Raw genomic sequence first — 144,179 nt, 5'->3', positions numbered from 1 at the left:
ATCAGACTGCGTAATTTTCACAAATAGACTGGATACAGACACACATTCAGTGACACTGAAGAACATTAAGAACAGGAGTAGGCCATGCAGTCCCTCGGGTGTGTTTCACCATTTAATTAGACCATGGTTGATTTGTACCTCAACTCCACTTGCTTCATATCTCTTGATAATATTACCTAACAAAAATCTATTGATCGCAGCCTTGAATATTTCAATTGGCTCAGCATTGACAGCCTATTTGGGAGAGTTAGTGGCAGATTTCCACTACTCCTTGCATGAAACAATGCTTCCTGATTTCGATACTAAATACCTTAGCTCTAATCTTAATATGACGTTTCTTGTTCTGATACACCCACAGGAAATTGTTTCTCTGTATCTGTCTTATTAAATCTCTTAATCATTACAAATTTCTTGATTAAGATCATCCCTCAACTTTCGAATCTCAAGGGAAGACACGTCAAGTTCATACAACCTGTCCTTACGATTTAACCCTTTAAGCTCTTGTATTATTCTAGTGAATCTGCACTGTACCCCGTCTAAAGTCAACATATCTTTCCTGAGGTTCTGTGTCCAAAACAGAATGCAGTACTCCAGATGAGCACTGACCAAGGTTCTATGCAACTGAAGCATTTCATCACTTTTGAATTCCAATTCTCTTTAGAGAAAGGAAAATCTTCCATTAACCTTTTTGATTACTTTTTGTATACTAGCTTAGTAAGTAATGTATCTGGCATTGTGAACCTTTGTTCCTGTACAGCTCCTAGCTTCTTACTATTAGGGAAACTTTACAATGCTTCTTTTACAGGTTGAAAATTGGTGCAGAGTAGGCACAGGCTATCTCGCTGCTAAATTGTTACACTTTGCAATCAGTTGAACTCCCATATGGCTTTGGCTAAGTGAAAAGTTTTGCCCACCCACTTAGCCTATATCCCATTGGAATTTCCTCTTCCTATCCACGCAGCTTACCATACCTTCTAACTTTGTGCTATCCTCAAACTTGAAGGTACAAAAATCAGTCATTAACACGTATGATAAAAAGCTGAGGCCCCAGTAAAAAATCTCCGGGAAATCCCATTTGCCATTCCCGCCAATCAGAGAATAAACTCTTTACTCCACTAGGCCTCGTCTCCACAATAATGGGTATAGAATTTCAGAATTACATTGAAATTACAACATGGAAATTAGGTTGTTTGACACAACCAGTCCATTTTAATGTTTCTCCTCCACATAAGCAGCAGCCCTAATCCTGTGAGCCTTTGATTAAGTAACTTTTTAAGCTTAAGAACAGCCAAAATGGAGCTAATGCCACTAACACTTTGAGCTGACAGGGATGCTGTTGTGATATCTATTTTGAATTCTGCCAGTGGTGTGGGACTTAGCAAACAAAGTGCTTCTTTAGTTGAAACATTGAAGTGGTTTCTATTTCCTTCCTCAGTAATGGTGTGGAAAAATCCTTAAAGTCCCAATAGCCTAGCTTTAGAGATACAAACCATCAGTTTCTGATGGACTGGGCCAGATCTGTGTCACAAAACTACCATATTTTTCATAATATTATTGTGGGGTATTGTAAAGTGGACTTATGTTTGTGTGTGTGTGGATGGTTCTGTCTGCCTGGCTGATTTAATTGAATTAGAATCGGATAGACTGCAAGGTTGAAATTATCAAAAGAGTTAGGTGTAAAAAGGATATTTGAAATGCTGATGAGTGAGCCAGTCTCAGCAGATAGGGTGTGAATGAATTTTGCTTTTTAAGATAAATGGAGAGGTGTTTGGTTTCAAAGAAATATGATGAAGTTTTATAACTGACAGGATAAAAAGAACAAGGTTTATTTTTCGCAAAATTAAAAGGCCATATCAACATGAAATATTTTTATATTATAGGAAAAGTAAATTCCAAAGACATGTGGGAACAATGGGATTTACAGATTAAAGAGAGAGAAATATATTTAAAGAAGTATGGAAGGCTATGAGGGAGTGGCTGTGTAACATCTAAAAGATACACTATGTGAAACAGACTTGAGGAAACAGCCTCTAGCCACTTTGCAGACATCTGCTGTTCCAGTCACCAAAATTGTGTTAAAACATCTTTGGAATTCCACTGTCAAGTGGGTGCCTGTGATAACCTTGCTGGATCGCCTCTCTACATTTAAAATCTATTTTAGAATGTTGCCTTAAAGTGGGTGTATAGTTGGGAGTCAGGTTAATTAGGAAATTTGGCATTTGTCATAAATGTTAAATAATCTTGTTTAAGTTTTATTATTTTCTTTTGTTAATAAATGTTTTAATTTAATTTTTAACATCTCTAAAGGTGTTAGTGGACTCATTGCTTCTGAAATCAGTGTACAAACCTTCTCGTAATAAATACAAATTGCAAAAGAATTGTGATAGTGTGGCCAAGTTTCCCTTGTGGATTTGGTCAGCCTGGCAAATACCACATGTCATATCATAACACCTCATAAGTCCTGCCTGCAAATATTTTTTCAGTACAAATCCACCACTGTGACAAAGTTGGTTGACCCTAATATGGTATCTCCGAATAAACTCCAAACCTTCCCTAATGATCTAACTCCCTTTGTTTTTCATCTTTTAAAAAATTATCTTAATCATTCTTCTTGATTCTTAGAACTTCTTAATTTATTTAAGTTGATTGGCAGCCACTGGAACTTCACAGTCATAAAGACTTCTACTTTTAATTCTGTTGCGAGATTTTTCTGAGGCCTTTTTTCATTGTCCAATATATTCAAGCAATGACGTCCGGTACCACCTCTATGTTTGTTGGGACTAATACTGCAAGAACTCCCTCTTACACTATCAGAGACTCTTTCTCCATCATGTGATTGTTTTTCTAATAAAATAGCAACTTCTGTTATCGGTACTTGAACTGCGCTTTTTTACACTTGAAGTGGTGCATTCCTCCGATAATATTTACATATTTTATATTTCTCACTAATCTTTTCTATTAGCCTTGTATCAGCAACCACATTTATGGTGTTTAGCAAGATTTTTAACCTTTGACAAGTAGGGTGAGCAAATCATCTATGTAACTGTAAGACAATTTACTTTTTGTCTCTGGTTTTTATCATCTAATGCCATTAATACTTGTCCAACACTCTGATGAAGTAAAGATTTTGTTAAAGGGTTATAATAATGTGCTGATGAGGTAAACTGCAGCTCCACTAACTTTCCAAAAATAATTGCGTTACTGTGTTGCATGTCAGGTTTTATTTGTGCCTTTTTCACAGAGTGTTTAAACAACAGCAGTGGCATTCATGACAGATTTTATTAGTACTTATAAAATAACTTACTCCAAGTGTTTTGCATGGAATTACAACTCTTCTTAATGACATCAATATATTGTAATCACCAAACAAAACACAAGTAGTCCTTCTATATTCCTTAACCTGGTGTTGATCCTCACTACTGAGTGAATCAAGATAACATTCCAACCAATCTGTTCCACAGACTGTTGAAGTGCAAGTACTATTTAGCACTGCACAATTAAATGAGTCTATGACTAACATATTCATCACGTGACTAAAACCTCATGTGACCATATAAATCGCCAGTTTCATTTTTTTCCTTAGAATTCTCTTCATCATATGTCATTTTGAGGATCTGGCCTCTCCCCTTTGGGCTGACCATGACACAAAGGCACTTCAAGTCATGTCTGAAGTGCCTATTAGCTGTTTTTTAGACATTCCATAGCCTGTTATTGCTATTCCAATTCTATTGTCTGTTGTTATAGCCAGATCTAAAGGTAATTTCTTTTTCTTTCTGCCCATTTTAATCCTTCTATTGTATTGGTGCCTGTATCCAGTATCCGGATAATTCTGAAATCTAGCATTCTTTGAGCCCTACACTCTTTGTGTCATTGCAAAGTTTCTCATTTGTTCTCATTTCAAAGCTGAAGGAAATGATAATTTTCCCCATGAACTTTTTCAAGATGCCAGCATCTCTTCCAACAGGACCTCCCTCTCCTAAAACTGAACACCAGTTTGAACCAATAGCCACATGAGGCACCTTAGCACAATCCAGCAATTCCTACACCATACTGATACAGGGATCCCCCAATTTATTTGCACCAATGCTTTATACAATCTGTTAAAGATCATGATATAATTTTCCATGGAATGATCATTTGTTTTTCAAAATCAATCAAATTCTGACCATGCCTCATAGGCATTCAACAGAACAACATTCTTGTAGATTTCACCCAAGAACTCTAATAGCATGTCCAAATCTTCATCACTATTCAACTGATGTGCATACAACTTACATCTTAGTTACCTCTTATAGGAAGCAACAACGCCAAGATCATACCTTGTTTTCTCTTTGGTAGGGATGTAACCTGTGTCCTTATATCCACTTTACTCTTCCATTGGTCATGCGGTTCAGTTCTAAGAACATTGGAGAGTAATCATACCCTAACAGTTTACACTTGCTTTCGCCATTTTCGCAATGGCTATTGGGATTGTGATTTTCCATCTGATTGTTTTTTTCCTTAGCTTCTAATCTTCATCTTTAAGCTACCATGTTATATTTCTAAAATCCAGTTGGTGAAGCATGGAACTGGAGCCAATATTTACACAGTTTTATATTTATTTACAGAGTCACAAATTACAAGTATACACTTAAACTAACCCACAGTTTCAATCTGTTCCTATCTATAGGAGCAAAATTGAATCCGCAGTTAATGTCCACCACTAGCATATAACAAAATACAATTAATATGCAATTAACACTGTGTTCACACATTAAGGCCATTCTAGTCTAATTTAAATATCTGTCACTCATCGGTCTCATTGTTTGAAATTATACCTTTATAAAAACACAACAAATCTAAACTGTATGAAAAATACTGAGCATGTCTAAAATAATTACCTAATAGGTGCTATTAAGGACAGATGTAGGCAATTGATTAAGCTTGAACAGTTTATAAAATCTACCAATTAATAAAAGGGAAGATTAAACTCATCAAATTTCCCCAATTTTTTTTTGAAAGTCCTATCAGCTGCCACCTTTTATGAAGTTGTGCACGTATATTTGGAAATAAAGTCACAAACATAACTTAAAGCATAAATGACATAATTTATAGGAAAATAATTAAACTGAACAATGGAATGGTTCCATACTTGAGATGCCTGTAACATTGCTTTCCATCAGAGTTCTGTGCTTGTGTGAGAAATCTGGGCCTCGAGTTTGTGTAAGTTCCCACACCTATCAAAGTTAGATGAGGAGGCTCATGCTAGCAAGTTACATTTTACAACATGCACTTGTGCTTATGATTCTAGATTTTTTTTAAGGATTTTTATCTGGTCTGTTGGAAGTCAGATGTGCAGAAACAAAGCACCATGTTGAAGAGTCTCCAAATGAGGCTACTGAAAAATCTAAACCTACCTATTTGCCTAATATGAAGTGTACTCTCTTTCTTTTCAGAGCACATCCTATTTTCTCAAATCTTAGATGCAGGTTAGCAGAGCCAAGGCATGGGAAATCTGAACTGAGCAGAGGGGCACTGCTGGAACCCACCTAGCTTAAACAGTGGATTTTGCTTGAGCTATCCCCTGATCTGTGCCCAAATAGGACCATGTGACACATTGGCATGCAGAGTTATCTGGAGCCTGAGTGGGAAGAATGTCAATGTCCCCATGACACATCTACCTTTCCAGCCTCTGTTAGTGAACTAGGCTGGCCAGTCAAGTATTAATCGCGTGCAGCATGTACAACTCACCTGCTTATTCAGATGCTGGATTGTAAAGGGAATGATATTGATCTTCATCAGGAGTGTAAAACAGGTGATAGCAAATAGGTGTTCCATTTTACATGACACCCAAAGCGAATGGAAAAAAAGTTTTGGACACAGGTAAAATGGGCTGCAGATTCATGGGGCAGAATTTTATGGCTGATGCGCGGGTGGTGGAGCCTGCATGTCAGCACTTAAAATGTTGCACGGTGACGTCAGGCAAGCATCCCGATGTCAGCACGCGGCATCACGATATTTAGCTGGGCGCGTGCGCGCTATGAAGCGTGACATGCACCCACCATTAATTAAAGGCCTTGTTAAGGCCCTTAACTCGGCAACTGAAGCCGATTTTGAGGAGCCCGGCTCGGCACACGGGCCCAACGGGCAGGCGGGTAACTGATCTTTTAACAAACTTCATCCACAGGCAGCATATGTGGGCTCAGAGGGGTTGTGAGTGTTTTTTCTGAAGTATTTAATGCAGAAAGTGTTTTAAACTTGCCTATGTGATTGTCAGCAGTTCACATGGATTTCCAATAGCTTTCTCTGTTCTTTGAAGCTTCAGCTCAGCAGCCTGCAGTCAGTAATCTTTATCGGGCCTACAGCTTTCCAGAGGCCTCCATTTAGCCTGGGTATGGATTCTGTCATCTCCACTGGAGGCAGCTCCTCTGAGGAGGAAGGGAGGGAGAATAAGGAGGAGGCCAGGAGTGGACAATCAACCTCCAGGGGAGCCACCTTCGGGAGGCCACGCACAGGCACTGGCACAAGGGGCGCAGGGCCAAGAGGTTGTCCAAGGTGGAAGGGGCCACAGTAGATGTGACTGTCCTGCTGCCAGGGTATACAGGCAGCAAAGCAGCTACATCAATATGTCTGAGGTGCAGTGCCGAAGGAGGCTCCAACTCTCAAGGGAAATGGTCAACTATATATGTCAGATGATTGGCCCTGAGATCTCTCCTAATGGTGTGGGTGGACACCCCATGCCAGCAGCTCTGAAGGTCACAGTTGCCCTCCACTTCTATGCATCTGGCTCCTTCCATGGCTCAGTGGGTGATCTTTGCGGTGTCTCCCAGTCAGCTGTCCACACTTGTGTCAAGCAGGTTACAGACACTCTGTTCAGATGGGCATTGACCTGCATCCACATCCGCTGCGACCAGGCAAGGCAGACACAGCGAGCCAGACGTTTCACGTCCATTGCTGGCTTCCCCTGCATCCAGAGTGTAATAGAATGTACACATATAGCCATCAAGGCGCCAGCAGGTGAGCCCTGTGCCTTCATCAACAGGAAGGGCTTCCACTCCATGAACGTGCAGATAGTGTACGATCACAGGATGCAGGTTCTGCAAGTTTGTGCAAGGTCCCCAGGCAGCTCCCACGACACCTACATCCTCAGACTCCCAGGTGCTGGAGCTCTTCAGTGCTCCAGCTTGACTGGATGGTTGGCTGGTGGGTGACAAGGGCTATCCCCTCAGAAGGTGGTTCATGTCGCCTCTCCACCATCCAAGATCAGAAGCTGACCAGCGCTACAATAGGAGACACAGCACCACAAGGACTGTGGTGGAGAGAGCCATAGGTCTTCTCAAGATGTGCTTCCGTTGCCTGGACCACTCAGGGGGCACACTCCAGTGCCCCCCAGATCGCGTCTCTGTGATAGTGGTAGCACGCTGCACTCTGCACAATCTTGTACTGGAAAGGGGGGGAAGCAGTTGATGATGAAGACCTTGACGCACTGGATGAGGCTGCACATGATGAATCCAGCAGTGGCTCAGAGGATGAGGAAGCACAGGACAATGATGAGGGGCAGCACGCCGACCCGCTACTACACCAAGGAGGCAGGGACAGCCGGGACACTTTAATCCAATGAACCTTCAGCTAGCTCCACACACATGGATCAGCAGGACCAGCGTTGCCTGGCGCTTCCACACGTGGCACTTAGGTGCTACATCTTCCACCTCATCAGCTGCAACTAAGGGCTTAGTACAGAAACATCAATGTCCACTCAAATACTCATGAGATGTCTGTGAAACATACAAATGCAGCACAAAGGAAACACCCTCAGCCATGGTCAGAAAAGTGGATTTTATTCCCACCAAAATAAAGCACAAACGTCGCTCTGATGCACATAATGATAAATTCCCTAATCTAGGGCCAATACAAAATCACCAGTGACAAATCCGTGGAGTGCCTAACGTGCCTTATGCTTACGTTTGTGGGTGCTACGTCTATGTGCCACCCCATCGCTCGGAGTGGCTTGTGAGACAGCCTGCTGACTCTGCTATCCTGTTGGCCTCGATGACCTTGGCGGCCGTCCTCTGGCCCGTGGAGCCTGTGCTGGCCCCGCCTGGGAGAGAGTGGCCAGTTCCAGAACTGGCACCTCCCCCGTTGTCGCAGCCTCAATGGATGTAATGTTCACTGGAAGAGGGGCGGAGGAGCTGCTGCCCTCATCCGGAGTGCCCTGAGAGGAGTTTTCAGTGACGACAGGCAACTGCTGCGCCGACGTGAGGTCACATTGGACCTCCCTGCTCACCGCAGATGGATGAGCACTGAGTGGCGACACTTGGTGCCCAGAACATCTCCCACATTGCGAATGACCACCTGTGGCCAGTACCGCTGTAAGGGCTTGCAGGTCAGAGCGTAACCCGATCAGAAGATTCTCAATCCACTGGAAGCCCCTCTCCATGAGAGTTGCCAATCTCTCAGTGGAGGAAGCCTGAAGCTCTGTGCTGAGGTTCATGCCATCACTGACACTCTGCCTGGACTCGTCCACCACAGAGACCAAGTGAAGTACACCCTCATGCAACCCTGCCAGATGCTCCCGTGCATCCTGCCGCTTGTCCTGCAGCTGCTGCATGGCTGACATCTCCAGAGGCACATCATCACTGCCCGACTCAGCATGTGCCTGGTCCCTTGCAGTTCTCCGGCTGTTGGCGTCATCGGCACACTCTGTCCATGCCATCTCCTCCAGCGATTGTGAAGTGCCCTCCCCACTGTGCCCTGGGACACTAGCTGACGTCATAATCCCCAACGAAGTGTTTGTTGCTGCGCTGGTGCCTGGCTCACTGAAAGGATGTGATACAAGTTGCAAGTGTTGGCCCCCAGGTGTGGAGCGGGGACTCTGGACGTGTTGGGTGCAGCCATGTGGTGGTGAAGCTGAAATTAACAACAAGGACAGTGCATCAGTTAGCACTCAGTCAGTAACACCTTTCATCCCTTTCCCCACCCCCCAGCCTCATAAGTCGTTCACCCTTAAATAACCTAAGGAGACGAACATTGGTGGGGTAGTAAATAGTCAAGAGGAGGCCCAAACATTACACGCGCATAGCCAGGCTGGTCAGATGGCCTAAGGAATGCCACAAGGAAAGTTATGTGGATAAGTGTGAGGTTAAGCACTTGGGCAAGACAAGCAAAGTATGGGAATACATGAGTAATGGTAGGTCCGTGGGAAGTCACGTCAATTACAGGGACCTTGCTGGGCAGACCCATTAAGGTGGGAGAACAGGAACATAAGGCATTTAACAATGTTGAAGCCAGACTTGCCTTTATTAGCCAAGGAATAGAATGTAGGAAAAGGGAAGTCATGTTGCAAGTGCAGAAAACGCTGTCGAGGCCACATTTACACTTCTGCATTCAGTTGTGACCTGCGCTTCATGGGAGGGATGGCATTGGAGTGGGGAGAGTGCAGAGGTTCCTGACCTGGATGCATGTTGGCCTGGAGAGTTGGAGTGATGAGGGAACATTGCAAACGCTTGCGACATTTGCCATGGAGCACAGGAGATTGACAGGTCACATTATTAACCTTCATACCGTTATGAGGGGCATAAACCGGGTGGGCAAAAGGCAACATTTCCCCTTGGCGCAGGGATGACTAACATGGTGGCATTTATTTAAGTTGAGTGCCATGAGGTTGACTGGTGAGGTGCTGAGGACCTTTTGGACAGAGTAGTGTGGGACGCATTATTGCAGCAATCATCAGTGCTTTGGATAGGGGGGAGACAGAATGGATGGGACGGTGGCCCTTAAATACCTGGCCGCTGCACCCCAGCTGCACCGATACCTGCCGACCTGGCCGCCTGCCTCCTCCCCAGCTCCATGGCCTACTCCTCACACGTGGTGAGGTGCTGCAGCACGGTGTGCCCACCACCAATCCACTGACGCTCTCAGTTTTTGCCTGCAGAACAGAGAAGAGCATTTATTGGGGCTGATTGCTCATGTATTCTGCACGCACACGCTGCACCCCAACCACAGTGGCCCATCTGAGGCCTCCAGCGGCTCCTGTCCACACTACTGGTGATCAGTCCCCAGAAGATAGTACGGCTGGTCCCAACCCGCTCCCCCAACAGACACCTTGGACACATTCGACGTCCATCACTTTGAATAACACACGGGTCTTAGCGCCCATGGCAAGGAGGCACAACTAGGTGCGGCAAGGAGGCCAGCAGATGGCTCTTGGCCACAACACCTTGAGGCTCCCCTTCCACCTTCTCATAACCATCAATAAGACATGTGTTGGAGTTCTGAGTATGTGTCTAGCTGCCTCCCCTACAGGTTGCCCACAGACTACTCAAATGCAACAAACACCAACTTATGCTACAGGGAGAACCCATCTTCTCATCAACCACTAAGGCTGATGTAAGCATGGTCACTATCTGTTTGCCCACCCAGCGTGCGCCAAATGCCCAATGTAGTAACGACACTAAGACTGGGGTGGGGTTGGGGGTGGTGGGGGGGGGTCGGTGTGGTGCTCAAAGGCTAAGGCTCCCTGCTGGGTCAAATGGCCAAGGCCAACATGGTACTCACCCTTCCAGAGTGCACCAAATCATTGAAGCAGTTGCAGCACTGCATCCCGGTGCGACGGACAGCATCATGAGATGATCTCCTGCCACACCTGCCTGGAGAGTTGGAGTGATGAGGAAGCATTGCAAACACTTGCGACATTTGCCGTGGAACACAGGAGATTGAAAGGTCACATTATTGACCTTCATACCATTCACGTGGGGGGCCCTCCTCCTCCCATCCTCTGAAAACAAGACCTCCCAATGGCTGGACACCTCTTCGAGGAGGACAGCAAGGCAGGCATCTGAGAACCAAGGGGCACATTGGCCCCCCCCGGTGGCCTAACCTGCAGACTGCCCCCCTCCTCCTCCTGTGCCCTCACCTCTTGTGCTGCCCGGTGACTGGCCATGGTCAACAGCCTAAAGTAGGCTGCCTGTCTGCTCTTTATACAGACTGCCAGTTCCTCATTGGAACTGGCGTCCGGAACACGCCCGCCACTGATTTAATTTTCCCACTGAACATGGGAGTCGGAACCCCGCTGGGCGGGCCTTAATTGGCCCACCCACGCAAAATGGTGGCGCAGCCTGTTTCAGCGGCGGGGATCGGCTGCCCATCTGTCAAAGGCAAAATCCTGCCCGTTGTCACCATTTTGCACTTCTGGCATGGGCTAATGTCGCCAAAAAAATATCTGTCACAGAGGATTGATGAAATTTTCAGCTATATCAATGCCAAGCATGTCACCTTGAAGCCAAATTACCTCAAAGCAACCCCAGTCTCAAATTTCTACGACTGACAGCAAGACTGGTCATTCAAAAAAATCTAACAAGATTTAACTGAAAATTACTGAGAATGCAAATCCTGAAGAAAAGGGATTTTAGACTACTGAAAATTAACCAGAATTTGTTTTTGTAGAAAACACCTAAGACAAGATAGGATTGAACTCTTCAACTTTTTCTGAGGTAATCTTCCTGAAAAAGTTATATAGGTATTATAATTGTTTACAGCATGTTACATGCACAAGAAAGTAAACTTTAATTAATGCCAAGTTTCAAAGTGGAATCATTATACTTTCTAATGCGCCCTCAACAGTTACAGCAATGACCTTTTTGTCTGTTTATACCAAGCATTCCAAAACAATTCAGATAAACTAAATAGGAAGCAGTTGGTGAAAGATCTGAACTATTGTACATGAACATTTTGAATAAAAGTTCTGAATTTAAAATATTTTATCAATATATTCTGCTTAAAAACATAAGGAACTGTTGTAGGAGGCATTGGGCAAAGAAGCGAAGATAAAGTAAAGCAATTACATTTATATGGAACCGATTACTTTAACGGGCTAATATTCAATCTCCATTAACCTCAATGGAAATAAAAATCAGGAGAGATGTAAGACAGCCTGCTGACATGTTCTCACCCATTTTATACCAAGTCAAAATCATTGCCTGTGTGCCCAAAATGTGTCCATCTCTCCAGGTTACTCCAATGTGCTTGAATGATTGAGCTGGGTCATTTTCAAGGCTTAGTCACACCTCTGGTATCGACTTACTCCCTATCAGGACCTAGCATTGGGAAGTGGATCATGACAGTCAGCTCATTTTCTTTGCATTAGCGGATGGAGATAATTTATTTCAATTAATTAGTGGTGGAAAGCCATATCATTGAATATCTGCACCCTGTACATTTCTCTTGTCCATCAGTATAAAGATGCCCATCCTAAGCAGATGGCCAATAAAAAACTGCTTCTCCACCATACAGGCAGAGATATATGTCAATAACTGTAGTATTTGTTTAGTTATCTCAGGTAGCATAAACATAGGTCTGTTATGAACGTCTTTCCAAATTCTGTCACCATAGATGTACATCATATCCCCAATTTCATAACACAGCAACAACTGGCAGTGATCTATCTGCAGTTGAATCCTGCTGATATATTGGGTGTGAGTGGAGTGATATATGGCTATTCCCTATCATGTGGGTTTAGCTAAGGAGTGTCAAGGAGAGCATTTTTAAGGTAGGACAGGCTGGCAAACATTCATGAGTAAATAACTGTGATTGATTTAAAGAACATCTCCTTTAATTCTGCCGAATTAAAAGTTACATCTTCTCTAATCTACAGGAATGATTACTTAGCACTACTACACATATGTTCATTTTTTAATTCATTCTTGAGACGTGAACATTGCTGCCAAGGCCAGCATTTACTACCAATCCTAGCTATCCTCCAGCATATGGTCATGAGCTACCTACAACTGAGTGGCTTACAAGGCCATTTCAGAGGGTAGTTAAGAGTCAAACACAATGGTTGGGTCTGGGGTCACATGTAGGCCAGACCAGGTAAGGATGGCAGATTTCCTTCCCTGAAGGATGTAATGATGGATTTTTAAGACAATCCAGTAGCTTCAGGACTATTATTAATGAGACTAGAATTTTACTTTGTAATTATTTGAATTCAAATTCCTTCAGCTGCCATGGTGGGATTTGAACTCCAGGGCATTAGTCTGGATCTCTGGATTACCAGTCCAGTAACATTATCAGTATGCTGCCATGCCCCAATTGACCTACTGATTTCTGGCCTAAGCTTCATTAGTGCCCGTTGCAAAATAAAACACATTTTTTCCAAACCTGGAAAGCTTGTGTTCTCCAAACATTTTGTGTCATTTTGCCAAGGGATAAATTGGGTGGAAGTTAGTTTGCCTTTTGGCCTGGGTGCTGCATTAGAAGAACAAGCCTGATCAGAGAGGCCTGAGGCCATCCCAAAGTTGGCCTTTGGGCATCTAAATGTTCAGCTGCAACCCTCAGGTAAGTTTTGGGAGGAGGTTTGGATTGAACAACTGGGGCACCATCTGTGGAGTCACAGCATGGGGGCTGGGGCTTGAGAGGGGAGGTCCACTCCTGCTCCTCTGTCTAATACAAAAAGTAAAAACTTCCCTTTAGTTGCTGGCTGTAGAGCTGCTGAAGAATAGTGAACGGTAAGCCGGCCATTGTGGGAACAAGTTTTGTACAGGAGTCCTTCAAAAGGTGTTAGGCCCAATATTTACAGACTTAAGGGACCTAATGCCTGTTCTTAGGTATCTAGATGGAATGTCTAATAAATTATCCTCACAAATATAACAGAGAGACTAATGACTGAGGTTAGGTAGAGGCTATCCAACTGTTAAATTGCTATGCTTTATAACTGTTTTTGCTGACTTGTTGGGGGTTTCTAAGAGCAACTGGGTGATACAGATGTTAGAATAGACTTTTCCACAGCTGGCAAAGTAATCTTGAAATTCCTTTTAGCTCTTTTAGCCACATATCCACGGGAGTGTAGGTCAATTGACATTTTAAAAAAACTGCATTTCTGCAGGGTGACACTTCTCAGAGAGAGTTGTCTCTGAAACCACTCAAAAAGGCAGCTGATGCAGAAGAAAAAAATTATGGAAACCAAATAAGTGTGTCTATGACCTGAATGATGCCTCCAGGGTATGCTATTTGTCAGTGAGATCTGTTTTGCTAGAAACAGGTTGTATTCAACTAAAAGCAGATTCTGCAATGTTTTACTGGTATCTTAAAGCAAAACCTTCAGACTTTTTCATGATACTTGCTGATGATTTCTTATCAGGGGGTGCTGTAGAATTTGAGACATTTTCTTAATAAGATTAGAGTAGAATTTAAGATTGGGAGTCAGTGTTGTGGGGCTTTTAAATATATTGGTTTAGATATTATGCAAATTAGGTCTAGAATAACTTTAAATCAACAATCCTATTTACAGAGTGTTACTTGCATCTTGGTTAATCATACTAGGTCATTGCAGCAAGATTATGTTATATTTTTAGAAGAGACAGAGCAATTGTGAAGCTTGAGTTGTCTGTGAAACTGATGGCACACTCAGACTATACCAGATGTTTGTTGGAGTTAAGTACTTCTAAGAAAGTTAGATCTAGGTAAATACACACTTGAGTTTTGCTCATGGGGTGACTCAAATAGGTTATAGCTAGTCATTTTTAGCAATGCTTCACATGCTAATCTGCCTGATGGTTAGTCTAGTTCAAGTTGGTTTGCTACTATTTCTCATGGATGAAAATCGAAAATGTTGCCCTTTAGCTTGGGAAATGAAGAAAGTAAAACGGGTTGTTAAAAGTACTCTGGCTGCCAAAACACTGGCTGCAGCAAAGGCAGGGTATGTGGGATTCTATTTGTCAAAGACTTTAAGTGAGATTCTGTACAAAGGCATACTGAATGTAGTATACCCACTGAATGTTTTATAAGCAATAGTTCCTTGTGGGGTAATGTACACTTTATAAAATATGAGTGAGAAAAGGTTACGGATTGACCTTACTGACTTGAAACAAAAGTTGGAGATGGGAAATCTCTAAAATTAAATGAGTGGATGCAAATCATCAACTGTCAGATTGTTTTACAAAAAGGACGCAGCGTACAAAGAAATTGTTAGAAGAAGGGCATCTTATAATGCAATAATTTGTATATAATATGGAGGTCTTTGATTTAATTTGTTTTGAAATTCTGGTTGTACACATCAACTCTAAATTTGTATTTAAAGGGAGAGAAGGGAGACTGTTAATTGTACATGAATTGTATTTTATTGTAGGCAGGTAATCAACATAACTGAGGATTCATTTGTGCTCCAACACTTAGGAACATATTGAAATGATGGGTATGTTAGGAGGTGTATACTTGTAATGTGTAACACTGTAAATAAATGTAAAAATATGTTAAGATTTCTCCTGTTGTATCCTTTACCAATTGGCTTTCTGCAAAATAGCATACAGGAGCTGATAGTGCGACCCCAGATGCAGTGCCACAGGACTTCTTTTCCCCATTGTGCAGGCTATGCCTAAATGAGTCCTAAAATAAGAAGTCAGCTTATTACAAGATTAAAATGTATTTCCAACATAAAATGCACCAGGTGCTGTAAATGGGGCACTTGGGGACTGTCAAGCTCATGGGATAAGGTTTAGGATGCCAACAGTACTGAAATGGCGCTTGCATTGTTATATGACCTTTGCATCACCAGATACTGAGCAAATTCAGTGTTTTAACTTCAAACATGTTCATGATGTACCATACAAAAATATCACCACACAAGCATTCAAGCCAGCAGCTGCAACATACAAATGACTCGCTTTGAAATTAGAATTTTCTCTGTTCTCACTGTAAACTCATAAACCGATTAGGCAAAGTGGATCTTTTGCTTGATGAGTCAGAAGTCAAAGAACATATGCGGTACACAACATGGGGAAACAAAAAAACTCTAAAAACTACAATTACGGAGACATTGGCCACGGTATTTATGGGGGGGGGGGGGGTTGAGGAGGGCCAGAGTGAGGGTGAGAGTGGCCAGAGATATCAGGAACATGGCGGTCTGGCTAAATTTAATGGCAAGATCACAGAAGAAAATTTTTCTCCATTTTCCACCTGGCCACTGGTCAGATGATAAGACTGCCTGAACTGTCGGACAGAAAAGCTGGCAGCACCAGGCTGCAACTAGGATACATTGGCGACGATACCCACCAATGAAGGAGATCAAGGATCATTTGGTGGGGAGGTCTCAAAGGGCAGTGTAGTAGGGGAAATGAGGAGGGGTGAGATCATGGGGCAGAGATTGCTGGGGAAGCGATTGAATCACAGAGAAGGGGAAGATTGTAGGAAAGAGATCAGATGACTGGGTCATGGGGAAAGAGATCGGATCTTGGGTAAGGAGATTACTACATTTTAGTGGCTTGCATACATGAACGCTTAAATCTTTTTGGATTGGCACTGTTCCTAGCTTTTTAACATTTCAATAATACTAAGGTTGATCCCTTTTTGTCCAAAATGGATGATTATTTGATGGGCTGAATGGCCTGCTTATGTGCTGTAAATGACTTTTAGACTCTATCACCTCACATTTAGTCGCATTGAAACCATCTGCCACAGTTCTGTCCACTTATTGAATCTGTTAATGTCTCTTCGTAATTTTATGCTCTGTGTACACTACTTACTACACCAATAATCAATATGTTCTTGTCAAACCTGGATATACAGCTCCCTATTGTATTATCTAAATCATGAATAAACATAATGAAAAATTGTGACCTCAGCACAGACTCATCTGAGATTTGAATGGTCACTTCCTTCTAATGTGAGTACTGTTACGAGGATGTGCCTTTTGAAGATACAATATCTATTCTTTCTTATGCTGGCTTGATTTTAAAAAATAACTGGGACCCTCCACAGACTGGAAAGCTGCCCAGACTGCTGCAATACATACAATTCTGCATTTTACCAAGTGGGATGAAGACAAAGACAGACACTCAACCCCCTGAGGGCGCGTGGGGGGAGAGGGTTTGCATGAAAGACCTGTTGATTCACACCATCTTTTGACTTTTCAAATGTTTCTGAGATGAGACATCAGAATACAATTACCTGTTCAGAAACAATAACTGCAACAGTCTTGAAGTAATAGAATTTCTCTGGAATATACGCACAGTGAAGTACTTTATGACCTCTTATCAAGCAGGAGAGAGGACAAAAGGCAATTCCCTACTGAACACAGGCTGTTTGAAGCTGTGTGCTCTCACTGTCTCTCTCTCTCTCTCTCAGAAGTGCTCTGCCTAATTTGCAAAATAACCACGATAAAGGCAAAATACTGCAGATGCTGGAAATCTGAAATAAAAACAGAAAATGCCGGAAAAACAAAGCAGGTCTGACAGCATCTGTGGAGCGAGAAACAGAGTCAATGTTTCGAGCCTGTATGACTCTTCTTCAGACTCTATAGTAGTTCTCATCTTCCTTTAGCTTTTGGGTTTTATGAACTTTGGAAATTCACATTGGAGGCATTAGGTTGAAATTGTTGACAAAATCTGAGGCAGATTTATAATATTATAAATATCAATCTTCCTCTCATGAGTGGATTACTCAGCTGACCTTGAATCCTGTCCTGGTTAAACAGGGAGTAAGCATGATCACAACAGGTTTAGGTTGTGTTTCTCAATTTAGACAATTTATCCCTCACCCCAGGAATATCCCGCCTGTCCTGGGGTGAAAGGAGGCTCGGAGGGTTGTGGTGTTAACCCCCAGTCCCCATCAAATCCGCAGATATTCAATTTTTTTAAAAAAATCACAATTATTGACCAATTCTATTGCACATACCCAAAGGATGGAAAGGGTTGGCCAAATACAAAACTAAACAACAACAATTTGTTTTTATATAATGCCTCAGATGTGAAAAAACTGTTTCAAAGGCACTTTACAGAGATGTAATCAGTCAGAAATTGTGCTGTTATTAAGAGAGCAATTTTAGTAGGGGTGTTCAAATGGCAAGGTCAAGCACAATAGGTAAATATTTCGACAAACTTACATGCCCCTGGAATGGTTCATTGTGATATCTGACAGTTAATAATTGTCAACTTTTCCCAAATTTATTCGAATAGAAACAAATTTCTAATACTTAATGTCTCATTGGCCAGTTTGTAACATGTTATTGACTACCAGCTCTGTTTCGCAAAGAATTCTTGGCCAGCAACTTGCCTGACAAATCATGTCTGCTGTTTTCCTTACCCTCCCCCCAGCACCTTTCCCCCAAACTTTATGATTCACATAGGGCTTCTCTCCTGCTTTATCCCTCATGGAAGTTCATCCCATAGCCTTTCACTTTGCCCTGACCACCTCACTAACAATTCAGATCTCTTGTCTGAAAAAACCCTCCACCACTTCTATGATCAGGCCATTCAGGTTTCCCAGTAAAGAGCCAAGAGCCATCTGGAGGTTGATTGAAACATTTTTTTTTGACATTACGATATTTGCTGGCGTACAACAAAAATGTATAAAATGTCATTTATTGTGCAACAGAAGAATAAAAACTGGTAGTCTCATAAGAAATAGCAGCAGGAGTAGACCAAACTGCCCCTCGAGGCTCCTACACAATGCAATACGATCATGGATAATCATCAGCTTTGAGCTTCACTGTCCCTGCTGCTCTCCATATCCCTTCCCTGAGAGGTCAAAAATCTGTCTCTCAGTCATAAATACAATTAATGATGGATAAGAATATCTCCCTCACCGTCAATCCTACCAGACACTTATCCTCTCTTTCAAGTTCAAGATAGATATTTTGGCTATTTACCAGTTTGAGATTGGTAGTTTCAAAAAAAGAGCAATTTGCTTTCCCAGTTTACCACATCTACTCATTTCCCATTGGTGCTGAATTAAATCACATGTGATCTTTTGCATATAATCATATCTGACTGATGTCTTAGCATCATAGGTTCCCATCTCAATCAAGCACCGATTTTTACATAGGGTGATGATGTCTTTACTTATTACACTCAATCCAGCTAGCTAATTTATCACTAATGCAAGCAGGTTATATCTTCTTTAAAATTGAGAGCCATATGACAATCCAAGTAAATTAAATTGGCTGGATCTCCCCCTCTCTCTTGGTTTTGTTACCTCTTCAAATTATTCCATAAAATTAGTAAAGGCACAACTAATTGCTTCCAAGTCAATGTTGACCACTCCTTATGGCCACTGTTCTTTACATAATTATTCATAAATTCCTATGTAATCCCCTCAAACATTTTCTCCAAACAGTGGGATGATAATTATGATCCCTCAATCCCGCATAGCTCCTGTGTTTTTGAAGCTCTGAAAATATTAACTATTCTCTCCTATCTCCCCTCTTTTTTACTTGTAGATTTAAGGATGTCCCCCTGCTGGTGCCAAGTGCCTTGGATGTGTTTAATTATTTCAGTTTCTTCCTGACATGTGCTTTACTGCTGTCTCCTTGTGTTATCGATTCCTGATGCCAAAATGATTGAAACGAGAAGTTGAACTTTAGGATTGGAGAAAAAATATTTATCATCATGAGTGGTGGGCATAACATAACAATATCTGATATATGTCAACAGTATTTTTCTGTTTATAATCAGTTCCATAGAACATCAGGAAGATAAAAGGAGCGATAAAATGACATGAATGTTAAGGGCAAACCAGCTGTTGATCTGAAGAATGCAAACATTGTACATTACGTTCCAGCAGCAAATCCGATGCCTCGGGGATAACACACATACTCAGAGAGTAACAGAAAGAATAAGGCCCTGAAATTACATTGTGGGATACCAATAAATGGACATATTGGTCTGAAATTCTTCATCATATTATATAGAATTCACAGGACAGAAACAAGCCCATTGGCTTAGACAACCTATGCCTGCCTTTACACTCCAAACAAATTTCTTCCCACTCTACGGGCAGAATTCTCCGAGCCCACAGGCAGCGGGTGTGATAGGTGGCGGCACAGAAAATATGGCACGACCTGCTTCACGATGGTGTAAAGGCAGGTCGCAATCGTCTGCTTAGCCCGTTGACAGTGGGCTGTGTTTCCCGCCATCGGTCAGCAGGGAGCTAATTGTAATACATCAGCATATAATTAAAAGGCTAGGCTCTTGGAACCCCACCATATCATCTGTCCATGTCGGCGGGAAAGCACGCCAACGTGTTTCACAACAGCACGCAGGCAACGTGCATTTGGTGCCTTCATTTTGGGGGAACCGAGGTGAGTGAGCAGCAGCGTTCTCCACAGCTCACCTGTTGTTCACAGGCTTCAGGGGCGCTGGTTGGGGTGGGGCAAACTGATGCCTGCGCTGGAGGTGACTGCTGGCGAGGTGGGGGGGGGGGGTGGGGGGGGGGGGCGGGGGGGGTGGGGGGAAGAGAGAGAGGGGGGAAGGGGGCAAGTGCTGGCCAGCCTCAGATGCAACCATTGTCGTTGCTGGGGAGAGGGTGATGGCAGTCAAGTGCTGCCCTGGCGCTGCATCCCGCGCACAGGCAATCGAGCTGGGAGTTATGGTAAGTGAGGTAAGTGGCCATGCATTAGGGACACCTGTATAACCTGACCATGCCTCTTCAACTGAGACAGATCAGGCACAGCCACAGTGATATGATTGGGGTCGAGCTCCCAGCCTGTCCACCCATGCAAGTGGGGGCACCAAAGGGCCGCCAAGCGCTCCATACCTTAGCCCGCCCATTGCCCCACAACCTCTCCAGCACAGAATTCGAGTCCGACACCACTTTAATGGACCGCGGGGCAGTTGGACTGCACATGTTGTACAATCTCCTCACCAAGACCGGCCATGTAGCAGTCACTGCTGGAGGTGGTCACAGCCCCTTGCAATCTCATCTTCCTGGTTTCGACCAGTGACCCCCATGTCGCAGGCTGACAGGGCAGTTATGCAGCACACTCATCTCTTGCCATCCATGGGGTGACCAGCACTCTCTGGGAAGCATTGAGGGGCGGTCACACAGGACCAGGAAAGGTGCTAAGTACAGCCTTTCATGTCTTTCTCTCTCTTTCATGCTGCAGGAGGACCACGTCAGGATCATGGATCCTGGTGACCTAGCTATATGCCTGATGCCCCACAGAGACTGTAGTAGACTGAGGAGAGAGTGACTGAGGCTCCTGGCTGCACAAAGGCAGGAGCATCAACCTCATGAAGAAGGGGCAGCAGGGGCTCCCGCACACACTGCCCAGGAGCAACAGGGAGCCTGGCTGGTCGGCTTCTAGTGACACCCAGGGTCTACAGATGCCATTCCTGCAGATGACTGAGAGCCTGTGTCACTGATGACTGCGCATGTCTTGGGACCTGGCCACTTACTGCAGCACTTGGCGCCAAGAAACATGGAGGACATCCACTGCCAATGGCTGTGAAAGTGACCGTGGTGCTCAATTTCTATGCCAGTGGCTCCTTTCAGGGCTCCACAGGTGACCTCTGTGGGATTTCGCAAGCCTCCACCTACAAATGCATCCATGAGGTCACAGATGCCATCTTCTCCATGGCACACAACTTTGTGCATTTTGCCCAGGACTGGGACAGCCAGGATGCAAGGGCCATTGGATTCACCCTGATCTCGGGATTCTCACAGGTGAAGGGTGCGATTGACTGCACTCATGTGGTGCTCAGGTCTCTGTCGCTACACTCGGTGGACTTCATCAACCGCAAGAGCTTCCACTCACTGAAGCTGGTGTGTGACCACTAGAAATGCATCCTGCAGGTCTGCGCACGGTTTCCAGGGAGTGTCCATGATGCCTACATCCTGAGTCGCTCTCAGATCCCTGCAGTCTTCCAGGATCCACAGAGGCTGCAGGGCTGGCTCTTCGGGGACAAGGGCTACCCACAGAGGCCGGCTGATGATATCCATGCAGTGGCCTCAGACTGCAGCAGAGCGATGGTATAATGAGACTCATGCCGCAGCTCCCAACTTGGTGGAGCAGACCATTGGGATGCTGAAGATGTGGTTCCAGTGCCTGGACCGGTCTGGTGGAGTCCTGCAATACAATCCGCAGAGGGTGTCATGCATCACCATCATCTGCTGCGCCCTTTACAACCTGGTGCTGCAACAGCGAGAGGAGCTGGCTGAGGAGGAGCTGGAGGTCTCCTCGGATAAGAAAGACGCCGATGGGGATGAGGGTCTCTCACACAGGCTAGACAAGGCAGGTACACTCTGGAGGCCCTCTTGGCTGCCAGATTTGTGGAGGATGATGATGACATACAGTGAGGTGTCCCCGTAGATCCTCACATTGCAGCTGTGAACATTTCACTCCAAATCTGGCTTATGGCAGCACCAATACCCATTGTGAGAATGCTCCTGTCATGGAGATGAATTAGAGGCCCTAATAGTCGCTCAATCGCAGGAGGGTAATGACGACATGCTGTGAGGACACTCCATAGATTTTGACATAGGCTCTGAGAATGTCGGACTCCTGTCTAGTCAAGGGCAGCTTGCTTGTGCTCCATGATTAGGGACATCTCAGAGACGCAGCCATGAAACTTTAGACACATCTGATGCTGTGTCCAGCTTCAGCACCTCAGCCTTTCAGAAGCTGGAGCACAGCATCACTGGTCGCAGATGCTGGTAATATGGGGGCCAGCCCCTTCTTAAATGTGCTGAGAGCACACAGAGAGTATGAGAGAACTCTGTGGTGCCTGCCCACTACATTCTGGCAGCAATGACCAGCACTGCCGAGGTGCAGGCATCAGGAATGTTTCCAGGGAGAGTGAAGCTGGACCATCACTGGGTCTGAAGGCTGCACAGAGCACAGGGAATAGACTGGGACACCTGCCTTTTTCTTGTGCAGAAAGGTTTCACTTCTGAGTGACACGAACACTGCTCATCAGAACAAGAAGCCATAGGCAGGGAGACATTCTTAGGAGTTTATTGACAATAGTGAACAGTACGTACAAGTGATCAACACCCGTGGCCAGCCTGTGCAAGTACTTTTACCTAACTTTCCTAACTCTGCTGCTATGTCTTGGTGCTCCCTGGATACCCACAGCTGTGGTAGAGGCAGCCTGCTGACTGTGGTGCCCTGTCTCTGATGACTATGCAGGGCATCCTCTGGAGGGCCGAGACTTGGTGGGCCCCGGACTGCTTTCTGAGTTCTGCTATGAGGCGATGGCACTCTCCTCGGTCTGTGAAGCTGGATCTGTGGACATCACAGGAAGAGGGGATTCAGATGGGCTGGACACTCCCATAGTCACCTGGGTGGGTGGCCCCAGAGTGTGCACCTGCTGATCCTCCTCCCTATGGGTGCCTGAGGGCCCCTGGCTGACTCTGTAAGCGAAAGGGGTATCTGGAGTGAGGTTGAGCTGTCCACCACCCCTCTCGTGTACACACTGTTGGAGGCCAACTATGGCATCAGTAATGGAGTTAAGTCTGTGCAGCAGTGCAGGAGTGATGTCCTGAACCAAGGTCTCAATGGCACCTGCCATCCTGCTAGTTTTAAGCTTGGTGCATTGCAATGCCAGTGTTCATCTCAGCCTGAGGATGGACGGACTCCTCCATCGTGGCTTGCAATCTGAGGAGTGCAGCGGACATCCCTTCCTGGTGTTCCCTAGCTTGCCTTTGCAGATCCAGCAGCTGTGACATTACCGAGTGCAGAGGCTTGTTAACTGGCTCTGACTCAGCAATGTTCTGGCCTCCAGCAGTCCTCCAAGTGCCAGGGCCTGGGAAGTCTCTGCCTCCGCCTGCTGTGGATTAGAAAATGCGATGTGCTCACCAGATTGTGACCCCGAGGCTACTCTAAAGCTAGGTCCAACCGAGGTGTGTGCTCTGCGCTGGTGGAGGGTGTGGGTGAGTGCTGTGACGGGTCTTCAGGGAGGGCACCTTCAGATTCCTCTTCAGAGGTTTCTTCAGGGCTTGATTGGAGACCCTGGGTCATGGGCTCTGTCGGCTGTTTGGCAGATGTGCCTGTGAAAGCAAAGAGAGATAATTAGTTAAAAGCAAAAAACTGCGGATGCTGGAAATCCAAAACAAAAATAAAAATACCGGTAAAACTCAGCAGGTCTGGCAGCATCTGCGGAGAGGAACACAGTTGACTGTGTTCCTCTCTGCAGATGCTGCCAGACCTACTGAGTTTTTCCACGTATTTTTATTTTTGAGAGATAATTAGTGCATGGCAGTGGCCTGTGAAACAGGATACATCACTCACAGCATGGTTGTCTGATGAATGTTGCATTGTTGGATCCTCACTTGGTAGAGCAGCACCCACCTCACTGTCAGCACAGGACAGGCCCTGGTCATCACTGCCCAGCTGGATGGCTCTGTTTTCGAATTCTGTCAGAACTTTGATTTCCGGCATCCCTCCACCTGTCTGTGATCTTTCCCTCCTGTTGTGTGCTAGTTTGTCCTGCATGGATCGAGGTGGGGAGAGAGTATCAGGATGCCTGCTGGGCCAGATGATAAGTATGCCTGGCCTGTGTGGGTGGTGAGTGGTTCCATGGATGGGATGAGGACAATGACGGTGTGTGAGAGAGACTGAATGGTGATGTCCCTTGCACTGGCAGTGAGTGAGAGTCCTGTGGCTGTCTCATGCGTTTGTGAGTTGAGAGTGATGAATAGAGTGACTTACTCTGGTGGAATGGAGGAGATCATTCATCCTTTGGTGGCACTGGGTGGCTTTCCTCCTCTGCAGGGCATTTGCACTGCCCCATCTCCCAAGCCAGGGCATCCTGCCTATCCTGCAGTCAGAGTTGGGGTAGAGGACACCCGAACAGGCCTCCACAGCATCCAGCAGTCACTCGAGGGACCCATCATTGAAGCGGGGGGCTTCAGTCTTTTTTCCTTTGCTGGCAATGTCTTCCAGACAGCAGTGGTGAGCTGGTGGTGATGACTGATTTGCTGGCGGCTGCCTTTTAAAAATGGTGACCGACATGATACAACAGCTGGGTGATGACGGGCAGATGAATGAGAGCTCGCTCGCCATAGAAATGGCATGTTTTGCGGGAGGGAATACCTAATGAGGCAGACTTGGGACAATACGGTGTGAAAATCCACCATTTGCATCGGCGGGTAGGACTCCATTTTACACCCCCACTACCGTGCTTAGTGCAATTCTGGGAAAATTCCGCCCTACCTCTTTACATTGTCCCCTATCCATCTATTCCCTTCTCCCTCATGCATGATCCTTAAATGTGTCATTGTTATCTGCTTTGACTATTCTGGGTTCAGTTACGACATTTGGGTGACTGACTAATGGAACATGCACCAAATTGGCATGTCCATGTCAAGGAGGCCACTGGAATTTTGAGGTATTAACTTCACTAGCATCAAAGCAGCGAGTTGTGGAGTGACAAACATCCAGCTTTCCGGATTGATGCTTCCTGATAACAGGAACGCGGTCATGGACTGTAGGGTCACAGAGTGGCAACGACCTAGATTATTTTTGTATGAAACAATGCAACAATGCAATGTTTGAAAATATATCTGGACTGGGCTCTCTACAGCTCCATTACCCATAGCACAGGTCAGAGTATGAATGATGTACAACCCAACCAGTTCTTAACCTAAAATGGCAGTTTTGGTCCTATGACCACAAGTTTCATCTTAAAGGCTACTAGCACCATTGGGAATCCAGCTGTAGGCCCTTACCAAAATGTTACCAGCTTCTTTCACAGTGTTAACAGAGCAATAAGCCCTCCGGTCACGTTAAACTCTGGCAGCAGATTCCTCATTCTCACCACTCTTTCTGCAAAAAACATTCTGCCTAAATACTTTATTGTCCTGTTAGGGGCTATCATAAATTTAATCCCCACATTTAACATATATGTTCATTTTTTAAACAAGTAATAAATAGTGGTGAGAGAGTGTCAAACACAGCAAATGTTCAGACATTACTAACCCACAACATAATTTTAGCCCTCTATCATAGATTCATGGAGCAAAACAGCATTAAAGGAGACCATTTGGCCCATCATGTGTCTGCTGCCTTTCTGCATGAGTTATCCAATTAGTTCACTCTCCTGCTCATTTCTCCATAGCCCTGCAATTTTTTTCCCCTTCAAGTTTTTATCTATTTTCCCTTTGAAGGTTGCTCCTGAATCTGCTTTCACCACCATTTTAGGCAGGGCCTTCCAAATCATAACTCACTGCGTAATTTTTTCCTCATGTTGCCTCTGGTTCTTTTGCCAATTAACGTACATCTGTGCCCCGCCCACCTGCCCCCCACCCCCACCAAATGGGATACCAACCCTTCTGCTATGGGAAACAATCTCTCCTTTTATAAGATAACAAAACCCTCCAAGATTTTCAACATCTCTATTAAATTATCCCTAAACATTCTCTGCTCTAAGGGATCAACCCCAGTTTTTCTAGTTTCTCCGCTTAAATGAAGACTTTCATTCTGGTACGATTCCAGTAAATCTTCCCAGCCTCTCTCCAGGGTATTGATATTTGCCTAAAGTGTAATGGCCGAATGATCACAATACACCAGCTGGAACCTGTCATGTTTTTTCAAAGATATAAAGGCACTAATTCATCATAGGGGATTGGGTAAATACATTTATTTGGACCAGCCACATGAGAACAGTTACACAAAGTTAGAAAGCTTGAAGATATCAGCAGCAGAGCTGTGTGTGTGTGCTCTGCTGAAAGTTAAAGTGAAACTAAAACTGAATTGCATGACACATTTCCCTTCTAGTGATGTCACACTGCTGTCCCTTAAAGGCATATTCAAACATGACCTAACCAATGGGCGGAATGTTCCATGCCTGCTGGTGTTGGGCATGTTTGGCGGCGTGAGTAGACAATATGGTGAGAAGGCCAAAAATCGGTTTCACGACATTGTGAAACGAGCTTGCAATCATCCACTCCGACCGGCAGACCGTGTTTCCTGCCACCAGACATTGGGAACCTCATTGTAATACATCTGCATATCATTATAATCCCAGCCTGCTGAAATCACTCCCCATGCTGATATTCCGAGCATGTTGGCTTGATAACATGCCAACATGTTTCACAACAGCACATATAGGATGTGCACTTGGCAGGCTGCACTTTGAGGGGAACTTGGAGGTGAGTGTGCAATAAGGTTGCCTATAGCGCTGGTTACCTGTAGGACTTCAACATTGAGGCGAGTTGCGGGGGGGCAAGGGCTGATCTGTGGTTAAGGTGACTTGGATGGGACAAGGGCTGCATTGCAGTCGAGGCAATTTCAGAGGGAAAGGGCTGCACTGCAATTGATGGTAGTGCACAAGAACATGCAGGGTGGGTGGGGGGTAGGGAATCAGCCATGCATTAGGGAAACCTTGTATAAAGTGACCATTCCTCTACAGCTGAGCAGTTTGGATGCAGCCACATTGACATGCTTGGAGTTGGGCCTTTAGCTTATCAGCCCACTCAAGCAACACAGAGGCCTGAAATTGCCACCAAGTACTCCAGAGCATTTCACCCCTCGGACACAGACTGCAAACTAATGAGCGTTTTAGTGGACTGCAGAAAGTTGGACAACAGGTACAATCTCCTTGCTAAGGCTGTTTGTGGAGCAGTCATGGGTGGAAGCACTCACAGCTCCTTGCAATGTCACCATCCTGGTTTGGGCCAGTTTCCCCCTTGTTTCAAGCTAACAGTGATCTCTGTGCAACATGTGGTCAACTACATCAACCACAAGGGCTTCCATTTGTTGAATGTGCAGCTGGTATGTGACAAACACGCATCGTACAGGTCTGCACATGGTTCACAGGGAGTGTCCGTGACTCCTACATCCTCAGCAGGTCTCAGATCCCTGACATCTTCCAGGGTCCACAGAGGCTGCAGGGTTGGCTTCTTGGTGACAAGGGCTACCCATAGAGGATGTGGCTGATGACACCCATGTGGTGGCCTCAGACTGCAACAGAGCGAAGGAATAATGAGGCTCATGTTGCAACCTTGGTGGAGTAAACCATTGACTTGCTGTAACTGAGGTTCTGGTGGCTAGACTGGTCTGGTAGAGCCCTGCAATATAGTCCACAGAGGGTATCATGCACCGCCGTCATCTGCTGTGCCCTTTACAACCTGGTCCTGTGTTGGGGAGAGGAGTTGGCTGAGGAGGAGATGGAGGAGCTGGATGTCTCCTCCGATGAGGAGGACGTCAATGGGGATGACAGTGAGGAGGCCCTTGAAGGCGACAATGATGATGATGAGACCATCGCACTTCCCCGACAAGGCAGGCACACTTGGGAGGCCCTCATAGCTGCAAGGTTTGTGGAGGATGATGATGACATGCAGTGAGGTGACCCCATAGATCATCACATCACTTCTGTGAACATTTGACTCCAGTCTGGCTTATGGCAGTGCACATACCCTCTGTGTTAAGGCTCCTGACATGGAAATGCAGCGGAGGCCTTAATAATTGCTCGATTCCAAGAGGATTATGACAACATGCAGTGAGGACACTCCATAGATCTTCACACAGTCTCTGAGAATGTCTGACTCCTGTCTGGCTGAGGGCAGCACGCTTGCACTTTGCGATCAGGGTCATATCATGGAGACGCAGCTGTGAAACTTTAAATGCATCTGATCTTTTGTCAGTCTTCAGCACCTGAGCCCTTCAGGAATAAAGCGTCTCTGGTCACAGATGCTGAAGGGATGGGGGCCAGCCCCATCTTAAAGTTGCTGAGAGCACACAGAGAGAATGACAGAACTCTATGACGCCTGCCCAAGACATTCTGGCAGCAAGGACAAGCACCATCGAGGTGCAGGTATCATTAATGTGTCCAGAGAATGAGATGCTGGACCATTACTTTGGTCTGAAGGCTGCACAAAGCACAGCGAAGAGCCCCTGGACTGAGACACCTGCCTTTATCTTGTGCAGGAACCAAGGTTCCGTATCTGAGTGACATAAACACAGTTCATCAGAACAAGGAGCCATAGGCGGAGAGACATTCTTGAGAATTTATTTACAATAATGAACAGTATGTACAAGTGATTAACACCCGGGTCCAGTCTGTGCAACTACACCTTCTTAATCTTCCTAACCCTGCCGCTACGCCTTGGTGCCCCCCTGACATCCCAGAGGTGGAGGCAGCCCGCTGACTGCTATGCATTTTCGGAGATGGCTTTGGCTGGCATTCTCGGGAGGACCGAGACCTGGAAGGCCCCGGCCTGCTTTTAGGGTCCTGCTGTGTGGCATTGGCACCCTCCTCGGCCTGTAGATCTGGAGCTGCTGGGGCCACAGGAAGAGGGGATTCAGATGGTCCAGACACTCCCAGAGTCACATGTATGGGTAGCCCTGGGATGTCGAGCTGCTGGTCCTCCTCCTTATGGGTGCCCAAGGGCCCCAGGCTGACTCTTTGAGGAGAAGGGGAAGCTGGAATAAGACCAAACTGCCCAGCACCCCTCTCACGTACACACTATTAGAAGCCAACTATGGCATCATCGATGGAGTTCAGCCCATGCAACAGTGCAGGTGTGACGTCCTGGACCAAGACTTCCATTGCAGTTGCCATCCTACCAGTGTTGACCTCAGTGTGCTGGCATGCCAATGCTATCACCTCAAACTGAAGGCAGACAAAGCCTTCCATATACCTTGCAATCTGAGGAGTGCAGCATACATCCCGTCCTGATGTCCCGAGCTTGCCTTTGCAGCTCCAGCAATTGTCACATGATCAAGTCTAGAGGCTCGTCACCTGACTCGGTCTCAGCAATTTTCTGGCCTCCACCAGTCCTCCGAATGCTGGAGACCTGGGAAGTCTCTGCTGCTGCCTATTGTGGATCAGACAGTGCAATGTGCTCACCAGGTTGTGATCCCGAGGCTACTCTAAAGCTAGGTCCCACCGAGGTGTGTGTCTCTGCATTGGTGGAGGGTGTGGGTGAGCACTGTGACGGGTCTTCAATGAATGAATCTTCAGATTCCTCTTCAGAGGTTTCTTCAGGGCTTGATTGGAAGCCCTGGGTTATGAAAACTGTCGGCTGCTTCCCAAAAGCAAGGAGGGATAATTAGTGCATGGCAGGTGGCTGTGGAACAGGGGAACTCCCTCACAGCATGGTTGTCTGAGGATGTTGCATTACTGGATCCTTGCTTGGTAGAGCACCACCGATCTCACTGTCAACACAGGAATGGGCCAAATCCTCACCAGCCAGCTAGATGGCTCTATTTTCAAAGTCCGATGACCTTGATTTTAGGCATTCCTCTACCAGCCTGCGACCTCTCTCTTTTGTGTGCCAGCTTGTCCTGCGTGAATAGAGATGGAGAGAGTGTAAGCAGGACGCCTGCCAGGTCAGATGATAAATATGCCTGGCATGTGGCTGGTGTGTGGTCCCATGAACGGGGTGAGGACAATGAAGGTATATGTGAGAGAGTGAATGGTGATGTTCCTTGAACTGGCAGTGAGTGAGATCCCTATGGAGGTGATGGGTTTGTGAGTGTGTGAGTTGAGAGTGATGAGAAGAGTGACTTATCCTGGGGGAACGGAAGAGATCGTTCATCCTCTTGTGGCACTGGGTGGCTGTCCTCTTTTGCAGGGCATTGGCGCTGACCACTGCCGCTGCCTCCCAAGTCAGCTTGGTGATGTTCCTAGCCCACCTGCAGCCAGGGCGCGTGTAGAGGACAAAATGGCGGGCCTCCATGGCATCCAAAAGGTGCTTGAGGAATGCGTCACTGAATCAGGGGGGCCACGTCTTCTCTGCGGCAGTTGTGGGCTGGAAGCACTGAGAGGCGTGCGGGCGACTGCACTTTAAATATGACACCCAGCGTGATGAAGTAGTGAGGTGATGGTGTGGCGGGAAAATGCAATCCAAATGGCGTGTTTCCTGGGAAGGCATAAATAAATGTTGCAGGATTGAGACAATACGCCACGAAAAACTGCCATCACCGCTGACGGGATAAAGCCACCCAACTTTGTGCAAATCTGGGACGATTCTGCCCAATATTTTACAAACCCTTAGCATAATTTTACTGTTTTTGTACGCTATGCCACTATTGAACACAATGACCCTCCATTCAACAGCTTTCTCAACTTGTCCTGCCACCTACAAAGGCTTGTGTATGCAGCCCAGGTCCCTCGGTTCCTGCAACCATTTAAGATTGAAGTACTTAGTTGATATTGCCTCTCCTCATTCTTCCAACCAAAATGAATCACTTAACACTTCTCTGTACTAACTTTCATCTACCATGTGTCTGCCCGTTTCACCAGTCGATGCTGGTTACCTCTGTCCTCACTATATTTCTGGGTTTCATATAGCAAAATTTTGAAATTATGCCCTGTATACCCAAGTTCATGTCATTAACATATATCAAAAAGAGCAGTGATCCTAATCCTGACTGTTGTGGGGTTTGGGGGTGGTGGGGGTGGGGGGGGGGTGGTGGTGGGGGCAGGTGGGGGGATGGTGAGAGGATTTTTTGCGGAGCGGGCAGATGCGCGCCCAACCTGCTCGAGTGTAAAATAGCGCGTGATGACGTTGGGCGAGCGTCCAATGTCATCGTGCACTTGTGTTGGCAGGAGTGCACAGGAGTTGAAGCCACGCCTGCCATCAATTATGAGACCAGTTAATGCCATTAAAAAGGCAATTATAAGCTAGATTTTATGTTTCCCGGGCGATTTTGCACTCGTTGCACAGGCAAAACGGGCAGGCAGGCAGCTGACAATTGGCAAAACCTCATCCAAGGGCGGGATAAAAAGGGTCAGCAGTATTGTCAATGTGAGTAGTGAGGAATTTTGGAGATAGTTTACTGCTGGTTGCTTATTGGTATTTGGCAGCTTAATCTCTGTTCGAATCTCATTGTTAGTATTTCCTGGCTGCATTTCAGGGCTTATTCATGTCTACAAGGCCCCTGGAGGATTCAGACCGTGTGAACCCTTCCAGGTATCAAGCAGCCTTCCCTAATCCTGGTAATGGGGTTTGTGGTCTCCGCTGGTGGCACCTCCTCTGAGAACGAAGAGAGGGGCAGAAGGGAAAGGGGGGCCAGGTGTCCCAATGCAGCTTTCAGAGGAGGGACCTATGGGAGAAGAGGCGCAGGCACATGGTGTACAGGGCCAGCAGGAAGTCCAAGGCGGAAGGGGCCGCAGAAGACACCACTATCCTGCTGCCAGGGTTTACAGGCAGCGATGCAGCTACCTCAATATGTCCGAGGTGCAACGCCGAAGGGAGACAGTGACCTCCATTTGTCAGATGATTGGGCCTGAATCACCTCCGACTCTGTGGGTGGACACCCCATGCCAATGACTCTGAAGTTCACAGTGGCCCTTGATGTCTATGCCTCCTGCTCTTTCCAGGGTTTAATGGGGGATCTGTGTGGAATCTCCCAATCAGCTGTCCACAGTTGCATCAAACTGGTGACAGAAGTTCATTTCCTTCATTTCTGTATGGATGAGGCCAGCCAGGCTGATTGAGCCAGAGGCTTTGTAATGATTGCTGGGTTCCCCTGTGTCCAGGGTTCCATCTACTGCACACATGTGGCCATCAAGGTGCCAGCGGGTGAGCCGGGTGCCTTTGTTAACAGAGAGGGATTCCACTCCATGAACGTGCAGGTAGTTTGTGACCACAGGATGCAGATTCTGCAAATCTGTGCACAGTACCCTGGCAACTCCCATGGTGCGTATACCCTGAGACACTCCTAGGTGCTGAGGCTCTTCAGTTCTCCAGCCCAGCTGGATAGATGGCTGCTGGGTGACAAGGGTTATCTGTTGAAAAAGTAGCTTATAACACCTCTCCGCCACCCAAAAACAGATGCAGAGCAGCATTATAGTAGGATTCACACCTGAACAAGGGCGGTGGTAGAGAGGTCAAGATGCACTTCCGATGTCTGGACTGTTCACGGGGAGCTCTACAATACCCCCCAGAGCGGGTGTCACTGATCATGGTTGCATGCTGCGCTCTCCAAAATCTGGCACTGGCAAGGGGGGAACCCATTGGAGGAAGAGGATCTTGAGGCAGCTTCACAGGCCACAGAGGATGAACCCAGTAGTGAGTCTGAAGAGGAGCACAGTGATGAGAATGCTGAGGGCGTGGAGCCAGACCTCGGTAACCTCCAGGGAGGCAGGGACACCAGAGGTGCCTTGATCCAATGGTCCTTCAGATAGGCTGCCAAAGATCCTCTCCCACCTCATGCCAGGGCTGCTGCCTCCATCCGGGATCTCTGAAATGACCCTGTCATGTGAACCCAAAGTCCATTCAGCGCCTGTGCAATAACATTTAGAGCCACCCTTAATATACTGGTGTACCCTGTCTCAAAAATAAAAGGTGGAGCATACTCAGGCCATCACAAAGAAGTAAATTTAATGTATTGTCACATTGAAATCACATTGACAAAACCATTACTGGTGTTGATGTCCACACCGATTGACATATAAAGCAAACATAACTGAACTGAAGGTCACCTATGAACTTTTCCGAGTGTTATGTCTTGGTGCCCCTCCCCCACTCCCCCCCCCCACCCCCCCCACCTCCCCTCCCTCACTGACAGCGGCAATGGAGGCAGCCTACTGACTCCGCTGTCTTGTTGGCCTTGATGACCTTGGCGGTCGTCCTCTGACCTGTGTTGGCCCCGCCTGGGAGGGAGCTGCCAGTGCCACAGCTGGCATCTCCCCAGTCATTACAGTCTCATCAGATGCCACAGTCACTGGCGGAGGGGAAGAGGAGCTGCTGCCATCATCCAGGATGCCGAGAGATGATAAGCAGCTTATGCACCAATGTAAGGTCGCTCTGGACCTCCCTGCTTACCAATGATGGACGGACACCTAGCTGGGATACTGGGTGCCTCATCCATCTCCCACATTGGCACTGACCACCTGAGGTCATTGCCTGTGTGAGGGCTTACAGGTCCGAGGGCAACCCCAGGGACCCCTGATTCTGTCCCTGGAGCTGCTTCCCACTCTGTCACTGGAGGAGGCAGTACGCTTAGTCATGCGGGTCAACGCAGTGATCATTCTCCACATGGACTCCTCCACAATGGAGACCTTTTGGATCTCTACCAGATCCTCTCGCACATCCTGCTGGACATCCAGCATCTGCTGCCTAATGGACGACTCCAGAGGCTCATCATCTGACTTCAAATCAGCATCGCCCTGGTCTCCAGACTCCTCTGACTGCTGGTGCACTGGGCATTCTCTGCCTCTACCTGCACCTCAAACAAGGGTGAAGTGCCCTCAGCGCTATGCCCCAACATTCTAGCCGCCGATCTAATGCCTACCGAGGTGCTAGTATCTGCACTGGTGCCTAGTTCAGAAAGCGGATGTGATGCAGGTGAAAATGAAGCCCGGCATCAGGGGTGGCCCTTCAGGGTCTATAGAGCGAGTGTATGCTGGGGAAGGGAGAACAATGGCATGTCATTAGTTAAAGTTATCACACTGTCACTGTGCATGCCAGGCACCATGGTGAGACAATGGAGATCTGCATCATAGTGCCATTGCCTTTCAATGATCACTGGGGACTCCAGGTTTGAGGCTCCCATCAATGAAGAGACTACACTAGAATGGTTACACCAACCAAAACTCTCACCTCTGTGCACTGCGCTCTTACCTTCATCTGGCACCCCTGCCTCTCCACACCTAATTGCACAGGGAGCGTGCCAGCTTTCTAGCTCTAGGGCATCCTGCTTGAATCTGGTGAGTAGCAGCTGGTTGGGCAAGCCTCTGTCTGTACATGACCTCTCTACCTGGTTATGGCTTGTCTTCTCCTGAAAGGACATAGAAGCATTGATTAATCCACTATCTACTTGCAGCCATTGCAGCCTGGCCAACCCCAGCTGAGGAACATCTGGCAGGACACATCCGAGTCGTAGCTTGGAGCCGCAAAGCTCAATCCAAGCAGCCAGGGTTCACCCCCTTCACCATCTCCGGTGTCATTGACAGATTGGCACTCAGCCTCTAGCACCCCTGAGGTCCATGGGAGGATGGCCACACTTAACGCTTCTACACACTGATCTATGCGAACACAGTACTCACCTTTCCTGAGCGCAACAGGTCATTGAAACTCTTCTGGCACAGCAACCATATGTGCCACACCACGTCATGGCTACTAACCTGCACTGTAACATTCTCCCATAGCCTCTTTGTGAAGTGCGGTGGCCTCCTCCTCCCATCTCTGTGGACAAGGGTGTCCCTCCTGGCAGCTACCGCCTCCAGAAGGACCGTGAGGCACCCACCCGACCTTAGTTCTGTTGAAGGGTCATGAGGACTCGAAACGTCAACTGTACTCTTCTCTGCCAATGCTGCCAGACCTGCTGAGTTTTTCCAGGTATTTTTTATTTACCAATACACTTTGCTTTAATTATATTCCCTAACCAAATCTGTACCTGCACATTTACTGTTATTAAATTCCATGCATTTCGATTTTGCCAACAAATCTACAATGTGATACCTTATCAAACACCTTTAAAACAGATGCAATATCAACCACACTACCTTCAGCAACCCTTCATCAAATGATTCAGTCAAGTTATTCAAACATGATTCTGTTTAATAAATCAGTAATAAATGGCCTTCATTGATTAACCTATATTTTTATTAATGTATTGATTAATCAATATTTTATTAACTTACTGATTAACCTATTGATTAACTATATTTTTCCAAATGTGTTTTAATTTTGTCCTGGATATGGGAGGAATCTTATATCAAACCCATACACGCACGCACACACACACACACACACACACACACACACACACACACACACACACACACACACACACACACACACACACACACACACACACACACACACACACAGAGGAGGGGCAGGGCACAGCAGCTGGGTCCTGGGTCAGGAACCTGTTTGTCTTGACGTGAGCTTTATTGTGGCTCTTTAACTCAGCTCCAGTCTTCACACACCTTTTCTGCTTTTCCTGACCAGTCACAGAGAGCTAGTGAGATGATGCAGCCCATCCACCAAAGGAAGATTTTCTACCAACATGAGTCAGAATGGCTGACTTGTACATTGATTCCCGTAACTTCAGCAACTACATGAATGGAAAGGAGACCTGGGAAGGCTGAACCACCACTTCACTAATCCACACTAATGTGCACTGTTTCTGTTATTCCTCTGCAATATGTAATTTAGTCTTCTTTCTCTGGATCATGTAAGAGTGGCAGGGTATTCAAAGGAAGGATAAGGCTGAACATGGACCAAAAAGGTGATCTTCTTGGGGAGACAGAGGCGTAGCTGAGAGACTAAATGAGCACTTTGCATCTGCCTCACTAAAGAAGCGAATGCTGTCAATGTCAAAGTAAGATAGTGGACAGATTGGGTTAGATAAAATAGATAGAGGGAGTACTTTAAAAATTGGCAGTTCTCAAGGGAGAAAAGTCACCCAGTCCTCGGATGTTATGGGAAGCAAGGCAGGGAATGAAGGAGGTTCTGATCACAATCTTCCAATCTGCCTAGGAAACAGAATGGTGTCAGAGGACTGGAGGGTTATAAACGTGGCAGCTTTGTGCAGAAAAAAAGAGGAAAGGGCTGAACTCGGCAACTGCAAGCCAATCTGCCAAATTTGATAATGGGGGAGCTTTTGGAAAGAGTGGGTGGAATTTTAACTGCCAAGCGGAGGGGGGTTTGAGTGTAAGCGGGTAAGTTAAAGCCCAGAAATGTAGTGCCAAGTCACAAACTTGACATGACCCCACCAACATAACAAAAGCAAGATACTGCAGATGCTGGAAATCCGAAATGAAAACAGAAAATGCTGGAAAAGCTCAGCAGGTCTGGGAGGATCTGTGGAGAGAGAAACAGAGTTAATGTTTTGAGTCCGTATGTGAACCAGATTTGCATTCCGCCAATGGGATGCAAAGTAAGGCCTGGCTGGAATTGTCTCCCCCATCCCAATTTAGTGTTAGAGTGGCCAGGAACATGTCTGGAAGAGCGTGACGTGCAGAAGTCAGGACTTAACTTTAGGGCTTTGCTTAGGTCATGGGCGTCTGAGCAGCAGAAGATGCTGGAGCCTTACAGCTACCGGACCCTGGAGGAACACATGCATCACATGCTGGGTGGATCCTCATGCACATGGCTCCACCAGGAAGCAGCTCTCAGAAGGTGGGAGGTCTCCATACAGCAGCTCAAACTTCACTGAGGCTTTGGATCTACATGTGTGAGCCTATTTTCCATGGTCTCCATTGATGCTTTGGACCTGCTTCGGAACTTCATGGATTTCGCCATGGGCTTGCACAGATAATCAGTGAGAGAAAGGTGTACCGGGATTGGGGGGCGGGGATGGTGTGGGGGGGTGGGGGGGGGATGAATTTGGAAGTGGGGTGCGGTGATGAAGATTTTGGGGCGCGTGAGGTTGGGAGAGAGGGACGAAGCTGTCAGAGTGGTTGTGGTTGGGGAGGAGAACAAAGGCATCGGGTGAGGCTGTGAAGGGGGCAGTGCGAAGATGTTGGGGGTGAGGTTGGAAGGGGGAAGGAGGGTGTCAGGGGGAAGGATGGGGTACGGGGGGTGGGGGGAGTAAAAGGGAGATTGCTGTAAGTGGGGAGGTAGGTGTAAGGGTGGAGGAAGACGTAAGTGAGGGAGTTTGGAGTGAGGAAGGTGTCAAGGGGACGAGGGAGTAAGGGTGGAGGAAGGAGTAAGCGGGGTAGAATGTTCAAGTAAACATTCAAGGGAGGGGTCTGTGAAGCCAATGACTGCCTCCTGGGGAGTGAACTCAGGGTGTGCATGGTAGGAGGGAATGGTGAGTGTAAGAGAGGCAGAGTGAGCCAGTAGGGTGGGAGGATGAGTATGCATCAGTACCAATAGAAGGGGTGGCGAAGGTGGCTGATGTGTGCATCTCCACATTCTGATGGGCCAAGGTTCCCTTGGCGTCCACCATCCTTCCCGTGGAGACCTCCATGCATGCAAATGTGGGCACCACTTCATCAGGATGCACTCTTCTGGCTCGCACGCCACCCCTTTGAGGGCTTCCAACAACTCTGCGTGACATTCCCCCACTTTCTGCTGACTGTCCACGATGAGTTGAAAGTCCTGATCCAGAGGCTTGCCATCTGTCTCTGACCTCACAGATGCCTCTTCCCCAGCAGTCGTCCGAGTGCCTGGGAGCTCGGCTGAACCTGCCTCCTCCTGCTATGGACACATGTCCATGTGGTGACCACTAGATTGTGAACCCAAGCCTGCTCTAGGTCTAGGTCCTACAGGATATGTGTCTCTGCTGAATGATGAAGGGTGTGGGTAAGCGCTGAGAAGAGTTTCCCAGGCTACTTATTTCCAGATCTTCAATGGAAGAGGTGTCCTCTTGGCTGGAGGTGACTGGTGAGGAATTGGCTGGCTGAGCATATTGGTCACTTGGCAGAGCTCCATGTGAACCAAATAGAGATAATTAGTGCATGGTAGCAGAGTCAAAAGCAGGAGAGAGAGCACTCTCAGTTGCCTTGAGAGAGGGAGGATGTGGTGCAGGCTTCTCGGGTGGGTGTTCGCCGCTGACCTCACCATCACCGCAGGCAGGGTCCACATCCTCACCAGTCAGCGCGATGGCATACTCCTCAAAATGAATGAGGGGCCTAACGTGGGCCACTCCATCCTCGGTCTGGGATCTCTCCCTGCTGTTGTCAGCCAGCTTCTCCTGCATGAAAACAGATGGAAAGAGTGTGTATCACTCCCTTCCTGGCATGGCACTGCATGGAATATTTGTGCGGTGAGCGGAGACATGGACGGGATGAGGACGTTAACTCCAGAGGGCATGACCTGTTGGAGATGGGAGGGTGTGTGTGAGAGTTAGTGGTGTTATCCCTTGAGGTGTAAGATCCCTGTGGATGTGTGATGGGTTTGGGTTTGGGGCTGATGAGAACAGTGATTTACCCTAGCGGAACAGATGAGAGCATTCATCCTTTTCCTGCACTGGATGGCTGGCCTCCTCTGTGCTCCGTTGTTGCTGATCATTGCTGCCACCGCCTCCCAGGCTGGATTGGTGACTCTGGTGGACCTCCTGCAGCCAGACCTGGGGTAGGGGACATCGCGACGGCCTTCCACTGTAATCAGCAGGTGCCCCAGAGAGGCATCGTTGAATTTGGGGGCTGCCACCACCTTTGCTTTCAGGGCCATCTGTCACCTGGAGCAGTCTTGGTCTGTAGGCATAAAGTAGGCTGTGCTCTGGTGCACTTTAAATATAATGCCCAGGACAAGGAAGTGCTGAGGTTATGGTATGGCAGGCAAATCTGAGCCCACGCGCCAGCAATCCAGCTTGTTTCTTGTGAATTGATTAATAATGAGGCGGGACATGCCAGGAAGGGGGTGATACAGCATGAAAACCCACCATTGCAGCCAGAGGGTAAAACGTCTTTTTTTTGCACCCACTATGGCACTTAGTACAAATCTGGGACTATTCTAGTGTGTGTGTGCGTGTGCGTGTCAGTGAGATACAGGTTGAAGAGCATTGAGAAATGACAGAAAATAAGGACTTGCATTTACGTAGCACCTTTCACGCTCACCTTATATTTTACAGCCAACGAAGTACTTTTGAAGTGTAGCCACTATTGTCAAGTGGGCGGTGCTGCAGCCAAGTTGTGCACAGCAAGCTCCCACAAACAGCTATGTAATAATGACCAGCTAACATGTTTTAGTGATGTTGATTGATGGTTAAATATTGGCCAAGGCAGCAGAGATAACTCCCCTGCTCTTCTTTTGAGATGGGATCCTAACTTAACCACCTATGTTAAGTTATTAAATTTCTTGCAGCGCTAGAGCCATGTTTTGGGGTTAGGGCTCCTAGTTGTGATCTTCCCAGGATTTCCTCTAACTTGCACTGCATCAGCTACCTCTGTGGCCTTTTTCTCCCCATGCGGGTAAACATCCCTTCTCCTGTCTACCTCCTCCAACAGTACATCCAGTGCCACAAAGGAAAACTTGAGTGTTCTCTTTCGGTCCCTGAATAAAACATTTTACATTGGCTTCCCTCCCAGCCAGTGCACTTAGCACCTTCAATTGAAGTGGATGAGTCCAGGTTACAAGTATAGATCCAGGAAAATAATCTTAGTGCCTAATCAGTATTTGACAGCTCACAGTGCAGGTAGCATTTTCAGTGCTTGAAGGCACTCTTAAACCATAATAATCATTAATTATTCTTAAAATTAACTGCTAAATCCAGTCTTTCAGAGAGATATTTCTTATTATCACAACAACAATAAAAAACCTGTTTTCATCCTTTGGTCAAAATAACCCTCTGGATATTCGTAGAGAGCTCATGCAGTATACATACAGTAAGGCCATGGTCTACTGAACCCCAGTGTACTAACAGAGTCAACTTATCAAAGACTCTCCCATATCCCACTGCAACTGAGCTGCAAGAGCACTCTCATCCCCACCCCCACTTCCCTTGAAGCCCACCCCACCAGAGGGAAAGTAAAGCCTATGGAATCAATGGAAAAGAAAACTGTGAGGTGTGTAAATTGACTGCTGATTCACTGTTATCCATTTACCACTGCATCTACTTGTGTTCCTGAATATGTGCAATAATGTCACAAAACAATACAGCTTCTCATTTACAGCAAGTATTGGCTGATACATTAACCGACAGGAAGAAAAGTTAAGGAATGACTCTAGCTGTAGGGTTCTTTTTAAAAATCAATCTTTTCCAATGAACTTAGACATCTATTTGACTTTATCTTATCTACTCTTGGTGTTTATTTTTCAATTGATAAATGGGTTCATGACGTAAGGGGTTATAAACTATTATAGTGAGAGATACATTAACACCATCATTAACACAGAAAAATTCAGTTTAATTTAATGAATAAAAACTGCGGATGCTGGAAATCCAAAAAAAAACAGAATTACCTGGAAAAACTCAGCAGGTCTGGCAGCATCGGCGGAGAAGAAAAGAGTTGACATTTCGAGTTCTCATGACCCTTCAACAGAACTGGGTGAATCCAAGGAGAGAGGTGAAATATAAGCTGGTTTAAGGTGGGGTTGGGGGGGCGGGGGGGGGGGCGGTGGTACCGGGGGGTTGGGTGGGGGGGAGAGAAGTGGAAGGGGGTGGTGTGGTTGTAGGGACAAGCAAGCAGTGATAGGAGAAGTTAATCAAAAGATGTCACAGACAAAAGAACAAAAGAACACAGAGGTGTTGAAGTTGGTGATATTATCTAAACGAACGTGCTAATTAAGAATGGATGGTAGGGCACTCAAGGTACAGCTCTAGTGGGGGTGGGGGGGCATGAAAGATTTAAAAATAATGGAAATAGGTGGGAAAAGAAAAATCTATATAAATTATTGGAAAAAACAAAAGGAAGGGGGAAACAGAAAGGGGGTGGGGATGGAGGAGGGAGTTCAAGACCTAAAGTTGTTGAATTCAATATTCAGTCTGGAAGGCTGTAAAGTGCCTAGTCGGAAGATGAGGTGTTGTTCCTCCAGTTTGCGTTGAGCTTCACTGGAACAATGCAGCAAGCCAAGGACAGACATGTGGGCAAGAAAACAGGGTAGAGTGTTAAAATGGCAAGCGACAGGGAGGTTTGGGTCATTCTTGCGGACAGACCGCAGGTGTTCTGCAAAGCGGTCGCCCAGTTTACGTTTGGTCTTTCCAATGTAGAGGAGACCGCACTGGGAGCAATGAATGCAGTAGACTAAGTTGGGGGAAATGCAAGTGAAATGCTGCTTCACTTGAAAGGAGTGTTTGGGCCCTTGGACGGTGAGGAGAGAGGAAGTGAAGGGGCAGGTGTTGCATCTTTTGCGTGGGCATGGGGAGGTGCCATAGATGGGGGTTGAGGAGTAGGGGGTGATGGAGGAGTGGACCAGGGTGTCCCGGAGGGAACGATCCCTACGGAATGCCATCAGGGGAGTGAAGGGAAGATGTGTTTGTGGTGGCATCATGCTGGAGTTGGCGGAAATGGCGGAGGATGATCCTTTGAATGTGGAGGCTGGTGGGGTGATAATTGAGGACAAGGGGGACCCTATCATGTTTCTGGGAGGGAGGAGAAGGCGTGAGGGCGGATGCACGGGAGATGGGCCGGACACGGTTGAGGGCCCTGTCAACGACCGTGGGTGGAAAACCTCAGTTAAGGAAGAAGGAGGATATGTCAGAGGAACTGACTTTGAAGGTAGTATCATCGGAACAGATGCGACGGAGACAAAGGAACTGAGAGAATGGGTTGGAGTCCTTACAGGAAGCCGGGTGTGAGGAGCGGTAGTCGAGGTAGCTGTGGGAGTCAGTAGGCTTGTAATGGATATTGGTGGACAGTCTATCACCAGAGATTGAGAGAGAGAGGTCAAGGAAGAGAAGGGAAGTGTCAGAGATGGACCATGTGAAAAGGATGGAGGGGTGGAGACTGGAAGCAAAATTAATAAATTTTTCCAAGTCCCTACGAAAGCATGAAGCAGCACCGAAGTAATCATCGATGTACCGGAGAAAGCGTTGTGGAAGGGGGCCGGAGCAGGACTGGAACAAGGAATGTTCCACATACCCCATAAAGAGACAGGCATAGCTAAGGCCCATGCAGGTACCCATAGCCACACATTTTATTTGGAGGAAGTAAGAGGAGCTGAAGGAGAAATTGTTCAGTGTGAGAACAAGTTCAGCCAGACGGAGGAGAGTAGTGGTGGATGGGGATTGTTCGAGCCTCTGTTCGAGGAAGAAACGGAGACCCCTCAGACCATCCTGGTGGGGGATGGAGGTGTAGAGGGATTGGACGTCCATGGTGAAGAGGAAGCGGTTGGGGCCAGGGAACTGGAAATTGTTGATGTGACGTAAGGTGTCAGAGGAATCACGGATGTAAGTGGGAAGGGACTGGACAAGGGGAGAGAGAAGGGAGTCAAGGTAACGAGAAATGAGTTCCGTGGGGCATGAGCAAGCTGACACGATCGGTCTACCGGGACAGTTCTGTTTGAGGATTTTGGGTAGGAGGTAGAAGCGAGGTTGGGCGACTATCAGGTTGGAAGCTGTGGGAGGAAAATCTCCAGAGGAGATGAGGTCAGTGACAGTCCTGGAAACAACAGCTTGATGGCTTGTTATCGTTATCTTGACTCCCTTCTCTCTCCCCTTGTCCAGTCCCTTCCCACTTACATCCGTGATTCCTCTGACACCTTACGTCACATTAACAATTTCCAGTTCCCTGGCCCCAACCGCTTCCTCTTCACCATGGACGTCCAATCCCTCTACACCTCCATCCCCCACCAGGATGGTCTGAAGGCCCTTAGCTTCTTCCTTGAACAGAGGCCTGAACAATCCCCATCCACCACTACTCTCCTCTGTCTGGCTGAACTTGTTCTCACGCTGAACAATTTCTCCTTCAACTCCTCTCACTTCCTCCAAATAAAAGGTGTGGCTATGGGTACCCGCATGGGCCCCAGCTATGCCTGTCTCTTTATGGGGTATGTGGAACATTCCTTGTTGCAGTCCTACTCCGGCCCCCTTCCACAATTCTTTCTCCGGTACATCGATGATTACTTCGGTGCTGCTTCATGTTTTCGTTGGGACTTGGAAAAATTTATTAATTTTGCTTCCAATCTCCACCCCTCCATCATTTTCACATGGTCCATCTCTGACATTTCCCTTCCCTTCTCTTCCTTGACCTCTCTGTCTCAATCTCTGGTGATAGACTGTCCACCAATATCCATTACAAGCCTACTGACTCCCACAGCTACCTCGACTACAGCTCTTCACACCCCACTTCCTGTAAGGACTCCATCCCATTCTCTCAGTTCCCTCGCCTCCATCGCATCTGTTCTGATGATGCTACCTTCAAAAACGGTTCCTCTGACATGTCCTCCTTCTTCCTTAACCGAGGTTTTCCACTCACGGTCGTTGACAGGGCCCTCAACCGTGTCCGGCCCATCTCCCGTGCATCCGCCCTCATGCCTTCTCCTCCCTCCCAGAAACATTTTAGGGTCCCCCTTGTCCTCACTTATCACCCCACCAGCCTCCGCATTCAAAGGATCATCCTCCGCCATTTCTGCCAACTCCAGCATGATGCCGCCACCAAACACATCTTCCCTTCACCCCCACCGATGGCATTCCGTAGGGATCGTTCCCTCCGGGACACCCTGGTCCACTCCTTCATCATCCCCTACTCCTCAACCCCCTCCTATGGCACCTCCCCATGCCCACGCAAAAGATGCAACACCTGCCCCTTCACTTCCTCTCTCCTCACCGTCCAAGGGCCCAAACACTCCTTTCAAGTGAAGCAGCATTTCACTTGCATTTCCCCCAACTTAGTCTACTGCATTCGTTGCTCCCAATGCGGTCTCCTCTACATTGGAGAGACCAAATGTAAACTGGGCGACCGCTTTGCAGAACACCTGCGGTCTGTCCGCAAGAATGACCCAAACCTCCCTGTCGCTTGCCATTTTAACACCTACCCTGCTTTCTTGCCCACATGTCTGTCCTTGGCTTGCTGCATTGTTCCAGTGAAACACAATGCAAACTGGAGGAACAGCACCTCATCTTCCGACTAGGCACTTTACAGCCTTCCAGATTGAATATTGAATTCAACAACTTTAGATCTTGAACTCCCTCCTCCATCCCCACCCCCTTTCTGTTTCTTCCCCATTCCTCTTGTTTTTTCCAATAATTTATATAGATTTTTCTTTTCCCACCTATTTCCATTATTTTTAAATCTTTTATGCCCCCCACCCCCACTAGAGCTATACCTTGAGTGCCCTACCATCCATTCTTAATTAACACATTCGTTTAGGTAATATCACCAACTTCAACACCTCTGTGTTCTTTTGTTCTTTTGTCTGTGACATTTTTTGATTATCTGCTCCTATCATTGCTTGCTTGTCCCTACAACCACACCACCCCCCTCCACTTCTCTCCCCCCACCCAACCCCCCCCACCGCTACCCCCCCCCCCAACCCACCTTAAACCAGCTTATATTTCACCCCTCTCCTTGGATTCACCCAATTCTGTTGAAGGGTCATGAGGACTCGAAACGTCAACTCTTTTCTTCTCCACTGATGCTGCCAGACCTGCTGAATTTTTCCAGGTAATTCTGTTTTTGTTTTTAATTTAATGAATGTTGATTCAGTTTACTCATAAAATTGTAATTATCCTGTCACACCAGTGGGCACTAGCCTTTAAGAGCCCTTTATCAACAGCCAGTGACCATGCAGCGAACTGTCATATAGAAACTGAGAGCAGAGAAGGAGGCCATTCACCCATTGCATCTAGGTTGTGCTGCGTCTTCGAAAAAGCTCTGTCCCACATCCCTGTTTTTTATCCATAACCCTGTAAAATCCTTGTCCTCAAATACTTGTCCAATTCCCTTTTAGAATTATGGAATTTACTTCCATCATCTTTTCAGGTAGAGCAGTCAGATTTTGAAAAAAACCTTGAGTAAGAAATTTTCTCCTCATTGTTACTCTAGATCTTTTGCCTATGATTTGAAATCTCTGACATCTGGTTATTAATCCACTCACCAGAGGGAATAATTTTTCTCTATGAACTCGATTCTAACCACTCATCATCTTTCAAACCATTAATAGGCCACCTCTTAACTGTTTCTGTTTCAAGGAGAACATTCCTAGCTTTTCCAACTTTTCCATATAATTTATCCATGGTAACATCCTGGTAAACCTCCTCTGTAACTTTATCCCTAACTCTCTCTAAAGTCTTTAAAGCTTTCCTGATGTGTGGCACCCAGAATTGTCTACAATACTCCAGCTGAAGCCTAATCAAAGATTTATGAACTTCTAGCCTGATCTCTTTGCTTTTATATTCTATTCCTCTATTGCTAAGTTCAAGTGTACCATGTGCTTTTGTTTAAACCACCTTTCAGTTTGATGTGCCACCTTTTTGTATATATGGACCCCAAAATCTCTCTACTCATCTGCACTTTTAAAAATCATGCTTTTTATAATATACTGTACTGGCTTTTCACTCTCTCAGGGTGCATCACTTTACACTTCACCACATTGAACTCCATTTGTCATGCTTATACAAACATACTAACAGACACATTAGGAGCAGGAGTAGGCCACTTGGCCCCTCGAGCCTGCTCTGCCATGCAGTAAGATCATAGCTGATCTGATCCTAACCTCCTGCCTACCTCCAATAACCTTTCATCCGCTTGTTAATCAAGAATCTATCTACCTGTGCCTTAAAAATATTCAAAGACTCTGTTCCCACCACCTTTTGAGGATGGGAGTTCCAAAGACTCATTACCCTCTGAGTGAAATGATTTCTCCTCATCTCTGTCTTAAATGGGCAACCCCTTATTTTTTAAACAGTGACCAGTTAGCTCTAGGTTCTTTGTCCATTTATCTATTTTATGTATGCCATCTTGAAGTCTACGACTATCCTCATCACTATTTACTGTGTTGTCAAGTTTAATTCATCTGAAAATTTTGTAATGCTTGTAGAAACACACTCTTGGAGGCGTCTTAGTCAAACAAAACAAACTTAACTTACACGAGAGCTTCTGTGGCTGCTTGTATCTAGCCAGCCTCTCATGCAGCCGTTTTCTAGGGAACTCCTCCCCTAGAATTTATTCCCCCATGTTGGCTACACATTGGTTGAGCAAATCACATACCCTTACTCAGTCAAACTGATCTTAAAGTGACAGTCATCACAATGCTGCTCCCTTGACCTGAGTCTAGGTCATATATAAGAATTGGAAAGAGTAATGAACCCCCAAACGGACCCTTGGGAAACACCAATGGAACTTATCTTGATCATCTCTCTGAGATCAACCAAACATTGCACCCAGCTACAATGACCACGTCCTCACTTGAAAACTGCAATCTACCACTTAAGAAGAAAGAATAAAACTTGCATTATATAGCATCCTCACACATTTAGAAAGTCTTAAAGCATTTTGTAGGCTATAAACTAGTTCTGCAATGTAGAGGAACATAGCAGCCAATTTGCAAGCAGCAAAGTTCTCATGTACAGCAATGAGATAAATGAAAACCTTTTTTTAAATGTTGGTTGTGGGATAAATGTTAGCCAGGGCACTCGGAGAACACCACAGTTCTTATTTGAATAATGGGATATTTGGAAGAGCAGAAGGGGTCTTTCTCATTGGAAAAACATCACCTCCAACAGTGCTGAACTTCCTCTGTACTGCACAGGGATGTCAGCCAGAATTAACTGTTTGAATATCTGGAATGGGCTTGAACTCACACCCTTCTGATATAATTCAAACTAATAAATGTGTATGTCTTCATAAAATTCCATTTTCCACTGATGTGAAACATCATAACAAACATGATTAGGCCTCCACATATTAGTCCCAGTGGAAACATTTTATCTCTGGTAATCATTCGTACTTGCCTGTTTCTGCACATAAGCAGAGTAGGATTTAACAGTCATCTCCATGTTGTAACCCCTCAGTACCCTGATATTGACCCCCTTCTATAAGATGCCACCAAAATCAAAATTTGCAAAACTAAAATGAGCTAATTTAATAGCAGATGATTAAAGAGCCCTATGCTATGCAGAGGCATTCCTCCACAGCATATTAAACACATATGGTTGTCTTTAAGAAAAAATGTGACCTTTTAAAAAACATCAGTTTACAGTGTCTATATCATTTCATAGAGTGAATTGGATAGATCTGTTCCAGAGTTGCAAAATGTTAAGTGAAATCCTCTCAGCACTCTGTACGTGCATCATTGTTGTTCCAGAAATAAAGAACCAGTCCCAAATTACCTTTGTTAGATCTCGGTTCAATGTTTAACATTCGAGGTTTAATGCAAAGTTGCCAAATCCAGCTCCCATAAGCTGATAGTTCAATAAAATATCTTAGTGAGCCATCATGTTTTCTGTTTCTAGAAAGAACAGAGAAAAATGGCATCAATAACTTAAACTGTGAATCTCAGTTGTCAACATGCCAATTTGGGGAGAAATTTTTTTGTGTTTAACTGCATCTGTGGTGTTAGGTGTGAACAAATCCCTTAGCTGACAAGTGGAGGTGCTAATCCGTCTGGAGACGGCTTATCTCCATTATATATACCTGATCTTCAAAGAGCCAAGCAACCACTTTGGACACCTTGAAGCAGTTTTATTTGAAAATCTCCAGAGTTTTCTTTACTACGCACTGAACATGAGTGATATTGAAATTAAATGTAAGTGGGCAATTGGGAAAGTAATATTCCAATATATGTATCCAACATCTTGCACTTGATTTCCATTTGCTGCCACATTTCCTCCATCAGCCAATGTGAGATGAGCTGTGAATTTCCAAAGAACTCCTGACAACACTATTCAATAATTAGGCTACCTGGAGGTCTATTATAAAAGTTAATACATGCAGTTAAAATTATGAAGGGGCTTGATGTGGTAGATGATTCCACTTGTGGGGGCAGTCCAAAAATAGGGATTCTAAATATAAGTTAGCCACTAATAAATCCAGTAAAAAAAATCCGGAGCAATTTCTTTACCTAGAAGTTGGGTTAGAATGTGGAACTTGATACCAGTTGAAATTGTTGAGGAGAACAGCATAGATATCTTACAGGGGAAGCTAGCTAAGCACAAGAGGGAGAAGGAATAGATGGATATGCAGACACCAGTAACCTCATGGCTTGGAATATCCCCCACTCTAACATTACCATCAAGTCAGGAGATGAACCCTGGTTCAATGAAGAGTGCAGGAGGGCATGCCAGGAGCAGCACCAGGCATGCCTAAAAATGAGGTTTCAGCCTGGTGAAGCTATAATACAGGACTACTTGCGTGCCAAACAGCATAAGCAGAAAGTGATAGACAGACCTAAGCGATCCCACAGCCAACGGATCAGATCTAAACTCAGCAATCCAGTCGTGAATGATGGTGGACAATTAAACAACTCACTGGAGGAGGAGTTCCACAAACATCTCCATCCTCAATGATGGAGGACCCCAGCACATCAATGCAAAAGGTAAGGCTGAAGCATTTGCTACAATCTTTGGCTAGAAGTGCTGAGTGGATAATCCATCTCGTCCTCCTCTGGAGGTCCCCAACATCACAGATGCCAGTCTTCAGCCAATTTGATTCAGTCCACGTGATATCAAGAAACAGCTGAAGGCACTGGATACTGCAAAGGCTATGGGCCCTGACAATATTCCGGCAATAGAACTGAAGACTTATGCTCCAGAACTTGCCGCTCACCTAGCCAAGCTGTTCCAGTACAGCTACATTGGCATCTGCCCAGCTATGTGGAAAATTGCCCAGGTATGTCCTGTGCACAAAAAGCAGGACAAACCCAACCCAGCCAATTACCACCCCATCAGTCTACTCTCGATCATCTGTAAAGTAATGTAGGGGTCATCAACAGTGATGTCAAGCAGCACTTGCTTAGCAATAACCTGCTCACTAATGCCCAGTTTGGGTTCCGCCAGGGCCACTCAGCTCCTCATTACAGCTTTGGTTCAAATATAGACAAAAGAGCTGAACACCCAAGGTGAGGTGAGAGTGACTGCCCTTGACATCAAGGCAGCATTTGACAGAGTGTGGCATCAAGGAACTCTAGCCAAACCGGAGTCAATGGGAATCGGGGGGAAAGCTCTCTGCTGGCTGGAGTCATACCTAACACAAAGGATGATGGTTTTGATTGTTGGAGGTCAGTCATCTCAACTCCAGGACATCACTGCAGGTATTTCTCAGGGTAACGTCCTTGGCCCAACCATCTTCAGCTGCTTCATCAATGACATTCCTTCCAACATAAGGTCAGAAGTGGGGATGTTTGCAGATGATTGCACAATGTTCAGCACCTTTCGTGACTCCTCAGATACTGAAGCAGTCCATGTCCAAATGTAGCAAGACCTGGACAATATCCAGGTTTGGGCTGACAAGTGTCAAGTACCATTTGCACCACATAAGTGTCAGGCAATGACCTTCTCCAACAAGAGAGAATCCAACCATCACTCCTTGATGTTCAATGGCATTACCATCACTGAATTCCCCACTATCAACAACCTGGGGTTACCATTGACCAAAAACTGAACTGGACTAGCCACATAAATACTGTAGCTACAACAGCAGGTCAGAGGCTAGGAATCGTGCGATGAGTAACTCACCTCCTGACTTCCCAACGCCTGTCCACCATCTACAAGGCACAAATCAGGAATGTAATAGGATACTCCCCACTTGCCTGGATAAGTGCAGCTCCCACAACACTCAAGAAGCTTGGCACCATGCTGGACAAAGCAGCCCACTTGATTGGCACCACATCCACAAATATTCACTCCCTCCACCACCAATGCACAGTAGCAGCAGTGTGTACCATCTACAAGATGCACTGCAAGAATTCACCAAGGCTCCTTAGACAGCGCCTTCCAAACCCATTACCACTACCATCTAGAAGGACAAGGGCAGCAGATAGATGGGAACACTAGCAGCTAAAATTTCCCCTCCAAGTCACTCACCATCCTGACTTGGAAATATATTACCATTCCTTCATTGTAGCTGGGCCAAAATCCTGGAACTCCCTTCCCAATAGCACTGTGGGTGTATCCACACCAAATGGAAAGCAACGGTTCAAGAAGGCAGCTCACCACCAACTTCTCAAGGGCACCTAGGATTGGGCAATAAATGCTGGCCCAGCCAGCGAAGCCCACATCCCACGAATGAATAAAAAAAAATTACAGCACCCAAGGTCACTCAGCCCATCATATCTTTACATGAGCAATCCAAAGCTAGTCCCATTTCTCCAAGTGAGCTTTAGTTTTGCTTCAAACATTTAACTGATTCTTTCTTAAAATATGTAATTGTCCCTGTCCCTACTATTCCATATAACGAAGCTTTCTATGGTCCAACAGTTATAAAAGAGTTTGTCCTTATCTCGTCCCTCATCATTAATGATCATTTTAATTGATAACTTGTCATTACATATTACCCTAACCGTGGCTCTTTCACCCAGTTGAAACTCTTCAGGAATGAAAAAGACTAAATTAAATCTCCCCTAATCTTCTTAGCTTCATTAAAAATTAGCCTCAATTTTACTCAGTGTGGGAATTCCTTTCTTAATAAATGAGAGGCATCGCGTGTTTCAAGACTGCAAAATTAATTCATGGTCCTGGATGTAGTGCAGGCATCTTGAATGGATCACCAAGATTTGACATTGTGGTTGCTCAACATGACAAACACTGACTGATTGTGTGCTCAACCGTGTGGTCAATTGCTGGAAACTGTATCTTTGCCTGAAGGAGTTGTTCAGTTTGACAATTCCCTGGTGACCTTCATGTGCTATATTGACAACACATTCCCTCAATGATTGTGGAATGACCAAACAATTGTTGCATAACACAAGATCAGATGTGGTTGCAATGATGAGTTCATTTTGAACTTTGTGAAGAACTTGTAGTCTGTAAGTGATTTTGTTTGCAGATGCTGTCTTGATCATGTCTTCCTAGTTTCATGATTCCATATCTGTCATGTGTAGTTGCAATGCCTCACCTTGTTTTGTTGCTGCTTTGATGGCAGCTAGTTTTAGGAACTTTAGAACCACGTTTAATCTTACGTAGTCAAGATATTGTTCGGGAACTTTTCCTTCACGACTAGTAGGACTGATTGTTGGCGAAAGACAGTCCACTGGGTTGAGCTTGCCTGGCTGATATTCAACATAGAACTTGTACTCTTGTGGTTTGAGTATCCAACACTTTATTTAAATGGTCGCATCTGTTCCGATGATGCCACTTTCCAAAACAGTGCTTCTGAGATGTCTTCCTTCTTCCTTAACCGAGGTTTCCCACCCAAGGTGGTTGAAAGAACCCTCAACTGTGCCAGACCCATCTCCCGCGCCTCTGCCCTCACACCTTCCTCTCCCTCGCAGAACCATGATAGGCAAGCCATAAAAATTTGCCTAGTAATTGGGACTGAAGATCTACACAGGTTGAACATGTTAGGATTAATACATAAAGAGCTGAAGAATCCCCAAAAGATATGGACTATACTAGAAGACCGGTTCAGTATCAGGTTAAACTTCCGTATTCATTGATTAGGGTTCATGTCATTTCAACAGCAGCCTACAAATCCATAGACCACTTGAGTGTCACAGATGTCACATTGTGAAAACTAAAGACCCAGTGATCACATGGGTCTACTGGCATGTTGTGGCCTCTCACCAGTGAAAATCCATGGAATCCGTTGGACATCACAAGGTAGATCAACATCAGAAACTACTCCTATCACCTCAGTTCATGACCTAACATTGAAATAACCAGAATACTTAATCAAAATTGGCAGTTTCAAGGGAACTGCAACATTATCCTTTCAGGAGAATGCATGTCTGTACATTGATCCACCACATAAGACAAGACAAATTAAAGGTTGAACTGGACAAAATAAAGAAAGACAAAATCATTAGAGGAGCACACAGATTGGTGTAACTCAATCACATGTCTCATAAAAAAGATATATAATTGAGAGTATATTTCAATCCATGATGTATAAACGCAGAGTTAAAATATTATCCTTACAAAATACCACATTAGAAGAGGTAAATCCAAGGTTTGTAGTAACAAAATTCTTCTCAAGCTTGAGGACAAGCATGGTTACTGATCAGTGCATCTCGTGGAAAAGTCCCAAGAGATTACTACATTTTGTACCCCATTTGGACAATGCTGTTTTCAATTACTTCCTTTCGGGCTATCTTTTAACCAGGTTCTCTTTCAAGCTCACATGGACCGCATTACATGTGCTGTACCAGGATGCATTTGTATTGCTAATGTTATCACTGTTGTGGGCAGAACAAGGCATGAGCATGACCACAATCCGCACTTACTGATGCAAGTGGCATGGAATGAGAGATTGGTGTTCAACAGTCTGAAATGTGCCATCAACGTGTAGCAGATCAATTGATTCAGTTCTATTTATTCCAGTCCCCTCTCTCACTTGCTTATGTCCTAACCCAAGTAAATCAGAGGATATTAAGGCCACTCAAACTCCTCAAGATCAGTATGATCTTCAAAAATGTCTAAGTCTCTTTAATTTCTTGTCTCCCTACGTTCCCAGTTTTACTCAAAAATCTTCATCACTGAGGGAATTGTTGAGAAAGGACTTGCCTTTCCTGTGGCACAGATACTACCAACACCTCTTCGAAACACTGAAACAGTCATCATCAGGAGCATCGATATTGCAATTATATGACCCTAGGGAGACAACTACCCTGGAGATAGATGCCTCACAGAATGGGCTGGGAGCATGCACACTACAAAAAGGTAAACTGATTGTATTTGTTTCAAAATCTCGGGCGGAATCGTCTCGGATTTGCACAAAGTGTGGTAGTGGGCGGGAAAAAGGATGTTTTATCTGCTGGCCGCAATGATGGCTTTTCACGCCTTATCAACCCATTCCTGACACATCCTGCCTCATTAATAAGGCATTCCCGGGAAACATACCGAGTCGCTGGCTGGGTGGCCTCTGATTCACCTGTCCTGATGTCACCTCGGGCCTTCGGTAATCCGGGTGCCATACTTAAAGGCCGCCCCGGCCTTTAACTCTCTCTAAGGCATCAGAAGCTGATGGAAAGTTATGGCTGCCAAAGAGAGAAAATATGCTGCTCCCAAATTTAGAGACACCTCTCCTGGGCACCTACTGGACACTGTGGAGGCCTGTCATGAAGTCCTCCACCTTGTTCTGGGTGAAGAGCAGCAACCAAGGTCACCAACTCAGCATGGGGGCTGGTGCTGAATTAGGGTGAGAAACTAAGTGAGGATCCAGCAGTGCACCATCCATCAGACAACCATGCTGTTAGTCAGTTACCCTTCCGCAATCCCCTGCCATGCATTAGTTATCTCTCCTTGCTTTCACAGGCACATTTGGGAAGCAGCCAAGGGGGTCCATAACCCAGGTCCTCAACTCCAGCCCAAAGACACCTCAGAAGAAGAATCTGATGACACCCTAATTCAGCATGGGGGTGGTGGTTAGCGCCAAAACCCTGCAAAAGAGGACAGCCAGCCAGTGCCGAAAGAGGATGAATGATCCCTTCCGTTCCGCCAGGGTAAGTCACTCTTCTCACAGCTTGCAACTCACACTCTCACAAACCCATCACACACCCACAGGGATCTCAATCACTGCCAGTTCAAGGGACATCACCATTCTTTCTCTCACACACTCCTTCAAGTGCCCTGCGCCCCATCCACGGCATCAGTCACCACCCACACATGCCAGGCATCCTTATCATCTTGCCTGGCAGGCATCCTGCTTACACTCTCTCCATCTGTATTCATGCAGGACAAGCTGGCACACAAGAAAAAGGAGAGGTCGCAGACTGGTGGAGGAATGCCTGACATCAAGTTCCTCACAGACTTAAAAAATAGAGTCATCCAGCTGGTCGGCAATCTAGACCATTCCTGTGCTGATAATGAGGGCAGTGGTGCTCAACTAAGTGAGGATCCAGCAGTGCAACATCATCAGACAACCATGTTGTGAGTCAGTTACCCTTCTGCCGTACCCTGCCACACACTAATTATCTCTCCTTGCTTTCACAGGCACATTTGGGAAGCAGCCAAGAGGGTCCATGAGCCAGGTCCTCGACTCAAGCCCTAGAGACACCTCAGAAGAAGAATCTGATGACACCCTAACTGAAGACCCATCACAGCGCTCACCCACACTCTCCACCAGCACAGGGACACACACCTCAGTGGCACCTAGTTCGAGAGTAGCTTCGGGGTCACAATCTGGTGAGCACATCGCACTGTCTGATCCACAGCAGGCGGTGACAGGGACTTCCCAAGTCTCCAGCACTCAGGACTACTGGAGGCCAGAAATCTGCTGAGTCTGAGTTAGATGAGGAGCCTCTGGTCTTGGTCATGCCTCAGTTGCTGGAGCTGCAACGGCAAGCTCGGGAAAATCAGAAACAGATGTCCGCTGCATTCCTCAATTTTGCAAGGCATGACCAAAGTGTTCAGTCTGAGGTGATAGCGTCAGCATGACAATGCAGTGAGGTCAACACCAGTAGTATGGTGGCTGCCATGGAGACCTTGGCCTAGGACATCGCTCCTGCACTGCTGTGTGGGCTGAACCCCATCGCTGATGCCAAAGTTGGCTTCCAACAGTGTCAACATAAGAGAGGTGCTGGGCAGCTTGATCTCATTCCAGCTTCCCCTTCTCTTCAAGGAGTCAGCCAGGGGCCCTTGGGAGGAGGATCGGCAAGTGTGCACCCCAAGGCCATCCAACCAGGTGACTCTGGGAGTGTCCGGCCCATCCAAATCCCCTCTTCCTGTGACCCCAGCAGCTCCAGCTCCACAGGTCAAGGAGGGTGCCACTGCCACGCAGCAGGACTCTGAAAGCAGGCCGGGGCCCTCCAGGTCTCAGCCCTCCAGAGGACGCCAGCCAATGTCACCACAGACAGGGCATAGCAGTCAGCAGGCTGCTCCCACCTCCTCTGTCGATGTCCGGGGAGCATCAAGACGTAGCTGCAGGGTTTGGAAAGTTAAGAAGATGGGACTCTTTTTTGGTATAAAACAAATAAGCTAAATTAAAAAAACAAGGGACAGACTTAAAGGCATTTCCTTAAAGGGAAACTGCAAAAACAAAAGACAAAACGCAGAGGAAACTTACCAACATTAAATCAGAATGTGATTAAAGGGGTCAATGAAATATTCCAGTCCCCGCAGTGCCCATCGAGCATGGAAGGCCTCGATGGTGCTGGCGGACACCGTGTGCTCCCTGTCCAGGGACACCCGGCCGCGAACGTAGCCGCAGAAGAGGGGCAGACAGTCGGGTCATATGACCCCCTTGATCGCCCACTGACCAGACCTAATAATGGCCAATTTTGGCCAGGCGCGGGAGCAGGTTCACGAGGTGGTCCTCTTCCCTCCCGGCCCCTCTCCGCATCAGGTGCCAGTAGATCAGGAGTGCGGGGCTGAAGTGCAAGCAAAACAACAGTGAAAGGTTTTTCAAGGAACCATAAAGAGGATGCAGCCAACAGTGACTGACATACTCGTGGCCCACGGACTTCACAAGGCTGCAAAGTAAGCAGACATCTTGGGAGACCGAGAACCGACATATTCTACGATTGTACGGGACTGCTGCATGCAACGCCTTCTACGCCAGGTCCCCAATGGAAAAGGGGAGGACACCTCCGTAGAGGGCCCCCCATTGGGGATCTCCGCCGCCGGACGGCAACAAGGCAAGTCAGGGCGTGTCTGAGCAGCGGGCGAGGGCAAGGAAGTGAAGGACCGTGCAGCAGTAGCCCGGAGAGGAAACCCCGCCGTTCCGTGCTAAAGGGCATGGAGGCCATTTCCGTGAGGCAACTCAGGTTGCGGGGCACCGGCTCCCGAGGGAGGGTTTGCGGCTTACGGCCATTGTGGACTTCCTTCCGAACATGGTTGCGGTCTGCACCACCTCAAGCCCCAGTAAGATGTTGGGTCCGAGCATGGCCGTCCTAAGGTCTTGAATGGAACTGGCCATGAGCCGGACGTCCACAGACGTACGTTGCGCCAACTCCTGAGTAATCATCCAGCCCACTCCTCCCCCACACAGCACGTTCCTGATCCTGGTCACCCCGGCAGCTACAGCTCTCCTCTCCACCAGCCACTGAAAATGGCAGAAGTGCGGATTCCTGAGCAGCGGCTCTCTGACAATAGCCGCTACTTCTGACAGGGGAGAGCTGCGTCACGAGGCGACCATGTCCCAGACTTTGATCAGGCCCTGGTAAAAGACGGGCAACGCCTGCAAGGAGCCACCGAGGCCCCTCTGCTCTATAAACATCTGAGCTGTACATCATAATTCAGGCCGTGCCCCTGGGGAAGAAATACATCACCAGGACACACCATCTCGAAGGGGCTCAACATAAAGGTATTACTGCTGGGTCTGAAGGCGGAAAGTCACCAACTGTGTGCGTAGGCACACCAGCACCTGACTGCCCTCCCTAAGAACCTCAGCAGTGACCCAGTGCAGCCTTTTGTCCCAGAAGAAGTCGATGAGCATTCTCTGGGTTTTTGTGACAAAGTCCGGGGGAGGGGTCAAAGTGACCAGCCAATACCACAACATGGCGGCAATCAGCTGGATTATGACCAGAACTCGATCCCGTTAAGACAGCACTCGGAGCAGTCCTGTCCAGCGTCCCGTGAGTGGTGACTTTGGCCTCCAGCTCCTGCCAGTTCATCGACCAGGATTCCTCAGCAGGGCAGAGGTGAATTTCCAGGTAGAGGAGGCTGGTCCTGCTCCAGGTGAAAGGCCTGAACTCCTCGGGTAGGGGATCTATCTGCCACTGACTGACCAGGAGTCCAGAACACTTGCCCAAGTTGATCCTGGCAGAGGACGCGGCAGAGTAGACCCCCTGGCACTCGCGCATCCTCTGCAGGTCGGCCGGGTTGGTGAACATAAGCACGTCATCGGTGTAAGCCAAGAGGACCACCCTGATGCCCGGCCCATGCAGAACCAATCCCGACAACCTCCCCTACAAGAGGCGCAGGAAAGTCTCCACCCAAATGAAATACAATTGGCCAGACAGGGGGCAGCCCTGATGCACCCCTCTCCCAAAGCAAAGGGGCACCATCAGGGACCCGTTAACCTTCATTAGACACTCTGTGGCAGCGTACAGAAGTCAGGCCCAGGCAACTAAATGCTTCCCGAACTCGAATGCTCGCAGAGTCCCGAATAAATATTTGTGATCCACCCTATCAAACTCCTTCTCCTGGACAAGAGACAGGAAGGCACTCGACAGACCAGTCCTCTGGGAAAATTGGATCACATCCCGGACCAGATGGATATTATCAAAAATAATTTGGCCCGGGACTGTGTAGGACTGGTCAGGGAGGATCACGTGGTCCAGCACGGTGCTCTGGTAAAGATCTTGTAATACTTGCTGAGGAGGTAGACTGGCCATCAGTTCTTAACTTAGCAGAGATCCCCCTTCTTAGGCAACAGGGCAATCACAGCCCTGCACCATGAGAGGGGCATCTCCCCGTTAGCGATACTCCCCCCCAGGTCCCCCATGTAATCGTCTCCCAGGACATCCCAGAACGCCCTGAAGAACTCCACAGTCAGCCCGTCCAGCCCCAGATACTTGCCCCTGGAGAGGCTGTCGAGGGGACTGGTCATCTCTCCCAGACTTGTGGGGGGGGTCAAGCTTTCTGGCGCCCTCCGGGCCGACCGGCAGCAGGTCCACCCACAAAACTCTGCGAGCATCCTCGCTGGATGGATCTGGAGAGAACAGGGCAGTGTAGTATGTTTTGACAATGGCCCGGATGCCCTCTGGATCCGAGACAAGGGATCCGTCGTTGGCCAGCAGCGTAAGGAGCTGCTGACGGACCCCATGCCTTTTTTCCAGAGAGTAGAAGAAGGGGGAGCCATGGTCCAGGTCCTGGAGGAACCATATTCGTGACCTCACAAACCATCCCCGGGACCCGACGAGTTGTAGGTCCCGCAGTGCACCCTTCTTCTCATCGTACACTAGCCACAGGGCCGGGTCCGTGTCGGGCTGACGGAGACTCTTCAACTCCTCGACTCTGAATCTCTGCCTCCTCGTCGACCCCCTTGCATGCTGCTCCTGGCAGAAGACGTGGACGTGAGTCTTGCCCACGTCAACCATCGTCTCAAGGAGGGGAAGCCTCCCTGCTTCCTTCTCCAGCTGGCCCAGAAACGACGGGACGAGTCCAAGAGCCACTCGTCCTCCAGCAGCTGGTCGTTAAAGTGCCAGTTTGCGGACCCCATCCGAGCACGGAACGGAGTGAGCTCCGCCCACACTAGGCGCTGGTCAGTGCACAGCACCTGCCGCACAGAAGCCAGCGGAACACAGGATATGATCGCCTTGGAAACGTAAAGGCGGTCGAGCCTGGGTGCTCGATTTCCAGGTGAAACAAAGGTGAAAACGTTGGAGTCAGGGTGGAGATGTCACCAGACGTCCACCAAGTCGAAGGACCCGACCAGGTCCTGCAACTTACTCACACCGAGTGAGCAGTGGTAGGCACCGTGATGGTCCCTGGCCCCAAGGGTACAGTTGAATTCCTCCCTGTCCCCCTGAGGACGGTGCACTCGCCTGTGTCGATGGAACCCAGATGAGCTGTCACTTCCTCAAAGAAGCTCACTTGCTGTGCACGTCCAGGGGGGCGTACACATTCACAAAGTGAAGCGCCATCCCACTAGGTGCACAATAAGATGCAGCAACCGGCCTGGCAATGGTTCCTTGATCCCCAAGATCTCCGGCTGAAAATGTGAGGCCAACAAGGTAGCCACCCCGCCAAAATTGGAGGCTAGATGACTCATGTAGACTCCCCCTCACCACTCCAAGAACCATGTAGCTTTGTCTCCCGGAATGGTATGGGTTTCCTGCAGGAAGCACACTGCATACTTCCCATCCCTGAGGACCGAGAAGTTCTGGAACCTCCGCTGTGCGTCCCTGCTGCTATGGATGTTGAGGCTGGCTATGGTAGTCTTCATCATCAAAAGTATGTGCTACAATCACCAGGCCTAGTGTAAGAAGGAGAGGGCTGTTTTAATCCTTCCTCTCCTTTAGCAGCCCAGCAAGAAAGGTGTGGACCATCCTCTTAGCATCTGATCTAGCCCAGGAGTCCTGAGGGCCTCGTGGGTGGACTAGGACACAAAAGGAAAAGGATGTCACTGGTCCAGGGCCAACTGGTCCCTGCCTCAGTGACCATGGTTACTCATTAGAAAATCCTGGAGCTCCAGTAAAGGGATGAGGAGAGAATCGATGGGGGACACCAGGGGATCCACGACACCACCCGACAATGACTCTAAGTCGTCCCTGGCACTCACCACTGAAACCCTATCCTCCTCCAGGTTGTCGCCTCCAGATTCCAACCCTTTCCCTGTATTAATACGGGGGCTGGTTTGGAGCTGCCAGTCAGCTCCACCTTGATCCTTCCCCCAGGGTCAAGGGCAGATGAGTCCTCTCTGGTCTTCTCATGGGTATATGGGCCAAAAGGCAGCAGTGACGGCTCAGAACCCAGCTCCTCCCCAGGCACCTGGTTACCCGGTGAGTCTGGAAAAAGCTCTTGACATAGGATGGACGCACCCGGTGCTAAAGGTTGGGAGGGAGTGGGTAGCACCCAGTATTTGGGGCCATGAAGGGACTGGCGGGCCAGATGGCATTTTGGGGGTACAAGATGGGTCAGGGTGGGGCACCACCGTAAGGGTGATATCCTCACCAACCCCAAAGGGGCCCTGCTCAGAGGACTGCAGCAAGGGGTCAGGGATTTGGGCACCCCACAGAGGCCAGAGCGAGGACTTATGAGGCAGAGATGCCATCACCTTTTCACTGTGGGAGGGGACACATACACATCTGACCTCATAAGCGGCAAGGTCCTCCCCCTCTGAGGGATGGTGCCCCTTCCGGGGTAGGCTGGGGGTTGGGGAGACCTCCATCTGTAAGACGCCCACCGCTTTCCCCGCTCCCCACCCCCTGGACACTCCAAACTCTGGGATTTGGGCAGGTCCACCCTCTTAAGGAAGGCCACTGGCTTGGGGTCATGCATCCCCTGGTGGCTGGACCCGGGGACCTGCGCAGGGATGACGCCGGGCCCAGCACTTGTGGTGCCCATGGGCCCGGGAGCACATGCGGACATGATGCCAGGGCCGGATGGTGTTTTATCCCCCAAGCTGGCGCCTTCCGGGGTCTTGGGAGCAGGGTGTTTTTGAGATGTTTTTCAGATGTTCGAGGGCCGCTTCCAGGTAGCACGTCTTTCTCCACACCTTCTTGCGGCATGGATTTGCTACCCTACCTCACTGGCAGCCGAGGTGAGGTTAGCTGCCCGCGTCAGTCCCCCTTGTGGGGAGCAAAGGAAAGGTGTGGGGGGTGGGCGAGGTGGTGGGGGGGAGGTGTGGCACTGCCAGCCGCGGCCGTCTGCGTGGTGCTGGCGGCCTTGGAGGTGGGGCAGTACTTCCTAACATGCCCCACCTCCTTGCAAGCGTGGCACTGAATGCCATCTGCTGTCCAAAATACCCAGTAGGCAGCCCCCTCAAGAATGACGTCAAACAGCCCCTCTCTGCACTCCCCCTGGACCTGGCGCTAGGTGAAGTACACGTGGTGGAGGCTCAGCTCCCTCTGGCCGAGTGGGATCAGCACAACCTCAGACCTGATCTCCCCCAGTTGGTGTGGGTGGGGAAGGAGGAACTGCCGGGAACAAAGGGCGGGACATTGCATAACATGAGCCTCTCCACAGTGGCCCCTAAAGGGGCCATCACCAGATAGGTCCTGCTGATGGTGAGCCCCCTGGCCAGGGCCAGGTGCACCACCCGCTCAGGCCTCAGGAAGAACACCACCTTTCCGTACATGTGTGAGGCCGTGGCGATGGCCAAGGGGCCAACAATCCCAGCCAAAGCCTTCATGCACACGTCTATGCTCATCTCGGGGTGAGTGTAGCTCTTTATCCCCAGGGCCTTTGTTAGGAGATGGAACGGTGATGGGGACGCGGGAGCAGTAGAGGCCACGGAAGCAGTCATTCCCACATAGGCCCTCTTGGGGGGCCCGTCATCAGCGATAGTGCCGCCTCCACAGCTGCCCCGGAGAGCCCGATTACCGGTGACCCCGCGGCGGCCATAGGGGCTGAGCCACACCCACCCCAAACTCTTTCTGGCAAGTCCAGACAGTATGGCCCCAGGGGGAGAGTGGCAGGGGAGCGAAGAGGGTGTAACCTCTCCCTTCTGATGGCAAGTAAAGTAGAGGGGGAAGAAAGGAGAGAGGGAAAAGGACAGGGAGACACAGTAGGGAAAGGGTAAAGGGTGCAGGATGGGTGGGTGTCACGCAGTGGAGTGGAGGATGGGTGGGAGCCTCAATTTTCTTCCTGTAAGGGGAGGGCGATGTCTTCACCAGGCAGCCGGCACTGCCTGGCACACGGGAGTCAGCCCTGTCACTCTTCACCAGGCAGCACCAGCTATGTGGACTCAGACATGGGTGGAGTGAGGAGGGGGTGACAAGATCTTAGGCAACAAACACACCCCTTCTCCCCAAGTCTCTGCAATGGTCTTCACTCCCCCCACCCACCCCCCCACCAAAAAACACATGTTCATCTTCAGTCCCCACCAAACAAAAGTTCCGACACCCACCTCTGATGATACTTCAAAACATTCCTTGCCTCCTGGCCTCCCTGTCCCACAGCTTCTCCTCTCTCTCTCTCACTCTCTCTTCCAGGGCTCTAGGCCTCAGGCCCTGCAGGCTCCAGGCCCCTGCAGCCCTGGCAAAAAACACCAGCAGTAAGGTCTTGCCTGCTTGTAGTGACCCCTGTGCAGCAGCAAAACAGGCAAATAAAGAAGTCCTGAGGTGCCTGAGGCAAATGGCAGTCAGCAGTAAAATCTCAGCAACAACTCCTGGCTCCTTCCAGCTCCAACAACACCCAGCACACAACTGCAGCAGCAGTGAGGTGCAACTGTGTCCAGTCAGGAAGGGGCAGTTGCACAGCCTGGGCACGGGTGTTAATCACATGTACATTATGTTCAGTATTGTCAATAAACTCCCAACAATGTCTCCCTGCCTATGGCTCCTTGTTCTGATGAGCAGTGCTTGTGTCACTCAGCTGTGAAACCTTGGTTTCTGCACAAGATAAAAGCAGGTTTCTCAGTCCAGGGCCTCTTCCCTGTGCTTTGCACAGCCTTCAGACCAAAGTAGTGGTCCGGCCTCATACTCCCGAGATACGTTAGTGAAACCTGCACCTTGATGGTGCTTGTCATTGCTGCCAGAATGTCGTGGGCAGGTGCTGGTGTTTTGTTCTCTCTCTGTGTGCTCTCAACACCTCTAAGGTGGGGCTGGCCCCCATCTCTTCAGCATCTGTGACCAGTGAATATGTGCTCCTGAAGGGCTCAGGTGCTGAAGGCGGACAAAGGATCAGATGCATTTAAAGTTTCACGGCTGCGTCTCCGTGATATGACCCTGAACACAATGCGCAAGCGAGCTGCCCTCAGCCAGACAGGAGTCAGACATTCAAACATTCATAGAGGCTATGTGAAGATCTATGGAGTGTCTTCACTGCATATCATCATCATCCTCCTGGTACTGAGTCCGTACTAGGGCCTCTGCTGCGTCTCCATGACATGAGCCTGAGCACTGAGGGTATGTGCGCAGCCGTCAGACACACAGGAGTCAAACATTCACAGATGCAAGGTGAGGATGTCAGGAATATCATCACTATGTCTTGTCATCATCCTCCACATTTCTTGTGGACCTGAGGTCCTGCTGAGTGCCTGCCTCTTCTGGCCAATGTGATGGCTTTATCGCCAGCATCCTCGCCTTCAAGGTCCTCATTACTATCTTCCCTTTCAATCTGCTCCTCTTCAGAAAATACGTGCAGCTCCTCCAACTCCTCCTCCACCATTTCCTCCCCCCCATTGCAGCACCAGGTTGTGGAGCACACAGCAAGTGACAATAATGAGTGACGCTGTTACAAAAGTATAATAATTTTCTTAATATTTTTCTGGTTTGCTGTAAAGTGGGTTTACGGGTGTGAAGGTAGATGGTTCTATCTGTGTGATTTAATTACATTTGGAGTCAATTGGACTGCAAGCTCAAAATTATCAGAAAAAGCTAGCTATTGAAATGTACTTGAAATGCTGATGAGTAAACATGGATGCTGTCTTAGCGTGTAAGGTGTGAAGGGAGTTTGAATTTTTAGATAAGTTAGGGGATTGTTTGGATGCAAAAGGATGTTAGTCTGTTTACAACTGGCCAGATACATAAGGCTAAGCAGCGTGTTTACTTTTCCCAAAGGTTACTGACAATATTGGCAACATGAAAGTTTTTATATTATGGGAAAAGTACAGTCCCAAAGACATGTGGAACAATGGAATTTACATATTAAAGAGAAACATATATAAAGGAGAATGAAATTCTATGTGGAGTCCATGTAAGATCTAACAGGTGTCTGTGAAACAGCCTTGAAGAAGCCTCCAGCTATTTGTGCATAAGTCTGTTGCATCCAGTAACTAAAGTTGAAGAAAGCAATTTGGAATTCCACTATCAAGTATGTGTTAACTTGTCTGCTTTTTTTAAAATCTAAAATCTATTTTGGACTGTTGCTTTAAAGGGGGAGTGTAACTGGATGTCAGGTTGATTAGGAATTTTAGGAATTGTTATAGTATTAAGTAATTGCAGTCTTATGAATGTACTGTAAATCTTTTATTTTGTTAATAAATATTTTTATTTAATTTTTAAAATCTCTAAAGGCCTTAGTGAATTAATTACTTCTGATTCAGTGCACACATCTTCTCGTAGTAAATACAAATTGCAAAACCATTGTGATCACGTGACCAAGTTTACGTTGTGGATTTGGTCCTCTTGGTACATATCATTAGCCACTTCATAACAGACACCCTCTGGGGATTGAATTACAGTACTTCACCAGACCTGTCGAGGCAGCGGAACCTCATTTTCAACATGCCTATCATTTGCTCCACCAAAGTCCTGGTCATGGCATGAGCCTCATTGTACTGTCACTCTGCTGTAGTCTAAGGCTGCTGCACGGGTGTCATCAGCCACATCCTCTGTGCGTAGCCCAAGGAGCCAACCCTGCAGCCTCTCTGGACCCTGGAAGCTGTCAGGGATCTGAGACCTGCTAAGGATGTAGGAGTTGTGGATGGTCCCTGGGAATCTTGTGCAGACCTGCAGAATGTGTTTGTGGTGGTCGCACACCAGCTGAATATTCAGCGACTGGAAGCCCTTGCGATTGACATAGTTAACGTCTTGTTTCCATGGAGATCTCAATGCCATGTGAATGTAATTGATGGCACCCTGCACCTGTGGAAAAGCTGAAATCTGCATAAATCCCAGTGGTCTTGCTTCCTGACTTTCCTGATCTCAGTTGCAATGCAAAAAGTTCTGTGCCTTCATGAAGATGGCGTATGTGACCTCCTGGATACACTTGTGTGTGGAGGCTTGTGAGACCCTGCACAGGTCACCTGTGGTGTCCTGGAAGGTGCTACTGACATAAAAATTGAGTGCCATGGTCACTTTCACTGCCAATGGCAGTGGATGCCCTGCACATCCCCGTGGCGCCAAATCCTGTAGCAGGTGGCATATGTGACCGACCAGTTCCCTGGGCACGCGCAGTCTTTGGCAACACTGGTTCTCAGTCATCTGCAGGAATTGCAGATGCTGTCTATAGGCCCTGAGCCTAAAGAGGCACCTATGCATGATGACTCTCTGTGGATATTCAGCTGTGTGTGCAACAGGCCCTGCAGCCCCTTCATCTTGAGGGAGGTGTTCCTACCTGTGCCAAACCAGGTCCCTCCCTCGCCCTCTTCTTCTACTTCTCTGCTCCCTGTAAGCCATGAGGCATACTGCTAAATCACCAGGCCCCATGATCCTAATGTTCTCCTTCTGCAGGACCAAAGAGAGAGATGTGTGAGTTAGGATGGGTGCACTAAGAGCCTCTCATGGTTAAGTCTGAAGGCCCCTTCACGCATGCAGGAAAGTGCTGGCTACCATTTGGATGACCAGTGTGTAGTGCGCTCTTTAGCTGTCTGAAACCTCACCTCCCTCTGCCCCACTCAACTTGGCCAATTAGCAGCAGTTTTGGCCACTGGACTGCATGCTGTGCTCTCAGCTCAGGGACAAGCATTCTCTTAACCCACACTGCAAGGCTGCGCTGTTAGATTGAACCGTAATAGATACTAGTCCAAACCTCAATAAAGACATTGCAAAGGGCTGTGAGTGTCTGCACCAGTGACTGCACTATGGCCACCTTTCGCAAGGGGATCGTGCTACTTACCCAGTCGGCTAATTGTTCTGCTGCTCCCTAAACCGCACATTAATTTGCAGTGTGCACCCGATAGGTGAAAAGTTCTGGAGCATTTGGTGGTACTTTCATGCTCTTGCGTTGCTTATGTGGGCAGAAAACTTCAGAGGCCCGACTCCAAGCATGTCAATGGAGCTGCAGCTGAACAGTCTCAACTGGAAAATAATTCTTACTTTTGGCAAGCTTTTCCAAGTGCCTGGCCACTTCCCTGAACCCCCCACCTGCCCCCACCCCCCACCACCCCCATCATGTGCTTGAACGATTCCTTCATCTGTCTTTGCTGCCTTGCTCCCCCACAACCTTAACTGCCCTCCCCCAGCCCCACCCGCACTGGAGCCCTTGCCCCAGCTTCGCACTGAAAGCCAGCTGGGAGAGAGTGACTTACCTGTACGCCCCCCCCCCCCCCCCCCCCCGCGAATGCACTACGCCTCACCCTTGATGTCCAAAGGGCGATGCTTGCGAGTGCCATGCAAGGTTGAGCACTCACTTCCGAGTTTCCCTTGATGTTCAGGTCGCCAGGTGCACGTCACTTATGTACAGTTGTGAAACACACCAGCATGATGGCCCAGCATAGGGGGATGATTCGGGTGAGCAGGCCTTATAATTAGATGCAAATGCATTAAAATTACGTTCCCAACATGCGGTGGTGGGAAACGCGGCCCACCCTTGACTGGTGGAGCGGACAATCGCAAACTGGTTTCAGGACGGCATAAAACCAGTTTTTTGACTTCTCACCATAATGTACCCCGCTCCCCCCTCCAGACGCCAACAGGGCCGGAAAATGCCAGTCTCTGTCTGTAATGCAATCTAGCTATTCCAACATTGAGTGGGAAACATTAGTCTTAGTGTTTGGAATCATGCGTTTTCATATCTATCTATTTGGCAAAAGATTTGTGGTACAGACCAACCAGAAGCCACTGGAGATGATTTGGTGAAAGCCATTGACAAGCGCACCCCCAAGGTTGCAAGTCACTTGATATCGATTCAAGATTACGACTGTGAGATCAGGTACAAGCCTGCTAACATGATGGTCACATCAGATAAACCTAGTAGATTGCCTAACCCAGGAAAAACAGAAGATGCATCCTTGGATCTACAAGTTGACTTCACTGGAAAATGTTCTCTAAATTGACCTGGTACATTTTGCACAATGCAAATGCCAGCAGCTACACTACAGAAACTGTGGAAAACCACCACTGAAGGATGGCCTGATTCAATTCAGCATTTCCACAAACTCATGAGACCATTTTGGCATTACCGGGTTGAGCTAGGCATCTCCCAGGGAGTTATTTTTAAAGTCAGGCAGGTCGTCGTACCAGAATCTTTGTGGCCTGATATTCTTCAACAATTTCATCACTCACACATGGGCATGGATTGGGTGAGAAGGCTCACAAGTCATCCCAGTAAACTATATAAGGAGTTGGGAGGTGTGAGGGATTGGAAAAGTCTGTAATCAGGGAAAGGTGGTAGTCAGCTGGGAACACTCTATGGTGCCAGAAGAAGCATTCTCGCTCCTCCTGGCCCACAAAGAATCTTTATACATATACAAAAGTACTTTGCTGGGCATTTTTTGGTCAGGATTCTGGTTGGAGACTGTGTGGCTCCTAGTTAGGCCTGCTGTTATGATGGTTAAGTGACCTGATGACATTTCATGGGATGTCTGTAGGAAGCTTTGAAAAATCATGCAGCACAGGGACTACCACTGATACCAGGTAGATGGCATGATCATCTGCTGGGGCCACTTCATAGGGCTTTCACTATTGGGAAGGGGATGTAGGTCTGCAGGAGAGAAGGCCTACTTTTTTTTGTGGGGACCAAGAAATCTCCCTGCCTTTCTTGACTTCACCAGTTAAGTGAGGAAAAATGGACCTAGTTAGACCTCCTCTAGCACCTGTCACTTCCCTACTTTCTGCATCTGGTAGAAATCCACTGTAGCTTCTCGCTGAAGCTGTTCAGTGATATTACAGTCAGGACCTAATGCCATGATAGGGATCGGATATCAATATGTAAAAGGGACATGACTGACTTTGGGCTTGTGTCGTTGCCAGTTAAAATTGGGAATGGTCAGCTCCTGGCAACTCCAGTGAGGGTGAGGAAGTGGAAGATTTTAACTACCCATCTGGTAGGCAGGGTTAAAATTGTCCCTTATGTACTCAATTTATTAACAAAACAAGATGGTGTATCAAAGCATTTTCGAAAAAATATCTTGAGTGATCACCTTGGTTCCACTTCTCTTCTGTGTGTCTTTTATTGGTAGTTTTTTGCTGACTGCTGATTCTTGATTGGTGCCTTTTGCACTTCCTCCCTTTTGATTGGCAGTTTTAATACCAGCTTCATGTTGCATAGTGATTGTTATTACTCTTTTCATGGGATATGGGCATCACTGGCTAGACCAACATTTATTGTCCACCCAATTAGGCCCTTGAGAAGGCAGTGGTGAGCAACCTTCTTGAACTGTTGCACCCTCAACTCCACCCACAGTGTTGTTAAGAAGGGAGTTGCAGGAATTTTGCCCAGCAACAGTAAAGGAACAGCAATATAATTCCAAATCAGGCTAGTGTGAAGTTTGGAGGGGGATTTGCAGCTGGTGATGTTCTGCTGTCCTTGTTCTTCTAGGTGATGGAAGTCATGGGTTTGGAAGGTGCTGTTGAAGGAGCCTTGGTGAGTTGGTGCAGTGTCATACACACTGCTGCCACTGTACATCAATGGTGGAAGGAGTGAATGTTTATGATGGCGGATGGGAAGCCAATAAAATGGGCTACTTTGCCCTAGATGATAAGCTGCACTCATCCAGGCAAGTGGAAAGTATTCCATCACACTCCTGACCACTCCTGTGCCTTGTAGAAGGTGGACTGGTATTATGGAGTCTGGGGGTGAGTTACATGTCATAGAATTCCCAGCCCCTGAAGTACTCTTGTAGCCACAGTATTTACATGGCTGGTCCAGTTCAGTTCCTGGTCAATGCTAATCCCCAGGAGATGGATAGTGTGTAATTCTGTGATGGTAAGGCTTTGAATATCGAGGGGCAATGGTTAGATTTTTTTCTTGTTGGTGAATTATTCATAATTACTTCATGAGTATATTTCAGCCAAACAATGACAGGTATGACATATTTTGTATTTGTGGCATTTTGGGTAAGTGACAAAATGAGGCATTTACAAGTGAGATCATTTCAAATATAACAACAACTTGCATTTGTACAATGCCTCTGGATCGAAAAAGACACTTTACAAAGGAATGAAGAGAAACAATTGCCAAGCCAAAAAGAAAAGGAGGGGTGAACAAAACCATAATGGGAAAGTTGGGGTGGAACTTTACGCCAGCGGGATTTTACGGTCCCGCCAAAGTCAATAGATTTTTGAACGGCTTGCTGCATTTTATGGCCCTGCCCCCAACACAACAGGGCTGCAAAATTCCACCCGGAGGTTTTAGAAGGGATCTGAAAGGAGAACCAAGAGGTTGGATGTGTTTTTAAAGCGAATTCCAGAAAATCTGAAAGTCTGACAGGCGCTTGTTAGGTACATGGGACAAAATTTTGCCCTTGGTGCGCACCTGCGATTGGACCAAGGAGGCAATTTCAATTGGCACGCCAGCGTGAAATGTGAGCGGCAGCGCTCAGCACTGCCTGTCTGGGTGGGGTGGGGGGGGGTAGTGTGAGGCAGGCACACTACATAATATCCCTGAAGCAGAGAGAAAGATATATGAAAAAATATAATTAAAAAAATAAAATGTAATGAAACATGTCCCCTCATGTGACTCTGTCACACGAGCAGGGACATGTAGTTAATGAAAAAATAAAGTTGTTATTTGATTTTTATTTGCTGCTGGAAACCTCATCCTGCCCTGGAATGAGGTTTCCGAAAAAGTTCAAAGGCTGCTTGAGCTTTCTGCCTACCTGCCAACTGTAAGGTTGGATGGGCAGCGAAAAATTTCTTTTAATTAACTCTTTAATGGCCTTAAAAGGCCTTTTAATTGTTGGTGGGTGCGCTGCTAACTCCGGTATGCACCCGCCGACCGAAATATTGTGCGAGTGCGCGATGAAGTCGGGACACTCGCCCGATGTCATCGCGCATCATTTTACTCTCAGTCAGGTTGAGTGTGCGCCTGCCCGCCGAACTAAAAATTTTACCCATGAACTTTATTTTTAAGTTCTCAATTTTATTTTGGAATTTTTTCCTTAAACTGTCAGTATGATGGCATAAAGCAGAACTGGTTGAGATGAGGGGCAGTCAAATTAGTATCTTGCAATGAATCTGCTAGAATTGTCTTTTGTGTGGTAATGTTGCCATATGCTCACTGCATACAGTGGTGTGTTTCCACTGGCAGTACTGCCACACTTACCATAATTACTATAAGTGTTTTCTGCAATGAATTATACCCAGCTGGACTACATTAACACATGATGAGTAAAATGCCAATTAAAGCAGTTATTACAGGGGTGACTCAAACAAAAATAAGTCACGGTTACATTATCTGTATTTTAAGTATGCTAAATCCACATGCCTCCAGTGTCAGCTTGGCTCAGTTGGTGGTATTTTTGTCCATGAGTCAGAAGGCTGTGGGCTCAAGGCCTGCTCCACGATTTGAGCAGATAATCTACAATCACTGCAGTATGTGTGGGAGATCCTGCCTGTCTATCCCAACGGCTCAGGTGAACACCGCTTAAAGGAAACTCGTGAACCTCTGTGCTACAGCCAATATTCCTGACCCAGTTGTTACCATTATGAATAGATCAAATTGCAGTTGAAACCTAAGAACTAGTTCCACAAGCGGTGCTTCCAGCAAAAAGTGCATTTTGTGAAATCGCAGGGCCCCTCAAAATGAATGATGCTCACAATAAGCAGCACTGCAAAAAGTCGTTTAAAATATTAGAAGGGAGATAAATATTGGCAAAGAAAATTGGTGAGATTTAGATTTAAGAATCATCCCAAGGGTTGGCTCTGGACTAAATGACATATGACCCACGATGGCACTTAAAGGAGACTCAACCATCCTACAAAGCCAAAAGAGTTCAAGAAGCTCTGAAGCCATTCCTGAACTGTTTGAATCAATGAAGATGGTTGGAATATATTATAGTCTTCAGATTTATCAGAATTCCATCCTGCCGTTAACTATATGCAAAGGAGCTTTGCATATGATGTAAAGGGGTAATGATACTACAAGCTGAGTTTTATCTGAAGAAACACTTACACAGCGGGGAGGCCAGCAGTGGGCAGAGAACCCATTTGTTCTGTCAGTGGACATTGGTGTGACTCTTTAACTCAGCCACAACATTACCATCCTGCTTCTGGGCTCCCAACCAATCATAGAGTATGGGCATGACACTGTGAATGAAAGATCTCTATTTAAAGGTGTCTGCTTGCAGGGGTCAGAATGGCAGCAGGAAACATTGATTGTGAAGGCCAGCGTAGGCAAGAAAATGGAGGGAATGCTGGCCTCTGGTTCTTTGGCTCTTCCTGGGGTGTCATGCTGGAATCAGTAAGGGCCAGGAGAGACATGTTCTTTCCTCTGGATGGGAGGAAGAGGCCAGGCACCCAACTAAACAGGCACAGCTAGACATTGTGGTGGCAGGAGTGTGATGCCAGGACCTGGACACACAGTTGGAAAAGTTTTAACTACCTCATTAGGTCAGGAAAAGTGAATGCCACTTTCAATTGCCATCACCCTCTGACGCCCCCAGTGTTCTCCTGCACAGCGCTCCTCTGACCAACACACCTTGCAGCTCCACTCATTTCTTTCTCTTCAGGCATCCTCAAATCTCCAGCTCTACACTCGCACAGTTTCGTCATCCTGTGACCCATCCCCCACAATCAACAAATGTTGTCATTCCGTCCTCTCCACATATTGCATTTCTCAAACTCATAACTCTGTTTTCTCTCACTGCAGGAGAAGAGAGCACACAATGCCAGGGAAAGGCAGAGAACTGGATATACATCTGCAGCCATTACCACCCTGACTGCAGTGGAGGAAGACGCCTTGAAGATCGACAAGGTGGCATGGTCTTTAGGCATTGGCAGTGGAGGGATGCAGGTGGCCCACTGACCTGGTGACAGCATTAGCTATCACGTAGTGCCATGATGTCTCAAGCATTTAGACTGATGCCCAGCTCCATGGAAAAAGTGGCCAGCTGCATGGAGAACCAGGTACGACAGGCAATTGAATGTATGTTGGCCAAGACCAATGGCCACACGGTCTGCCACTTTACACAAGATAGAGGAAAGCCTTGCCTTGATAACTCAACACCGACCTGAAATGCAGCCAAGTGGTCTCCAGTCCTTGGCTAGCAGGGAAGTGCAGGTGGGCCAAGAGAAGGAAGATGAAGAAAGGACACATCACAGTGGGCTCTCTTCTCAAGATACTAACATTTCTTTTCCCTAGCCTACCAACCCCATAACACCTCTAGACAGAGCCACACATGATGTTTCCAACCCCAATGACCGAATCTGACCTGCACAGCTGCAGGTGGGACAGTCTTTGGAGGGCTGCATAAGCACTCCAAACCCCAGAGGAAGTCTGCCACAGGCATCTCATCTGTCAGAGCAGGGGAATGAGCAGCCTGTCTATAACCCCACTGAAGCCACAGGGGTTGCACCAAACTGAAGTAATAGGAAACAGATGTGAAAGACTTACTAGTTGCACAAGAGAATTCATTTGGGTGTGTATAGCAATATTTATGGTATTATGTGAATATTTGTTTCAATGAATGAAGCATTGTATTTGAACTCCTTCCATCTACATTGTTGCATCCCCATTCATCCTAGACAGTAACCTTGGAAGACTGGTATGATCAGCCTTTATGAGGAAGGAAGTATATGCATGTGACAGTTGGCTTTTTGACTGTTGGAATGAATTGTGTTGGGGTGGGTCTGCACAGGGTTTTGATGGCATGGTCAGATGGCCTTACACATACAGATTAGGTGAAGTGCCTGTATGAAGCTGTCATGGATTTATCTGACAGCCAGGAACTTCACAAAAGAAATTATTGTACAAATAGTTGTTTGGTAGTGCAGAACTTGAGTACTCTGAAAAAAGAGACATGCTGTCGAAACTTTTCATCTTGCACTCATCAGGACAGATTTGCAAGAATATCAATTGTAAAGGGAACAACAATTTTTACTGCATGAGAAGAGAGTGCTAATTGGTTGGCAAGTGGACTCTGATTGGTCAAGGCATTGTCATGGGGAATGGCTGTCCCCCAAGCTTCAGTTTAGTTGCAAAATATGCAATGCATGGGCATGCACTTTCTATCTACAAAGGAAAGGGCTCTGTGTGTGAACATATGTAGCTTCTAGCATGTGTAAGTGAGCCACATGGTGAGCCAAAATGATAATCTTAAATTGGTTGTCAGTGTAATTCTTAGCACAATCAGGATTGGCAAGTGTTGTAAACTGTTGAATCACATCTATGTTGGACACTATGTTTTGAGTTTTACGAGCAGGAGTTGGTTGGGTGTGGTCAGTGCTTTGCCTACTGCAAACACCCGAATGGATGTGCTGTTTGAAAAGATCCAACAGTCATTGGGATGTATGGTCTACATACCTGGCATCACAGCGGCACTCAAATTCATATACCACATTACTCATTTGCGTGATAGGCAGAATATCATTTTGGCTTGACGGCAGCATGCCAAACAGCCTGTGCTTGCAAAATATAAAACACAGGGCAGAATTTTCCATGCCCAGTGGCATTGAGCGTCATGGTGGGCATGAGCAGACAATATGCTGGGAAGGCCAAAAATTGGTTTCACAACGTCGTAAAGCCAGTTTGCAATCATCCACTCCACCTGTCAATGGTGGGCTGCGTTTCCCACCACCGCACATTGGGAACTTCATTTTAATGCATTTGCATATCCTTATAAGCCATGCTCGCCGGAATCATTGCCCCACGCTGGATTATCTGGGCATGTTGGCATGAATGCATGCTGACATGTTTCACAACAGCATTTATAAGACATGCACCTGGACCAAGGCCTCAATGGCAGCCATCATCCTACCAGTGTTGACCTCAGTGCATTGGCATGTCGGTGCTATCACCTTAGCCTGAAGGCGAACAGATTCCTCCATCATGCCTTGCAATCTGAGGAGTACAGCGGACATCCATCCTGATGTTCCTGAGCTTTCCTTGGCAGCTCCAGCAACCGTGGTATGATCAAGTCCAGAGGCTCGTCAACTGACTCGGCAGATTCCTGGTCCCCTGCAATCCTCCGAATACCGGAAACCTGGGAAGACACTGCTGCCACCTGCTGTGGATCAGACAATGGGATGCGCTCACCAGATTGTGACCTGGAGGCTGCTCTAAAGTGACATGTGTCTCTGTGCTGGTGGAGGGTGTGGGTGAGCACTGTGATGGGATTTTAATGAGGGTTTCAGCAGATTCCTCTTCTGAGACATTTCAGGGCTTGAGTCAAGGACCTGGATTGTGGAGTCTGTCAACTATTCCCCAGATGTGCCTGTGAAAGCAAGGAAAGATAATTAGTTCATGGCAGTGGCCTGTGAATCAGGACACATCACTCACAGGCTTGTCATCTGATGGATGTTACAGTGCTGGATCCTCACTTAGTTGACATCACCGTTAACACAGGACTGGTCCTGGTCATCAACGGCCAGCTGGATGGCTCCATTTTCAGTCTGTGAGGACCTTGATGTCGGGCATTCCTCCACCAGTCTGCGACCTCTCCCCTTTCTTGCGTGCCAGCTTGTCCTGCATGAAGATAGTCGTAGATCGTGTAAGTAGGACACCTGCCAGGTCACATGATAACTATGCCTGGCATCTGTGGGTGGTGCCATGGATGGGGTGAGGACAATGAAGATGTGTGTGAGAGTGTGAATGGTGATACCCCTTGAACTGGCAGTGAGTGAGATCCTTGTGGATGTGTGACAGGTTTAAGAGTGTGTGAGTTGAGAGTGATGAAATAGTGACTTACCCTGGCAGAACGGAGGAGGTGGTTGTCCTTTTTTGCAGGGCATTGGCACTGACCACCACTGTCACCACCTGCCAAGCCAGACTGGTGATGCTGCTGCCCCGCCAGAGTGGAGATAAATGATGTTATGGCGGGCCTCCACAGCATCCAATAGGCATTCCAGGGGCGTGTCACTGAACCAAGGGGCTGCAGTCTTCTTACCTTTTGGCGCCATGTCTTTTGTGCAGGAGTTCTGGGCTGGAAACACCAAGAGGTGTGTGAGCTGCTGCATTTTAAATATGGGGCCTGACATGAAGAAGCAGCGAGGTGACTGAGTAGCGGGAAAACCAAAGGCCTCCCATGAACGAAAGGGCTTGTTTTCTGGGAATGCATGATTAATGAGGCTGGGTTGGGACAATAAGGTACGAAAAGCCGCGGGTAAAAGGTTCTTTTTTCTGCCCGCTACTGCACTTAATGCAAATCTGGGATAAATCCGCCCATTGTGTCCAACATTAGATGTAATTCTGTGATTAGACAGCACTTGCTAAAAATTACATCGACAACCAATTCAAGGTTATCAGTGAGGCTCGCAGTGTGGCTCATGCACACATGCTAGAAGCTAATATATCTACATAGAGCCATGTACTTTGCAGACAGAAGGAGTATGTCTACACATTGCATCTTTTTCAACTAAACAGAAGCTTGGGGGACAGCCACTCCCCATGTAAATGCCTTGACCAATTAGAGCTATCCTGCCTGGTGTGAATTTAAACAAATGCGTGGCAGTTACCTGTTCCCTAGTGCATCCTACATGGCAATAACTCTACCAATCAGAGTGTTTATGATAATAGCTGCTGTGGTTGTGGATTCCAGTATTAGATACTATATGATACGCTGTACCATATACGGGGTCACCTGACCTGGGGATTGAAGGTCAGATAGCACATGTTGGAGCCTATCTTGATGGAGTTCAGATACTGCAGCTATGTCTTCATGTTAGGAAAACGTGTTATCAATAAAGCTAGCTCAGCTACAATGTTGACAGCCTGTGTGCATCATTAAAAAAAGAAACAAGAAAAAAGATGTGGTGTCAGAAGTAAACTAAAGGCAACAATGGAGGTCCTGAAAGCACCGACACAGCTCAGTTTAGAAGGAAATCTTGCCAAAAACTGGAGGAGGTTCCAGCAGCGATTTGAGCTGTACCTCAAAACGACAGGCAGTGATAAAAAAGACCCTCAGGTACAGTATTCTATCTTTCTTCACATAGCAGGGGAAGAAGCTCTAGAAGCCTATAACTCATTCACATTTGAAAGTGATGAGTAATGAAATGACTTGAAAGAAATAATGGAAAAATGTGAAGCCTGCTTCAACCCTAATTAAAACATCACATGTGAAAGATATATATCTTTTATATGCAAGCAAGGCAGTGACAACATTAGTCAGTGCATAACTGAGCGAGAAAATGAGCTAAATCGTATGAATTTGGAGAGCATGAAGAATAATTTGCGGGATCGTAAATGACTCTCTGAGAGAAGGGTTTTTGAGAGAAATTGATCTCATACTGGAGAAAACAATAAATACCTGCAGAGTGGTAGAGATAACAAAATGCCAGATTAAACAGATGACAGAAGATGATAAGCCACACACAGTAAAGCAGTTAGATGCAATTAAACTGAAACAGCCCCAGGAAAGAACAAATAGACAGTCTAAAGGTAAAAAGAACAAAACCACTATTAAAACATTTGAATGCAGCCGATGTGGCGCAGAGCATTTACCATGTAGTTGTCCAGCCCATGGAAAGCAGTGTAAGAACTGTGTTAAATTGAATCACTTTACTAAGATGTGCAAATTGAAAAATTGCACATGATTGACACAGACACTGAAACTGAACTTTTCATTGGTGCAGTAACAACAAATTCCAAAGAAGACAAATGGAAGGTTGATTTAAAAATTGCCAACCTGATGACGAATTTCAAGCTTGACACAGGTGCACAAGCAAATGTCATTCCCATAAGCCTGTATCATAAGATAAGCAAAGAAAAACAGCTAACTAAAATAAAAGTGAAGCTGTCTACTTACACAGGTGAAAAAATTGCTGCAGAAGGCAAGTGCACACTTAAAGTGAACCACAAAAAACAGCCTCAGGCATTTCCATTCATAGTGGTGCAAATTGATGCAAAACCCATTCTTGGAATCAAAGCTTGTGAAAATCTGAAGCTAATCAAGAGAATAATGACTTCACCACTGATGACATCCTGAGCGAATATAAGGATGTGTTCCAGGGTTTTGGCTGCTTGAATTGAGAACACACCATCAAGATTGAAGAAGCTGCGACACCCAAAATCCACCCGCCCAGTGGAATACAAGTAATGCTGAGAGACCGACCGAAAGCAGAGTTGGACAGAATGGAGAAACTTCACATCATCAAGAAAATTGAAGAACCAACAAAATGGGTTAATCCAATTCTAATTGTAGAAAAATCAGATGGGAATCTGCGAGTCTGTCTGGATCCCAGGGACCTAAACCAGGCAGTACCAGCTGCACACAGTAGAAGAGATCACATGTAAGCTAGCTGATGTTAAATACTATTCAGTCTTGGATGCGAGTTCAGGCTTCTGGCAGGTCATACTGGATGAACGTAGCTCCTATCTCTGTACCTTCAACATATCATAAGGGCAATACAGGTTTTTACGCTTATCTTTTGGTATTAATTCAGCACTTGAGGTGTTCCACAGAACAGTGAAGCAGCTGCTGAAGGGTTAGAGTGTGTGGCAACCTATATCGATGATGTGCTGGTTTGGAGAGCCTCACGAGAACAACACAACCACAAATGGAGGCAGGCCCTGACCAGAGCTAGAGAAAGGAACCTCAAATTGAAGAAGGAAAAGTGCAAAATCAAGTGAAATCATTTACTTGGGAAATGTGCTAACAAGCGAGGGACTGAAGCCAGCACCCAGTAAAATCGAAGGAGTCATGAACATGCCATGCCCAGAATGCAAGAAAGACTTGGAGAGGTTTTTGGGAATGGTGACCTATCTTGGAAAATTCATTCCGAACACCTCTCAGAGAACTTCTACAAAATGATGTGGAAAGGGCCTGGGAACAAAGTCACCAGGAAGCTTTGACCTGTCTGAAGAGAACACTGACCCAAGCACGAGTGTTAAAGTATTATCATGTCAGTCAGCTGGTCAAGATCTCAGTGGATGCTTCAAAGACTGGCCTGGGAGCTGTCCTCTTACAAAAATGAGGCGCCAGTGGTATAAGCTTCAAAGGTAATGACTGAAACACAGCAGCATTATGCCTAAATAGAGAAAGAAATGCTAGCAATTATGTTTAGCCTAGAACGTTTCCATCAGTTTTTCTATGGCAAAGACGTAGAGGTAGCACCTGATCATAAGCCTTTGGAAGCTATACTTAAAAAACCCCTGAACTGTGCACCACCAAGAATTCAAAGGTTACTAATGCATCTGCAGAAGTACCAGGTCAGAGTTAAATACAAACCAGGCAAAGAAATCGCACAGACACTCTGTCATGTGCATATCTACCAATTATGGAGGAAGAGGATAAAGAAACAGAAGCACAGGTTCACATGCTGACAAAGAACTTACCTGTGGCTGTAACCAAACTCGATGAGATGAACCACGCCACCCTGAGAAAACTGCAGCAGATTGTGTAAACTGGCTGGCTCATACATCAGAATGGAGCCCCTTCTGCAGTATAAGAGTATTGAAACTTTCGTGAGGAACTTCATGTTGCAGAAGGAATACTTTTCAAGGCAGAAAAGATCATAATTCCTGCAACACTGAGGAAAGAAATGCTGCAAGGCATATATAAAGGTCACCTCAGTGTAGAAACATGCAGAAGAGCTCGAGATGTCATGTATTGGTCTGGAATTGGAGCACAAATCGGACAAATGGTAAATGCATGTACAGCGTGCCAGAAGTACAGTAAATTGCAACAAGAAGAACTACTTTAACCACGCAGTGTTCCAGGGAGGCCCTGGCAGAAAATTGGAATGGCCTTGTTCACATTTGACAACAGTGAGTACCAACTAGCAGTAAATTATTACACAAAGTTTATTGAGTCTGAGCTGCTGAGAAATATTAGTAAGAGCATCACTGTAATAAATCATTTAAAATTAATTTTTTCGCACCACAGCATACCTGAAGTGTTCATCTCAGATAATGGTCCACAATTCTCAGGCACTGAGTTTTGCAAATTTGCACTGGACTGGAAGTTTTGCCACATTACGTCAAGTCCCAAATATCCACAATCTCATGGAACGGTGGGACACACCATGCAGACCTTAAAACAACTGTTGAAGAAGGCAAAAGCGAATGGAAGAGACCCCTACCTGGCTCTGCTGGATTTCAGGAACACTCCATTAGAGGGCATTGAATCATCTCCAGCACAGCTCCTGATGGGGAGAAGACTAAGAACTAAGCTTCCAACTGCACCCCAACTGTTATTGCCACAGCCAGTGAGCTACAGCAAGCAGGACCTGCTCAAACTGAGACAGCAGAAGCAGGAACAGTACTTAGATCGAGGTGCCCAACCTCTGCCTGACCTGAACATGGGAGAGACAGTAAGGATTCAGCATGATAGGATCTGGAATCCTGCTGTTGTCACAGGAATCACAGGAGAACCAAAGTCTTATGTAGTGCAGACTCCAAATGGACAACAGTACAGGAAAAACCAAAATTTCTTATGGAAAACAAATGAAACACAACCCTGCTCTGAACTAGGAAGTGTAGCTGAAGATCAAAAACCAGAATGCACCAGTGGAGCAACAGATAACTAGACAATGCCTGAGAGCTCTGAACATTATCCAAGGTGTGATAGTGACACAGAGCTGGAGAGGGCCCCTTGTCCTTCAAAATCACCTCCATCACCATTCAGAACATCCAGAGGAAGAATTGTGAAAAAAACAGAGGTGCAGAGATGAGTAAGAGACAAAACAGATCAATCAAAACAGAGTGAGAAAGAATAGATAAGAGACTTTGTGTACTTGAATGGAATAAATGTTTTTTTTAAAAAAGGGGGAAATGTCATGATAATAGCTGATTGTGTTTGTGAATTCCAGTGTTAGATACTTTACTGTACTCTGTACTATATATGGGGCCACTTGACCTGGGTGTTGAAGGTCAGATAACACATGTTTGAGCCTGTCTTGATAGAATTCAGTTACTACAGATATGTGTTCATGTTAGAAAAATATGTTATCAATAAAGTTACCTCAGCTACAATGTCAATGGCCTGTGTACATAATTAAAAAAAGAAAACGAAACACAAGACAGAGTCCACTTGCCAACCAATCAACCCTCTCTTCTCATGCAGCTTGAATTATGGTTCCCTTTACAAGTGGCATTCTTTTGAATTGGTCCTGATGGGTACAAGATGCAAAGCTTCGATAAAACGTCTTATTTTTCAGCAATAGTCAAATGATTACACCTTGAAATTTTGAATACACCTAGATTGAATAGAGGCACCTTGGAATCATTTGGGAAATAATTAACAGGAGGTGTTATCAGTGCAAAATCCAGACCAATATTTTTGTCCTATTTTAGTCTCCAAGATGTGATAGTCAGTACGAAGCTGAAGATAAACTCTTATCTTTCAACAATTTATTTTAGCAAGATTCTTCCTGCTCTCACAAACATGATTCTCAGTTACGTTGCAATTGTTTTCCCACATCAATCTCCAAAGCGTTGCATATTCCACTGATTAATAAACGTTAAGCGGTTCATTTCCAATTGTAAGCTTTTAACTTTGCATTATTAAACATTACATTCTCTCAGATGACTTCATGTACAGTCAATAGTTTACTGGGCCATAATCTCTCAGCTCTCTGTTAATGATGCATGATTCACACATAAATACTGCCAAAAACTTTTATACTTGCATAGAGTGATTCAGTGTGTAATTATATACATTAGTTCAATTCCATCAGGAGCCTTTGGGTAGCAGTTTGAAGGCATTTGTGTTGGTAACCCAGAGCCTGTGTAGATAAGCCTGGGAATAACACTAGGAGATGGAGAAGGAGTGATCTGGGAGATTTTAAGAATCAAGGGAGGAAATGGCAATAACAGAATTGACAAACTACAGAGATAATGCAAGAGGATTGAAAGAGGCAGAACAAGGAGTTCATGGGAACAGAGCTAAGAAAGAATTAAAATTTAATGACATACACAAAGCATATTACTCCTCTTCTAATTTTATCAGGACATTGGCTGACATATGTTATATCAGCTGAGAGGCCAGATCCTAGTCTTCAGAAACACAAACAATAAATTTTAATGATAAAATAAAACAGTTATAGCTTTCACAGACATTCTGTCTTGGGAAGCTACTGCCACTTTAATATTCGGGAAGTGCCCTTCTGAAAAAAACATTAAAAACTAGAGCTGATGGAGATTAGCCCGTACTGTTTGTGTTACTGTGACACAACTTTGATCAGTAATAATAGACCTTTCATTCAAATGTTAGATATAAGTGAGTAATGAGCTGGGTGAACTTTTTTAAAATTTGTTTGTGCGATATGGGCACCACTGGCTAGGCCAGCATTTATTGGCCATCCCTAATTGCCCTTGTTCAGAGAGCATTTTTAAGAGTTAACCACATTTCTGGGGTCTGGAGTAACATGTAGGCCAGATCAGGTAAGGACAGCAGATTTCCTTCCCTAAAGGACATTAGTGAACCAGATGGGTTTTTATGACAATTTACAATGGTTTCATGGTCATCATTAGACTTTTAATTCCAGATATTTATTGAATTCAAATCCCACCATCTGCAGATGGTCCAGGTCTCCGGAGCATTACCCTGGCTTTTTCTGGATTAACAGTCCAGTGACAATACCACTGTGCCACTGTCTCCCCAGCTCTGCCTCTGTCTCCTTTGAATATTAATAGTGTAGGATGTGAAAAACACTATTACATAAAATTGCAACTGGAACTGTGAAGTGCTATTGCTTTATTTTACTGATCTATCTAGGTTGTCGGCAGGAAGCATTGTGGATAATCAATACCATTTTATTTAAGGTGGTTTAAAGATGAAAAAACATAGTTTTGGAATGGTAAAATAGGGATATACAAATGAGTTCATTGTGCTCCATTTTAAGTGCCACTAAAATAATTAAGCTAATTACTTGATTAGCAGAGACCAATGATAATCACTTTGAAGGATTTCAAATAACTTGAAGGCCAGGATTTTTCAGGAAGCCAACTGCTGCCCATGATCGGGGCTGGACCGCGATTTCATGCTGGTGGGTTAATTAAGGCCCACCCAGCGTGAAACGTGGCCTGTGTGGTGGGGGAGGAGGGCGAGAGTGCAAGTTCACGCATGCTGGAAAAGCTCCCTGGGGTACAGAGCTGCCTCAGGGAGATGAAGAGTTTTGAACATTAAAAATAAAGATGTTTAAAATGTTAAAAAAAAGTCCCCTGATGTGTGACTCCATCACATGAGCAGGGAGATGTTACAAATTGGGATGATATTTTAAAATTTATTTTCTAATGACAGATCAAAACCTCATCCCGCCTGCGGATGAGGTTTCCTAAAAAATACAAAGGCCGCTTGGCTTTTTCGCCTGCCCGCCAACACCATAAGGTTGCTCGCCCGATGTCATTGTACTTCATTTTACGCCTGAGTGGGTTGGCACATGCCCGCTCGCTCAGCAAAAAATCCTGACTGAAATAAAGCATCTGATCCCCGCCCGAGTAGCTAAGTTATAATACAAGCAATACAGTTTGTAACCAAAACGTCAGCCTTGATTTTCCCCTGAGTTGCAGTTGCTCTGCCAGCATAACTTGAATGAAATTGTGGCTGAAGTCCTGTTTATAGGACAATTCCGGGCAAAGACATTTAAAGCTTAGAGAGTAAGGGATGAAACTGATGGTGTAAAAAGCCATGGCCAGAATCAATAGGAAGAATGCGAAGGAGATTGTCATTTGAATCCAAATACAAGAAATAGAGTTACTGAGAAAGATGTGAAAAAAGATCAATGTAAGAGGCAATTAAAAAAACTACATGCAGACCTCAAGCAAGTAGAACAGCAAGAGAAGAACTTCACTACTTTAAGAGCTTATACCAGCTGAAATCAAGATAGCTGAATTATCCTGTCTTCGAAGCCTATGCGGTATAGGGCATTATTGAACAATAAGATGAGAATTTTAAGTTAGAGTCACTGGGGAACCAGATGGGTGAGCAGGATTTGATGCAGGATCAGATATGGGCAACAGAACTTTGAATGGGCTGAGGTTTATGGAGGATTGAAGGTGGGCGGCTAACCAGGAATTGTTGTGTCTGGAGATGAGAAAGGCATGAATGAAATGTTGAGCAGCAGATGGGTTGATTTAGGGCAGGGATGGGCCATGTTATGGAGATGGCAGTAAATGGCCTTTGTGAGGCTATGAAGCTCAGTTCAGGTTCGAATAAAATTGAAGTTACGAACAGTCTGGTTCAGCCTTGTCTATGAACTGTTGTAGTGAAATTAACTGCTGCAATAAATGTAGATGCTAAATGCAAAAATAGCACAAATTCCTTATTTCCTTGCTCTGTCATCCTTCACCTTGATGAGCAGAAAATTACTATTTTATTTCAACCTCTGATCTTAATAACTATGAAACAGAAGGAATTATTAACCCTTTGAGTATTATATTTCCGTCACAACTTTCAAAACACACACATTTTCTAACATCTGCAAAGATGATTTCCTGCTTTTTTGAGCTGTGGAGTGTTAGGCAGTAAATTAAACAAAAGTACAGGATCTAAGGACATTACTTAATGCTTGGTATTCTCTGTGTTAAGTGGACCGATGTGTAATCAATCTGGAAATAGCAGAGCCAAACTTAGAAAGTCATGTTGGTTATATAAAAGAATGCAACCTTAACAAATTTGTGTGACTTTCCTCATTCCATTATTTAACCATGACATTTAAAGTGGGTTAATAGCGCATCAGAAATACTGATAAAAATATATCATGGACTCAGATAGCTCCTTCCACTTTCATCAAAAGCAATAACAGAGGCAGAAACAAGCTGCACAGGCTGCAAGGAGTATTCTGAGGAGACAAGGGTGAAGGAGGCCTTACAGCATGCAGATAGTCAGAATCAGAACACCATACCTGAATCTCACAGAAGAGAAATATGAAATATGCATTTCAAGAGGAGACAATCACTTAAATGAGCCACCTGCTGGATGGAGAATTTAAGGCCAACATCAGGGCATGAGGTGTCTGTGCTAGTGAAGCTTACCATCACTCTAAATTTGTGTGCTCCCAGCATCTTCTAAACCGGAACATCAGCAAACGTGAAACGAGCTTCATAGACCAGCTGGCCTTTTTGAATGCTGGTATCAGTCAGATTTCTGTGCACATGGCAATCAGGCATGTACTTGACACCCTGTTTGTGAGGTGACAACTGGTCCTTAGCTTCCCCATGGAGGCTGACAAGCAGGAAGAAAAAGCACTGGGATTTGCCTGCAGTCCGGAGTCCCACATATACAGGACATCATAAACAGCATGTGTATAACTCATTACAAGCCAGTTCATTTGTTCAATGTTCAACTTGTTTGTGACTTCAGGTTGTTGTTATTCTAGTCTGTATCCAGTTTCCTGGCAGTATTCTTGATGCTTCCATACTGTGCCAATTGTTAATACCCCCTCTGTATCACCCAGACCACTAGCGGATGCTGAAGGCCAAGAGCAGCTGGTTCATAGCACCTGGCAAGAACATGGGCACACGTGGAAGACCAATAACAATGTGAGACATGCAGCGATCCCATGATGTGACAGTTCAACTATCTGGACAGCTTAGGAGGAATCCTTCAGTATAATTCAGAGGGAATGTCAAGATTTATAATCGTTTTCTGCATGTTCCACAGTTGCTATATAAAGGGGAGGCCCCTTGGGGTAAGAAGTGAACGAGGAACTTGAGGAGGGGACCAAAGAATGGATATTTGTAGAGGATGAGAATGGTCTGGCAGTATTGTGAGCTGTCAGAGCAGCAAATTATTAATGGGAAATTACCTTGAATCATTAGCACTTCCTCCTTCATTCTGACCCTGCCCTGTCACCCACCATATAAATACTCTTAGATATTAGAACTTCATTGGTGGTTCTGTTAGATTACTAAGAAGATGTAAGCAAACATCAATACCAAAACAAAAAAAAAACTTTACTACTCCAAAGTAGATTATTGATTTGATAAATCACAGGAAAGAATCACAGATTCCTTACAGAGCAGAAGGAGGCCATTTGGCCCACCGAGTCTGTACTGGCTCATTGAAAGAGTACTTTGCCTATTCCCACTCCCTTGCCTTATCTCCATAACCTCGCACATTCTCTCTTTTCAGGTAGCAATCCAATTTCCTTTTGAATACCTCGATTGAACCTTCCTTCACCACCCTTTCAGGAATTTCATTCCAGACTCCAACCTTTTACCCTCTGGGTAAAAAAAAAAATTCTTCCTCGCATCGCTTCTACTCCTTTTGCACATTATTTTGAATCTGTGCCCTCTAGTTCTTGATGTACTCTTGAGTGGGAACAGTTTCTCATTATTTACCCTGTCCATATCCCTCAGGATCTTGAATATCTCTATCAAGTCTCCTCTCAGCCTTCTTTTCTCCAAGGAAAACAGACCCAACCTCTCCAATCTATCCTCATATCCACAGTTCTTTATCCCTGCAATCAGTCTTATGAATCTCCTCTGTACTCTCTCCAATGCCTTCACATTCTTCCTGCAGTATGGCTCCCAGAACTGGATGCAGTACTCCAGGTGAAGCCTAACTATTGTCTTATACAAGTTCAACATGACCTCATTACTCTTGTACTCAATGCCCCTTTTAATAAAAGCTAAGATATCATATTCTTTATTAACTGCTCTCTCAGCATGCCCTGCCACCTTCAGTGACCTATGTATATATGCACTGAGGTCCCTCTGTTCCTGCACCTCCTTTAGAGGCTCTCCCTTTATTTTATACTGTCTCACCATATCCTTCCTGCCAAAATGAATCCGCTCACACTTCTCTGCATTGAACTTCACCAGCCATTTGTCTGCCCTACCAATTAATATGTCTATGTCCTTTTGAAGTTCAAGACTATCGTCATCATAATTGACAATGCTTCCAATCTTTGTATCATCCACAAATTTTGAAATCATGCTCTGTACAACACAGTCTAGGTCATTAATATTCATCAGAAGAGCAAGGGACCCAACACTCCCTGACTCCCAGGAACTCCATTACAAATCTTCCTCCTATCTGAATAACATCCATTGACCACTACTCTTTGTTTCCTGTCACTCAGCCAATTTCTTATGCAAGTGCCTGCTTTCCCTTTTATTCCATGACCTAGAATTATGGTCACAAGCCTGTTGTGTGGCACTGAGTGGCTTTTTGAAAATCCATATACACCACATCAACAGCATTGCCCTTATCCACCTTCTTCTTTACCTCCTCAAAAAACTCTAGTAAGTTAGTTAAACATGATTTTCCATTAATGAATCCATGCTGGCTTTTGTTAATTATCCTGCATTTGTCTAAGTGACTATTGATTTTGTCCTGAACTATAGTTTTCAGAAGTTTCCCTATCACTGAAGTCAAACTGACTCGTCTGTAGTTGATGGCATTATCTTTGCACCCCTTTTTGAACGAGGGTGTAACATACACAATTCTCCAGTCCTCCAGCACCTCCCCTGTCTCTAAGGAAGACTGGAAGATTATCACCAGTGCCTCTGCAATTTCCACTCTCATTTCCCTCAGTATCCTCGAATGCATCTCATCTGGTCCTGGCATCTTTTCAATTTTAAATACAGATAGCCTTTCTAATACCTCCCCCTTCTTAATTATAAATTCCTCAAGTGTATCAGTTACCTCCTCTCTCACCTCAGCCTGGGTAGCATCTTCTTCCTTTGTAAAGACAGATACAAAGTGGTCATTTAATACCTCCGCTACTTCTCCTGCCTCCACATGCAAATCTCCTCTTTTATTCCTAATTGGCCCTACCCTTTCTTTTGCCCTGGACCAGGGCAAAAGAGACCAGGCTGACAGGCCCTGGCGAGGGAGTTTGGGGAGCATGTTGGGGTGAGCAGGGAAAGTAGATATAGGGAGGGAAAACTGTGGGGATTGTGGTGGGTGGGGGGGTCCTCCGATTGGCACCAGGAGCCTGGAAAGTATGGGTGTGACCTACTATGGCTGACCACCAGCCCACATGGACAAACCTAACAGCTTAGACATTGGGTGCAGCTCTCTCCTGCTGGGATGAGTCCCTTAACTGGGCATTATTTGCCCACTTAAGGGCCTAAATTGGCTCATGGGTGTTCAGCCCTCCTGATGTCTCCCCTGCCTCTTGTAAAATCATGGTGGATGTGGGTGGGCAGGTGGTGGGCATGCTGCTGATGTCACGGCACCCTATTGCCTGCTTTCCATCTGTGGGTTATCCATAAGATCCAGCCCATAGGGTCTTCAAAAAGATAGCTCCTACAAAAACATCTTGCTTTAACTTATCATGCATAAGGTAAAAGCCTTTTGACACAGTAAAGCTGAAAAACAAAACACATAATAAGATTAGAAATAACACTGATAGACATGGAGGACACTTTGTAGTCTGTATGACACCTAGAGGAAAAATTCTTTACTAATATGGTTATTCCTTGAATTGTAGTTCAGTAAGTAAACTTTACCTTAGCATCACACACAACTGAAAATATATCTGTATGAACTCCAATAGCAGACACAAAAGATAGATTTTGGCAAATTTCTTGTACTAAATTAGTTGAGGGATGGCAGTGCTAGGAAATGGGTCATTGTTAGTTTATTCATTCTCAGGGTATGGGCAAGACCACTTTCATAGTCCATCTCTTGAGAAGGTAGTCATGGGCCTTCTCTTTGAACTACTACAATCCTTGCGGTGATGCTGCTCCTATAATGATGTTAGGCAGGGATATACTGACCCTGTGATAATGAAGGAATGGAGGAGAAGTTTGTTGGCATGCTGGCAAGTCACACATAGTTCTTACTTAAATACTTTTCTTATTTTTATTATTCTACTGTTCCCAATACTTTAATCTGTTACGATTCCTTGGTTTGTACTAACTGTTTGTTGCCTCTTGCAAAGTTATAACAGCAGAATCCTTCCCTTGTGCAGTACTGTGTTGTAGTCAGTTGTCATGCAGTATGAATACTGTATTACACATTCTGAAAAATAACTGTTGTATCAAACTTCAACTTTATTTTTCATATTTAATCACAATAAAGGTAAATTAGACTCTTGGGAGTTTAAAACCAGAAACTATACCAAGGAGTTAAATGATGATGTTACAAGGAATTGAATGAGGAGTTTTTTTTTTTAAATGTTTGTTTCTTGGGATATGTCCACTGGCAAGATAGCATTTATTACCCAAACTTAATCACTCTGGCGGCATTAAGAATAAACCACACAATGCTGGATTGGAATCATATTTAGGCAGGACCAGGCAAGATGGACAGATTCCCTTCAAAGAAGATCATCAGTAAATCAAGAAGGTTTTTACAACAAAACGGAGGCTTTCATGGTCATTTTCTAGTGCCAGCCCATAAAATGTTAGATTTATTGAATTCAATTTTACAACTTTCAACGGTGGTCTGCTAGTCCAGGTGCATGACCTCTTGACTAGCATATCCTGCTTAGAGACTAAAAGATGGCCCCACAGGATTTAATAGGTACACTTTGGAAGGTATCACAATGTGGAGTGTGGACTCAGTGACAGGCCTGCAGATATTGGAGGGAGGTTTCCTCTGTGTGCTATTTGTACTGAAATCATAAAGCCATTCTTTATAAATAACTATATTAGTTCACTATAGAGATATCGGGCAAAAATTGTTAGACCCTGTTGTATGCTGCACTGAGAAAGGACTCCTATGTGGGTTCATTGTAAGCAGCTATGACTGAACTAGCTTTATTTACACTCCCCAACAGAAACATGGAGGATGGTAGAAAGGCAGCTGTAATGTACTACAGAAATGACAGGGCTTGGTTTATAACTTGAGTTGCTTATAGTTGATTTCAATTTTTTTGTTTTGACAGTTCAGCAGCATTGATGATCAAAGGAAAAACTACAGATTTGCTCATGCATTAACATTTTTATGGCTGTAGCATGATAGCATTTTTTGAAGTATGTTTCCTTTTTTGCTTTTGGGAGCATTAGCACTTCCATTTTGGGGGTTTACCAATGTTAACTTTCTTCCATGCAAATTTCTCCACATTTTCCATTGAGTGTAGTCATTCATCACTTTGACATTTTTGCTGAAAGCCTGGCCAATCCTTGCCTGCCTCTGATAGTGTGCCAGTTTTATAGTCGTTTCTGGTAAATGTACCACACATCACGATCTCAGAGATGCAGCTTTATGTCTCAGCCACGTGCTTGGAAAACACACTTCACTGGCCAGACTCTGATAGACTGAAGGATGCAGAGTTTGAATAGAGAGAGTCTCTGTTTGGGTCAGCAGGGTTCAACATGACCAAGCCAAAATCCAGAGTGTCCAGCACAGCAGTGAGAGCGGCTGAAAACAAAAAGGTCTAAAAATTAGCGGATTAAATCAAAAAAGTCTATTTTCTTTTGTAACAAGGAATCATGTAATTATAACACTTTTTGGATATATAGTAAAATGCAGATAGTTCCAGGCCATTTCAAATGGGTGGAATTATGAGACTTCAAGTTGGTAGAAGCATCAGTTTTTCCTTTGTTTACCCTCTGTTACCATTAAAATGGTGGTCCAATGCATTTGTATGAGATCACCAAAGTGACATCCGCATTTCAACATTCAATGTAATTAGTGCATGCAATACAGGATGAAGGCCATACCGACAACAGGACATGACCTTGCTGGGTTATCTACAGGAGAAGCGACACAAATGATTATGGTAGTTCTTTGCAAACTATTTTCCAATATGATCTCATATTAACTCAACAGCACCTTCTCAGGGGAAATTAGGGATGGGCAACAAAGGATGGCCTTACCAACCATGCCCACATCTCATGAACAAATATTTACACAAAAAAAAGCTCTTGAAAATTAATGTGACCTCAGACGGCAACAAAAACAAAACAGCACTAAAGCAGTATAAATACATCTGGAATGTTATTAAAATTTGTGTAGTATAAATCAACATATAATAATACATCTTATAAATATGAAAATCTGTGCTTTTAAAGTACTTTGTAAACATATTATTATTTTATGGACTCATGTAAGCTTCAGCCAAACTCTCCATATTCCACTGTGACAGAAGACTCAGTGAAAACCCTCTTCCCACCCACACACACGTTGTCATCAGATCAAATCCCTCTGCCACTGCCACACACACATCTCTTCCCAATCCGTTTCGCCCTAACACTTCACTTAGCCAGCAGCTTCCTTTCCAATACCCCTCCGCCACACATTCAGTAGTCCCTCTTCCCAAATCCCTTCCCCTCACTTACTCATCCTGTCCTTTCCCACTCAGCCCCCCGCTCATACCCTCTCCCCAACTCAGCCTCTCACTCATGCCCTCCCTCCCCACCAGACACCAATCATTGCCTTTCCCTTGCACCCCCCCCAAACCACACACATTCAACCCTTTCCTCCTTACCCAGGCCCATTCATTCAGTATTTCCCTCCCTCCCAAACCCACACCTACTCACTCAGCCCTTCCCTACTGATCCAGAGACACTCACTCCCCCCACACCTCCCCCACCTTAATTTCTCCAACTTGCCCAAACACAGCTTCTTGTCATTGCCGTGACCCCTGTCAGTGGATGGCTGTAGCTCTTCCTTGGTAGGCATCACTTGGATCCATACTGCTGGGGAGGACAGGCTGCCTCCCGGGGTTTAGGAGCTCAGGCTTTCAGGTATAGACTCTGGTGGGCTGAGAAGTTCAGGCCTCTTGCATCTCTGGGTGTTTGGGGAGCATCAGTGGCTCACGAAGACTGAGTATCCTGCCACCCCCTGCACCTCATTACCCCCGGGGATCCCCCCAGGCCAGGCATAGGTTAGAAAAAAAAGTAAAGGGCAGAAATCCATGTTGCAAAAGTTGGAAATCCACAAATGACAGATACTCCTTATCCCTGACCTGGCAGGAAGCTATAGATAGAAGTGGATGCTGAATTGATGATTCCTCTTCTTCCAGACTGGGGATAAGGTCAGAAGTTTTAGTAGTTTTCTCAAGCATATGAAGTTGACATATGGTGACTAAAGACCAGTTGTAACTTGGAAGGTATCCGTGGCAACGACTTGTAATGTTGCTATCAGAACGTGAACCAAATTGAAGTGATATTGAGCTCAAAACTATGAAGATCCCAAATATCAGGAAAACAACCGGTTTGTAGGTGTAAGTTCATTTTCGCTGTGAAAGCATAAGCTGTCAAATGAAGGTAGGTGACTCTCTGGAAGTGGAGCGAATCAGCTTATTGGAAAAACATATACATATATACTCCTCTCATGTCCTGTGTTTGAAATGGTGTGACTGGGCAGGCCTTGTACATGACATGAATAGCACATCTCCTGGAGTTTGACCATACTACTTAATTTACTATTGCAGATTGCCAGTATCATTTGTTACAAATGGACATTTCTGTCTTCATTTGGACCTTTGCAACACTAAAATAGATGACATCGGATCAGCCATCCATTATGCACCTCTCACGATTTTTGTTTGCCCTTAGCTTTTTTCAGCAAAATGACTTCCAAAGTCAAAATCAGAATTAACACTGGGCAGGAACGTTCTGGGAGAAGACTATACTGCCCTGGAAAATGCACCTTGTTGAGCTTATTTGTTGCATTATACTTCTAGGAATGGCTCCCTGAGGGGGTAGGTCAGAGTAGACAAGGGTGAAATAGTAGATGTAATGTATTTGGATTTCCAAAAGGCCTTTGATAAGGTTCTGCATAGTAGATTCGTGACTATGACCAGGGCATGTGAAGACATGGAAAAAGTAGCAGAATAGATAGAAATCTGGCTACAGAGCAGAAAACAGATAGTAGGGGTTTAAGATATTTACGTACACTGGCAGAAGATGGGAATTGATATTCAGCAAGGAACTGTCCTGGGTCCATTGTTAATCACAATTTACTTAATTGATTTGGAATCAGAAACCAGAAATACAATATCAAAATTTTTGAATAACCACAAATTGGGGATATAATTATGAGGAAGACGATAACAAAATTCAAGAAGACTTGCAGAGTGGGTGTGTGATTTACAACTAAATTTCAATATAGGTGTGATATTTTTACAGTGTTATATTATTCATAAAGAGCTAGGAACTAATATTTATGTAAATACATATCCCGGGGTACCATTTTCACTCTCGTACTGTTGTCATGTGTCAAGTGAAAATGTGATAGTCTATCAGCTTACCAACCACGTGGAGAGTAACAAGAAGTGGATTTGATCAAGCTCCAGTTTCTAAAGTGTGATTATTTCAAGTCTATGGCAACCAGAAGACATGACAATAGGCATGTGTGAGATGGTAGGAAGAACATGGAGGCCATGTACTGCTTGGAAAATAAGAGTCTAAGTGGGGTAAAGGAGCAAAAGGATGCACGGGATCCAGCTGCACAAATCACTCAGAGTAGTGATGCATGTTAATAGGACCATAAGAAGTGAATAATTTCTAGATCGATAGAAATAAAAGCCAGAGAAGTTGTGTTAAACTCCTAAACAAACCATGGTTTGGGCCACACCTGAAGTGCTATATAAGAACATAGAAGCACTGGAGAAGGTGCAAAAAGGATAATACCTGAACTGAAAGATTATATCTATCAGGAAAATTGAACAGGCTGGAACTCTCGAGAAAAGAAGGCTGAGAGGTGACCTAAGAGAGGTCTTTAAAGTTATGCTGGGTATTGTTAGGGTAGATGTAAAGAAGAAGTTAGCAGTTGTCTGTGAGGCCAAAACTAAGTACCCTAAATATAAAATAATCACCAATAAATCCAACAGGGAAGTCATGGGAAAGTTATTTATCCAAAGAGAGTTAAGAATGCGGAACTCGCTACCACAAGGAGTATTTGAGGTAAATAACACAGAAGAATTTAAGGGGGAGCTAGATAATCATATAAAGGGGAAAGGAATAGAGAGTTATGTCAATAGATTTAGATGAAGAGGGATAGGAAGAGGCTGATAGGGCCGAATGGCCCATTTTTGTGCTTCGCTCTCTAGGTAATTTTAGGAAAAATCTTCGAAAGATATGTATCTACAATCATGACATATGTTAAGCATTATATGACATTGTGTCCCAAGATTCAAGCAGGTAAAGAAGTATATTTGACAGGCTATAACTATAAAATAATACTAACCTGCTCTTCATTGTCTATAGGATCTCCTCACAGGTGAAGGCTTCAGAAATCTGGGCCCTGGTATTGATGGGTATGGGTTCTATGAGTTTTCTGTAGAGTGAGAAAGGTGAGGAGCTTTTCCAGGGAATCTGGGATTCCCCAGATGCTGTCTGTTTTTTTTGACTGAGAAGGTTCCCTACTCAGAAACAAGCCTATTTGACATGGCCCCTTATTGTGCAAGAAATGCAATGGAGAAGGCTGCAGGCCACGAGCAAATTGGGAACCTGCAGCTGGGTTAGTTGGAGCAAGAAGTGGTGATGGATTCCTAGAGGGGAGCAGTGTGTGCAGTGTGGTTTGAGGAGAGGAATGCAAGATTTGGCCTAGTCTCTGATCTCAGGAGGGGCACAATCCCTAGGTTGGGGTCTGATTTTCAGCGCAAGGAGGTATAATCACTGGGGGAATGAGGGATGGGAGGAGGGAGTGCAGTTCATAGAAAGAATCAAGTGGCAGGCAGTAAAGCAGGTAAGCTTCGTCAGCTGAGAGGGAACAATCTTTTTCGACCTGGCCCACAAGCAGCGCTGTAAAGGCAGTTAGTTTTTCCAAGAAGCATTTTGCACCTGTTTTTATTTTTCAGGTTTCCCAAGTCCCAGACAAAACTGCCAGCCAAATTTAAACCAAGAGCATAGGGTAAATATGAGGTTTCTTTCCATGTTACAATGAAGAGCCAGCCCACATTCTGAGAGCAGATTGATTGCTCACCTCTAGTCCCACCTTGATTTAAATCAGAGGTGGGTAGGTTGGTGTCAGATTTGAGGTTTTTAAGATGTTAACATCCACCTGCTTTTTGTGGTTAAAATTATCCCATGGTCTTGGGCACCTCTTGAGACCAAAGGAAATAAACATTTCAATGTGGCTAAAATGTATAGAAAGGCTTGCTATACATCCTAGCAATAATGAAACATTCATTTCTCAGAAGTGGGAGATACAACAGGGTTCCTTCAGTGAAAGGTTCAGCACTATTGAATGTCAGTAGAGGATACCTGACAAAATCTAAGCCCAGTTTCTTCAACCCCTCTTTTGAATTGGGTACTGTACCATATCCGTGGTGCGCACACTTCCTGATCTCCACGGTGAGCTCTGTGTGGGGAGCTATGAACGATTCAAATGTGTCTTTGTTCCAAAACAGCCATGGGCAAAATGAAGTGCAAGGGCTCCTTGAGTTTGAAAACGAATATGCAGTAAATGATAGCAAACACAGCGAGTATTGCAACATTGCTAAGAGAGACCGCAAGGACAGCGTATACAACTGACATGTTTGAACGCTGGGTGCTATTTGTGGCCAAGTGCATGAAACTATGAAGGCTGTATTTGGCCAATTAGTAACAAATCTAATGATTGTGTGTGCTGGAGGGATTGCAGCACCTTGTACCCTATTTTGTGCAGCAGCTTAAACAGTTCATTTTGTGAGGAAGTGTGTCATTGCAGTGTGAGGAAAGACAGTGCACAGAGCTTGTCCGATGCTTATCAGATTGGCAGCAATGTTATGTGAACTATGCAGCCAGCACAAGTTTCAGTGGAAGTGATGGTGGCCTGGAGAACTTGTGTGAATTTCATGGCCCTTATATTTGGTAGCACTGGAGAGAGGGAATCACATATTTTGGCACTTAGCAATAATCCAATTTCTTGGTAACAATGATAACAAACTTGGGCATGGATTATACTACTCCAGGCCACCCAGAGAACAATGCATGTAGAGGTAGATTAAGATTCACTGGTTCAAGAAGAACCACAGTAAATGCATTTCTCTTAGTCACCTGGTGCCATTCATTTCTGACACACGGCTGGAATCTCGAGTCCCACCAAAGTCAATGGCCTTTTGAATGGCTCGTTGCATCCACTGCTGGGCCAGAAAAGCCTGGCCGTTATGTATAAAACTTTCCACAATAATATGCCTTTCATACAACACTGTTCTGCACATATACTCACTTAAAAACATATAAAGTGCCATAGTAATGTGCGTTACAGTGAAATAAATGTTGCCACTAATTGAAACATTGGCGGAAAATTTAATTTGATAGTGCATTCAGAGTAGGGGAAATCTGGCAATGTGTGGGGAACTTGGAAGTGAGTGCAGTGCTTCTGTAAGTGGCTTTTGAACATAGGCACTGCACTAGTATCTGATTTCCAGTTGAACAGGTGTGATGAAGACCAGCATGAGTTGATTTCAGTACTTAAAGGGACACTGTAAAAATAACAGATGATGAATTCTGGAGGTGAGAGAATAAAAGAAGGCTCTGTTAGAATGGAGTGTCAGTAATCTAAGTCTGCACCTCACTTTAAGGATGCCTCACTAGATGTGATGGGCCTGTAAAGATTCACGCCAGATACCATTCCTTAATGGTGGAAGGAAGAAGCATGCCCAGTGAAACAAAGAAAGCATGGCTGAAGGTTTCTCAGGACGTGAGTAGAATAAGTGTGATGCCAAGCTCCTGGATACAGTGCTGAAAATTGTTTAATGACTTAAGCAGGGTAGGAAGGTTGAGTACACATTCAACAACATCCTGATTTGAGTATCATTCTGAACTCCTGACTCTTCCTTCTCATGCATACGCCAGCACTTCACTCCCCACACCAATTAAGCTTGCAAATATGCCATCCCTCTGTGTCTATGCATTTCCTCACATCTTCCTCTGTCTATCCACTGTTGGCACTCTCCCTTACTTTAATGCAATGTTATGCTTCTCCCTCATAGTCACCCTCAATAAATGCTCTCCATCCATCCATTTAACATGTTCCATTGTTCTCACTCACAGCTCTATTCTCCCTCCACTTCCAGGAGAAAAGAGCATGGAGAATCGGGGGAGGCAAAGAACTGGTCCTCCATCAATCTCACAATGAGCATCCGCAGAGAAGGAGGAGCAGAAGATCAGTGGAGTCTTAGCATCCTTGGCCATATCTGGTGACAGCTGCATGGCACACATCACTCACTCACAAGAACACGGGAGCATTAAGAACATAAGACTTAGAGGCAGGAGGAGGCCATTTGGTCCTTCGAGTCTGCTCCACTATTCAAGAACATCATGGCTGATCTGGTTGACGTTGTAGTATAATGGGTTAATAGTTATGGTAATGAGTTAGTGATGGGTATCATGATGTAACAGTGACATCAGAAGCCATGTGCTAGAGACTCTGTGGAACAGTCTGTACTCAAGAGACATGTATCTACTCTGTAGCCTGTCCTGTGTAAGTGTAAATAAAGTAGTTTTGAAGTCATCTACCTGAGTCTAACCAGAGTTAGTCATAAGAGAGGCCATCAAACAATGCATGAAACATGGTAGAAGTGGTGGCGACACCAATCTAACAATGGTTTTGTGCCATTGATAGAACACTCATGGTGAGAAAGTGAAAGAAGACCTGTTAGTAGCAAGAATTTGAAAAATTACCTGTGAGGGATGGACACTGGGGAACCAGTGGCAATGCCAGCACCAGTTGAACATTCACTGTGCTGTCCGCAGCCATTCGGATACTTCAAGGGCCCACATAGAGGCCAGAGCTGAGAGTTGTGCAAAAAACACTTCCTGAGTTATCGAGCAGCATTGGGCTTGCATGCAAAAAACAGCTGGACCAGGTTAATTTATTTCTCTATGTCATAGGGCTAGTTGCCGACGATGTCCTCTTGAGACAGGAGGTAGAAGAGGCCTCCACCGGCTTTGAAATTGTCCTAAAAGTGTTTGACACATATTTCAGTCCAAAATGGAACTTCACAATTAAGCAAGCAGTTCAGTATGTTATACAGGCTGAACTCAGAGAGCTAAATCAGGCTGTATTCTGCTACAACACTGAGGCTTTAGATGACTCTGTTAGCTGGGTAGGCCCAAGGGCAGCAATCCCACCCAATCAAAAGCCTTCCAAAACAGGCGAAAGAGCTGGAAACCATACAATTCACTCTCCATCACAGAGACACCATCCACTAGACCCTAGACGGAGATTGAGATTGTGGATCCCTCAGTTCCTATTGAAGGTAGGCTAGAGGATGTGAACACAGAAGGCACTGCAGCAGATGCCATCCACAAGAAGAACTTCTAGACCTCTGTTGGATCTTTACTGAAGGTTATGAGAAAAAAGCCGCTGTAGCAATGAGGGTATTAAAATTTGGAAGATGAGGTCCTAGAGGTTGGTAAGCTATTAGAAAATACTGCTAAGTACATGAAGTCTCTGTTGTTTTTTTTGTGAGGAGTTAGCTGTGTTTGCTGTGGAAGAATAGCATAAGTATCTTTGTCCCCCTGAACCCACCAATGCAATTCTTTGTATATTGCTGGTTGACCATGAAGAACTGACCAGGGAGAACAAAATGCTTGATTCCACAGAGGATCACACTGCCAGGGTGTTGGTAGAGCCTATTAGAATGGGTGAAAATCGGTTAACGCCCACACTTCAATCTCATCAGAAAACCTTCTTCCTACTAAAGTTGTCCTTTAGCGCAGAAGCCAAGGCCAAATCCTCAAAGCTTCTACAGCTTAGGAGTCCTGTACAAGAATTTCATCTTGATGTTGTTTTCAAGCTTCATTCCATTGCTGAAAATGGTGCTGTCTTTTCTCCTTATCCTCACACAGTCTTCCCATTGCCCATGATGGAGCAGCATCACACTGAGGACAGTGTGGCAATGTCACCACCACCAACAGAAAGTGAAAGTAGTTTCTGAAGTGTTGTTTGGAAATCATATCTTCTTTGTTTCCTGCAATGCCTGCAGGGATTTTGTCGTTCTTCTTCTCATCGTCCAGATTAGTTTAAATCCCACCAGTTGAATACCTTTTTTGTCTTCAATGAAGCAGTAAATGATATAGCTGTGCAGTTCTTTGTTGGAGTTGAAGATGCTTCACTTTCTCAGGCCTTTCTGCAGTGTGTTACGAGGGAGCAGAAGATTCCCAATCGAGTCCTAATCTATCCTCTTCCAGTTCAAGAGAGGGCGAGTGCTGATGTCCTTCAGTCTTCTCTCTTGGATCAGGTTTTCTTTGAAAAGGTACGAGGTTTTGACAGTTATGCTGTTCTGAAGATCATACCCCAATTACCAGCAGTCCTGGGAAGCTTCTGTCCCAATTCACCAGTGATGAGGTTCTCAAAGAAACAGAGGAGCGTCCGCATGCATTCACAACATCTTCCCAGAGAGGCGAGAATACTGTGGGAGATTGAATCCCTCAAAACTGTTACTTGGAAGGTGGTGGGTGGTGCAAAGGAAGAGTAAGAGTTGGAGTTAGATAGAATCTGTAACCGTAAATGATGTTACAGAAAAATAATATAAATAGTTTAAGAAGTAGTTTAATATTGTTATTAAGGAACTTGACATTATACTTGAGGGGCCATTTGGTCCTTCGAGTCTGCTCCAGCATTCAAGAACATCATGGCTGATATGGATGAGATTGTAGTATAATGGGTTAATAGTCATGGTAATGAGTTAGTGATGGTTACCATAATGTAACAGTGACATCAGCAATCATGGGCAGGATCTTCTCCCTGTTGGAGGGGGGTTGTGCGGGAGTGGACACGAGCAGGCAGGTTTCCGATTGGTGCCACCCCACCCCCCCCCCCCCCCCCCCCGCGTTGGGGGCGCGCCACCATTTTACGTGGGCGGGCCAATTAAGGCGTGACACCTGCCAGGAATTGCTATGCGCTCCCTGTGCAGACAGGGGGGTGGGGTGGGGGAATTCCCTGAGCCTGGAGTGCATTCTTTCGCGCATGTGCACGAAATAGCGCACAGATCTCCCTGAGGCAAAGCACTGCCTCAGGGAGATCGACTCAAGTTTGAAAGTATGATTAAAGATGAGAAAAAAGAACTGACATGTCCCCTCAAGTGCCACAGTCACATGAGCTGGGACATGTCAATTTCTTTTATTTAGACATTTCAGAATAATGTTAATACCCTCATGAAACCTCATCCCGTCAATGCATGAGGTTTCATGTTCCTTCAGAAGCCGGCCTGGGCTCCCGGCCTGCCCGCCAACCTTAAGGTTGAACGGGCAGGTCCATTGATTACCTCAATTACTTTATCAATGGCCTTAAGTGGCCGTTGACAGGTCGATGGGCGCGCAGCCGACTTGGCTCCACGTGCGCCGACGTGAAAATGTAAATGACGTGGGGTGACATCGGGACGCCCACCTGAAGCCCAGCATCATTTTACGCGTCAAGAGCGGCCCCTGCCCCCCACTCGCTGTCTGGGAGATGCAGCCCCATGTGCTAGAGACACTGTGGAGCAGATGGAACAGTCTGTACTCAGTAGAGCTGTACCTACTCTGTAGCCTATCCTGCATATGATGTAAATACAGTTGTTTTGAAGTAACCTACCTGAGTTTCACCAGAGTTACCTATGATAAGATAGGCCTTGAGACCAATACACTAAACAGCAGTCTCAATTCCACCTTCCAGTCTGCCTCCCCAGAAATCCTGACTCATTTGTCAATCAAAAATCTGCCGAACTCAACCTTGAATAAATTCAATGAGCCAGCCTCCACTGCTTTCCAGTGAATTCCACAGGTTAAAAACTTTCTGAAAGAAAAAATTCTCCTCATCTCCATCTTAAAAGGGAGACCTCTTAGTCAAGTCCCCTTCAAAAAAGAAAACCTATAGGTTTCAATAAGATCACCTCTCATTCTTCTAAACTCCAATTGGTATAGGCCCAATTGGTTCAAATTTTCTTCATAAGATAGCCCCTTCATCCCAGGAATGAGTCGAGTGAACCTTCTCTGAACTGCGTCAAATGCAATTATATCCTTTTTCAAATAAGGGGACCAAAACTGTACACAGTTGATGTGGTCTCACCAATGTCCTATACAGCTGCAATAAAGTTTCCCTATTTTTATATTCCATTCCCTTTGCAATAAATGGTAACATTCCATTTACCTCTCTAATCACTTGCTGTGCCTGATCACTAAAATGTTGTGATTCATGTACCAGGACACCGAGGTCCCTCTATACCACCAAGTTCTGCAATCGCTCTCCACTTAAATAGTATACTGCTTCCCTGCCAAAGTGGATAAGTTCACATTTTCCCACATTATACTCCAACTGCAAAATTTTTACCCACTCACCTAACTTATCTATATCTCTTTGTAGACTCTTTACCTCCTCTTAACAACTTACATTCCTACATATCTTGGTGTCATTGGCAAATTTAAAATTCGGTCCCTTCATCCAAATCATTGACATAAATTGTAAATAGATGAGGCCCCAGAACTGATCCCTGTGGCACTCCAGTAGTCACAGCTTTCCAACCGAAAAAGACCCATTTATCCCTACTCTGCTTCCTGCTAGATTACCAATACTTTACCCAGGCCAATATGTTACCCCTACACCACATGTACCTTATCAAATGTTTTTGGAGATCCAAATACATCACATCAACGGATTCCCCTTTATCTACCTTGCTTGTTACTTCCTCAAAAAACTCTAATAAATTAGTTAAACATGGTTTGCTTTTCACAAAACCATGTTGACTCTGCCTAATCACATTATGATTTTCTAAATATCCTGCTATAACCACCTTAATAATGGATTCTAGCAATTTCCCTCTAACAGATTTTAGACTAACTGGCCTATAGTTTCCTGCTTTCTGTTTCCCTCCTTCCTAGAATAAGGGTGTTAATTTGTTATTTTCCAATCCACTGAGATCCCTCCATAATCTAAGGAATTTTTGAAGATTATAACCAATGCCTCGACTATCTTTGCAACCACTTCTTTTAAGACACTGGGATGCAGGCAGCTGGTCCTGGGGACTTGTCAGCTTTAGAACTAATAGTTTTCCCAGCAGACTTTCCCTGGTGATGGTGATTGTGGTGATGTTGACCTGACAGCAGCAGCCAGTGAAATATGATAGCGTGCATTATGATCTATTCTGACCGGGGTCTTTAATCCACCACTGGATCTTTAAGGCAAGTGTTCCAGGAGAATGATGACAACCCTTCAAAGGAGAGCACACACTCTGAGGGTCCATCATCACAAGACTCGTGCAAAGCATGCACCAGCTCAGATACTCATATTTCAGTGGGACTGATAATGAAGATAGTTGGGGGGTTTTCATCTGTTGAATCACACATGTTATAACCCTGCACCAGACTCCCAAGTTCTTGGTGAGATCTGGTTAGGGACTATTTATGTTTTGCTTAAAGTAGACAAAGTTTGAGATTCCAGACACTTGCTTAGTGAAGAAAATCACAAGATTCACCGGTTTTGAACAAATAAAATAAACTTTACTATACAAGTTTAAAAGATAAAACAATTTACAATATCTATCTTATGCTCTAACAGTCAGGTTAAGTATGAGGTGCATGTGTATGAACTGTGGTCGAACAAACCACACTGCACAATAGGTGACAGATGAGACTAAAATAGATTTCACAGATTTCTCAACAACCCAACCAGACTGTGAGTCTGCAACACTGTGAGTCAAACAATCTCACTGAAACTCCGACTCTCTCACGAGGGTTTCCAATCTTCACTTCAAAGATCCCACCTTGGAATTTGCTTCAAAAGTCACTCCAACTCAGACAGCATCAATGACAGTCCACCTCAAAACAGAGAATATGCATTAATGGGTCTTTTTCTGATTTGCAAGACGTGACAAGTGAAGTCCCACATGGGTCTGTGCTGGGGCCTCAACTTTTTACGATTTACATCAATGGCTTAGATGTGGGGAGTGAAGACATGGTAGCTAAATTAGCAGATAGGTAGGAAAGTATGTTGTAAAGAGAACATCAGGGTGTTGCAGATGGATATAGATAGGTTGAGTGAGTGGGCAAAGATCTGGCAAATGTGGGAAAATGTGAAGCTGTTCACTTTGGCAGGAAGAACAAAAGAGCAAAGTATTACTTAAATGGAAAACGGCTGCATAATTCTGAGCCGTAGAGGGATCTAGGTGTTCTAGTACGTGAGTCACAAAAAGTTAGTATGCAGGTACAGCTAGTAATTAAGATAGCCAATGGAATGCTATCCTTCATTACGAGAGAAATTGAACATAAAAGTGAGGATATTATGTTCAGTTATACAGGACATTGGTGAGACTGCACCTCAAATGCTATGTGCAGTTTTGGTCTCCTTATTTAAAGAAGGATTTAAATGCATTGGAGACGGTTCAAAGGAGGTGTACTAGATTGATACCTGGAATGAGTAGGTTGCCTTATGAGGTTAGGTTGGACAGGCTGGGCTTGTTTCCACTGGAGTTTAAAGAGTGATTTGATTGAAGTATACAAGATCCTGAATGGTCTTGAAAAGGTGGACATTGAAAGGATGTTCCCTCTTGTGGATAAGTCCAGAACTAGGGGGCACTGTTTTAAAATTAGAAGTCGCACTTTTAGGACAGAGACTAGAAGAATTTTTTTTCTCTCAGAGGGTTGTGCAACTTTGGAACTCTGCCTCAGAAGGTGGTGTAAGCGGGGTCTTTGAAAATTTTTAAGGCTGAGATAGATAGATTCTTGTTAGGTTAGGGGATCAAAGCTTATTGGGGTTAGATAGGAATGTGGAAATCAAAGCACAGGAAGATCAGCCATGACCTTATTGAATGGTGGAGCAGGCTCAAGGAGCCGAATGGTCTACTCCTGTTCCTATTTCTTATTTTCTTATGGATCATTGGCCACATCCTCTTCCTTTTCCTCCTCCTCCTTTTACAAAGAAGCCCTGCATTCTGGTCCAAGCCTTGCTGCTATGCAATGTTGTGCAGAGAGCAGTGCAGCAAAACCATTCTGGAGACCCCAACTGGTGCGTATGAAGGCCATCTCCAGATCTGTTGAGGCACCTGAAGTGTATATTCAGCATGGCAGTGCCTCCCTCAATGACGCACAGGTTTTCATATGGCTTCCATTGCAGCAGTCTTAGTTAGGTTCCTCACAGGTGCCATCAGCCTTTTGTGGATACTCCTCGTCTCCAAGCAGTTGGCTGTTGAGTCTGCTTCAATGTGAAAATAGATCAGTGAAGGTGGACTGCTGTCGGACGCAAGTAATGACAGCTGCCTGGAAACTGTGCATACACTGGCATAATTATCTTTTTTTAGTTGCCCATAAATCCTGCAAATGTTTCTGTAGATTCCTCGAAGTTTCACGAGGCAAAGAAGTTGAGGACAGTGGTGACTTTGACAGCGACAGCTAAAGTACAGCCACCAGGTCCATTTGACAAGAAGTCTTCTTCTTGCAAGTAGCAAATATCTACCATTAACTGAGGTGAGATCCTGAGCCTCCTGAAACCCTGGCTTCCTGGCATGTCCAGAAAGCCTATCATCACTGTGTACACCCTATGTTGGGGAGTATTGCCTCTTGTGAGCAGCATCTCTGTGCACCCCTGCTCTCCTGTGAAGCAGCAGGTCTATGAGGAGAAAGCTGCTAGTGGTATACCTACTGATGCACTTGTTGCTGCTTCTTGTTCTGTTGATGCTGTTTGTCATCTTGGTCGATATCTGAGGTCCAGTCTGATACACCATAAATGGCACGCATGCTGATCTGATAGGTCACAATTGCCCCTCAAGGGGAAATCAGATGCATAAACTTCCAAAATAGAAAGTTAGCTCCACTAAAATATTGAATTTACCCTGTAAGTGGGTAACCCCTATAACAAATGGTGTGAGTAAAACCATACACACAATTAGGCAAGGGATCAACTGTGAGCTTTCTGCCCCCTTAGCTGTCTCTGCTTTTTCAGCTTGTTTTCACTGGTGAATTCCAGGAAGCCTGGGAAACCTGTGTGGCCACAGTTAAATCCCCAAACCCATGTTCAAATTGCCCTTAAGGAGCTATTAACATATGAACATACAAACATACGAAATAGGAGCAGAAGTAGGCCATTCAGCCCCTTGAGCCTGCTCTGCCATTCAGTAAGATCATGGCTGATCTGCTTGTATTACTAATTCCACATCCCCATCTACCCCTGATAACCTTTGATTACTTTGTCTAACTAGAATCTATCTACCTTTGCCTTAAAAATATTCAGTGACCCCACATCCACCGCCTCCTGAGGCACAGAGTTCTAAAGTCGTACAACCCACTGAGAGAAAGAAATTCTCCTCATCTCTGTCCTAAAAAGGCAGCCCTCAATTTTAAAACAGTGCCCCTTAGTTCTGCTCTCATCTACAAGAGGAAACATCCTTTCCATGTCCAAGTTGTCAAGGCCATTCAGGACCTTGTATACTTTAATCAAGTCACCCCTCACTCTTCTAAACTCCAGTGGAAACAAGCAGTCTGATAAATGCCACTGTGGAAACAAATTAAAATTAACAACCTGCTACTCCTATAAGGGTTTGCTCACACACAGCTTAATGTGTTGCTCCCAAGACCCCTTGCTTGTGCCAGTTAAAATTCTGCTACCCCCTCCCTCCATCCCCGCCACATTGCCTATAGCTATTTTGAAAGCTCCAATGGATATCAGTATATGCTCCTATTGATGAGGTACTGGTAAGCTGTAGGCCAAGAGATGGATAAGCAAATAAGATGGACAACACTACAACCAGCACAAAACAAATAGTCTAGTTACACAGCTCAGTAGGAGGGGCCACCAATCCATTGGTGCTACTGTTCTTGTGCTTCCAGTGGTGCTTCCTCTCAGGGCCAGATGTCGTAGTGCTTTCCTCTTATTGTTTTGCTTTGGTACTTGCTGATCTGAAGTCAATGGCAGAATTCAGTACAATGTGACATTTCTGAGGCTGCAAGGAGAGTCAATGAAATGAACATACAGAAATATGAAAAAACAAAAACAGAATTACCTGGAAAAACTCAGCAGGTCTGGCAGCATCGGCGGAGAAGAAAAGAGTTGACGTTTCGAGTCCTCATGACCCTTCTGTCGAAGGGTCATGAGGACTCGAAACGTCAACTCTTTTCTTCTCCGCCGATGCTGCCAGACCTGCTGAGTTTTTCCAGGTAATTCTGTTTTTGTTTTGGATTTCCAGCATCCGCAGTTTTTTTGTTTTTGTTTTTATATAGAAATATGAAATTGACGAGCAGGAAAGGAGCAGCTGGACCATCAAGCCTACCCTCAAGCATGATAGGCAGAGCAGCATGACTAAACATTGCTTCCTTCCCTCCAATCAATAAAGCAATGCTCCAATGTACTAATCTCACCATAGTATATTTCAACATTGGTATGCTGATTGTACACAGGTGCATTGATCTACAGTTGAATACAAGCGCGTTTCAATTTTTTTAATATATTCATGGGTTGTGGGTGCCACTGACTAGGCCAGCAATTATTGCCCATCCCCAATTGCCCTTCTTCAGAGGGCAGAGTCAACCACATTGCTGTGGCTCTGGAAATCACATGTAGGCCAGACCAGGTAAGGACAGCAGATTTCCTCCCCTAAAGGGTGTTAGTGAACCAGAGGGGTTTCTATGACAATCAGCAATGGTTTAATAGTCACCATCAGTCTTTTAATTCCAGATTTTTTATGTCTTGGGTAAATGAGTTCGTCAGCCAACCAAACTCTAACTGTGCGCCTCCCAATGTTCTCCTCAATTGCTGCTTACAATAAATAATGGGGAGAAACTGATATAAGAATAAACAGTGATTGTTTATTGAGACATAGGGCAGAGCACCAGATCATATGTGCTCACTCAAAAACCTCTAGAACTAGACTTACCGTTCCCAGGGCAGAGCACCACTAAAAACATGCTCACTGCAAAACCTCCAGAACTAGGCTTACAGTTCCCAGTTGCCTGTGCTGTACAGTGATTTGTCAATGCTGTCACATGATCAGTACACTTGCATTCTCATAAAGAGTCAGGGTACCTCACTTTACCACATCCCTCCCCCTTTACTTAAAAGTACAGCTAACAAGCTGAAAGCACATTAACTATTTACACAATAACTATTTACAGGTCAAGTGTCTCAGGAGGCCTTCTTTGATGGGTTGAGCATCGTAGCCCAGCAACCTCGGCTGGTGTTTCCGAGACCTCCTTTTCAGGAGCTGTTGCCCACTATGTCCCTCAGTAGATGATTTCACCATTTTCTGGGTGCAGACACTTTCAATCCCCTCCAAGCTGAAACTGGTAAAGGGCAACAGGCACAAAGCAATACAGCGATGAGCTATATGATGTGTGAGGAGAAAGGGGAAAAGAAAAAAAATTCATTTTTGTTTCTCTTTCTGAGGACTGTCAATAATTTCTCTTTTACTTTCTGCAAGTCCTTTTCTTGGGAGCACTGACCTGTATCTCTGTCTTCTCTTTAATTTTGCTGTTGGCTGGACTAGGCTCAGGCGCCAGCTGAATGTGAATGAACTCAGTAGTTGGGTTTTCCGACAGCTCTTCTGAGAATTCAGGGCCTTTTAGCTTTAAAACTTCAGGGCTTTTATGCAGTTATTGCTTCAGCTCTTCCAATTCTTTCCTATTTCCATTAATAGTTTCCTGGAGAATCGCATATTGTTGCCCCTTCTCAGCTAATTCATTTCTTAACTGGGCTAGAGACAGGCTTAACTCCTCCTTTTCTTCTTCATATCTTTTTTGTGGCACAAATTGGGAGCTGATTGAATTTTGGTTTTCCATTTCCTTTCGAAGGATGCTGACTTCAGCTGGAACTCTGTCCTGGTGTAACACTTCTACAGGCTTCTCCCATTGGGACAAAAACAAAAACAGAATTACCTGGAAAAACTCAGCAGGTCTGGCAGCATCGGCGGAGAAGAAAAGAGTTGACGTTTCGAGTCCTCATGACCCTTCGACAGAACTTGAGTTCGAGTCCAAGAAAGAGTTGAAATATAAGCTGGTTTAAGGTGTGTGTGTGGGGGGTGGAGAGAGAGAGAGAGAGAGAAGTGGAGTGGGGGTGTGGTTGTAGGGACAAACAAGCAGTGATAGAAGCAGATCATCAAAAGATGTCAACAACAATAATATTTTGATGATCTGCTTCTATCACTGCTTGTTTGTCCCTACAACCACACCCCCACTCCACTTCTCTCTCTCTCTCTCTCTCCGCCCCCCCACACACACACCTTAAACCAGCTTATATTTTAACTCTTTCTTGGACTCGAACTCAAGTTCTGTCGAAGGGTCATGAGGACTCGAAACGTCAACTCTTTTCTTCTCCGCTGATGCTGCCAGACCTGCTGAGTTTTTCCAGGTAATTCTGTTTTTATTTTTGTTTTGGATTTCCAGCATCCGCAGTTTTTTTGTTTTTATTTTTTTCTCCCATTGGGTCTTTGTGTAACCATTTTTTCTTGCAGCAACACATCTGGTTTTGAAGTGGGAACTTAGCAGGCCCTCAAGATTTATCCCTCCCAGCCAGTTCCTTCCGAGGAGACTTGGTCCCCTTTCTGACATTACAAATAGGGCTAATTTTGTAGACTGTTCCTCATTCCACACCTTGACTTGACATATCCTTTTCACATTTATTTCTTCGCCTGTGTATGTCCTCAGCTTTGTGTCCAAAACTTCTAACTTCAAATGTTCCTTTACTCCGGTATCTAAATGTATGCTCTCCAATGATGGAAACTGACATTCCCATATCAACTTCCATTTTAATGGGTTGTCCATTGATAATTATGGCTATTTAGGTTGGCTCGGTTCTACCCACTTTGAGGTTATATAACAAATGGATGTTTGATTGAATAACTTCTGGCTCTTCCATGAGGCCTATTTCACAATGTTTCCTTGTGCCTTTGTAATGTTTTAGCCTTTCTCTGCCTTATGTGGCCATAGCGGTGGCAGAAAAAGCGCTCGACTTGTTTGAGTTGTCGTTCACTCACTGGAGGCCTGGATGTATTTCTTTCATTCATTATGTGGGTCTTCACCATTTTTAAAAAATTCTGTCTCTGTAGCTGTTGGCTTTTCTCTGCTGAGTTTCATGCTCTTTTCGAGTTTTGTTGGGACCCCCACAATCGTGATTCTACAGGGTTTTTTAAAAAAATTAAACTGCAGCACTGCTTTCTGTTCTGATTGCTGGCTGTCACCTATTTTATATGATAATACAGATGCTTTTTCCACTGCTTTGTTCAACCATCTCGGAATTCATTTTCTTTTGTTCTTTAGCCACTTTTATGTCTTGGGTAAATTAGTTTGTTGGCCAACTGAATTCTAACTGCACGCTTTCCGATGTTCTCCTCAATTGTTGCTTGCAATCAGTAATGGGGAGAGACTGATATAAGAATAAACAGTGATGGTTTATTGAGACATAGGGCAGAGCACCAGATCATATGAGCTCACTCAGAAACCTGTAGAACTAGACTCACAGTTCCCAGTGCTGTACAGTGATTCATCAGTGCTGGTACATGATCAGTACACTTGCATTCTCTTAAAGGGACAGGGTACCTCACTTTATCACAAGATTTTTATTGAATTCAAATTTCATCATATGCCATGGTGGGATTCAAACCCAGGTCCCCAGAGCATTACTCTGGGTCTTTGGAATATTAGTCCAGTGACAATACCACAATGCCACCTCCTCTCTCAATTCATTATCATGTAGTAAGAGAATGAAAACCCTTTCAATTCCACATGTCAGGACAATTACCACATGGCCAACTGCATGCCTCTGACATTCCCTAAGCCTGAAAGAATCATAACATTTAGTGAGAGAGCTGATGTCTTTTGAATTTGTGATGTTACTAAGTGCCAGTGTTCAGACTAGTGGATAATACTAAACTATATAATTCACCTATCTTATGGGTCTTGGGACCAACCAGCGGCTTGTTTCATGATGTTGAGGTTCAAAACCACAGAGTATAGACATTGAGAACAGTTCTTAGGGAGATGCTTTTTAAGAACTGTTCCTGCAGCTCATGTTTCGAGAGGTGGCACAGTCTCAACATTAGCCTCTACATACACTTTTCCTCCCTTTGGGACACCTAGCTGCTTCTTAACCTGTAAACACTGCCCTGGGGCAATTGATGTAGGTGATTGTGAATGGTGTATTTTGACATTTTTCACTTTTCCTTATCATTCCTTTCAACACTTATATAACTGGAAGTGGATAAATCTGTTTTGCTTTCGTTCTTGAACAGTAATTCCCACTAAGAAGCCCTTAAGAACAACAGCTCTGAGTTTCTCCCAATCTTCTGATCTGACTTTGGTGGAAGATCAACAGATAGAATTAGGCTGACTTCTGTATATTTTCCATTGTGACTGTGGTCTACATCACATAGCACATTTTATAACTCTGTGAATATTATTTGAATCAAAGCTGTTGCGAATATGAAGAACCAAAACTCGAAAGAAGTATAAATGTAAAATAGTGTCTAAAGATCTGTTTAGACTACAGCAATGCATGGTGAATACCAAATGGTCTCTTGCTACTTTGATTATGGCTCTATTACATGTATCAGGTTTAAGATGTCTGGCATTGCTTTCATCATGCTGATTAGGCTACATAGGTATGTAGGTGGTGTATAATTATCGACATATGGATGGTGTTTGAGGTGTAATACTACAAGCACAAGAGCCAAATGATAACACATGTCCTTAAGCACGGCTGTACACCCCTGCACTTCTGACTCTAGATCTCCTGTATGTACAATGCCATAATTTGCAATGGTGTATAATTAATGACATGTATTGAGTAGTTTATGTTTTGAAAGTGCTATAGGACCAAAACTGCCAAAACAATAAAAGTGGCTCAAACATAAATCCAAGGAAATAGAGATTTATATTACCAGAAGTATGGGTGGAAAGCTCTATTCACATAGGAAGTTTTGCCCTTTTTAGCATAATTGCCATTTACAGTAGGAGTTGTCCTGTTATATTGTATATCAGTTCTCATGAACTGCAACAGTGACCTCGTTGCCCCACCACCCCTCCCCCCACACGCAGCCCCCCCTCCCCTCCCTCCCATGCCCCTTAATGTGCACAGCCTAACTATTGTTTTGGACAATGCAAGATTTTACTCCTCAGAGCTCTGTGTGCTGTAAGGAAACTCAAGGATAGTCCATCAGTGTATTCTGCATAACTTTGTAAAACTGAACATTGTTCTTCAAAATAGTATTTTCCAGCAATAAATCAGTAAAAAAAATCTACTCAAAAATCCATTAAGTGCCAGACCCTCCTTCATCATTTGGGGAATACACACATCAAGTTTAAATATAGGGCTGTCAGACCCCAGTGTATTTTGTTCCCGTGAAACAAGCTTCCGACCTCCCCAATCCTCTCAGCACCAACAACAATTGAGAAATCCATCTGTTATTTAGTCAGCACTATGACATAAGGTTTAATTTGCTTGGAATAAGAAATCTCCAGTACTGTACCTCCTGCTGGTCAACATAGGGTTGCTCTGTTAAGAAAAGGACAATTGGTTTTCCAACATTTCAATTTTTTTTCTGTACCAGTGACTCTCTAGAAAATATATCCAAATGTAATAACTGTTGCTGTAGCCTCAAAATGGCTTCAGTCACCTTTGTCTTATTATGGCTCCTTAGGAATGATTAACATTGAGCATTTTTAAAAATGTTCATTTTTTTCAAATGTTGCTACAGGATAATTTGAAGCCATGAAGCAGTTGGTGAACTCTAATGAAGTTATTGCTGTTCTCTGTGACACACAAAGGAAAAACTACAACCATACTCTGTGTAAAAGGGAGAGGGATGCAGACAGGAGGAAGAAGGAAGCTGCAGGGAACAAGCATGCATGGTTGGAAGTGGCAGAGCAGATCAGCAATAGGAGCATGGTGCCTTGCCCTTTGAAGCAGCGCTGGAAGAAATTTAATGACCTGGTCAGGACACAAAGGTGAGTGGCATTCCACATTCATCTGCAAACCCCCTCACTCTGCCTTTCCCAGCCTTCTCCTGAGCATCACTCAAGCTGCAAGTAAATCCTTTCCTCTCTCATCTCCATCTGACCAGTTACCACTGACACGCATACTCACCTTATAGCAATGTCTCACTCACCCCTCACAGTGACCCGCCACAAATCCATCCTTTCAAAACATTCCACAGCTCACACTCATAGGCCCTTCCTTCTCCCCTTGAAGGAGAAGAGAGCACAGGGAGAGCCGGAGAACTTTCAATGGCCTTCTGTCATAGTCACCTCGACAGAAGCAGAGAAGGAGCTGCTGAAGATTAGTTGGATCTTGGCCTGTCTGGCCATTGGCTATGGAGAGAAAGGTGTCACCCAACCACCCATAATAGAATTAAATATAGCACAATCACATGATGTACAATACTCACCCAAGTAAACGTCATGTCACCAGCCTTTGAAATATGGTGACCTGTATAATAATGGCTAAGACCTTGTTTACCTTGTCAGTTCTAATTCATGTATTTCTTCTCCCACAGGTTCCATAAGAGCAATTGAAAAGCTGTCACTAAAGAAGGATGACGACTCCTCAGAGGAACTCACTCACTCAGAGGAAATCCAATCACATGATTTATATGCACCCCCTCCCCCCACCACCAGCTATAGATACACACACAGCCTGGTGGTTGAGAGGTAGTTGGATTATCACATGGAGAAGCACACATCACAGGGTGATGGAGAGAGACTGGAGTAGAGAATCCCCTGTCAGAAGGAGCAGAACTCTTCGAATTCTGCTTATCTGGATGCAGATACTGAGCCTCAAGGGCCTTTCCACAAAGAGGTTTATTCTGAAACTTCAGCAGAAAATGTGTCCTGTTCTTTCAGCCTTTCCAGAGGCACTGTGCATGATTGGAAACAGATTAGAGGAATTTTTCTGTAGCCTGAGTGCCCTGATGTCTCAGGCCTTTGCACCAATCTTTGTGTCCATAGAAAAAGTGGCCACTTGCATGGAACTTCAGTTATGATGGTCCACTGCTTACAAGCTGGCCCTCACCAGTGGCCTGAACATTCACACCGCCATCTTATGCAGGATGGAAGAAAGCCTCATGCTGGTTGCTCAGCGCCGCATTGAAGTGCAGCTTTGCCATTGGTCAGGGGAAAAAATAGAGAAAGGTACATGGAAATGTGAACTTTTCTCAAAGCACTTACAATGCCTGCCCTTGTCCTTACCCCAGGCACAGCCCCACATGCAGCCTCCTGTCTGGATTATAGAGTATGCACAGATGCAGGTAGAGCCCTCACAGGCCCCAAAACTGAGAAAGTCAGGCAAGGACATCTGAATAGTCAGAGCACGGAAAAGAGCAGGTTGCATCAAACTCTTCTGTAGCTACAGGAGTTTCACTAAGTAGGGATAATAGAATAAAGAAGAAAAAAGATTTGTAGTTGCACAAGGGTGTTCATTTGTGTGCTTAAGACCTTGGCCGGGATTTTCCCTACCTGCCGGTGTTGGGTGTGTTCGGTGGCGTGAGAGGACAATATGGCGCAGTCTGTTTCACGGCAGCTTGCAATTGGCCACTCAGCGGCCATCAGATGTTGGGAACCTCATTATAATACATCAGTATATCATTATAAGGCCAGCTTGCTGGTCTCATCCCCCTGCTCCGTTGGATCGTCTGCCCAAGCCGGCGGGAAAGCACACCGACGTGTTTCACAACAGCATATATAAGGCGTGCACTTGGCAGGCTGCGCTTCGGTCAGGACTTCGAGGTTTGTTTGCCTACCTTCCTTCGGTCAGCGCTCGCAGTCATCAGCGCCAGGCTTCACAGACAGCACCACATCACATTTAGGGGGGCTCATGGGTAGGTCCCTAGCTATGAGATCAGCCATATGTGGGTAGCTTTTCAATGGCTACAGGACTAGGGCTTGCTTGAGGAAGGGGGAGAAGTGGCGTCAGACATGGGAAGAGGCTACAGAGCGAAGGTTGTACTGGGGGAGGAGGGTATCCCAGGGTGGGGGGGGGGGGCGGGGAGGGGGGAGGCGGGGGTGGGGATGCGGTAGGGGGGGCACATGTTGATCCGTGCAAGTGGCCTCAAGATGGTGAGAGCTGAGGTGTAGTCTCCAGCGGAAATGAGGCCAGATGGACATGTGAGGGTATGTGTGTGAGAATAGGTGGTGATGACCCTTAAGCTGGCAGTGAGTGAGATGGCAGTGAATGTGTGATGGGCTTGAGTATATGAGTTTAGATTGATAAGATCGTTGCCATACCCTGGCTATATGGATGACATCATCCATCCCCTATCTGCATTGGATGGCCAACCTCTTCTGTTCAACATTGGCACTGATCCCCACTGCATTCGCCTACCAAGCCCGAATGGTGATGTAGCTGCCCCTCCTGCGGCCAGAGTTGGGGTACGTGACATCACAGCGGCCTCCATAGTGTCCAAGAGGCACTCGAGGGCTGCACTGTTCTTGCCTTTTGGAGCCATGCCTTCTTTGCTGCAGCCCTGGGCTGGACTTTAAATGTGGTGCCTGGTGTGATGAAGCGGTGAGGTGGTGGCACAGCAGGCGAATGAGATCCTGCCTGCCATGGAAATGGCGTGTCCCCTGGGAATGCATAGTAATGTGGCGGGTTTGGGATGATAGAGCATGAAAACCCGCCATTGCCGCCGGTAGGTAAAACAGCGTTTTACTCAGTGCTATCGCACTTAGTGCAAATCTGGGACTATTCCGCCCCTTGTTAAATTGTTATATTTTTGTTCAATGTTTATCAACTGTAGATTTTGTTTCAAAGCTCCATTTTTTGCCCTCCCCATTGTTGCCTGTCACCTGCCATGTGGCCTTCTGTTTTGTGGAAAATGGTATGACAAGAGTAAAAGACGAGCAATGGGTGTCGGTGAATAGATTGGTTTGATGCTTATAGGACTAGTTAGTGCTGGTGACTGATAGGGGCTGCAGATGCACAGTGGTTTCCGAATTGGCATTTTAGATGTCTGCACTGCTTCAGATTAGTTGCAGAGATGCCATCATGAAATCAGGCTCCTCCTCCTCTGCAGCTGCAGCGTGTTTATTGCCATCTTCCTCCTGCAGCTCTGCCCTTGCTGCTGCACAATGTTGTGCCTGGAACAGCTTATCAGGGCCATGGAAACTTTTGCCAGTGTTTATAGAGGGTGTGCCAGATCTGTCCAGGCACCTGAGTTGTACCTTCAACATGCTGTTGGCTTGCTCAATGTTTCAGCTGACAGCAGGTAAATGAAGACCAAAGGCAAAAAACTCCAAGTTGGCAGAAATTACCTGCGACATCACCTCCAAAGCAGCAAAAGCACACTCACAGAGGGTATAAACCTTTCACTTAGACAAGGAAGCAGCTATCATGTTCTGGTATTTAAAGCTTCCCTTGCCTGTAAATTAATTGCACAATCCATAAATTCTCGCTGTCTTCTCTTTCAACTTGGCAAGTTCTAGAAAAAATGGGAAACACGTGTATGAATTAAAGACAGAATTCAAGGTTAAAACTATAATTAATGAGCAGTTAACATATGTAAGCTTCAGGCCCATCTGTCCAACAGGGGCTTCCCGAATGCACTTGAGTTCAATACGGAAGCCAGCAAGTTCCTGCCAACTTTCCGACATGCCGGCAGTTTCTGGTGTTTTAATGCACTGCCAGCTTAGAAATCCACCTGCCCTGGCAGGTAAAATATTCCTCCTTGGAATCCAAACATAGCATTAAAAATTACTTCAATCAAAAGTAAAGTAACCTATTCTGTGAAATCAGCAACATTAAAATTGCAATGATACTAAATGGCAATGTGTTGTCATTCATTAGGAGAAATAGGATAAATGGCGCCACAAACAGACGTACATGAACCACACACACAGCACACACTAATCCTATATAAATTTTACTGAGCGATTATTCTTTTCCCATTTTTTCACACTCAGTAGGGCAGCACTTTTTCCTGTGTGTCACAGGATATAATTTTACCATAGTTCACCCTCCCAAAAAAGAATTCATGTTGTTTCTGGCAATGTGTTAAAGTCTCACACAGTGTCAGGTCTCGCAAGATGGAGCCTTTGGAAAGTGGGAATGCATGATATCAGGTTATTATAAGATAGTAAATAAAATAAATATCCATTTACTGTTCTATTTAGCCTGCTGAATCTAAAAAGGAAACTCTAACTTCAAACAAAATAGTTGATATAAAGAACATGGCCTTGATATCTAATGCCAAGCAATAATTCAATTTTATAATTCCATTTATATTGAAACAACAATTTTGCTAAATATTTTTCTATTCAACAATAACTGCAAGAATACCAGGTAAACTTTACAACTTTGCACCATGTTAGGATCTCAACAGAGACCAGTCACTTTAAAAAAAATCCAAAATTCTGGTTATCTACAGAAAAAATGAAGTCACAGGTTTCACAGCTTAAAATAGAATAATTTTGCTATACAAGATTCAAACAAAACAAACACTAACTACTATCTTTGGTAATCCCCTATTCTCTAAAGCCCAGAATCAACATAAGTTAAACATGAATTAACAGGCCAATTGTGGTTGATTATAAGATATAAATGATACATTAAATGGCAAGTAAACTAAGACAGATCTTAAGGATTGGCTCAGCAGTCCACTCAGCCTACATGTGATCAATGTCAGTCACAAAGTCCTTCAAAGCTCTATCTTCCTCATAAAGAATTTCAGCATCTCTTCTTCTAAGAATTAGCCTGATCCCCAGCTGATAGCAGCCTACAACCAACAGGTACAGTCTTCACCAAAAAAATGCACACATCCTCCTCAACCCTGCTTAAGACGGCCTGGATGGCGTAGACACACCAATGTTAGATTCAATAAGTGCGAGGAACTCATGGACCTCTTTGTCACTAAGATCAAGACCATCCAATCAGCTGCCTCTGCTGCATCCCACCCTTCCACTAGCCCACTGGGCCATAATTCCTCTAATCTTTCAACCCTAGCCCTAGATCTGAACTCTCATCTGTCTCTAGATTCTCTCCTATCTCCTCTTATATTCTCGTTGGTCCTCTAGTCAATGAGACCAACCTTGTGTCCCGTCAAGCCTATTCCCAACTGCTGACTGCCCAACTTCCCCTTCTGGCCCCATGTTAGCTGATATTGTTAACGGTTCTATCTCATTGGATGCTTTCCATCTTTTTGCCATCATTACCCCTCAAAGAAACCAACCCTTGGCTCCAACATCTTACAAACTACCATCCCATCTCCAATCTCCTTTTCCTCTCCAAAGTCCTTGAATGTGTTGTCACCTTCCAAATTTGTGCCCACTTTTCTATGAACTCCATCTCTGAATTCCTTCAATTGGATTTCTGCCCATGTCAGAGCCACCTACTCCATTCCTCTCCCTGGCAACAGTCTGAGACTCAGTCAGATTGTTTTCAAACTTGGTAGGATATTTGATCCAGGGATGAGGCTCCCAGCAAATATTTGTTACATTATTAAGACTACCTATTTTCACCTCCATAACTTTACTCAGCTACCCCTGCCTCAACTCATCTGCTGCTGAAATCCTCACCCATGTCTTTCTTACGTCTAGAATTGACTATTCTAATACATCCTGGCTGTTCTCCCATATTCTACCCTCTGTAAACATATAACCATCCAAAACTCTGCTGACCCTGTCCTAATTTGTATCAAATGCCATTCTTCTATCATCCCTGTGTTCACTGACCTACACTGACTCCCAGTAAACCAATTTCTTGACTTTAAAGTTCTCACCTTGTTTTCAAATCCCTCCATGGCCTTGTCCCTCACTCTTTTTGTAATCTCATCCAGCCTTATAATCCTCCAAGTTACTTACACTCACCCAACTCTGGGTGCCTCTTGAGCATTCCCAATTTTAATTGCTCCACCATTGGTGGCCGTGCCTTCATTTGCCTAGGCTCTAGGCTCTAGAACATCCTTCCTACACCTCTCCACTTCCCAAACTTGCATTACTTCTTTAAGACACTCTTTAAAAAACCACTTCTTTCACCAAGCTTTTAGCCTTCTGACCTATATCACCTTATGTGGCTCAAGGTCATAAATTGTTGTACAATGCTGCTGTGACGTCCCATGGGGAGTTTCATTACACTGAGGGCATAGGATGTTTTTGAGGGGATGTCTGGTTTACTCTTGCTCTGGTTTCTATGTTCTTATATTCTTACGTGAGATATGCACTTTTATGCAATAAATTCAGGAGTTCTCTTGAAGGAATAAAATGGTTTTGGACTTTCATAAAAAATGGCAAAAAGCCTGAGGTTCTGATGAAAGGTGCTCGACCTGAGACGTTAACTGTTTTTTTCTCTCCACAGACGCTGCCTGACCTGCTGCATGTTTCCAGCATTTTCTGATTTTATTTAAGATTGCCAACATCTGCAGTGTTTTGTTTCGTTGAAGGATGCATCTTACTTGACCAAGGCATACCCCCCACAACAGTCCTAGCTCTGCTCATCCTTGTGAAAAGTACAGTTAAAAACTAATTGCAGATACAATGACAGCCAATGTATTCCAAAGTGAATGAACAACAAGGCAACTCTTTCAATGTTTGGGCCTCAGGGTCATCTTGAAGTAGAATCCCATCGCAGGCATCATTGTCCATTATATACTTCACAATTTTATAATTCAAAGAGATGTGACCATGGGGGAGTTTCCCCTGCAGGCACCATCAGAGGAAGACACTAATAATAACTCGGGGTGTGTGACCTGCAGCCTGGATTATGGGCAATATTAACATGCCATGTGGAAAAAATGTTCACCTAAGTACTGAAGCTAGACATTCCAATAACAGCCCGTAACCACATGTATATTATAGAGTGGCCAATACACCACCCCCAACATCATTCTCTGCACAACCTCAACTCTTAAGAAAACCTTTCCCTGGATTTCTTTCTACCTTATGCTGCATGGTCACAAAGAAATCTGAGCATAGTTGAAATAAGGACATAAACCTTCTGAACATGGGTGGTCGCAAGGAACCCTGCCTACCAGCAAAAAGTATTCAGAACATTTTCTCCCAAAGTGCTAACAATTTAATTCTTTATAAATAATTTTTGATTGTATGTTTGGTGTTTGTGACCCCAAATAAAGTGTATGATACCTTTCTAACAGCAGTAATTATTCAACTCGCTCTATGAATTTCCTGAGCGGGGGGGTAAGCCCACCGAATGTGTATGGCAGTCTTTTGGCTGATTCATGAGATGGGCATAGGACTAGCTCTGTCATTCCCACAGTGGAGTGGCCATCATTCTATATTTACTGGCATAATCTTCTGTCACTTCAGTAGGGGAAGTTGCTGGAATGCCCTGATATGGCATCCTCTGTGAGACAGCAACCTAGTCTGTAACTACCTCAGCCATTAAATTGACAAGTGATCTACATGGAAGCAACCACCTAGGCAGAAGTTAGGTTTGTGAAACCTTCTCAATATTATTTTATGGCATACTGAGGCCAGGAAAGAAAATATGTTGTACATTAAAGCCATGGTGCACCTGTGGAGGGAATGAATACTTGATGTGGCGAATGGGATGTTGATCAGGCAGGGATGCTTTGTTCTGAATGGTGTTGAGATTCTTGCATGTTGTTGTAGCTGCACTCATCCAGGCAAGTGCAGAATATTTAATCATACTCCTGATTTGTGTCTTGTAGATAGTGGAGAGGCCTTGGTGAGTCAGGAGGTGAGTTACTCATTGCTGAATATCCACCTCTAAGCTGTTCTTGTCACCATGGTGTCTTACCCAATTACATTTCCAGTCAATGGTTATTCGCAGAATGTTGATGTTGGGTGATTCAGTGATGGTAATCTTGTTGAATGTCAAGTGAAGGAATTAGAATCTCACTTGTTGGAGATGATCATTACCCGGCACTTGTATGACATGAATTTTATTTGCCACTTATCGATGCCTAGGTCTTGCTGCATGTGGACATAGCCTGCTTCAGTATCTGAAGAGTTGCAAATGAAACTGAACAACGTGCAATCATCAGCAAACATCCGCACTTCTGGCTTTATGATGGAAAAAAAAGGTCATTGATGAAGCAGCTGAATTTGGTAAGACCTAAGGGACTCCTCCAGCGATGTCCTGTAACTGAGCTGATTGCCCTCCAATCACAACCATTTTCCTTTAGGTAAGGTATGAGTCCAGCCAATGGAAAGCTTTTCCCTGATTTCCATTGACTTCAATTTTTCTTGACACCAAATTCGATCAAATTCTGCCCTGATGTCAAGGGCAGTCACTCTTATTTCTTCTCTGGAATTCAGCTCTTTTGTCCACGTCTGGACCAAAGCTGTAATGAGGTCAGAAGCTGAGTGGCCCTAGCCAGTTTTGTAGTTGTTCTGGAACAGCTTTGCTAGGGTCATGAATATTTCTGGAGCACAAATTTTCAGCCTCATGGTTGAATTATCAGGGATATTGTCAAGGCTCATAGCCTTTGGTGAATCCAATGCATCAGCTGTTTCTTGATATCACATTGAATGTAGCTAATTGGTTGAAGACTGGCATCTGTGATGTTGGAGACATCAAGAGGAGGATTATATAGATCCTGCACTCTGCATTTTTAGCTGAAAATGATTACAATTGCTTCAACCTTGTCTTTTGTACTCATGTACTCTGTCATCATTGAGGATGGAGATGTTTGTGGACCCTCCTCCTCTTATTAATTGCTTAATTCTCCACCACCATTTATGACTGGAAATGCAAGACTTCAAAGCTTTGATCTGATCTGTTGGTTATGGGATCACTTATCTCTGTCTATCACATGCTGCTTCCATTGTTTACCTTGTAAGTAGTCCTGTGTTGTAATCTCACCAGGTTGGCACAACATTTTTAGGTACACCTGGTGCTGTTCTGGTATGTTTTCCTCCACTCCTCATTGAGCCAGGGTTTGGTCTCCTGCTTGAGGGTAATGGCAAAGTGAGGTGTATGCCAGGCCATGAGATTACAGTCTGTGGTGAAACAAAATTCTGTTCCCACTGATGGCCCACAGCACCTCATGGATGTTCAGTTTTGAAATGCTCAAACTTATTGATTATGGTGGTAATGCTACACATGTTGGAGGGTGTCTTCACTGTGAAGACTGGACATTGTCTCCTTAAGGACACCCATAAGTGTGCAATCAGTTCTACCAATAAAGCTATGGATGGTTGCATCTGCAACAGGTAGATTATTGAGGGTGAGGTCGAGTAGGTTTTTCCCTCATGTTAGTTCTCTTACCACCTGCCCCAGACCCAGTCTGACAGCTGCATCTTTGCCGACTTGACAAGCTCAGTCAGTGGTAGTGCTACTGAATCGCACTTGATGATGGACATTGAAGTCCCCTACTCAGAGTACATTCTGTGCCCTTGCTAAATAGAACCCTTGAAGTAGGAACAAGTGTTTCACCCTGTGCAAAACCACTCCATGTAGACTTCGCCAACTTTAAGTAGCAGTAGAAAACTCATAGCCCTTTTACAAACTCAGCAAGAGCCAGTAGAAATCAATCAGCAATTAAGTGGAAAGTAGTTAAATAGAGCTGGTGTTCAGCGGTGTGAGGCTAAAAGGAGGTGTTGGCTGGAGCTTTGAGATCAAAAATGGCACCTATGGCATCAAATCAGTTACATACTGACTGAAATGCTGGACCTGCCCTGCAAAATTCTGAAGCACGGTCCTAACACGTGTGCTAACAGCATCATCAAACTGGCATTTGGCATGGCCCACACAGGAAGTGAGCTATCGTGGCATGGATGCCATTTTCGTACCAAAGCAGCACTTGGATTACCAAAGATACAGGCGCTATTGGGCCAAATTTTGTGGTCAGCGTCTCCAATAATGCAGCTCTCCCTAAGTAGTGAATGTCAGACTAGATTAGGCATTCAAGACCCAGAGGCAAAAATGCTACTTGTGAGCTGAGACTTGAAGGATCTTTAAAAATAGCATAATAGGAGCTGAATCAATAGCTTGTTATTATTATTTTTGAAAGATATTGTCCGGAATTCTTTGTGGAGTTGATGGCCTGGCTGCCTGGCTGAGTAAGTCAAGCCGAGCCTGCCTCCTCACGGCTGGGGAGCCATGATTTGATTTAATGGCTGATTAGCTATTAAGTGGCTAAGGTCATGGCTTCTGCCCCCCTTGTGGAAGGAAGTCCCACCTCCAAGGAAAAATCAGATAGCCCAGCCTCAGCAGTGACACTAGGAGTGCTGGCTATTGTTGGGGCTACAGGATTCCACTATGACGAGCAGCATGGAGGCTTGTTTCAAAGGTGAGTTAGGGCAGTTTCCCAGGGCCAGTCAGGCAGGGTCCGGCATGGGACGTGGTTGGGGCATTGCAATCATGAAACAGGGGGAGAACAAATGAGGTGACAATTACCTTTATGAGGGCCCTCCGTTAGGCATAGGACACCTGAACAGGAAGAACCCCATCCCCAAGGGTGCAACCTGGTAACCGGGCTTACTTGGCAGTAGAAGGAGGCCATGCCATCAATTGGCCACTTAATAACCTCAATTGGCCCAAGTGGATGGGCCACACAACACTTTCCTCGCCACTGCTAAAATACCAACAGAGATGAGTAGGCAATGGGCACAGCATCCACTGCCATACCACGTGATTTTACATGCCTTACTGTTTTAAATGGAGGTGAAAACTCACTCAGTAAGTAGGACAGTTTAAAATTATAAGGAACACAAATTTCCTGAATCTATGATTTTCACTGAACTATTGGACTATGATACAAATTTACATGTAAGACTATCAACACTTCATCCATATAACCAGAGTAGCAAGCGGTTTGGAAGCTAATGCCAAGAACAACTGATATAAATTTCTGGTAGATTTGCATTAATATTTGGCCAGACTTCTTTCTTCAGGCAGTGCTTATATGAGTTCCAATAGCCCTGAACCATAAACGTTTAGGTCTCTCAGGTCTGTGGTAATATTTCTGTACCAAGTCTAATTGACAGTATAATATTTTGAAATTTATTATTTTCCTAAGTGCTGTATTTAAAAAGTTCCAGTTTCCAGAGAGGTAAGTTCACATGTTAATTTGTTATAAAAATTTGTGTCAGTATCATTAATTAGCACCATTTGAACTCTTGTACTCCTGCGTCTGAGCATAGGCAAATTCTTTTCAGCAGTGTGAGAGGGAGCTTAAATCATGCAGGCTATCAGTGCCATATGCTGAGGTACACAGCAGATGCAGCTACTCCTTCTGACTAGAACTAATGTAATGGGTTCCCTGAAGGAATCAATGTTAAAAACAGCAGTGACGACTTGTAAAAGAGGTTTAAATCATCTCTGACAGAAGTCTTATGATATGTGTCCTCAACATAAAAGCTAAATTTAAAAATAAAAGTGAGACCCGAAAGCCTGTAAGGGTGGAAATTACTAAGTGCAGTTTTATTAAAGAAAATATGAGTGCTTCACCGTTCTTCAATTTCCTTTTTTCTAATAACCTAAGTTATTAATTTGCCTCTGTCTGAAAAAGCTGAGAAAGGAGTTTGCGAGGGGAATTGATTACAAAAGTAGGGAGGTCATGCTTCAGTTATACAGGGCACTGGTGAGACCACATCTGGAGTATTGTGTACAGTACTGGTCTCCTTATTTAAAGAAAGATGTAAATGCATTAGAAGCAGTTCAGAGACGGTTTACTAAACTAATACCAGGAATGGGCAGGTTGTCTTATGAGGAAAGGCTGGACAGGTTAGGCTTGTATCCACTGGAATTTAGAAGAGTAAGAGGTGACTTAATTGAAACCTTTAAGATCCTGAGAGACCTTGACAGGGTGAATGTGGAGAGGATGTTTCCTTTTGTGGGAGAATCTAAAACTATGGGTCACGGTTTAAAAGTACGGGGTCGCTCATTTAAGACAAAGATGAGGAGAAATGTTTTTCTTTCAGAGGCTTGTGAGTCTTTGGAACTCTTTTCCTCAAAAAGTGGTGGAAGCAGAGTCTTTGAATATTTTTAAGGCAGAGCTAGATAGATTCTTGATTAACAAGGGGGTTAAAGGTTACCAGGGGCAGGCAGGAATGTGGGATTGAGATTACAATCAAATCAGCCATGATCTTATTGAATGGTGGAGCATGTTCGAGGGCCAAGTGGCCTACTCCTGCTCCTAATTCGTATGTTCATAATCACTTTTTCAACAAAATGTAAAATGCTGCAGATGTTGGAAATGTGAAATAAAAACAGTAATTGCTGGAACTACTCAGTAGGTCTAGCAGCATCTGTGGAGAGAAAAATAGAGTTACCTTTTCAAGTCAATGATCTTTCACGAAAACATCTGATGTCATTAACCGGAAACGTTGGGTCAGAACTTTTGAGGCGTGGCATTCACAGTCGGATTGCCACACTGCTCCTTTTCACTTGCACTGGAATGGAGCTGCACATTTCGCACTCGACCTTCTGACCCCGGCCTCACAGAAAAGTCCAGTGCAGCGGGTTCCTGAGCTCTTCAGTACAGTGCAGACGCATGGGAAGAAAGAAAGCCATGCCCCTTTTTTGCAGCGGGCAAGTTTAAAGATCTCATCATTTTAGAAGCTAGGGGGTAAGTGGAAAGGGTGGTTTGGGTTTGGATAGGATGGGTCGGGGTGTGGGGTAGGATGGGCCGAAGGGCTAGGATGGGTCAGGGGGGTCAGGTGGTCAGTTGGTTGTGGGGGGGGTGGGGGGGGGGGTAGATGGGTTGGGGGAAGTAGGATTATTTGGGGAGGTAGGATGGGTCAGGGTGGGGTAGGGTGATTCGGAGGGGTAGGGTGGTCAGTTGGGGAGTGTAGGATGGGATGATGAGGTCTGGTAGTCATTTGAGGAGAGTGTAGGATTGGTCGGGGGTTCACGGGGTGTTGGATTGTCAGTTGGGGTGGTAGGATGGGGCAAGGGGTGTTGAGTAGTCAGTCGGGAGCTGGAAGTGTAGTCATGTGGTAGTCAGGGGCCGGGAGGGCAGTCAGGAAGGTGGGGGTGTCAGGAGGGTGGTTGGGGGTGGAGGGTAGTTGTGGGTCAGGAGGGTAGTTGAGGTGGCGGGGGAATAAAAAGAAGGTGAAAGCAGTCACTGGGTACTCGGGAGTCAAGAAGGTAGTCAGGGGACGGGGGTAGTTGGCAGGTGCAAGGGTAGTCACTGGATACTCAGGGGGTCATGCAGATAGTTGGGGAAGTGTGGGGTAATCACAGGGCATTGGGGGGGGGGAGTCAGGAAGTTACTTGGGAGGTTAGAAGTATAGTCTGGGGTGTGGGAGGTAGTCAGGGGGTGTGGGGATAGTCGTAGGGTGGTCAGGAGGTTGGGAGGGTAGCCGACGGGTGGTTAGGAGGTCGGGAGGGTAGCCGACGGGTTGATAAGGTAGTGGGGAGTGGGGCAGTTATGGGGAGAGGTCAGAGAGTCAGTGGAGGTTGGAGGTCCAGTTGAGAGTTGGTGGGGGGGAGCAGGGTGGTCAATATTATAGATACCAAGGAGATGGAAGTGGTTTTAATTCTTCTAACCTTTCCTGGGTAACTAATCTGGTAAGACAGTCAGAGCCATTCGAAGTCTCCGATTTAAATTGGAGTATCGGATGGTTTTCAGTGCAGGCGAGTTGCCAATCGGAAGTTTGCATGGGGAAGCCCATGGGGTCCCCCAGTGCATCTTTTGAGGTACCTCCCAGGTACAAGTCCACGTGCCCCCAACCCCCTGCCAGAGATTGGAAGTTATATAGGCTGTTAACGCTGTTTCTCTCTCCACAGAGGTTGCCAGATCTGAAAAGTAGTTCCAGTATTTTCTATTTATAATTCAGTAATCACTCTTTGCTGTTCTAAAAGTCCATTGTCCTTTTGCCAAGGTAGGTCAGTGCACATTGAAAATGTATCTCCCCAGTAATCTAGTGATAACAAAAGGACCCAGCCTAGTACTGAATTATAAAGAATAAAATGCTTCATGTTCAAAATGAATCAGGGGCTTGATTATTAATTTGCGGTCAGACCTGGTTGTGATGCCTTCCACAGTCAAAGACAATCATTTTGACATTGTGCGCAAGATAAAAAGGATGATCGCAAAACAGCAGCTGGTTTACATTTCTCCTGATATTATATGCCAATAAGTTTGCACCCGATAAATAACCACTTTGCCAGTGTACAATGTGCATTAAATTCTAAATATTCATGGGGCAGAATTTTCCACTAGTTGCGGGGGAAGTTCAGGAGCGGGCGTACCTCCGATCGGTGCCCCCTCTCAGGGCGTGCTGCATTTTACATGGGCAGGCCAATTGATGTCCACCAGGAAGCACTGTGCGCTCCCTATGCGAGTGGGGGGGTGGATTCCCTGAGCCGAGAGTGCACTCTTTCTTGCATGCGGACGAAATAGCACATTCATCTCCCTGAGGCTAAGTGCTACCTCAAGGAGGTTGGCACCAAATTCAAAAATGGTAAATATAGAAATTTAAAATTTCCCTGACATGTCCCCTCATGTGACACTGTCACATGAGTTGGGACACATCCATCAGATTTAATTAAACTTTTATTAAATTTTTAAAAACCTTCATGAAACCTCACCCCGCCCATGGATGAGATTTCATGCTTTTTCTGAAGCCTGGCAGGGCTCCCAACCTGCCCACCAACCTTAAGGTTGGATGGGCAGGTCCTTTAATGAGTTCAATTACTTTTTAAATGTCTTCAATAGGCCGTTGATAGTTTGGCGGATGCACAGCTGATTTGGCAGCACCCCTGCTAACCTGAAAATGGAAATGACGTGGGAGCGCTGTCTGACATCATCCGGCATAATTTTACATGTCGGCGAGCGGGCCCCGCCTCCCAATCACCGACCTCAATATCCTGTCCATGAGAGAAAAAGAAAGGAGAAAATTGGCAAAAAGAAACAGAGATCCCTATCTGTGAAGGGCAGTAACGTAGATGGCTGCAAAGCTGTTCCACTATTATGGTAGGATCAATGAGAAAGTTATCCATATATGTATGTTAGAAAGGGTTTTTACTTCATCCACATTTTAAAATTTATTTCCCTGAACCAATTTTCTTTCCTCCTGTTCTGAAGATGTTGACTCCCTGCTGATCCAATGGTTTCATGAGTGCTGTTCATGCTTTCCTACCTCACCCGAGTGCCTATTCTTCATGTCTGAGTGACCATGGACAGTGCAATGGTGATAAATATCAAAGAGGAATTTCATTTCTGTAGTTTATAGTACAAGTTGCCTAATATAAATTGCAAAAAGAAAGTAATGTTTAGTCAATTGTGTTTTTTTTTAGTATTTTGTTACAATAAGAGTTTTGAAATGTTAAATCCTGTAGTGTCATCACAGCTGAACTTCAGTCACACAAGCAAAGGTGTCATTAAAATGCAGTTGGAAGCAGCCTGGCTGATTTTACCTTTTCTTTCCTTCACCCAGGGACACTGAAATAACTAAGATGAGTTAGCAAGGCAAGTTAGAGAAGGGGAACAAGATTGACCCAGGACCTGTTACAATCTCTGTAGAGACCCATAACTTCAAAAGAAAGATTTGAACTTACACTTAAAATGCGAAATAATGACACTACAGGATTTAACATTTCAAAACTCTTATTGTAACAAAATACTAAAAAAAAGCACTATTGACTAAACATTACTTTCTTTTTGCAATTTATATTAGGCAACTTGTACTATAAACTACAGAAATGAAATTCCTCTTTGATATTTATCACCATTGCACTGTCCATGGAATTACAACGCTTATAACAAACAGTTATAGGTTCCAATGGGATCAGATTTTCCCATTTCGCTGAGTAGTAACTTCGAGTGACCGCCTCCAGGCACTTCTCTTATTTTTCAGGGAGTTTCCAAAATCCATTGCCAGAAGTAAAGCCTTTCCTATGATTCTTCCCCTCTGGCCACACTAGAACCAATCTTGCAGAATCCTTACAGTCTGTAGAGTAAGTATTTTCTTGAGGTTATCAAGAGATTATTTCCCTCTCACATCCAGCTGTTATAGTTGGAAAATCCAAGCAACCGCTTCTCCCTGCTGACCACACAAAAAAAAATTGCTGCCTGTCTGTGATATCGATTGATTTGTAGAGAAACCTGTAACCGGATCTCAAAAATAGCTTCCTCTGCACTCTTCCCCATGGCAACATGAAACACATTTATCTTGCATCCAGATAGAAATGCTGATTAATTATTCTTGACCTTAATTTGCTTTAATCTTAGGAGTAAATGGACAGTTTACAGCAGAACTGTTTACAACACAATACTTCCAACACTTTTCTGGGACTTTGGAAGACTCGGAGTTTACCCACTGTGAACTCAGAGATGGCTGCCATTGTGTCCAACTGTGAACACCTTACCCCATCACCCCATTTGATCTTTAACAGTAAAAGCACCCAGGCTTACTGTCAGTCAGACTTTAGAACAGGTTACATGATCCCCTTCATTTTATCTTAAATTTGAAAACACAGTCACAAAATGTAGCAATCTTAAAAACTTCATAATTGCAATAGCCCTCAATTTGCATATTAAAATTGGCCTAATGCCTGCAATAGGCATGTGCTGTGGCTGCCCAGTAGTAGGCTCCTTTCAAAATGGCACCAGTGTATTGTCAGTGTTAACAATGTGGTAAGGCTACTGGCCCTCTTTGAGGCCATTTATGTCCCCTTTATTCCAGATATCACAAGTCAAAACAGATTGGTTGGAAGCAGCCTGGAAGGGACATGTGCAGAAGCGTCTGTTCTGTAACATCATGAAAGTGATCTCAAAAACAAGAGGCTTGGCACTGCTAAAAATGTTCAAAATTATAATTTAGTACCATCTTTGCCATTACTTAAAATAATACTCATTCAAGAGCAAGCAAGAACTCAGTTTTGTCAACAGAACAAAACACTTCCAGCCTGAATACATTCCATTCAAAGCTTTTCTCTCTTTCATCCTGTCTGAGTAACATGAAGCGGCCCAGGATTCAGGGTTTATACTTAATTCCATCTGATTTAGAAAAGCTCCTAAGCTTCTCAACTTTGCTGATCAGCATACGAGTCACAAATGTAAATGCCTTCTGAGGTTCACAATCCATGTCTTTATTTTCTGTTCATATTCAACTTTGTTACTCTGACGATCAGAATTCGTAAGATTCTTGTTACTATTTTCTCGTAGTAAGGAATGTTGAGCTGTGGCAATGATATCTCTGGGTGAAGATGTAGGGGAATATGGAGGGGTAAGTTAGCCTACAACAAATGAGTACTCCACAATACCTCAGTTTGATATTTCTGACCCCCAAGCCAGCCATGTTTATGGTCATTTCTAATCCCAGTGGTAGACCATTCATTTTTCCCATGTGTTTAAATATCTGTAATATTGTGTAATTGGCCTTATTAATGGATGATCTGTGGCCAATTATGCAGTGGCTTTCTTAATGTGTTCTTGATTATTTTATGAATACAGAACAAACATTTATAAAATACCTAAAATTACTGCCTTTGAAATAGTCTAAACAAATGCTCAATGCTTCTCATTAAGTGACACAAGAATGCAATTTTGAGAGTCTTGTTGATAACTGTAAAACAACTTGAGCTTTGACATTATGGATTATTAGGTCATTTTGTTATAATGTTAGATTATTGTCATGTGAATCACTGACAGCCATGCAGTGCTGGCTATTTATTCATTGGATGGTGTTTACTAAACTGAATTCCACTGCAACAGTTTTCACTTATCATAACCATAAATGTTTATTCATATTTTTTAGTTTGTTGCAGCTGTAACGGAAAATGGTAGTTCTGGGAATGGTCCAATTATGCAGAATTACCTAACTGTTAATGATTAGAAAGGCAACAGTCTTTCACACTGTTGGTGCTGGCTGAAAAGCATTAACATTTCAGAGCATTTTGTGTTTTTAGATCTAGATGTGTAGTCAACAATCTTAATGCTCTGATACTGCATAATTGCCCATAAAGCTATTCTTATGAAGTCTCCTATTTAAAAATAAACACATCCACTTTTGATATTAATGCTTTACCTCTTAATGTAATAAGGATTGGGAGAAAAATTATATTATCTTGTGGAAAAATAGGTTTTTTTTCCCTGAAGCTAGGATAATGGCTGTGCTCAATAAGTTTAAAGTGATTTATTTCAATCTAACTTTTGCTGAGAAAATGAAAATGTACATGAATTAATACCAAATTAGTAGGATATTACAACATTGTTCTGTGAATTAAAGTTAAAGCTTTGAATTTTCCTGGTCAAAGTTGCTTGAATTCAGGTGGTACAGGGATGGTCTGGGACAAGGAGGCCTTCCGTGATTTTTTGCACAAAAAACCTTTCCAATTTTTGCATACAAGCATATGAATTAGGAGCAGGAGTAGGGCGCACAGTCCCTTGAGCCTGCTCTGCCATTCAATAAGATCATGGCTGATTTGACTGTAATCTCAACTCCACATTCCTTCCTAACCACGATAACCTTTCGCCCCTTTGCTTATCAAGAATCTATCTAGCTCTGCTTTAAAAATATTCAAAAGACTCTGCTTTCACCGCCCTTTGAGAAAGAGTACAAAGTCTTATGACCCTCTGAGAGAAAGATTTCTCCTCATCTCTGTCTTAAGTGGCAGACCCTTTATTTTTAAACTGTGATTCTCCCACAAGAGGAAACATCCTCTCCACATTTACCTGGTCAAGACTCCTCAGGTTTGTATACATTTCAATCAAGTTGCCTCTTATTCTTCTAAACTCCAGCAAATACAAGCCTAGACTGTCCAACCTTTCCTCATAAGGCAACCTGCCCATTCCAGGTATTCTCTGAACTACTTCCAACGCATTTATATCCTTCCTTAAATAAGAAGCCCAATACTGTACATAGTGGTCCAGGTGTGGTCTCACAAATGCCGTGTATAGCTGAAGTTTAACCTCCATACTTTTGTATTCAATTCCCCTCACAATAAACAATAACATTCTATCTCTTTTCTGAATTACTTGCTGTACCTGCATACTAACCTTTTGAGATTCATGCTCTAGGACACCCAGATCCCTCTTCATCTCAGAGCTCTGCAAGCTCTTACCATTTAGATAATATTCTTCTGTTTATTCTTCCTGCGAAAATGGACAATTTCACATTTTCCCACATTATACTTAATTTTCCAGATCTTTGCCCACTCACTTATGTCCTCTTCACAGCTTACTTTCCTACCTATACTTGTGTTATCGGCAAATTTAGCAACCATACGTTTGGTCCCTCCATCCAAGTCACTTATATAAATTGCAAAAATTGAGCTCCCATTACTGAGCCCTGTGGCACACCACTTATTGCATCTTGCCAACCAAAAATTTACCCATTTATACCTACTCGCTGTTTCTTGTTAGCTAACCAATCTTCTATACATGTCAATATTTTACCCCGAATACCATGAGCTTTTATTTTGTGCAATAACCTTTGATATGGCATCTTATCAAATATCTTCTGGAAATTTAAGTATACACCCACCAATTCCACTTTATCCACAGCACGTTACTTCTTCAAATAACTCCAATAAATTGGTTAAACATGATTCCCCTTTCCCAAAACCATGTTGGCTCTGATTACCCTGAATTTTTCTAAGTGCCCCCCACCCCCCACCCCCTTTGACATCTTTAATAATAGCTTCTAACATTTTTCCTATAACAGATGTTAAGCCAACTGGCCTACAGCTTTCTAGGGCAGAATATTATACTTGGCATGTGGGTGCATGCCTGACACGGCTGAACATAAAATGACGTGCAATAATGTTGGACGTGCATCCCAATGACATCGCGCAATCTCGCGATATTTCATTTGGCGGGTGCGTGCCGGAATCGGCTGCTCGCCTGCTGATAATTAAAAGGCCTATGAAAGCCATTAACAATCTAATTAAATTCAAATGTATGCTGTCTACCCAATCTAATAGTTGGCGGGCAGGCGAAAAGGCCAAGTGGCCTTTACATCTTTTAGGAAATATCATCCATGAGCGGGATGAGGTTTCCTAAAGCAAATAAACATTAAATAAAAACTTTATTTTTGAATTAAAAACAGAGTCACATGAGGGGACATGTTTTATTAAATTTTTATTCTCCTCATTTTTTTTTACACAGCGCTTCAATCTCACTGAGGCAGCTCCATGCCTTAGGGAGATTAAAGCGCTCTTTCTGGTGCCTGCACAAACTGCGCTAGGCCTGGCTCTCCCTCCTAAACCCCGCCCGCACAGGCAGTGCTCAGTGCTGCCACTCGTGATCCACACAGGGTGAGCCTTAGTTGGCCCGCCCACATGAAATCGCAGTGTGGAGCCCATTGTGGGCGGTGGTCGGCTTCCCAACTGATCTTGCCCGCCCCCACCGAATGCCCGCACCAAGGGCAAAATCCTGCCCCTATGTTCTGTCTCCCTCTCTTTTTGAATTAAAGCGCGACATTCACTATTTTCCAATCTAATGGAACCTTCCCTGAATCTAGGGAATTTTTGAAAATTAAAACCAATGCATCAGCTATTTCACTAGCCACTTCTTTTAAGTCCCTAAGATGAAGTCCATCAGGATCTGGGGACTTGTCGGTGAACATGCAAAGATTCAAGATCAACTCTAGAGTAACGGCCCCTGGTGATTCGATCACAATGTACATTGCTAAGTTAGGAGCACTGTGACTTCGGTGATACTCTAAGCGAGGTGTTGTGAGATCGTTTGGTTTGCGGCATTCACGACGACGCCATTCAGCGCCGTTAGCTTGTGGAAGTTGATATAGACCTGACGTGAGCCATGGAGATAGCGCTAGCAATGGAGAGTGCTGTGAGGGACTCACAGGCTTCACAGAGTGTGCAGCATGGCTCCATTCTGCCCTTAGTGCGGGAACCTGCTGCTGGGTGTGGCACAAAAACCAGGGAGGCTACTGCGAAGCAGGACACAGTCCCTACTGCTAGAAAAATAAAAATAAATACTGGAAGCAGCTCACCAGTAACCCAGAAGTTAAAGTGTTACCGATATGTGGGTAATCATGTACCCAAAACCTGCAGATTTAAAGAGGCAGAATGCCACTACTGTCACAACAAAAGGGAATGTTATAAAACAATGCAGGGCAAGATCAATTCAGCCATTCAGACAGCTGGTCAAGTTGAATAAAGTGCACAATATTGATGAACCAGAAGCTGTTGTTACTGACATTTATTCCCTATATAATCTGAAGGCCAGAAAAACTGAACCAATCGGTTACCCTTCAAGTAACTGGAAAGCCTCTAGTCATGTTGGTTGACACAGGAGCATCAATCACATTGGTGGGAGAGCACATTTTTAAATACCTCAGCGAAGCTACATAGCCATTGAATTTGGAGCAAACCACAGCTCAGCTAAAAACATATACTGGAGAGGCAATACACATGAAAGGCATCGCCTCTGTGCCTGTAGCCTGTAGGCAAAAGACAGCCCAGCTTCCAGTAATTGTTATAACAGGAGAAGGTTCTTGTCTTCTCACTAGTGATTGGTTGAAAAAAATTGAACTTAATTGGTCCAAAATGTTTCAAGTCAGAACAGGAGGAGCTCCTGAGTCATTAATAAAGTATGATAGAGTATTCCAAGAAGAGTTGGGCAAAATAAAAGGTCTATGTGGACCCTGAAGTAACAACCCGGTTTTTCAAGGCTAGACCTGTGCCTTTCGCCCTAAAGGAGAATGTGGAATTGTGTCATTTGGAGAAGTTAGGAATAATCCAGCCAGTCCAATTTTCAAAATGGGCAGCGCCCATAGTCCCTGTGATGAGAAAACCAGATCAACCATTCGCATCTGTGGAAATTACAACTTAACTGTGAACAAGGCTGTGAAATTAGACAAATACCCAATCCCAATGATTGAAGATCTATACGCTAAACCTGCAGGAGGAAGATCCTACACTAAAATGGACTTGAGCCATGCATACCAATGGCTAGAGCTGGACATCACATCAAGTAGTTATGTCATCATACACGCTCACAAGGGCCTGTACCAATATACATGCCTACCCTTTGGTGTCATCTGCTGTGCAATTTTCCAGAAAACAATAGAAAGCCTATTGTAAGGACTTCTCTGAGTTATAATGTACCTGGATGGCGTCCTAATCACAGGACCCATGAAGCAGAACATTTGGCCAACCTAGAAGAGGTTCTGAAGAGCTTTTTGGAGGCTGGCATTCGTTTGAAAAAAGAGAAGTGCACTTTCCAAGCAACTGAAGTCACATATTTGGGTCATCGAGTGGATGCCCAAGGGTTGCATCTATTAGAGGAGAAAGTCAGGGCAATCAAGGAAGCGCCCTTTCCTACCAACATCACTGGGCTTGCCTTTTGTGAGCATATTAAATTATTACGGTAGCTTCTTGCTAATCAATCTACAGTGTTAGCCGCTTTACACTTATTATTAAAGAAGAACCACAGATGATCCAAAAAGACATGGCAAGGGGAAGCCTTCATAAAAGCCAAGAAGCTTTTATACTTGTTATGTCTGCTAGTACAATGTGACCTAAGGAATTGATACTCACTTATGATGCATCTCCCTACAGTGTGGGAGCAGTATTGTCACACAAGATGGAGGGTGGATCTGAAAGACCAATAGAATATATATCCAGATCCCTTTCTGCAGCCGAGAAAGGTTACTCACAAATTGAAAAAAAGGCTTATCTATCCAATTTGGAGTAAAGAAGCTCCATCAATATTTGCACTTCACCATAGTGTCAGATCACAAAGCACTGTTAGGATTGTTTAGTTAAGATAAGGCAATCCCACCATAGCCTCTGCTAGAATTCAAAGATGGGCTTTAGTTTTGTTGGCATATGAATAAACCTTTATGCACCATCTGGGTGTGTTTATAGCAAACGCAGTTGCTCTCAGTTGTCTTCCTTTGCCAGATAGCATTACACATGCTCCAGCGCCTCAAGAGGTAGTGCTTTGTGTTGAACTTCCTGGACTCCTCACCAGTCTGCGTGAGACAGATAAAGAATTGGACAAACTGGGGTCCAATTTTATCATGAGTCTGAACAGGTGTTGCAAGGATGGTCAAATACACAAGTCTCTGAAGAATTAAAACCATTCTATGCCCATAAATCTGAACTGAGTTTTCAAGATGCTATCTTGTTATGGGAGCAAAAGTCATCATTCTTTTACTGTTGCAAGGAAGAAAACCACTATTGAAAGAGTTTCATAGCGCACATCCTGGTATTTCTAAAATGAAGGTGCTCGCACAAAGTTATATGTGGTGGCCAGGTATAGATAGGGATATAGAAAAAATAGTGAAACACTGTCTCCAGTGTCAGCAAAAGCAAAAGTTGCACATTTCAGCTCCACTGCATCCATGGGGATGGCCTCGTTGACCCTTAGAGTCATGAAAATATAATAATTTTCATAATATTATTGTGATTTATTGTAAAGGTAGGTTAATAGCAGGGTTTGGATTAGTATCTCTATGTGTAGGTGTGTGTATGTGGGATTTAATTGAATTAGAGCCAGCCGGTCTGGTGCTTTTGAGTTATCAAAAGGAAAGCTAGATTTTAAACACAAAAATGTAAACATGGCTGAAGTTTTAGGATGTGAGGTGTGAAGAACATTTGTATTTATAGATAAACCAAGATGCTTTGAATTTCAAAGAGATGATAAGATGTTACACCTAGCCATAAGAGGCTAAGCCAAACAGTATGTTTATTTTTCCCAAAGGTTACTGCTAATATGAGTACTATGAAAGATTTATATTAAGGGAGACCTAAAGTAGCAAAAAAATAAGGCAACAATGGAATTTGCATTAAAATGGAGAAACATGTATAAAGGAGATGAGGTTATGTGTAAGGGAGAAGGTTTTCTAAGATCTAAAACAATTGTGAAAAGCCTCCAGCCCTGTGCATCAAGTTGCTGTCTGCAGGAGCTGAAGCTAAGAAAACCCACTTTGAATATCACTGTCCAGGGTATTGTGTATTTTGCCTGAGTCTGTTGAAATCTATTTTGATTTACTGTTGCCTTAACAGAGGTGTAACTGGGAGTCAGATTAATTAGAGGATTTAGAATTTATTATAGTAGTAATTTCTAGACATATACATGTCCTTAAAATCTTTTCTTCTATTAATTAATGTTTAATTTAGTTCTGTAATAAAACTTCTAAGACTGGATGAATGCATTACTACTGAATTTAAGCATGCATCACAAAATAAAATATAAATTACAAAACAATTGTGGCAGCTGTTTCAAGTTTCCCTCTGGGATTTAAGCAGCTCAGCATTTACTATCCGCTGTGCCATAACACTGGGTTGAACTACATTTAGGTTATATAAGTCCATTTTTAGGTACCATGCTTTCAGTGATCATCAACACACATTCAAAGTAACTGGATGTGTATGAAGTGAGATCACCTATATCATGTGCAACTTTTGAAAAGCTGCATCAATTTTCTTAGTGAACATGGTTGATCAGAAGTTATTGTGTTAGATAATGGTACTGCTTTCAATAGTACTGAATTCCAAAGATTTGTGAATCTAAATGGGATTAAACACGTCAGAACAGAACCGTATCATCCCTCATCTGATGGGTTAGCAGTAAAAGCAGTACAAACCTTTAAAACAGGAATGAAGAAACTATCTGAGGAACGTTAGAGACACAAGTTTCAAGATTCTTTTTCAACTATTGCACAACTCCCCATGCAACCATAGGTTCAGCACCTTCTGAATTGCTAATGAAATGTCAACTTCATACAAGATTGAGTGTAATATTCCCTAATTTAGAGGGGAAGGTGGAGAAAAACCAGATTAGTCAGAAAGTGAATCATGATGTTCACAATAAAGGCTAAGAATTTACTGTGGGAGAGACTGTTTTTGTACAAAATTTTGCAACTGGACGGAAATGGCTTACTGGTACAATTGCCTCTGAACCTGAACCGTTATATCAAGTGGAAGTGAAAAGCAGGATTGATAGGAAACATGTGGATCATCTCAGAGGTTGAGGTACACTCCACCAAACAGTTAATCCAACTGATATTGAAGTTGAACCTTTGATCCCTGAGGTGTCAGATTGACAAAGGATAGACATACCTGATGTCTCTGTTGAAATAAATACTTCTGAACTGCCATTGTCTAAAGATGTCCCAGATGCTGCGGTTCCTGGTCAAGTCCATCCCATGGAAGAATCTCAAGTTGTAGAGTTGTGTCGCTGTGGCCGAATCAGGAAACCACCTCAAAGACTAAATCTATAATTGCATGAAGTGTATATATTTGTATATGACTTGGGTTAAGATATTTATATAAATAAGAGTTGTAAAACAAAATTAAAGGGGGAGGAATATAGTAATTGTAAGTTAAACCTTTCATACTGTTAAGGGGATCATTCATACTGTTATGGGGATCATGTGACCAAATAGAAGAATCAGCCCTAAACTCGGGTAATCTTAGTGGTGGAGTTTTATAGCCTTGGTCTCGGAATAAGCATGTAGCTTCATCAGGACCTCTGTAAATAAAGTTTACTGTTTTTTACAAGAAACCCATCCTGCACTCCATGTTTATTACAGTCAAGTGACTCCATTGGCAGCCATTTTGGGGCCCACCTAGTCCATGTTTTTAAAGCGAATACAGTTTTTTTTACAAAGATCTGTAACAACATAACAACGCAACTTAACAGTAGGCACCACTTCACTTTTCACCATCATTCTTAGGATAGTTAGAATGGTTGGTGAGGCTTATATTGTTGTGAGGAAAAGGGATTAGTGTGTATCTAATGTATGGAACTGCCTCATGTATTCTTTCATTTGCACACATGGACACAAATAGTGTGAAATTGAGTAATACTTCCATCATTGTTTCAGGATGCATCTTCACATCCTGTATTAAACAGTAAATATATCATGGAAACATGAAACCCAGCAGTCATGAAGTAAAAAAAAACTACTAATCAAAAATGAACAGATAGTTAGAATTAGCTCCAACAGAAAAAAGAGAGGTTGAATGACAAACAGGTTAAAATATAATAAAAATAAAGGTAGCAACAACAGAAGAAAACTCTAGCACTGCTGGAGTTCTAAGCATGTTTGGAACAGATTGCAGGCCACTGCAGGCCAAATTTGGAGAGCAGCCCAAACTTTCCCGTCCCAGTCACAACAATGCCCACCACTGGCGGAACCAGAAAATCCCGGCCAGTGTAAATGGAAGCAGAAATTTACAAAGAGGCATTGATAGATTAAATGCATTGGCAGAACTGGGCAGGTGTGAAGTCTTCTACCTTTTAACTTAAGGTAAATCATGGTATTTTCTAACTGTTGCCAAGCTAGGAACAGCAGAGGATGGGAGAATTTTAGAGGTCCAGTACAGACATTACCAGTGAATATGTACCAAAAGTAACTGAAAAACCAACAGAATGTTGACCTTCTTCTCAAGTGGGCTGGAATGCAAAGGGGAATGTTACAATTATATAAAGCTTTGGTTAAATGCCATTTAGAATGGCATTCAGTAGTGGACACCTCACCTCATGAATGGTAGAATGGCTGCAGGCGTGCAGCACAGATTCACCAGAATGGGACCTGGACGAAACAGTTGAATTATGAGGACAGCTTGTATTCCTTGAGTCAAGAAGGTTAAGGGGTATTTTAACAGAAGTGTTTAAGATGATTAAATAATAAATTCACCAAGGCTCCTTTAACAGCACCTTCCAAACCCATGACCACTACCATCTAGAAGGACAAGGGCAACAAATAGATGAGAACATCACCACCTGGAAGTTCCCCTCCAAGTCACTCACCATCCTGACTTGGAAACATATCACTGTTCCTTCACTGTCGCTGGCTCAAAATCCTGGAACTTCCTTCCTAACCACACTGTGGATGTACCAACACCACATGGACTGCAGCTGTTCAAGAAGGCAACTCAACCCCACCTTCTCAAGGGCAACTAGGGATAGGCAATAAATGCTGGCCCAACCAGCAAAGCCCACATCCCATGAATGAATAATAAAAAAAATTGATAGAGTAGCTATAGAGAAAGTATTTCCTGTGAAAGAGTCCAAGACAGGGGGCCTGACCTTAAAATTAGGGCTAGACCATTCAGGGGTGATGTCCCAGTATGCCCAGTCCACATAAAGCAGGACAAATCCAATCCAATGAAGTACTATCCCATCAGTTTTATCTTAATCATCAGCAAATTGGTGGAAGTGTCATTGACAATGCTATCAAGCGACACTTATTCACCAGTAGCTGAGCTCACCGTTGCTCAAAATTGGGTTCTGCCAGGACTACCCGGTCTGTACTTCATTACTTTCTTGCTTCAAATATGGAAAGAGATCAGGTGAGAGTGACTGCCCTTGATAATAAGGTAGCATTAGATGGAGCATGGCATCATGAAACCCTAGTAAACTTGAAGTCAATGAGAAATTTATTTTTATTCTTTCATGGGATGTGGGCATCTATGGCAAGGCAAGCATTTATTATCCATCCCTCATTGCCCTTGAGAAGGTGGTGGTGAGCTGCCTTCTTGAACTGCTGCAGCCCAAATGGTGTAAGTACACCCACAGAGCTGTTAGGAAGGAAGTTCCAGGATATTGATCTATTGACAGTGAAGAAATGCTGATACAGTTCCAAGTCAGGATGCTGTGTGGCTTGGAGGGGAATTTGCAGGTGGTGATGTTCCCAAACGTCTGCTGCCCTTGGTAGAGGTCGCGGATTTGGAAGGTGCTGTCTAAGGAGCCTTGGTGAGTTGCTGCAGTGCATCTTGTAGATGGTACACACTGCAGCCACTATGCTTTGGTGGTGTAGGGAGTGAAATTTTAAGTTTGTGGATGGAACAATCAAGTAGGCTGATTTGTCCTGGATGGTGTTGTGCTTCTTGATTGTTGTTGGAGTCTCACTCATTCAGGCAAGTGGAGAGTATCTATCACACTCCTGATTTGTGTCTTGTAGATGGTGGACAGGCTTTGGAGAGTCTGGAGTGAGTTACTTGCTGCAGAATTCCTAGGATCTGAACTGCTCTTGTAGCGGCAGTATTTATATGGCTGGTCCAGTTCAGTTTCTGGCATTGGTAACCCCAGGATGTTGATAGTGGGAGATCCAGCATTGACAATGCCATTGAATATCAAGGAGAGATGGTTAAATTCTACCTTTTTGGAGATGGTCATTGCCTGGTGCTTGTGTGGTATGAGTGTTACTTGCTACATATCAGCCCAAACCTGAATGTTGTCCAGTCTTTGTGACGCATTGACCCAGACTGCTTCAGTATCTGAGGAGTTCCAAATGGGACTGAGCATTCTACAATCATCAGTGAACATCCCTACTTCTGACCTAATGTTGGAGGGAGGTTAATTGATGAAGCAGTTGAAGATGGGTGGGCCTAGGACACTACCCTGATGAACTCCTTCAGCAATGTCCTGGGACTGAGATAATTGGCCTCCAGTAATCATGACCATCTTCTTTTGTGCTAGGTATGAATCCAACCAATTGAGATCTTTCCCCCCTCATTGACTTCAATTGTGCTAGTGTTCCTGATGCTACACTCAGTCAAATGCTGCTATGATGTCAAGGACAGTCACTCTCACCTCACCTCTTGAGTTCAGCTTTTTCATCCATGTTTGGACCAAGGCTATAATGAACTCAGGAGCTGAATGGCCCTGGCAAAACCCAAACTGAGCATAAGTAAGCAGGTTATTGCTGAGTAAGTGCCATTGATAGCACTGCCAATGACACCTTCCATCACTTTGCTGATGATCAAGAGCAGGGTGATGGGGAAATAATTGGCCAGATTTGGTTGCCTTGCATTTTGTGGGTGGAACATACCCAGACAATATTCCACATTCTGGGATAGATACCACTGTTGTGGATGTACTGGAATAGTTTGACTAGACATGCAGCTAGTTCTGGAGCACATGTCTTAGGTACTAATGCAGGGATGTTGTCACAACCCCGTAGCCTTTGCAGTATCTAGAGCCTTCAGCCATTTCTTGAAATCATATGGAGTGAATGGACTTAGCTGAAGATTGGGATCTGTAATGTTGGGACCTCAGAATGAGACCATGATGGATCATCCACTCAGCACTTCAGGCTGAAGATGGTTCCAAATGCTTCAGCCTTGCACTGATATGATTGGCTGTCCCATCATTGAGGTTGGTGGGCCCTCCTCCTCCAATTAGTTGTTTGATTAGCAACCACCATTCACAACTGGATGTGGCAGAACTGCAGAGCTTTGACCTGATCCATTGGTTTTGGAGTCACTTAGCCCTGTCTATCATGTGCTACTTTCACGGTTTGGCATGTAAATAGTCCAGTGTTGTAGCTTCACCAGGCTGATACCTCATTTTTAGGTATAGCTAGTTCTGCTCCTGGCATGCCCTCCTGCACTCCTCATTGAACCAACGTTGATCCCTTGGCTTGATGTTAATGGTAGAGTGACGGATATATTTGGATCTGTGAGGTTTAGTGATGGCTCGAGAAACAATGTATCCCAATATTACAATGGCTTTCTATGGACTCTTCCCCTCTCAGAGCCCATCTCCATAGCAACATGAAACACATGGACCTTGTATCCAGGTAGAACTGATATCCTTCAGGCCACCAACTCTATTTTAGCTTGGAATTAAATAGACCATATAAGTACAACCATTTATAATCTGGCATTCCTAACACCTCCTTGCGAGACTTGGAGAATAAATCTATCCACAGTCAAACGGCCTTTCGATTTTTGGTGAAACTTCATCAAAGGTCGGGATGAGGTTTCGACCTGATATTTAAAAAAAATTAAAAACCTTTAACACTCAAATTTAACATGTCCATGCCCATGTGACAGAGTCACATGAGGGGACATGTTTTCATTATTTTTAATATCTTCATTTGTAGAGTTAAAAATCTTCAGCTCCCTGAGGCAGCTCTGTGACTCAGGGAGCTTTTATTGTGCGGGCCCCCATGCATGCGCACACTTCCACACTTGCGTCCTTCCCACCCCCAGCCCGGCAGTGCTGAATTGGCCAGCCAGCGAGAAATCCATGTCGGGGCCCGATCGCAGGCAGCAATTCACTTTGCAACCATACCCAGGCTCACCCGCCGCGCCCGCCTGACGAGGGCAAAATTCTGCCCATAACCTTATATGTACTTCAGCACTGTACTGTTGGTTGTTCTGTCTTTTGAATGAGTTCCTGCCGACCCTCTCAGATAAATGTAAAAGATCACAGAGCACTATTTGAGGAAGAGCAGGGGGGTTCATTCAGATTCTTGGCCAACATTTATCTCTCAACCAACAGCATTGAACAGATTCTCTCACCACATATCTCAGTGCTGTTTGTGAACAGATTGTTTTCTCGCACGTGCTGCAACAATGACTACACTTTAAAAATACTTTTAAAGCATTTTCATTTTTTGGATCCATGCATGACTACAGGTATCTCCACAGTATTCAGTGTTCTTTGAATTACTGCCCTCACTGCCTCCAGCGATCCCCACTTAAGCAATGCACTGCACCCGCATGCTCACAACCTCTCCCTTCAGCAGCGCAGGACCTCTCTTTCATTCAATTGTTTTTTTTCTCTCTCATCTCGTCTGGTGCTTTAATAAATAAAATGTTTTTCTTTCTTTCAGGTGTCAAAGGCAGCAAGCTTCAACAGCTCCTGGATACCAATGCCCCCCCACTGCCACCCCCCACCCTCCCCACTCCACAACGCCCAGATCCTTGTTTCTCTTCCCTTTTGTAGTGCTTATAGTTTTGGTAACTGTAGGACTGTACTTTTAAGAATAATCCTGTGTTGTAAGATCACATGATCTTGGTAAACGAATCAGTTTGCAGCACGGGGTATCTGTAGGAAGGAGTTCTTCTTTAGTTATAGAGTTAGATGCATACATGTATCTGCTGCTTGTATCTGTTGTTGTCTAGCGCACTGACCTCTACCTCACGGAGGCTGAGCGTCAACTCGCAGACACTTCATGCTACCTCCCCCTGGACCATGACCTCATCACCGAACATCAAGCCATTGTTTCCAGGACTGTCACAGACCTCATCTCCTCTGGAGATCTTCCCTCCACAGCTTCCAATCCCATGGTCTCCCAACCTTGGATGGCCTGCTTCTACCTCCTATCCAATATCCACAAACAGGACTGTCCCAGCAGACTGATCATGTCAGCCTGTTCCTGCCCCACGGAACTCATTTCTTGCTATCTTGACTCCATTCTCTCTCCCCTTGTCCAGTCTCTTCCCACCTACATCTGCAATTCCTCTGACACCCTACATCATATCAACAATTTCCAGTTCCCTGGCCCCAACCGCCTCCTCTTCACCATGGACGTCCAATCTATCTACACCTCCATCCCCCACTAGGATGGTCTGAGGGCTCTCCACTTCTTCCTCAAACAGAGGCCCAAACAATCCCCATCCACCACTACTCTCCTCCGTCTGGCTGAAGTTGTTCTCTCACTGAACAATTTCTCCTTAAACTCCTCTCACTTCCTCCAAATAAAAGGTGTGGCTATAGGTACCTGCATGGGCCCAAGTTATGCCTGTCTCTTTATGGGGTATGTGGAACATTCCTTGTTCCAGTCCTACTCCGGCCCCCTCCCACAACTCTTTCTCCGGTACATCGATAATTGCTTCGGTGCTGCTTCATGCTCTCGTCTGGACCTGGAAAATTTTATTAATTTTGATTCCAATTTCCACCCACCCATCATTTTCACATGGTTCATCTCTGACACTTTCCTTCCCATCCTTGACTTCTCTGTCACAATTTCTGGTGATAGATTGTCCATCAATATTCATTACAAGCCTACCGACTCCCACAACTACCTCGGCTACAGCTCCTCACACCCCGCCTCCTGTAAGGACTCCATCCCATTCTCTCAGTTCCTTTGCCTCCATGGCATCTGTTCTGATGATGCCACTTTCAAAACAGTTCCTCTGACATGTCCTCCTTCTTCGTTAACCAAGGTTTTCCACCCATGGTGGTTGACAGGGCCCTCAACCGTGTCCGGCCCATCTCCCAAACATCCGCCATCACAACTTACTCTCCCTCCCAGAACCATGAAAAGGTCCCCCTTGTCCTCATTTATCATCCCACCAGCTTCCGCATTCAAAGGAACTTCCTCCGCTATTTCCATTAACTCCAGCATGATGCCACCACCAAGCACATCTTCGGTTCACACCACCGGCAGCATTCCGAAGGGATTGTTCCCTCTGGGATGCCCTGGCCCACTCCTCCATCACCCCTTACACCTCAATCCCCTCCCACGGCACCTTCCCATGTAACCGCAGAAGGTGCAACACCTGCCCCTTTACTTCCCCCCTCCTCACTGTCCAAGGGCCCAAATACTCCTTTAAAATGAAGCAGCATTTCACTTGCACTTCCCTCAATTTAGTCTACTGCATTCGCTGCTCCCAATGTGGTTTCCTCTACATTGGAGAGAGCAAACACAGACTGGGTGACCGCTTTGCGGAACACCTTCAGTCTGTCTGCAAGCATGACCCATCCTCCCTGTTGCTTGCCATTTCAACACTCCACCCTGCTCTCATGCCCACATGTCCATCCTTGGCCTGCTGCAATGTTCCAGTGAAGCTCAACGCAAACTGGAGGAACAGCACCTCAACTTCCGACTAGACACTTTACAGCCTTCCAGACTGAATATTGTGTTCAACAACTTTAGATCATGAACTCTCTCCTCCATCCCCAACCCCTTTCCGATCCCCCTTTTTCTAATAATTTATATATATTTTCTTTTCCCACCTATTTCCATTATTTTTAAATGTATTTCCATCCATTGTTTTATCTCTACCTTTTAGCCTATTTCAATCCCTTCCCCTCACCCCACCCCCACTAGGGCTATCTGTACCTTGCTCATCCTGCTTTCTACCCTTAATGTCACAATTGGCACATTTCTTAGCTAATATTATCACTGTCAACACCTCTTTGTCCTTTTGTCTATGACATATTTTGGCAATCTCCACCTATCACTGGCCCTCTATCCAACTCTACCTGCCCCACCGCGCCCCCCCCCCCCTTTAAACCTGCTTATATTTCACCTCTTTTCTATTTTTCCTTAGTTCTGGTGAAGAGTCATATGGACTTGAAACATTAACTGTGTTCCTCTCTGCAGATGCTGTCAGACCTGTTAAGTTTTTCCAGGTATTTTTGTTTTTGTTTCAGATTTCCAGCATCCGCAGTTTTTTGCTTGTATCTGCTGCTGCTGTAATAAAGTTCAATGTTTCCACCAAGAAAAGTTGCCTGGACCACCAACTTTATAACAAACTGGCGATGAGGATAAACCCAATCCGGCGCTGTCCCTCACCTAGTGATTGTCAGTATCGAAGATAATTAAAAAGAAAAGAAGATATACTCATCTGAGATGCCACAGCTTGGCAGAATCAGTCCCTTTGAGCCAGCCACAGACAACTGGTCTCAATATATAGAATGTCTTGGGTTCTACTTTCAAGCCAACGAAATCATGGGTGAGGAAAAGAGGAGAGCAATTCTCCTGAGTATTTATGGGAGCAAGACCTACAGTTTAATTTGAAGCTTGACGGCCCCCAGTGCCCCTGATTCAAAGACGTTCAGTGAATTAATAGACTTCGTTAAGGGACATTTTCAACCCAAACCCTCAGTCACAATGCAGAGGTTCAGGTTCAATTCATGGACTAGAGACCCGGTGGAGGCCACTGCTACCTATGTATAAATTAAAACAACTAACAGAATATTGTGAATTCGGTGAAACCCTGAATGATATTCCCATTTGTTCTGTGGTGTGCAACATGATGCTATTCAGTGAAGATTGCTGGCTGAAGTGGATCTTGCTTTTAAGAAAATTTAGAAATTGCACTTGCAAAATAAAGCACTGTAAGGGATTCACAAGTGATTCAAGGTGTGCAAAATGGTGATGTTTTCCTAGTTGGGTTAGAATGGTCAGCCAAAAGTAGTGTGAAAAGCCGGGACCCTGCCGCGAGGTGGGAGACAGCCCCCGCTACCCGAAAATTTAGAGGAAACAGCTCACCAGATCAAGCAAATTCGTAAACTAATCGTTATCAAAGTGGAAACAATCATACTCCTAACAATTGCCAATTTAAAGAGATTGAGTGCTATTTTTGTCACAAAAGAGGGCACATATTGAAACATTGCAAAGCGAGATTAAAATAAGCTTACAAGCAACAACCAAAGTCAAATGAAGTATATATTCTGGAAGAACCAGAAACAACCAACTCTGACATTTA

This window comes from Carcharodon carcharias, chromosome 1, assembly GCF_017639515.1.
Source record: "Carcharodon carcharias isolate sCarCar2 chromosome 1, sCarCar2.pri, whole genome shotgun sequence".
In the NCBI taxonomy this organism is placed as follows: Eukaryota; Metazoa; Chordata; class Chondrichthyes; order Lamniformes; family Lamnidae; genus Carcharodon; species Carcharodon carcharias.
Note: the sequence above shows the minus strand (reverse complement) of the source record.